Source organism: Zootoca vivipara, chromosome 6 (assembly GCF_963506605.1).
Source record: "Zootoca vivipara chromosome 6, rZooViv1.1, whole genome shotgun sequence".
Taxonomy (NCBI): Eukaryota; Metazoa; Chordata; class Lepidosauria; order Squamata; family Lacertidae; genus Zootoca; species Zootoca vivipara.
The window spans coordinates 20,347,183-20,469,078 of record NC_083281.1 but is presented as its reverse complement, the minus strand read 5'-3'; the positions used below and the strand labels follow the sequence as shown (position 1 = coordinate 20,469,078).

The 121,896-nt window shown below is 48.3% G+C and overlaps 3 protein-coding genes across 5 annotated transcripts; all 3 read left to right on the top strand.

The window, feature by feature from the left end:
* The first annotated feature begins 1,694 nt into the window (after positions 1 to 1,694).
* AXL (AXL receptor tyrosine kinase) lies at positions 1,695 to 64,374 on the top strand. 2 transcript variants are annotated; one of them, XM_035117287.2, is made up of 20 exons: positions 1,695 to 2,534; positions 14,938 to 15,136; positions 19,463 to 19,563; positions 20,768 to 20,950; positions 36,619 to 36,699; positions 37,826 to 37,941; positions 39,809 to 40,004; positions 41,333 to 41,472; positions 41,602 to 41,746; positions 44,023 to 44,046; positions 45,527 to 45,653; positions 45,829 to 45,920; positions 47,224 to 47,319; positions 54,903 to 54,980; positions 55,417 to 55,509; positions 57,677 to 57,798; positions 58,585 to 58,694; positions 59,025 to 59,184; positions 59,570 to 59,706; positions 60,989 to 64,374. In XM_035117287.2, the coding sequence occupies exons 1-20, from the start codon at positions 2,462 to 2,464 to the stop codon at positions 61,350 to 61,352; spliced, it is 2,637 nt and encodes an 878-aa protein (XP_034973178.2). In that variant the 5' UTR covers positions 1,695 to 2,461; the 3' UTR covers positions 61,353 to 64,374. The 2 variants fall into 2 exon arrangements, with proteins under 2 accessions (XP_034973178.2, XP_034973177.2); XM_035117286.2 differs by having other exon boundaries at positions 45,524 to 45,653.
* A 7,621-nt stretch (positions 64,375 to 71,995) lies between these two features.
* Positions 71,996 to 91,935, top strand: HNRNPUL1 (heterogeneous nuclear ribonucleoprotein U like 1). 2 transcript variants are annotated; one of them, XM_060275581.1, is made up of 15 exons: positions 71,996 to 72,259; positions 76,109 to 76,246; positions 77,052 to 77,298; positions 77,815 to 77,888; positions 78,039 to 78,178; positions 78,960 to 79,059; positions 79,454 to 79,566; positions 80,655 to 80,921; positions 81,979 to 82,101; positions 83,219 to 83,347; positions 84,765 to 84,933; positions 86,188 to 86,535; positions 86,953 to 87,188; positions 88,759 to 88,959; positions 90,798 to 91,935. In XM_060275581.1, exons 1-15 carry the CDS (start codon positions 72,076 to 72,078, stop codon positions 90,924 to 90,926), a joined length of 2,598 nt encoding a protein of 865 aa, XP_060131564.1. In that variant the 5' UTR covers positions 71,996 to 72,075; the 3' UTR covers positions 90,927 to 91,935. The 2 variants fall into 2 exon arrangements, with proteins under 2 accessions (XP_060131564.1, XP_060131563.1); XM_060275580.1 differs by having other exon boundaries at positions 88,756 to 88,959.
* Positions 91,936 to 94,669: 2,734 nt separating this feature from the next.
* On the top strand, positions 94,670 to 105,492 carry CCDC97 (coiled-coil domain containing 97). Its single transcript, XM_035120892.2, has 5 exons — positions 94,670 to 94,778; positions 95,639 to 96,595; positions 98,501 to 98,749; positions 100,932 to 101,061; positions 102,008 to 105,492. Exons 1-5 carry the CDS (start codon positions 94,736 to 94,738, stop codon positions 102,120 to 102,122), a joined length of 1,494 nt encoding a protein of 497 aa, XP_034976783.1. The 5' UTR covers positions 94,670 to 94,735; the 3' UTR covers positions 102,123 to 105,492.
* The last annotated feature ends 16,404 nt before the right edge of the window (positions 105,493 to 121,896 follow it).

Genomic DNA, 121,896 nt, shown 5'->3' with positions numbered 1-121,896 from the left:
GTTGCAGGTTCAATCCCTGCAAGAAGTGGGTTCTAAGACCCTTAAATCCCGTGCCTTAAAATACAATCTGAACAAAACTGGTGAAGCAGCAAAGAGTTTATTGAACACAAGACGTTCTTGCAAAAGTGGGTGTCCAAAGTAGGCACACCCCAGCTTTGGCAAAGCATAATCTTATATTCCCTATACTGTACTGTGTCCTGAAGCACAGGTTCCCTCCCTTGCCTCCCCATTGGCTGGGTACTACAAGGTTTACAGCCTATCACGACTGCCTAGTAACCCTACAAACATTCCCCTTCTTTGGTCTACGTTCCTATGCTGTTACTTTCTAAGCCAAGCAAAAATACGACATCTTGACCACACATTCTAAACATCCCCAGTTATGAGCAGTGGGTCAACCTAGACTGCAGGTGTCTGTCTAATTATAACTGCATCCTGTCCACATACGCCAAACTTCTCTATCAGGTGTGAATCGATCTGAACAGTAAACATCTGCCTGACTTGTTGCATTTGTGGTTTATGTGAGAAAGCAACATCCTCATTCTTCACAATCCCCGAATGGGACAGCTGCATTGCAGGGGGTTGGGCTACATGATCCTCCGGACCCCCTTCCAACTCCACAATTCTATGATTCTATCCACTCTGTGGAAAGTGCCGCAGGTGTTGGAGTAAAGTCTTCAGTTTTCATTGAGACCCTTAGCTGTCCAAAAGCACAGAACATCAGCCTTTAAGGTGCCCCAGGACTCGGACTTGGAAAAAAGGTAAAAGAATAGAGGGAAATGATATATAATGAATTGGAAAAAAATGTTTAAAAGTACCTTTCAAAAAAACAACAACCAGAGTCTTTTTTGTTGGATAATTTAGATGGAAATTCCCAGGTGTCACAAAAAGGCTATTTATGTATATGGCCCGCGTTTTGCTAGCCTCAAAATGGAAAACGAGTGAGGTTACAACCGAAGAATGGCAACTTAAACTGATGGAATATGCGCAGCTTGCAGATTTAACATATAGAATACGAGAACAAGAAGAATGTATGTTTAAAGAAGACTGGAAAATGTTTACTGAATATATGGGGGGGATTGTGTTTATTTAAAAACGCTGGTAGCATTAAGATAAATTCAACAGTGTAAATAAGTTTTGATGGATGTAGCAATGGATTACTGAATGGTTTGGTTCATGTTGCGAAATACGCCAGGGGTGTACGGTATGCAAAATGAACCACGGAAAGAGAAGTAGGGAAGTCATTGATTTAAGGTTGTAGAAATGAAAGTTTTGAAATGTAATTTAGAAAAAAATTTAAAATTATACATATATATAGTTTCCATTGAGACCTATGCATACCTTAGCTGTCCAAAAGTACAGCACACCAGCCTTTAAGGTGCCCCAGGACTCCCCCCCCCAACCTTTAGGAATGACAGCTATACCTCTGGGATGAGTTCTCACAAGTTTGGAAAACTTAAGCTGCAGCCAAGCCTTGGGATGGCTTTCTCTAGGATCAGCAGTTCCCAGTTCCACCCTGCCAATCTCTGTGCAAAATGCACCCATATTTTCTCACTTCCCCCTTTTTTGGGGGGGGGGAGAATGTGGGTGCTTGTAACTTTAAGAAAAGTCTTTTCTCTCCCCCCCTCCCTCTCTCTTCTGTTCCTCTCCTCCCATTAACCCTGCTTGGGCTGGATGGAATTTTCACACACCCTTCCCTTTTTCTCTCTTGCCCCCTCCTTCCCTTTCAATTTGCTAATCTCTCAAGCCTCTGTTCTTCTCCCAAACAATTTTTCAGCAGTGTGTAGGAGTGGGTGAGTCAGGGACAGAGCAAAGAAAAAGGGGAAGGGACTTTCCCCCCTTCCACTGCTTTTCTCTGTTATTTTTTTTGGAGAAGTCAGCTTTTTTGGAAAGCGGGAAGCGCTTTGGAGAAGTTGACCGGGCAAGTTTTGTTATGATACCCCTTGCTATAGATGTAGACATCATCAAATTTGCTTCGGAAGCCAGAGCAGAAAGAGCAAGGGATTGGCAAAGCATGGAAAGGGGGGGGAATCAGGTGCAAGTTTTGAAAGGCTGCTGAGGCGCAAGAGAGTAGGAAATCAACGCTCAAAGTGGCAAGTCAAGCCAAACTTAAGCTGGAAATTTGAAGGAAAGAACATTTTATTGGCATTCTTTTATTTTTGTGATACAGACAAATGTTTCGAGCTGGGAAATTATTCTGAATTTCCACAAGGAGTTTTTTTTTTAAATAAAAAAGTTTGGATCCAGCCGTTCTCCTGGGTACTGACTTCACCGAAGATTTCGTCACTTGTTTTTGGGATTCGGCTCCAGCGGCAACCTTCTCCTTCGTCTTTTTAAACTTCTCAGCGAACTTGGGAGATATTTGAGAGTTAAACTGTCCCTGCCTCTTCCTGGGCTCCTCTGCCAATGAGCCCCTAGAGTTTTTGGGGAGCTGGGATTTGTTGGGGGACTTCAGTTTTGGAAAATGGGTCAACTTGGCCGATCTTTTCTCTCCTGCCTGCTGGCTTTGTGGATAAGTATCGGCAACGCACAGGAAGGTAAGTGAATATTTGTGTGTTTCAGGGCGAAACCAGCTACACAACATGGGCATCTGGTCAGGGGCGAGCGACAGATCTAGGGTACCAAGACTGATGTGATGGGTAAATTGTTGGGTGTGGACCAGGGAGAGACTGGTCCGAATGCCCACTGGGCAGCGATGCTGACTGAGAGCCAAGTGGCCATAACTCAGCCTCAACTTACACCGCAGGGTTGTTGTCAGGGTGAAATAAGGCCAGATCTCTCTATAGACAGGATGCTCACGAAATGTTTCTTTGGCCAAGTGGCTACCTCTCAATGTGACCTGGTCTCTCCTTCGTCAGAGGTCCTTAAGCAGAGGTTGGATGGCCATCTGTCATGGATGCTTTAGTTGTGATTCCTGCATTGCAGGGGGTTGGACTAGATGACCCATGGGGGTCCCTTCCAACTCTATGATTTTACGATTCCTAGGGTGGTTGTGAGCGCCATCAAACACTATACCCGCACGGTGCGACCACCTGAAATCATGGGAGGAAAGATGACATGATAAATATTGACTATTAAGCCGGTTTGTGTAAATGAGAAGCCCCCCAATTTTCCTCACAACAGCCCTGTGAGGTAAATTGGGCTCAGGGCCACCCTGTGGGCGTTTGTGGCCGACTGAGAACAGGATTTGAGCCTACTCTCTCCGCAACACCCGGCTGCCCCTCAAAACAGAGAGAGACAGATGCACAATGGGATTTCTTCAAAACAGGCGGTCTCCCTTTCATCCCCAAGTCTGGTGACTGTGTGGGCTGGTGATTCAGTCCTCCATCCTGCGCCAGCTTTCTGAAGGGCCTCAGCCTCCAGGAATGTCTCCCTTCTCCAGGTGTCCCCAGCTGGGCCACATCAGTCACTGCTTCTCGATCTCGGCCTCCCTGGAGTCGCCTCTGAGTTTACAGAGGAAACCTGATTCTTTTTGGACTCTGGGAAGACTAATACAAGCAAAAACAGCTATTGTAACTAGAGCTGGGGTATAACTTTGATGCTGTCAGGTGGGTCCCTTGAGAAGCCTCTCTGATTGTGTGGATCCGTGGTTTTGGGTTTTAGGGTCAGCACTAAGCTCCAGCCCTGACCCCACAAATCACTTGCTGTTATTCCACTGATTTTCATATTCCAGAGTGATAGTTGTCTCACTCTCTCTTGTGGCAAAAACAACCGAGAGCCCTGTGGCACCCACCAACAAATTTATTATGGCATAAGCTTTCGCGGAGTTAGTTGCAACTCAGAATAACGCTCTGTGCATCTCGCGAAGTGGACTGTGGTTTATCGGAACTTATGCTATCCTAAATTTGTCAGTCTTTAAGGTGCTGCAAAGACTTCTTGTTATATTGATGTTGGTAGCGTTTGCAGAGTCCGTAAGCAAAATTAACAGGTCTCTGCCCCAAGGGGTCCTCAAATTACATTTTGACGAGGTTTGGTGAGTGTGTGGAGGGGAAAGGAAAGGGCAATAAGAAAGTTGATGTGTACCTGGAGTTTTAAATTGCAATTAAAAAGAAAAGAAAAGAAAGGGCAATAAGAAATGAACTGAGCAAACACAGGTCCCTATACCCAGAATGAATTTCCGTTGGGAATGAGAATGGAATGCTTAATCTAAAGACTTCATGGGAAAAGGTAACATTATGAGGAAGGATTTGAAGGAAAATCATGAGAAGTGGAATTGCTTAGGTATTTGGAGAGGCTGTATTGAAAGTGACTCGGGAACTGCAACTAATCCAGAATGTGGCAGTTAGACTGGTGACTGGGAACGGCAGCCGGAACCATATAATACCAGTCCTAAAAGAGCTGCATTGGCTCTCAGTACGTTTCCAAGCACAATTCAAAGTGTTGGTGCTGACCTTTAAAGCCCTAAACGGCCTCGGTCCAGTATACCTGAAGGAGCGTCTCCACCCCCATCGTCCAGCCCGGACACGGAGGTCCAGCACTGAGGGCCTTCTGGTGGTTCCCTCACCACGAGAAATTAAGATACAGGGAACCAAGCAGAGGGCCTTATTGGCAGCGGCACCCACATTGTGTAATACCCTTCCATCTGATGTCAAGGAGATAAACAACTATATGGTTTTAAAAGACATATGAAGGCAGCCCTGTACAGAGAGGTTTTTTTTAATGCCTGAGGTTTTTTTAATGTTAGTATTTTGATGGAAGTTGCCCAAAGTGGCTGGGGCAACCCAGTCAGATGGGCGGCATGTAAATAATCAGTGGTGATATCTGTGATAATACATTGAGAGAATATGCTCAAGATCTCTTAACACAGACAGACAGTTGGATCAGCCCAAGGAGGCCCAATCTAGTCCAACATCCTGTTCTCGCAGTGGCCAAATGAGAACCCCAAAAAGCTGAGCCTGAACACAACATCACTCTCCCAATTTTTGATTCCCTGCATTCTGCCTCCGACAGTGGAGGGAGAACATAGCCTTTGTGGTTTCTATCAATGGGTTGCACCTGTAGCCCACTTTCTTTTTCAAGAGAGGGTTGTCAACATGTGCTTAAAGGGGATTTCCTTCCCCTCGTTGGATGATGCAGATTTTCCAATTTATGCCGGAGATTGGGATTCATACCAGAAAGAATGCTGATACTTGCCTTATTACTCAGAACCAAATGGGCGTGGTCTTGTTTTCTCCGTTAAAGGGGCATTAGATTCTGAATGGTGAAATGGAAGTTGCAAAACAGCTGTATAAGACAAACCACCTAGAATCTCGTCGGGCAAAACAACACAATGATTTGCTACATGCCGTCTTTCTCTGACACCACCCATGTCGTTGTACTCCCTGCTGAATAAAATCTGGGGAAACTACACTTTCTTGGGCTATACAAATAATTGCTAGCATAGATTATGTTCTTCACTCCACCCATGAGACTTCGCTGAAAGAGCGGGAGGAATTTTACTGTTCTTTTGCAACCCTAGTTGTACGTTAGGTTGGTCAAAGCGGAACTAATCGGTGCCTTTGAGTTCGTGACTCTGGGAGGAGGGTGCAAAACTGGAATCATCTGAAATATTTGCTAGGAAATGGGTGCGTTTGGCAGAACATCTCAGGTTCCAGGTAGAATGAGGAGCCAAGTCGCTTTCTTTGTGTTTAGCCATAGGGTATAGCAAGATGAAACTGTTGGCTGGCCTCACCCAGAAGTGACAGGGGTTGTGATTAACTGCAACGTACCCTGCCCAATGTTGGACCAAGGGGCCACCTGTACAATTAACAGCCAACATTCCGCCAGTTTTCCTCTACTGCTGTCTCAGAAAGCACCGCTCTGTGGGTGGTATATAAATCTCGGCAGGTTAATCATACAGAAGTTATTTCAAACAATATAGCAGGCAGTGCTATTGTTCTAGAAAAAGAGGTTGCTGGAACTCGCAATGAACACACCTCCCTTGACCTCTTATAATGGCAACCTGAGAGGTGCCGGAAGTGAGTTCCTGTGAGCTCTGGCCGCAGGTCACCCTGTGTGTAAGCACAAAGAGTAGGGTGAAAATGTCCCTGTGTGGTAGTCCATCATACAAAGGGTGCTGCAACTCATAGCTCTGTACGCTGTGGTTCACCACAGTACTTCAGCAGCTTGGCTGATGCCACAGATTCTGGATCATTTGATGATAGTCATGGTTTCCCCCAAAGAATTCTGGGAGCTGTAGCTTGCGAAGGGTGCTGAGAGTTGACCAGGAAACCGCTGTTCCACTCCCAGAGCTACAAGTTGCAAAATTGTCTGGGATAACTAATGAGACTCTTAAATCTCAGGGTCGTGGGTTCGAGCCCCACATTGGGCAAAAGATTCCTGCATTGCAGGGCTTTGGGCTAGAGCTAGACGACCCTCGTGGTCCCTTCCAACTCAACGTTTCTATGATTCCCTAGGAAGAGAAGGATTGGTTGTTAAACCGCTCTGGGGAATGTAGTTCTGTTGGAAGTGGCGTCCTTCTCTAAATGTATGGGGTGAATATGGCCCCAGTCTTCCTTACCCAGGTTTGTGGAGGGGATGGATTTGAAACATTAAAAGTTCACGGAAATACTGGGGGCAAGCCTTCCCAAACTTCTTGCCCTCTCGGTGTTCTGGATGACAAACCCCTGACCATTGGCCGCAGGAGTTGCAGTCTACCAACAATTGAAGGGGGGGGCAACCAGGCTAGGGAAGGCTGATCATGACAAGCCTGCAGCAGCAATCAAATCTGGATCCGTGTTCACATCTTTCAGCCAGCTTGCGAACATTAAGCTTAAAAACCAGCTCCTTTTGGGACGAAGAATGTCGGCATCATAGAGGAGCAACAGCCTCTCCCTAAGCCAGAGCGTTTCAGAAATAGATTTTAAGGAGGCGCCAAAATGCTCTGGAAATCGGAAACAATTGTGTGTCGGATTTGCTGCAACCCAGTCAAGTGGGGAAGTGAATGTGAAGGCCTGCCTCTTTCCTCCTACATGGGGAGGATACCTGAGTTTACCGCAGCCACTCCCCTTATGCACATTCCTTTGGTGGAATGAAATCTTGTAGACTGGAAGCTTAATGTGAAGGGAAGACAACAATCCCAGGGCTCTTCTGCACTGTTGTCAAATGTGTGGAGTAAGCTTTCCTATGAATTCTGCTGCTGGGGGAGACTCTTGAGAGTCCCATGGACTGCAGGAAGATCAAACCTATCCATTCTGAAGGAAATCAGCCCTGAGTGCTCCCTGGAAGGACAGATCGTGAAGCTGAGGCTCCAAGACTTTGGCCACCTCATGAGAAGTGAAGAATCCTTGAAAAAGACCCTGATGTTGGGAAAGATGGAGGGCACTAGGAGAAGGGGACGACAGAGGACGAGATGGTTGGACAGTGTTCTTGAAGCTACGAACATGAGTTTGACCAAACTGTGGGAGCCAGTGGAAGACAGGAGTGCCTGGTATGCTCTGGTCCATGGGGTCACAAAGAGTCGGACACAACTAAACGACTAAACAAAAACAAAAGCTTTCCTTAATTCTCTTAATTCTCTGGTGCCCATATGGCATTCTCCTCTGAATCACTGCCTTCCCACCCTTTCCAGTCCAGGTTTTCTCACACTAGGGATACTCGGAAAAGGAGAGGGTGGGAGATAATCCAGATTGTGGGGCAGGGAAGTGTGGGAAGGCAGTGTGTGTGTTTTTTTGGGGGGCAGAGAACTAATGGAGGTAATAGGCAGCTTACGCTTCATGTTAAACAACAGTATGGATGGGACTCGGGAGCAAGCAGAGCTTGAACTGTGTGAATATATGTTTTAAGACACTGGCTATATCATACGTAGCCTACAATAGCTGCATTTGTACTAGCTTAGATGGCTTAAAAAAACAAACCCACCACAATTAGATGTTCAAGGAGCAGCAATTAGCTGTGAGATCTCAGTGGAACCTCCATGATCGCAAGCAGGCTATCTCTGAACAGCAGGAGCAGGGAGCCAGCAGCGAGGGGAGGCCGAGACTTTCATGTTCTGCCTACAAAGTTGCCAGGAGCAACATTCTGGCAGAAATGCAGGGCTAGGTGGCCTTTTGGAGTGATGTGGCAGGGCCAGCTGCATGCCGGCAATTTAGCACGCCCAACCTGTGGCCTGGTTTGGGAGGAGTTACACGGTGCTGCCCTCCTACAAGAGGGAAAGAAAGCCACATATTTGAGCCTACTAATCCCAGATGCATCCACGGAGGCCAATACGGGCTGCTGAGAACAAAGCAGTGGTTCCTTTGCACATGCCCAGAGACACTCTGCTGTTTACTGTGGCTTTATATACTGTATGTTAAAGGACTGAGAAGGATTAGGCCCTGGGAAAGAGGTTTTATCTCCCTCCTTAGGCTGCCACCTTTTACTGGATAAAGCCGCTATCCTTTTAACTATTTGGCCACCTTTTCATTGAAATATATGTGAGCCTCATTTGCAAGTACACCTGCTCTGTTGCCTCACCGAGGCTGGGTTTAGAGTTGCTAACTAACCTGGACAAAACTAGCAGCCTGTAGACCGTGTTGTTTTTGAAGGCGCAGGAGCCAGGCCTGCAAAGGGACTTTGGCAACCCTATCCGTGATAGAGGCCAGAGGAAAGATTTGAGCTAACTGGGAGGATCTGCCTTCCTCTGCTCCACTCTCCCAATTAACTTCCATCTCCAGGGGCTGCCCTATGACACCATCAGGGCCCCACCCTTAGGTTTCACTGTTTGGGGCTTGAAATCTCAAGATCTGGGCTGCTCTTGACCTGGCAAGCCTAGCCAGCACTGCCTGTTAGCACTGCCTGATGGGAGTTGTAGTCCAAAACCTCCAGTGGGTACTACTGGGGCAATCTTTGGGGCTTGGAACCGGATTTTTGGGGGGCGGGACAGGGGCTGCCGCTGGTGCCAGAGGGAGCAGTGATAGAGCGAGACCGCCTCTCTGTAACAGAGGTTTGAGTTCTCGCTGCAGTACTTGGCTCAAAAGGGAGGCAAATGGTCTCCAACCTAGGCGTCATGTGCCAACTTTTTCTCCCTGGGGCTAGGAGAGGCGGGCTTGTTTACATCATTCACTCAGTGAGGTCATAGAGTTGAAAGGGCCATGCAATCCACCCTTGTGTGGCTCCACTTGGGCTCTCTTCCCTGCTTTGGCAAGTTGGAGCAGGGCCTTTTAGTGCGGAACAGCTTCCCTGTTGAAATGCAGCAGGCCCCCACGATTTCCACTTTCCAGAAACAATTGCAGCCGTTCTCGTTTGGACAAGCTTTTCCAGCTAAACGAAAAGGTCTCTGCCTAAGCTGTTTATTTTGTATTATTTTTTTAAAAAAACCTATATCTACTTTCTTGTACTCTTTTGAAACTGTTTTCAGTTGCTCCTATTGTACCCGCATGAGGCTCATCGGAAAGACAATTCATGAATGAAAGTACCTGTAATAATAAAAATCAGTGCTTTTTTTTCTGGGGGGTATGCAGGGGTACGCATTCCTTGTCCTAAACATTTTGTGAATCTAAGTTTGGCCAAGTTGAGGGGCAGTATTTCAATATGAGTAGGAAAATGTAACCCTAAACATTTTTTTAGAGAAAAAGCACTGTTGATGATGATGATATGATATGCTTCATCCAAATGCCTCCAGAAAGGGCTGTCAGATGCCAACCCCAATATAGCGTCATTGACACAGTTGGCGCTTTTGAGAATAATCCGAAAAGACAGGTCCCTGCCCCAACATGCTTACAATCAATCTTGAAGAAAAGAAAGAAAACACGACCAGGATGAGGGACATGGGCGTAGCCAGAATGTCACTGCATTCTTCTCTGTTAGACCAGGATCCAATTTGGGTCTCTTGGCATAGAAGAATATTCCTCCCCGCTCTCCCTTCCCCATCCTTCCTAGAGAAAGCAGCGTGAGGCTCAAGAGTGAGGCCTGGGTTTCTTCCAAGTACGCAACTTTTGTTTCTCAGGCCCTGGAATGTGTCCCTCATTCCTCAAGGGTTAACGGCGGCTGCGGGGCAGGATATTCTCAGACTGGATTTATGTGCTGGCCGCTCCACCTCCTCTGTTCCACACACATATGCATCATCTAGTGGTGTATATTTTATGTCCCATGTGCCGCTCTCGCTCTTTGCCCTCGAAGCGCCACAGAGATTCTCCACCCTTGCTTTGCAGCTGAGGGAGATCGGCCCTCCCGAAATTAGAATATGCTCTCGCTTAGCGTGGAAGATTGACCATATCGGTTTATAAAGGAACATTTTATTCGTACACATACCCCTAAACATTTTGTGAATCTAAGTTTGGCCTCACTGAAGGGGGTAGTATTTCAATATGAGTAGGAAAATGAGAGTACCCCTAAACATTTTTTTTAGGGGGGAAAAGCACTGATTTTATCTATGAAGCTTAGGGTTGTCCGTGGACCACATTTTGGGGGTCCCTGCTCTATCGTTCTGTCTCACATTTACCAGAGTTTACGTCTGATACGCTTGTCTTCATCCCTGGAATTGGGGTGTGTGATGCTGCTTTGGGGGGGGGTGTTTACATGGCTGGAGGAAGGGTGAAGCAGACCCCCTTCCTCTCTTCCCCACTGACCATTTCCCCATTGGCCTCCACCAGAAAAACAGGCTTGGGGGGAAACCTGTTTTTGCCATTGCAACAATCGGTTTAGGCCTCGCCGAAGCAAATCCCTCTTTGCCTAACCTGACACTGCAAAAATTGGGGTGGTGTGGCCCCATGTATTCATACCCCGCAAGTTTCCCAGAAAAAAAAAGGGACATCCCGTTTTGTCGTGCAAGAGCACAACAACCTCACACAATTTCATTTTGGGGCACAGTGAAAGCACTTTTTTGGGGGGGTCTCTGTGATCTCACATGGGGAGCATGCTTGGGAAGATGCGCATCCTGGTTTTGGGATATATACACATATGTACATAGAAACAAGAGATCAAAGATGGCGTCCTTGCTGCCTTTGGGCTCTTGACCTGGTGCTTGCAACAAGGAGATTGCAACCCCTTAAACCAGGCATCCCCAAACTTCGGCCCTCCAGATGTTTTGGACTACAATTCCCATCATCCCTGACCACTGGTCCTGTTAGGTAGGGATCATGGGAGTTGGAGGCCAAAACATCTGGAGGGCCGCAGTTTGGGGATACCTGCCTTAAACTGTCATTGAAACGGTGTGGCAGAGTGATTTCCCATCCTTTCACTTCGCAGACGGTGAGAGAAAAGGAAGGAGGCGGTGAAACTGGAATTGGATGAGGGAGTCCCCCTGCCCCCCCCCCCGCCATTCAAGGCTCCCACAGTGTTGGTTGTTGCTTCACGATAGAGAAACATAAAAGAGCTTTTCCTGGCATCAACAGGATTGCTGCCCCATAAATCTGTTTATTTGCAGCATTCCTCTTGGTGCATAGTATTGGTTCAGTTCGGCTGCATGTGGGTGGTTTGGTTCTCCCCGCGCCAGTTTAATCAAACCCTGGGCAGAGTGAATCCGTTTTATCCCGGCAAACTTTTGATGTTTTTTGTGTGCTTGGTTTCAACCGCTGACCCTTAGCCAATGCGCTTTATTGTCGTCGAGTTTCTGAAATCGCCGTTTGAAATGCTGCATGCTGCCCTGGGCGGGGTTTTTTTTTGTGCTAGAAGGGTGGGGTAGAATTTTTTTTAAAAAAACCCATGTATTTCTGCCAACAAGAAACTTATCTGATTTACTTTATGGGTTTGGGGGGGATAATAAAGGCCTAAGAAAAATATAACCACAACAAATATATAACTGGAGTGGTCCTAAGGCAAGAGAAGGGCAAGTTTTCTACACCTTTAATATTTATGGAGGGGATTTCAACAGGTGTAGCTTGTCAAGCAAGTTATAGCACACCTGCTGTGAAATCCCCTACACAACTATTAAAGGTATAGGAGCGCTATTCTCCCCCTTTCCTTTCCCCCCATGCAGCTGCCCTCGTATGTTGTTGTTGTTTAGTCGTTTAGTCGTGTCCGACTCTTCGTGACCCCATGGACCATAGCACGCCAGGCACTCCTGTCTTGCACTGCCTCCCGCAGTTTGGTCAAACTCATGTTCGTAGCTTCGAGAACACTGTCCAACCATCTTGTCCTCTGTCGTCCCCTTCTCCTAGTGCCCTCAATCTTTCCCAACATCAGGGTCTTTTCCAAGGATTCTTCTCTTCTCATGAGGTGGCCAAAGTATTGGAGCCTCAGCTTCACGATCCGTCCTTCCAGGGAGCACTCAGGGCTGATTTCCTTAAGAATGGATAGGTTTGATCTTCTTGCAGTCCATGGGACTCTCAAGAGTCTCCTCCAGCACCATAATTCAAAAGCATCAATTCTTCGGCGATCAGCCTTCTTTATGGTCCAGCTCTCACTTCCATACATCACTACTGGGAAAACCATCGCTTTAACTATACGGACCTTTGTCGGCAAGGTGATGTCTCTGCTTTTTAAGATGCTGTCTAGGTTTGTCATTGCTTTTCTCCCAAGAAGCAGGCGTCTTTTAATTTCGTGACTGCTGTCACCATCTGCAGTGATCAAGGAGCCCAAGAAAGTAAAATCTCTCACTGCCTCCATTTCTTCCCCTTCTATTTGCCAGGAGGTGATGGGACCAGTGGCCATGATCTTGGTTTTTTTGATGTTGAGCTTCAGACCATATTTTGCGCTCTCCTCTTTCACCCTCATTAAAAGGTTCTTTAATTCCTCCTCGCTTTCTGCCATCAAGGTTGTGTCATCTGCATATCTGAGGTTGTTGATATTTCTTCCGGCAATCTTAATTCCGGCTTGGGATTCATCTAGTCCAGCCTTTCGCATGATGAATTCTGCATATAAGTTAAATAAGCAGGGAGACATATATGCCCTATTATATGACATATATGATCCATAGGGTCCCTTCCAACTCTACAATTCTATGATGGTGATGATAATGACATATCATCATCACATATATGACATATTCTGCCCTCGTATATCCAGGAGATTTGAAAGTAATCAGGGTGGAGCTTAAATCTGTTCTGTTGAATTGACTGGAGATGTGGGAAGAGAAGCTTCACCTGTTGAATTTCTGCCACTAGGCCATAATGGCAGAAGCCCAACAGGTGAAGCTTTACTGTAAAGGTAATAAGGGTTGTTTTTTAAGAATCAGAATAACCCTGCCACCCCACCCTGCGGGCCTCCAAGCTTGCAGAGAGTTTGCTTCTCTGCCCTGGCCCACACTAGGGCTTGCGTGGGGTTTTGTTCGATGGGCCAGGGAATTATAAGAACCGTCATTAAGTGGGTGGGGCTGGTGCAGCTGCTGTCCCTTGGCAGCTGGTGACGGAGAGGCGAGGAGAGTCATCGTCCGCAGCCAGCCTGGCCAGCCAGATCTGAACGTCACCGTTCCCTCCTGCTGCCCCAAATTGGCACATTACAGAAGACAAGGTTTGCAAAAGGGGAAAAAGAAGAAGGAAAGTTATGCTAAAGGGTTGCCAACTTTTAAAACTAGCGCGTGCTCCTGCTCCTTGAAGCAGCCAGGTGATCTGCCACAGACGATAGCAGGTGGCAAATTGATAAGAGTTTTAAAATATTAAGTGAGATGTGTGTGTCTGTGTATGTATGATAGTTAGTTAATTAATTAATCAATCTTTGTCTCCAGGCTTTCTTGTTGATTTCTGCAACCCAGACTCCTGCTACTGGCAGTCGAGCTGGCTTGAGTTCCCTTCCCCCCCCCCTGGTCAGTGGCTATCCCTTTAAATAATATTCATAGCCTAATTTGACCCAGAGCTCGGACCCTACTGAACTGTTCTGCGATGCCAAAGCACAGCCCTTGGAATATATTAAGTAATAAGAGAGTGAGGCATCTTGTGGGTTTCTGAGCATGTGCAGTGCATTTTTCCCTTTACGCAACCAAACTCCTGGAGTGTGGCGATGAGAGCCATGCTTTCCAGGTCGGAAGTTGTTCATTCTCAGGCCTACTTCAGCCCAAACGCCCTTCCCTTGTAGCAGGACTCAATTTTATTTTATTTAAAATTGCAGGACACCCCCCCCCGGATTTGGGGGTGGGCAGACAACGGCAAGGTTAAACGAGCTTAAAACCTGGTTTCAGTGAATATAGGTTCTGGGTATGGGCTAATACCTGGGAACTTTGTGGGAATTGGAAAAGGGGACAATTATCATCATTATCATCACCATCATAGAATTGTAGAGTTGGAAGGGACCCTATGGATCATCTAGCCCACCCCCTGTAATGCAGGGATATGCAGCTGTTCCATACGGGGTTCGAACCTGCAACCTTGGGGTTATATCAGCACCACTCTGTATCCAATATTATTCTTACTTTAATTTTTTTACTTGCCCTTCACAACATGGTCCCGGGGAGATTTTAAAAATTCAGAGGAGCCAGTGTCACATAGTGGTTAGATTGTTGGACTCTGACCTGGGAGACCAGGGTTCAAATCCCCACTCGGCCATGGAACTTACTGGGTGGCCTTGGGCCTGCCATAGTCTCTCAGCCTAACCTACCTCGCAGGGTTGTTGTGAGGATGAAATGGGGTGCAGGAAAGCTTTGGGGCTCCATGAATGCCACTTTGATCTCCTTAGTGCAGGCATGGCCAAACTTGGCCCTCCAGCTGTTTTGGGACTACAACTCCTATCATCCCTAGCTAACAGGACTAGTGGTCAGGGATGATGGGGATTGTAGTCCCAAAACAGCTGGAGGGCCAAGTTTGGCCATGCCTGCCTTAGGGGAAAGGTGGGCTATTGATGCGAAAGGCCGGCAGATAGTAGATAAATAGCTATGAAAATCAGGTTGAAACAATGTCGTAGGGTGGGTCCTAAAATATATACATCTCAGGTGTCTGGTGCTTATTAAAGAGGCAGGTATTCAGTGTGCAGCAGAAACTGCACAACGAAGGTAGACTCCCATTGGCTGGACTCCCCTTGTTATTTCTATCCTAGACCCATCCCTATGTCTCATTTTCCTTCTGCACAATGCCGTCATCTGGTGCTTCAATGCCATCTCTTTCTCTCCTCCAGCCGTCGTCTTCCAAGAGAGCCCTTCGAACCTGACATCTTCCTTGGGCAAGGACATCAAGCTTTTGTGCTCCGCCCTTTCCCTTGGTGAACCGCCTGAGATCAGTTGGCTGCGGGACGGAGCCGCCCTGGACTTGGCCGACAGTAACCAGGTGCAGTTTCCCTTGGACGATGAAGAGTGGGTGACCACCAGCGAATTGAGGTGAGCACCTTGCACCCCAAAGGCCAGCAGGTGGGCTGGCGGGCTCAGCATTGGGAAGATCTAGCGGTCTTAGTGGACCGCAAGCTTAGCACAAGTCAACAGTGTGATGCAGCAGTAGCAGCAGCAAAAAAAGAAGCAGCCAGGGCTATTCTAGGCTGCATCAACAGAAGTTTAGCGATCAAGGGAAGTCCTAGTCCCGCTCTGTTCTGCCTTGGTCAGACCACGCCTGGAGTCCTGTGTCCAGTTCTGGGCACCACAATTTAAGAAGGATATTGACAAGCTGGAAGGTGGGCAGAGGAGGGTGACCAAGATGGTCAAGGGTCTGGAAACCAAGCCTTATGAGGAACGGTCAAGGGAGTTGGGTGTGTTTAGCCTGGAGAAGAGGAGACCGAGAGGAGACATGAGAGCCATCTTCAAATGTCTAATGGGCTGTCACATGGAATATGGAACTAGCTTGTTTGCTCCTGCTCTGGAGGATAGAACTCGAACCAATGGATTCAAGTTACAAGCCGACTAAACAGGGACGTCTTTACCATTGGGCGTAGTGGCGCGGAGAGCCAGGGCGCCAAGCAGTGGAGGGCACTAGGCGGAGAGTCTGGGGAGGGGAGAGCAGGGAGGTAAGCAAGGCGGAGCGGGGGTTTGGTGCCTGCACGCCTCGAGCACCCTTCGGAGGCGGGAAGGCTCCAGACGCTTTCCTGCAGTCCGGAGCTCTCTCCGCTGGCTTCGCGACACACCACCTCCTCGGCTGCGTGGTGTGTGCTTGCATCCCAAGCTCTGTGCATAATAAATGTGACTCTACCACCGCTCCTCCGTCCACTCTACCTTGAAAGATCCCCGTGCTCGAGGCTACATGCTGCGCCCCTCCCTCCTTCCCCTGCTTCTCCACCGCCTTGCACAGAGCCTGCCTCCTCCCGCTGCCCCCACCACCTCTGCCCCCCTTCACACGAACCACGTTTCCTTCCCCAGTCCGATCTCCTCCCAGTCATGCTCTCTCCTCCCCCCCTTCCTCCCCAAGCAAGGACAGCGAGACTGTGGCTGAGTGAGCGCGCTTCTCTGCTGCAGCGACGTGGACGGCCCAGCTCGCTTCGCCTGTCCCTGCCCGGAAGAGACCCCCGCCTGCCTCCTGTGCCGCCCCCATCGCGCCCGGCTGCCCAGCCCCACACCATGATCCTGCCGCGGGAGCCAATGTCCGGCTGCACACGAGCAGCACAGGGCAGCAGCGTGAGGTTGGATGGCCACCTGTCATGGATGCCAGGCATAAACTTCCATCCTGTCGCCTCTCCCTCGCCTTTTCTCTAAAATGTCCCAAACTCTGCAACCTTTCCCCATGGAGAAGTTGCTCTATCCCTTTGCCCTTTTCAGACCATATTCTGACTCCACAATATCCTTTTTGACGCAAGGCAACCAGAACTGCGCTCTTCATCCAGTCAGTTGCGCAACAGGAGAGAACTGTGCCACAGGGGAGGGGGGGGGAATTGAAGTGATATTGGGTGTTGCCTGTTTGACTTAAACCACGATCCTTGCTTTCCTCCACGTGAAGAGCTGAGCCATCTTCCTTGTGGAGAGATGGGGAGCTGGCTGGCTTTCTCCGAGGGGTATGTGTGTGCCGTGTGTGTGAGAGAGAGAGAGAGACACATTGGGAAATATTTCCAGTTGCTCAACCCCAAAGCAGCATAACTTGGGGGGGGGGGCTGGCAGCTTTCCTCTCCTGCCCTCGCATGACGCTTTTCTCCTCTGCTTCTTTCATTGCCCTTTCGGCTGGCACGCCAGCCAAAGTAGGAACTGAATGGGGATGAAAGGAGCAGGCGCAGCTTCCAGGACCGTGGCCCAAACTGGATGTATGAAGTGATGGATTATCCAAGAGGCAGGCTAAGGGCTTATCCACCCTCCTGCTGCTTCTCTGCTCTGCCCCCCCCAATAACCCAGGGAAAAGGGCTCTTTAGCCCACAATTCCAGTTTTATGTGGATTGACATTTGCTCCAATTTAGCACTAAAGAGTGGGTTTTCCCTGGGAAAGGAGCGGGACCAGGGGGAAGCGGCTTGCACCTGTGTTTTCTAAGCACATGAAGGATGACTCAGTCAGTAGAGCATGAGACTGACCTTGGAGTCAGTCACCATCTCTTAGCCTAACCTACCTCACAGGGTTGTCGTGAGCGGGATATCAAATCCAAACTCCTCCTCTTCTTCTTTTTTCCTCCCCCTCCTCCTCCTCCTCCTCCTCCTCCTCCTCCTCCTCCTCCTCCTCTTCTTCTTCTTCTTCTTCTTCTTCTTCTTCTTCTTCTTCTTCTTCTTCTTCTTCTTCTTCTTCTTCTCCTCCTCCTCCTCCTCGAGATCCTTGGAAGATAAAGGGGGTATATCAATGTAATAAATAGTTATTGTAATAATGGTTCCCATTCTGGTGGTCCACTCCCCAACCCCATGCTCCATCTTACAAATGGTAATGATAATCCATTACTGAAAATAAAGTCCCTATTTTTTTTCCCCTGGGGGAAGCAGGCCTTGTTGTGCAACAGCGCCAAATTCACTGTTACTGTACAAACTCAATTTGCCCATACGTGATTGAATTCCACCCGCAAAATAGCAACAGTCTGGAAGTGCTTTAAATCTCCAACAGTTCCCACGCTTTTTATATATTTTTACTCTGCCTTTGTTTCATTAGCTGCGTGGGCTTTTCAAACTTGTTTCTTTCCTTTCCTAAAAGCTTACACATTCATCTCGAGTTTGATAAACAGCAAAAGACACAATGCTCAGCTGGAACAAACAGAAGGGTTTAAAGAACTTTGTAGAATAAACACACACACACACAAAAACACAAACTAGCACAAGAGTAAGATGCTTTGTTTTGTCTGTTGCTGCTTGTGATGTCCAGGAGGAAACTGGCAGCTGGTATTCAGGCTTCAGGAGTCTGAGGATGGAAGGGGGAAGAATCATGACCTATAAACAAACAACCCAAAACAAACAATTCCTAACCAGCGATAAACAGGGTTATTGGGCCCCTGTACAATATTGGGCCCCTGTACAATTTGCCACAGCTTGCCCTCCAACATTTCTCCAATGGAAATAGGGACGTCCTAAGGGAAAGCTGATCAGAACGTCGGCGGTTCGAATCCCTGCGATGGGGCGAGCTCCCGTTGTTCGGTCCCTGATCCTGCCAACCTAGCAGTTCGAAAGCACGTCAAAGTGCAAGTAGATAAATAGGGACCGCTACAGCGGGAAGGTAAACGGCATTTCCGTGCACTGCTCTGGTTCGCCAGAAGCGGCTTTGTCATGCTGGCCACATGACCCGGAAGCTGTACGCCGGCTCCCTCGGCCAATAACGCGAGATGAGCACCGCAACCCCAGAGTCGGTCACAACTGGACCTAATGGTCAGGGGTCCCTTTACCTTTACCTTTTAAGGGAATGCAGGGCATTCTGAAATCAAATCAGAAACCGGGGCAGCTTTTGTAAACCCTGGAAAACGGGGACATTTGAAGAGTCTGCAATGGCATCCAAGCCGAGTTGAAAATGTTGATTCTGTATGTCCAAATTCTCTTAACAAAGATCTCAAACGCTGTAAGAGGTTTTCGGTGCATATGGGACCCAAGTTTATATCGGTGGATTTTAATGGTCTTACTCATAGTGCGTTTTGTATCCTGATGTTTAATGAAAATGGGCAGTTTTGGACACGCACTCTGTGCATTGCCCCCTGGAGTGAGGCACCCTCGAAGAGAAGGGGTGGGTCAGGGGGGGAGTGGTCTAGATGAACTTTCAGACTGAACCTGAGGGGGAAAGCCCATGGCTCAGGGGCAGAACATTAGTTTTGCATGCAGATGGTCCCAGGTTCGATCCTGGAGAGCCACTCCTAGTCCGTGTAGACAAGGCCAAGCCGGATGGACCAATCATCTGATTTGGTGTAAGGCAACTTCCTGTGCTCCTACCCAGCAGGGCTTTTCTCATGTTCTCATGAGCAGGCCTGGAGCCTAACCTGGTAGTATTCACCTGAGGAAGTGGTCCAGATCAGGAGTAGGAGTTTGTTGGCATCTGTCTGGAGCGAGCCTTTGGGGGTGAAGTCAAACTGTGGGACCTGCTGTGGCTGTTGAGACCGATACGAGTGAGACATGTTTTGTTGCAGCCGGGGCAGATGTAGGCGTCCGATGGATGCACCATGTCGTTGATTCTCTCTGAGCTCATCCCGGCGGTCATTCCTCCTCTGGTCACTTCTATGGATACTCTTCTTTAAGGAGGGATCCCACAATCCTGCTCTCTCTCCTCAGATCAGGAGTGAATCGAAGGCACTGAGAAGCCAAATTAACTCCCTGTGTTGCTCTTCTCCTCTTCCCTGACAGCATCTCTTCTGTTCAGCTCTCAGATATGGGGAACTACCAGTGCGCGGCCTCGGTGAACGGATCCGAAGTCCTCTCTGAAAAAGCCTACCTGAACCTGGAAGGTAAATGCCGTTTTGTCTGAGCACACCGAGAGGATCCACCACAAGGTCGAGGAAAGAAGGTGGCGACAGAGCAAAGAGGCGCTAGAGCCCAAGCTGGTTTTGCAGCCATCTTCTCTTTCTTTAAAAACTTTCCCAATGTGAAAGTTTTGAAGAACGCAAGCACAGCAAGTACTGTAAATATAAATGGAAGCTGTTGTGTCTAGGGTGAGACCTTGGTTCCTTAGCCATAGATGATGACCTTGTGCTAGTGTGTACAAGTGTTTTGGGGTTTCTACTGCAGTTAGCGGAGCCCTAGATAAGACTGGGTTTGAGAGTCACAGCGGAAGCCTGCCAGTGTTGTAGTTTGTGGATTGTTGGGATCTGCGATTGCTGAGAGGGAGAGCGCCTGTGGTGGTGCCTGATTGTAAACTGAATATGTCCCAAGCTGCCAATTAGTTTCTGGGCCCAGTTCAAAGTGCTAGTGGCCTATAAAGCCTTAAATGGCTCAGGACCATAATACTTCAATTTACACCAACCCGGACAATGCACTCATCATCTGAGGCCCTACTTTGTGTGCCTCCTCCAAGAAAGGTTCAGAGGGAAGCAACACAAGAACGGGGCCTTTTCCTGGGTGGCTCCCTGTCTGTAGAATGCTCTCCCCAGGGAGGCTCGCCTGGCACCTTCGTTATATGCCTATAGGCGGCCAGCAAATACATTCCTTTTCAACCTTTTCTACAGCCTTTTGCATGTTTGTAGGAGGGTGGGATATTGTTTTGTTGTTTTGGTTTCAACTATTTACTTGGTTTTTTTTTACCTTGGGTTTTTACCTTGTGACTCGCTTTAATATCTGTGGATAATAATAAATAATAAATAACACAGGTGTGTTAGCAGACATGGAATCTTGAGTGAATGATATTGAGTGAGCAGCATCCTGTTTATTAGGTTTTGATGTTTTATGGATCTGTACCTGTATTGCTTTGTAGACAGTATTTAATTTTGTTTGATTTCCTTTCTGAAAATTAAAAAATTAAAATCACAGCGGCATCAGGGACAAAAAACCCCTCTTCAAAGCTGAATCGGCACAAACAGCAATCTGGGGGAAACCCGAATTGACGTATGCTGCGATTCAGCTTTGAAGAACATCGCATAATCATTTACGCATCATAAGGGAGCCTTCTGTGTCTGCTTGCTGAGTCTCTTCCTTTCCCCCCCTTTTTTTGTCCAGGTCTCCCCTTTTTCACCGAAGAGCCCCAGGATCTGGAGGTCACAGTCAACGCCCCTTTCAACCTCAGCTGCAGGGCTCAGGGCCCCCCAGAACCAGTGCGGGTGATCTGGCTGCAAGACAGCGCCCCCCTTAACTCCTTGAACGACCCGCAGGCACGGACGCCTTCCATACTGGCGTTGAGAGGTGAGTCGCACAGCGGATTACATTTGATTCCTCTTGCTCAGAAAACTACCTTTACAAAAAGAAGTCACATGATCACATCCATACCATACGCCCAAAGCAAAATAAATCCTGGGAACTGTAGTTTGTTGAGGATACTGGGTGTTGGTAGCTACACGGGGTAAACTACAGTTCCCAGGACTTTTCCGGGGAAGCCATGTGCTGTCTGGGAGGTCAGCTATCCGGGGAAATACACATTGGGTGTTTGGGATTGGTCCCCTCTCAATCTCCTCCTTGGGACCAGAGGTTTTGAAATCCATCTGTGGCTTTCTTCCCTCTCGATCCATGGCTTTGCTTTGTGGCTATGCCTTTCCAAGCGGAGTTTAATCTTCTCAGTGCTGGGAACCCTAATTCCTGACATCTGGGTTGCTCTGTATGTGAAGAAGCATACTCTGCACACGCTCCATAGCTCCTTTCCCTGGCTCTGGACCAAGGTGTTGAAAACAGTTTTAGCGCCTAGCTGATGAGGCTCCGATCAAGCTTTTGTTTGCTTCTCCTTTTTCTGTGTCAGGGTGGCTGAGCCAAAAAAACCCGTCCTTTATTTTTCTCTCCATTCCGCTGGCTGCAAAGAGAGAGCCCGGGTTCTCCCCGCAAGCCAGTCCCTCTCTGGCGTTATTGAAGAGCATGGGGCAGGAGGGAAGGGCAGTGAATACAGGACGGGACCCCTATTCTCGCCCTCCATTCAGCCTTGCCTTCGTGAGTGTGCCCCTTTCTCCCCTTCCCTCCATGCTTCACGTCCTTGTTCATTGTCTCGGGTCCCCCCCTCTCTCAAAGCCCCGCTTGTCCCCAGCCCGCAGCTTCCTTTGTTCCCTTTTCTATGCAAGTGGCTGGTTCCCGATGGCTCGGCTGGGGAGGGGGTTTGCTCCGAGCGTGGGAACGGGCCCTGCAAGCGTTGCCAAATGCCAATTGGGCAGTGTGCATGCGTGCATGTGCAAGCTCCGTCTCTTGCCGCTCACGAAAACAACGCTGACCTGTTTCGAGGGTCCAGAGTGCTTCACCCTTGTTCTCTCGGTAACCTTTACAGCACCCCTGTAGGCTGGCCAGATGCATCTCAGCAGGTGTTGCTTCTGCGAGAAGCTATAGCACTTGGCGAAATGCCCTCTGCAAAGATATAGGAGCGCTTGTCCTGCTTTTAATAATAGTATTAATAATTTTATTCTTTGCACCCTGCCCATCTGTCTGGGTTGCCCCAGCCACTCTGGGCGGCTTTCAACGAGTATAAAAGCATAATAAACATCAAACAGTCAAACCATCACAATGCAGGGCTGCCTTCAGATGTCTTCTATATGTCGTGTAGTTATTTATCTCCTTAACATCTGACGGAAGGGCGTTCCACAGGGTGGGTGCCACTACCGAGAAGGCCCTCTGCCTGGTTCCCTGTAGCTACACTTCTTGCAGTGGAAACGGGTGGGCCATGTAGAGATCGGATGAGTATTTCATGAGAGGGGATGTTTGGAAGATTCCCTTGTTCTTTGGCACCACAGAAGACAGGCAGTACTGCAAGCCACTCAGAACTGTGGAGGGTGAACCAGGAAAAGGACCACAGCTCAGCCCTTTTAGGATCTGCCTTGCAGGTTCCAGGTTCAATCGCCCAATGACATACTTGTCGGTCTATTTAGCATAATATTGTGAACACCGGACTCACCCAGGCTACCTATTTATTGAGCATTCCTTCTGATTTGCTTGCACAAATCTTATGTGGAGATTGTACCACGTCCTGTCTTTATCGAGTGTTCATTCTTAAAAAAATATGGCAATAAACATTTGTCCCCCATTTGCTCTGATTTGCTTGCTGGGTGTTTATACAGTTTCCTGTTTCTCATTTGTTCACCCCACACTTCTCACTGCATTTTCCTAGCCTCAGGAAGTCGCAGGAAGTGGATTTGTTGTGCAGGGTGTCAGAGTGTTTTAACCCTGGCGGGCCTAAATTTCCCAGCATGCATTTCAATCCCTCCTGAAAAAATGCTGACAGGAGCCTCTGCTGAGAGTCTTTCCTACCCTCTCTGGGTCACTTTGAGCTCCTGACCCGCCCTGCGGGCAAATGACCCACTCTGTTTGCCCCAGCACGGTTTGGGGGGCTTCCCAGAATCCTTGCCACTGAGTTTTTCTGCCGAAGGCCACCGGCTGATTAGCTGAGGGCAGCCACAGCTTTTTTTTTTGCTTTTTTTTTTTGCTGATTTGGCAGTTGCGTGGGGTTGCGAGCCTCAAACCAGATGCCTGGGTAAGAGGAAGTGGCTGTGAAGGGTTTCTTTGGCCAAAGGGCATCTCTTTCTGCTCCTCGAATAGAAACCAAAATCTTGGCAGCAAGAGTCTCCTTGTGGCCCTAGCCCTAAGCACACGGGATGCTGGAGGCAACCCCCCTTGAGCCCGGTGGGACTTCCATGCGTAGGGCGGAGATTTCCGCCAGAATCTGTTATTGCCTGGGTTGGAGGCAAAGGAGTGGTGCGAAATGCAAGACGCAGCTCTCACATGTCTTTGCCATATTATTGCATGGAAGAGCTTGGGGAAAATACCTGCAAGACAACAAAGCAAGACAGGAAGGATTTGGAAACCTGAGGCTGGTGCAATAGAGCCTCCTGCGGGGGCCTCTGATGGTCGTTTCAGAGAGAAGGGCACATGCTTTGAATGCAGGAGGTCCTAGGTGGATTAATGCCTGGCTTCTGTAGCACCCGAGCTGTAACTCACTGCCCTGAAAATCCACCCACCGCCTTCCTGCTTCTGGCTGCAGGCTTTTCCCTCTTTTTCATGTTAGCTTGGGCCTGACTCTTGAAAGGATGTCAGCCAAACACTTCCTGTAACAAAAGAGAAAAAAGGGTGGGTGGGTGTTTCTGTGCTCCCTTTGGGGTTCAAATAACAAAACAAAACCCGGATCTGCAGCTCTTGTTTCTTGTTTCTTTCTTCATCCCGGTTTTTTAAATGGTGTTGCTCCACGATCCATATCTATCCTATGGCTGTCCTGTCATAGAATCATAGACTTGTAGAGTTGGAAGGGACCCCCCCAAGGGTCCTCTAGTCCAACCCCCTGCAATGCAGGAATCTCAGCTAAAGCATCCAAGGAAGGAGAGTCCACAACCTCCTGAGGGAGAGCCGTTCCACTGTCAAAACATCTTTTACTGCCAGAAAGTTATTCCTGATGTTTAGTCAGAATCTCCTTCCTTGGAACTTGAAGCCGTGGGTTCAAGTCCTACTGCCCAGAGCTTGAAATGTTGCATTTTGACGCCTCCCCACCACCCTTACTGACGCACCACCAGCTTCAATCCATATTTGGAAAAGAAGCAGCTGAGCGGTCATTTTAAGGATGTCGTGTGGACAAGGCCCAAGCCAGCAGCAGGCGAAGCGTTTTCCCTGAAACATCTGGAGGGTATTAGTGGCTGTGCAAAACATCTGGGGGGAAGGTGTTAGATTAGCAGCAGCTAAGCACCCATTTCTTTTGCCCTGTTGTGGTTACATGGCGTCAAAATTGTTCTGCTGGGTTTTGAAAAGAAAATGGGGGGGGATGCCCCTCTGGTCTGCTGGACCAGAGGCAACAATGGCACGAAAAATCCCCCATTTCCGCTCCCTGTGGGAAGATAGATGCATTGTGTCTCTCCAAGCACTTTCAGTTCTCTTAAAAACAGTTGACCTCCGATTTTCACACACTGCCCTTTGTCGTGCTCTTCCCTTCCTCCTCTCCCCTCAGAGCTGAGGTAAAAACCAGCCATTCCAGTGTCTTGAATAGTGTTCATTTAGCCTGCACGTGTTTTGCCTCGCCCCACATACCTGCCGTGCCTCTTATTTCTCTTCTTGCTCATTTGGCCTAGCCGTGGCACGCAGTGAGTCAGGGAAGGGGAATTCTGGGCAGGAGGTGACATGCATCTGAGTCACGAGCCGGGATCCGGATGCCGCTGCAGGAAGCCGGCCAGGGGAGCATTTGGGCAAGGGGCCCTGAATGGGCTGATGTGGGGCCCAGGCAGTGATTGAAAGATAACTGGAAAGGGATGAAAGCTTTTATACCTCTAATTTAGACCACTGGTATTCAAGAGCCTGGCAAATGGCCCTTCCTGAGGAGATTTCTCATGGTCGAAAAATATCCAGTGGGCCTAGTGACCAATTTTTTTTTTTGCAATGGTGTGATTGCCTTTTGCTTCCCGGTGAGGAAGCGCATGGCCGGATGGGTCCCTGTTGGCTTACAGCACGGTTTGGGTCATGTCGGAAACATGGCCACTTCTGCCTGCAATTATTATTTTTTAGCGGGACAAATGGGAACATGAAAGCGCAGAGAGACACCGTTTTATTTATTTGGCGAGCCTACACACTTGTACCTGTCTTTCATTTTGAGCTTAATTATTTTGATGAGGAACTATTGCAGCTGTTTTCTTCCCCCGCTTGTGATAACGCTGCATAGATTATTTCTTTCTTCATACGTCTCTTCTTCGCTTTAACAAAATTAATAAAAAATATGTCTTTGCGGGGTGGGGAAGAGGACTTTATCTCTCCCAAACTGCCTTACTATTGTGCTGTTTTAGGAGCAAGTTGGATAAAAGCCACTCCTTTTCTCGCCATTCCTCTGCTGTGATACGTGACAATCTCTACCTGCTCCAATTCGCTTTTCAACACATCTTTTTTTAAACTACTTCCAGAACTTTCCTCACAAAAACCCTCCGTGTAATAAATTATATTTTTCCATTTTTACATATATTTTAACAAATAAAAGCACAGCCAATAAAAAACATCAAATATATTGACCCCACTCCCCCCTTCTGTGCTTACTTACCGGTATGTTTATCTCCTTTACCCCTGCATATTCAATTAAATCCTATTTACCAGTTCCCCTTTTATATTTCCGTTATTTTTTTCTTACTGCATGTTTTTATGTTAATCCTGCTAACGATTTAAGTTGTTTACAATAGTTCACAAACTTTCCCCATTCTTCGATAAACACTTTCTCTTCTTCATCTCTTATTCTTCCGGTAGGTTTTGCCATTTCTGCATACTCCATCAGTTTATTTTGCCACTCTATCTTGATTGGGGATGACGACCCACCCACCTCTGTTTAAGGCTCAGTTGCAGCAAACAGCAATCTGTGAAAAGCCTGAATTGACATTTGCTCTGACTGAGCACTAAAGAGTGGGTTTTTGCAAGAAAAGCTCTGGAAATAAGGAAAAGCGCTTGGACACAGAGCTTTTAAGCGCAGGCCTTTGTCTGAAAGAGCGGAGGAAAGCTAAGTCTGTTCTCTTTTCCACCTGGGCATGTAACTGTCAAAAGAAGCCTCTAGTTAGGGCTTCGGAGAATCCGTGTAAAGTTGCCATATTTCTTTTTCTTTTTTCACAGGCACTGCTCCTGTGCTTTTAAGAACAGATGGACACGCGCACACATTTGATCAGTGGTTTTTTAAAATGTGTGGTTGTTGCATGGACATAATAGGAAGCAATGGGACACTGGTGGCGCTGTGGTCGAAACCAGGCATCCCCAAACTTTGGCCCTCCAGATGTTTTGGACTACGATTCCCATCTTCCCCGACCACTGGTCCTGTTAGTTAGGGATCATGGGAGTTGTAGGCCAAAACATCTGGAGGGCCGCAGTTTGGGGATGCCTGATCTAAACCACTGAGCTTCATGGGCTTGCCGATTGGAAGGTCGGCAGTTCGAATCCATGCGACGGGGTGAGCTCCCGTTGCTCTATTCCAGCTTCTGCCAACATAGCAGTTCAAAAGCATGCCAGCACAAGTAGATAAATAGGAACCGCTGCAGCGGGAAGGTAAATGGCGTTTCCATGTGCTCTGGTTTCTGTCATGGTGTCCCGTTGCGCCAGAAGCGGTTTAGTCATGCTGGCCACATGACCAGGAAAGCTGTCTGTGGACAAACACCGGCTCCCTCGTCCCTGAAAGCGAGATGAGCACCACATCCCATAGTCACCTTTGACTGGACTTAACTGTCCAGGGGTCCTTTACCTTACCTTTTACCTAATAGGAAGCAATAGGAAAAACTTGCCCTGCGTAGTTCTCTTTTCTTTAGGATGCTACTAAAAAAACCATGGAATGAATCCAGCAAAGAAAGTTGACAAGCTTCCAGCCCGCACACTGCTTTAACCAGGCTCCCTTTCCTCCTGAGCTGGAAAAAGATCCTGGAAGTCCTGTCCTCACCAAAGGGACATGCGTCCGCCAGACCATGCATCCTTCCCAAATCTGGGTGGCTGGGTGACCTTTCATGTGGCAATGAGGGATGTTCCTGGAGAGGAGGTTTGCCAGAAGTTGGTGTGTGCAAAAGAGAGGGGAGTGATGCAAACGGTTGAGAAATGTGCAGGCAAAGGAAGTGTGACCGGAGGAATTGAGGAAGTTGGATGAGGCAGGGGTGGTTGTGCATGTCAAAGGTGAGTGCTTGTCCGTGAAACGAAAGATGCATCTGCGGACAGCCCAGGGTAGAGGAGCATTTAAGCAGATGCTGCTTTTATCTCTTTGGTGTGGAATGAAAGTGATGTTAAAGGCACAAGGCCAGGGTTATTTCTGACCACGTGGTGGGCCCACCTGAACATCGGAAATGTGCTCTTTGATTGCGCAAAATGGTTCGCTTGAGGGTTCTTGCACTGCCCGGCACTTGGTGGGCCACTGGAATTTGGGTCATATCCTGCCAGGACGGGCAGACAGATGGACGTTATTGCCATTTGAAATGTGGGCAGATGAGAGGGAGGAAAAGTGTCTCAGTGCAGACCTTGCTGGGAAGTGAAATGGCATGAGAATCATCAAAATTTAGAGTTGGAATGGATTCCAAAGGTCATCTAGCCCAACCCCTGCAATACAGGAATCTTAACTAGGCAGAGATATAGAATCTGTGGCCCTCCAGATGCAACCACTACTGCTCCAATCATCCCTAACCATTGGTCATGCTGGCCGGGAATGATGGGAGTTGGAGTCCACCAGAATCTGGAAGGTGCCCTGTTGCATTCTACCTCTGTGCATTCTTCCCCAAGCATTTGGGGAAATGCTAGTGAACTGCACATTTTCCTGCTACAAGCTGTTCCCCATTGTTGCAATTGGTGATAAATTGCATTCTTGTTAGGCTGGGGATCGTCTTCCTCTGATTCCAGAGAGGAAGGGAGGGTTTCTGAAATGTAGGAAGGCCACGCATTATCACTTTTATTCAAGAAATGTTGGTCAGAAATAGAAGCGGCCTGCATAATCTCAGCGTTAAAGAATTAGTTGTGCACCAGCTTCTCATGAGAGTTTTGGTTTTGTGGTGTGGCTTTTGCTGTTTGGACAGAGGAAAAGGGGAAAGAGTCCATTAAAAGCTGCAGATTCGCTCTGTTACTTGCCGAAGGAGGCTAATATGGGGAATGTGGATTCCATCTACCATACTATAGGCATAGCTGCCAAGTTATCCCTTTTTTTAAGGGAAATTCCCTTATGCTGAATAGGCTTCCTCGTGAGAAAAGGGAAAACTTGGCAGCTATGACTATAGGAATGCCATGAGAAATCTAGTGATTAGCTGTAGGAAAAAAGAGATACAGTGCAACCAAAACACATCTTTTATGTAGGTAAAGTAAAGGTAAAAAGGTAAAGGGACCCCTGACCATTAGGTCCAGTCGTGACCGACTCTGGGGTTGCGAGCTCATCTCGCATTATTGACCGAGGGAGCCGGCGTACAGCTTCCAGGTCATGTGGCCAGCATGACAAAGCCGCTTCTGGCAAACCAGAGCAGCACATGGAAACGCCGTTTACCTTCCCGCTGTAGCGGTTCCTATTTATCTACTTGCATTTTGACGTGCTTTCGAACTGCTAGGTTGGCAGGAGCTGGGACCGAGCAAAGGGAGCTCACCCCGTCACAGGGATTCGAACTGACGACCTTCTGATCAGCAAGCCCTAGGCTCAGTGGTTTAACCACAGCGCCACCTGGGTCCCCCAAAGTAAAGGTAAAGGTAAGGTAAAGGACCCCTGGACGGTTAAGTCCAGTCAAAGGTGACTATGGGGTGGTGGTGCTCATCTCACTTTCAGGGCGAGGGAGCCGGCGTTTGTCCACAGGCAGCTTTCCTGGTCATGTGGCGGAAACCAGGGCCGTCTTTTATGTAAACCAGTCTGGCTGGCCTAGTGAAGAGCAAATCGGTTAACACGACAAAAGGTGCTGATGGGCCATCCGAGAATGTTGCCAAGTTGATGGGCTGTGTGTTTGAAGTGACAGGAAAAGAGAGATTTTGAGCAAGGTGTTCTGAAAAGAAGAAGGAAGACTGGGGTCCATCTTGGGCAGGTTGGCTGCAGGCTGGCTAGGAGAGATGCCTTGGACAGCATGGCTGCAGTATTGTGAGGGACAAGCCCCTCTTGAAAGCACCATGCTGTGAGATCTGGACTCCCTCCATGCAGACTGAAGGTGTGAATAAACCCTATTTCTCAAAGCTACGACAGTCTCTGCCATGTCTCAATTCTCCAAAGGAATACAGGCTATGGGTGAGTGCCTGGAGCCCTATGGGCCCTTGCCACCGCTCGGCAGAAAGAGGAGGAGGCGGAACCCAGATTTGTAACAGTACACATCCAAACATATTGGGCGGTTGCGCCAATGTATTTTGGGGAGTAGCCTAAGCCTGTCTTTCCTGCTCGCTTCCTTGCTCAGTGTGCGATTTGTCAATAGTCTTCCCAGAAAGGTGTCTGTGGTCTCTCTCCAAAAGGAAGCTACTGCAATAAAAGGATGCCCAAGAACTATAAAAGTGGAGTTCCCAAGACAAGAGGGAGGCACATGGCACGTGCAAGAGCAAAACCGCACAAAGCACTTCTCCAAAAGAGTGTGGTCCTCTTTGTTTCAACGCAGCCACATCAATCCTACGGGTCCACCTGCAAAGGACTAAGGGAGAGAGAGAGAGAGAGAGAGAGGAAGAAGAAGAAGCGTCTCTCTCCACCCACGTTTGTAATTACAGCATGCATGCTGTTTCATGTACTTGTCTGGCATGCAAGGAGGACCTCGGAGTCAGGCTGTGGACAGGCTGGGAAAAGCCTGGCTGGAAACCAGAAAATCCAAAAGCTCAGAGGAAGTAATTGCCACAACGGCTAGATCTGTTGTCCCATGCACTGGGATGGCATCCCTCTGTATAACAGGTGCTGGGAATAGACAATAAAGAGCCCCATCACCTACCTACATGCTTTTCTTGAAACGTTCTTGGACTATGGATGCATTAGTGGCTTAAAACACTGCAAGGTTGCCTCGGCCCCAAGTGCCAGGGTTCAAATCCTTGCTCAGCCATGGGATACCTGACTACCAGCTTCCCAAGCAACTTCTGTATTCCAAACTTAAAAATGGTAAGCGTAATGCTGGTGGTCAACAAAAGAGGTTTAAAGACTCTCTCAAGGCAAATCTATATAAAAAAAGTAGTATAAACACCGACAACAGGGAAACACTGGCCTGCGAGTGCTCCAATTGGAGAACAGCCTTCACCAAAGGTGTCATAGATGTTGAAATATATAAAATTGTCCAGGAACACCTTAGAGACCAACTAAGTTTGTTCTTGGTATAAGCTTTCATGTGCATGCACACTTCTTCAGATAGATTTTGAAGATGCTCAAACTCAGGACGAAAGGGAGAAACTTGCTAAGAGGAAGGCAGTCTTGGCAAACTCTCACTGTGATCAATTCCCCCCCCCCCAAAAAAAACCTATGTCCCAACTGGAAGGACGTGTGGATCCAGAATTGGCCTCCACAGTCACATGGACTCAGTGTTAAAACCATGTTCATGGAAGACAATCTTACTTGGCCATGAAGGATCACCGAAGAAGAAGAGAGGCAGCCATGGAACTCACTTTGGGTGTCCTTGGGCCAGTCACCGCCTCTCAGCCCAAAGCACCTCACAGGGTTGTTGTAGCAATTAGAGAAGGAGGGCAGGGAGAGAACCACGTACACCATGGTTGAGCTCCTTGGAGGAGGCAAAAGTGGGATATAAATGCAATAAATAAAGAAATAACCAACTGCAAAGGGCACCAAGCTGGAGCGAAGGCTGCCCTCACCAGACCCTTCTTACAGCAGCGAAGAGACCGAAATAGTTAAATCATTTAGTTAAATCGTCTTGAAGAGAAACTGCTGGGTGGAAATAAAACAAGGCCAAATGTGACGTGCTAGAAAGGGAGTGAGCGAGCTATGTTGCAGATAAGAAAGCGTTTGGAGACATCCGGAGATGGAGGATGCAGCAAATCTTGCTGTAGGAGTTTCAGAGACAATTGCAGATTAAGCACTTAGGCGGGAGACCATGGAAGAGAGGACCTTTAGGGGTGAAGTCAAACTGTTGGAAGGCTGTAGCACCTGCTGCGGCTGTAGAGACCGATGCAGGAGAGACATGTTTGGTTGCAGCTGGGGTGGATGAAGGCGTTCGGTTGTGTAGCTTTGTGATGGGAAGAGCTGTTCAATAGCGGAGGTTTGTGGACTCCTTCATTGGAGGATTTTAAGTAGAGGCTGGATGCCCATGCTTTATCTGAGATTCCTGCATTGCAGGGGGTTGGACTAGAGGACCCTTGGGGTCCCTTCCAACACTACGACTCTATGATTCTACATTTGAATCCTTCATAGAGACTTCCGCATCGGGGTTGCTACCTTGTGCGTATGAATAAATGCATTTAATTCGTTACCTGGTTATTACTGGTAAGGGAAACTAGGCACAGCCGTACCTTGGAAGTCAAACGGAATCCGTTCTGGAAGTCCGTTTGACTTCCAAAACGTTCGTAAACCAAATTGCACCTTCTGATTGACTGCAGGAAGCTCCTGCAGCCAATCGGAAGCCACGGAAGCCCCGTTGGATGTTCGGGTTCCAAAACAACGTTCACAAACCAGAACAATCGCTTCCAGGGTTTGCAGTGTTCGGGAGCCAAAAAGTCCGAGTTCCAAGGCATTCAGGATCCAAGGCTTTCGGGATCCCCTCCAACAGCGGCAAAGGGGCAAGCTTGTTCTCTGATTCCTGGTTGTCTCTGTGAACTCCACAGAGTTTCTCGCCTGTGAGCCTTTGCATTAATGTGGGACGAAGTGAGTGCTTCCGTGCCGATCTCCCTGGCTGCTCCTTTCCTGCCAATGCCATCTGTTTATGCAGTTGCCCACTAGCTGACTCAGCCCTTGCAGGAATGATGTGGTCGGAGAGCAGCAGCAACCACCGTGAGGGGGCTGGCCGTTGTTCACCCTCGCTCTCTTTGCCTCTTGTCTGCGGTACTTGGCCCTTAGCCTTTGCCTCTCCACAGGGATGTCAGGGCCGCCAACCAGGTGGTCTGTTTGCATTGGATTTTTACAACTTCCCTCCCCCCTCTAAATGCCATCAGTTGGTCCAGGTGACAGCTTCCGGGTGCCCTCCGACTGACTCAACCCTTACAGGAACAGTGTGGTCGGAAAACAGCACCTGTTGTTACGTGGGAGAGAGGGTTAAATCTGGGCCCTTTGCCAAATGTCAGTAACAATGGTGTGTTCAAAGTGCGGTGACTCTCGGTTGCCATTGGGGATCCGAAAGCTTTCATTCAGCCATCGGATTTCATCCTCGGTGGGGTCTGTGTGCGCGTCATGTTTGCTCACCATAATACTTCGCAGAAATGCAACGGGGCACAGCATACCTCACTTTCACTGCTTTGACGGAGCTTGCGGCATGGAATGCTGTTGCCAAAGAGGCAGAGGCACCTATTGGCTAGTGACTGTTTCATCGCTAGTGACAAACTCCTCTTCCTTGCATCATGCTTGTACCTTTATGTGCTTTAAAAGAAACACACACACAAATCTTTAGAACCAGGGTCCCCAGTGTGCATAGCTGTCAAGTTTTTAAGGGAAATCCGCTTATGCTGAATAGGCTTCCTCGCGAGAAAAGGGAAAACTTGACAGCTATGCCAATGTGGTTCCCATGGAAACGATGTCACCCTCAGCACCTACCAAGGCCTCCCATTCCTCCCATTTTTTTAACAAAAATTGTTTGGAATTTGTTTTGGATTTTTTCTTATTTAGTTGTGGGTTGTCTGCTTTTTATGCCTGTGTTTTGTTTATTTATTTGCGGGGGGGGGGGGAGGGAAGAGAGAGATAGGTGCTAACTCCCTGGGTGCCCAAGCACCCACAAAATTATCCATGAAGGGGCTGGGCACACTTCATGGCATCCACACCCCCAAGCACCCACAGTTGCAAGGTCAAGCTGGCACTCCTGGTGTGTGTGTGTGTGTGTGTGTAGGTACCGTAGGTAGGTAGGTAGGTAGGTATATTGCCTGCTTTCTTTACAGAGGGAGCATTGCCAGTTTTCCTTCTGTGAAATTGTTGTTCTGTGGTTTCTTACCAAAGTTACTTAGATTCCCAAATGGGATCCCAGGCCCCCAAAAGGGTGGTGAGAGATCCTTGCTTTAAAGACTGAGGTCTTCCCCAGCTCCTCTGAAAATGACAGTGTTGGACTAGGACTCAAGGGGCCAGGATTCAAATCTCTGATCGTCCATGAAGCTCGCTGGGTGACCTTGGGCCAGTCACTGCCTCTCAGCCTAGCCTACCTCTCAGGGTTGTTGTGAGGATAAAATGGGGAGGAAGAGAACCAATTGGTGCCACCAGGAGATCCTTGGAGGAGAAGGTGGAAAATAAATGTGTTTTTTTTTAAATAAAACTTTCCTTAATGAATGTATGAATAACTATAGCCCTCTAAACACAACCAAAAACTGCAGCAGTATCACCATAATGTCACTTTTGGACAAAACATTACTTTAGACCTGTGCACTGTTTGGTTTCGCTTGCTTCTTTACATTTATTATTTTTTTTAAAAAAATATTATATACCTTTTACTGTTACAAATCTCTAAGGGATTTACAAGTGGAATTATTGAGGAAAAGCAGTTGAAAACAAGCCATTTAAAATGTCTAAAAAGAAACGAAACCAGCGATAAACTAACAAGAGGAGCTTAGTTGTAAAGGAGCTTACAGATATAATAATTATAATAATTTATTATTTATACGCCGCCCATCTGGCTGGGTTTCCCCAGCCACTCTGGGCGGCTTCCAACAGAAGTATTAAAATATAATAATTTATTAAACATTAATAATAATAATTTATTTTGATAGTAAGGCAAAACGAAGCTAACAAGCTGTGAAGGCCAATTAAACGCAGTTACCATGTGCATAGATACTGGCCTCATTCACATATGCCATTGGCATCCGTCTGTCTTGAGAGACAGGGCAGTGCACCTCTGGTGTGGGTGTGAAGCCAAACCATTGCATTAGCAGTACCAAAGTGGCCTCCTAGGGCTGCAATCCTGGGCAGTGTGTGTGTGGAGGTCCTGGGCTGCCCCAACGACAAGACCCCCTTTCTCGGCCTCACTGATGTGGTCCAAAGGAAAACAGAGCAAGATGTTTGGCACCGGCTTGGCTGCAGGAGCTGCCGGAAGGAGGCGTACAAGACGCCAGGGCCGGCTCTAGATAGACCCCCGGTGGCGCGGCGAGCCAGGGCGCCGGGCCGGTAGGCAGGGTGCCGCGCGGAAACCATGTGAGCGTGGGGGCGCCGGAGCGATCTCCGCCCCTCAGCACCAGGGCGCGTGACCTGCTCAAGACTGCCCTGCAAGACACCATCCAACTGCCTTAGGGACTCTTCTCCATATTTCTGTAGGGTTTACTCCTTAGCCTTTTTCTTCTCCCAAAGATAGCCCGCAAGAGCAGCGGATGTTTAGGACCAGAGTTTTCCTCCTCCTAGATGGGCCACCTTTCCAAGTAGGGAGGAGGAAACCATTCCATTGCAGGAGGAGAAAACCTTTCTCCGATGGAAGGTTTTCCTCAGTGCAACCCACTGTAATCGGGTGACCTGTGTTTGCCAACTTAATCTGCTGCCCCTGTGCTGTTGAAGGACAGGTCCTCTCAGTTCTTGGCCTTCTTTTATCTTTAAACCAGAACTGGATCCAGCCAGAGGGCTCCCTGTGGCCGTCCTGATGGCAACAGAAGCCAGCCCCTGTTCCTTCCAGTAGCGCCTGCTCCAGCCACCCTTTTCCCTAATCAGGATAAACGAACCCAGGAGTCCTGGGCTCGAGAGACCATCCGAAGCACAGAAACAGGGCCAAGGCTTGGAGCTTGGAACCAGACATGAGGAAACCCAAACCACAGACGGGTGGGCGGAAGGAACAGGACATACCAGCTGGGACAGAGGACTGTTCCCCAGATGTTGTTTCTCTGGGGCAGAGGGGAGGGTGGCAGGAAGGGACCTGGTTGATTGGAGGAGGACAAAAGTCTGGCTTTTGTTTTCTTACATTTGTTGGTTTCCTAACATTTATGCCCTGCCTTTTCTTCTGTCATGGAACCCAAGGCAGTTCAGTTCTGAGGAAGCCAGACCACAGGTCCATCTAGCTCAGCCTTGTCTAGCTCGCTGGCTCCTCAACCTCGGGACACCAGATGTTGAGAAACAACTCACCCCCAGCCATAGCTGCCAAGTTTTCCCTTTTCTCGTGAGGAAGCCTATTCAGCATAAGGGAAAATCCCTTTAAAAAAGGGATAACTTGGCAGCTATGCCCCCAGCCATTGGAGAAGCTGATGGGGTTGGTCCCAAGGTTGAAGAATATCGAGACTTATCAGCAGCTCCTTGGGATTTTAGATGAGGATCTCTTTCTCCCAGCCCTACCTGGCTGAACCTGGGACTTCCTGCATGTTGTTATTTAATATTGTTTACTCTTTTTTAAAAAAAGCACACCCTGCTTTCCCATTCCGTAAAGGAGATTCTCAGGGCACCTTACAAATGAAACACAAGTGTAAAAGCCAACCATCAAAGGAAAGTCAGTTTAATTAGCAGAGGTGCTAATTTTAATGTAAGTAAGGTGACGTTTTATTCACATGGGATTAAATAATTATTCTGAATAATAATGTTTGTCTTGTGTGCGGGGACTTTGGGCAAAGGTGTATTTTATTCTTTTGATAAATATTATAAATAATAAAAGCGTTGCAAGGGTTTTTGGAGGGAGTGGGTGGGTGGGTGATCTGGCATGCTGGAAATCTGCAATAACAGCCCGGAATTGTCCCCAGTCTCATTTCCCTGATTTTTCTTTGCCTGTAATTTGAAACTGGAAAGAGTGGGGAGGGGTTGAGTTTGAGGTGCTGTTGTACATTGCTGTGGAGAAGTCCACACTGTGCTCTTGAGAAGTACCCAGAATGTCATGCTAGGTGTGGAAGATACGAGTTTATTCCGGGGCTCAAATGACAGGAGAGGATATCCTGCCTTTGTGGATTTTATTAAGGGACCTCAACACACAAATGGTACTCTCACTCCTCCCATAGTTTGACCATGGCCTTATTCTTCCTGTTCCCCAATTTATCTGGTTAACTTCTCAGTCTCCTTTCCAAATCTGTAAAATGGGAAGATTAGCTACTTTACAGGGATGCTGGATTTGCAAGGCAAAAACTGAGATGTCCTGCTGAGTATTGCCTTGTGGAGTAGAGGGTGAGACTTGGGCCTGGGAGAGCAAGATTTAAGTCTCCTGCTAAGACTTAAATTCACCTGGCAACCTTAGGTATAAATAATGAACATGCAGCGCTCTGTAAGCTGGGAGCGTGAATGACTTCACAAGAACACTGCGAAGATTCATGAGCTTAGGCACGTAAAATCACTTTAGACCTAAAACCGGAACAGAAATGCTAATAACCATTGCATTTAAAAACAAGGCTGCTGTGGGTAATGACTAAATATATCTACTTTTGTGTCTTCTTTCGTCTCTCAGGTCTGAATCACAGCGCATCGTTCTCATGTGAGGCCCACAACGATAAGGGGGTGGGCACATCTCGGACTGCAAAGGTGACAGGTGAGAGGATGGGTTGTGGGGTGCATTCCTAGAGCAAACGGGGACCTTGCCAAGGCCGCAGCACAACTTTCGGTACACTGAGGGTGAAGCTAAATGCATATTTGGATTTAACACGAAAGTTTTTAACAATGCAAACTGTGTCAGCTGGTGTGTGTGATAATTAATGGGATCCATGCAGGCACAGAGGGGAAATTCCTCCCCCTGCTGCAGTTCTAGAAGAAAGTCCCATTTACGAAGCTAGGTTTTTTTGCTTAGGGAGAAAATCTTATCAATTGCTCCGAGGCAGCGAGGGCGTCTGGGAGAATTCCTCCTAGTGAATATATTCGCTTCAGGGGAGGAATGTTCATCAGGACCACAGGAGAGGAGGAAAGGGAAGGTGTCCACACACACACACACACACACACACACACACACACCACACCTTCCCTGATCCTGTTAAGTAGCATCCCCCTTCCGCAGCTGATGCAATTTGCATTTTTAAAAACCCAGACTTCAAATGCAAAGATACTACACAAATATCCTTTTTTTGAACTTCTCAAGTTGCCCTGAGTTTACAGGAGTAGCACGTGCTACTTTCAGATTGCGGATTTGGGTCATTCCTGACACACGAAAGGTAGCTGACGCAATAAGTGTGCTTCGTGTAATTGCCCGAGTATTCTTTTTTAAGTAAAGTTTTATTGATTTGCAATATATAACAATTATCAGAGAGAGAGAGAGAGAGAGAGAGAGAGAGAGAGAGAGAGAGAGAGAGAGAGAGAGAGAAGATGCAAAAGCAAAAACCCCAACTCGTCCCCCTCGTCTGTCTAGGAACAGATCAATCCAGTTAAGTTTGCCAAAGTCCAATCTGTGGTTTTAGTAGTTGCTGTTGTTCAGGGTTATCAGTGAAGTATTTTATAAAAGGAAGCCGTGTATTCTTGACAACTTCTGGATAACAGTAATGATGAACAAGCCCATGAGAAGGTGCCTGTATCCTAATCAAAGTACGTAGGCCCCTCTGACCACAGTGGGACTTACGTCTGACTAAACATGCATAGAGCCAAGCTGTAAAACACCCTCTTTTTGACTTTTCTCCGCAGTAAGCTCTTGTGGTATATCATACACCTGCTCTCTTACATGTTCCCTCTAGTGGTACCTGGGCGGCCAAGTGCCTTATCCCTCCTGCATCGTAGCGACCACCACCTGGAAGTGACGTGGGAACCAGGACCGAGTGGGGCCTACGCTCTTGAGTTGTGCACCATCCAGGTAAGGAGGGGAGCCTTGAAGCCAGCCCAAGTTCCCTTGCCCAACTATTTTGAGGAAGGACTCTGCCACTTTTGCCCCTGCCCTTCGAGGGAACGGTTTTATTTTTAGGAGCCATTTCCTGGCCAGCTTCTGCTTCTGTCAAATGTCCAACCGGATGCCCTCATGACGTGTGACAAGCTCTCAGGAATAGGGAACTGAAAGAGCCTCGGCAAGGGATTGCAGAGGCCAGGAAACAAAACTGATAGCAAAGAGGGGTGTGTGTGTTCAGATATGGGGCCATCCGTCTGTCCCCTTCTAGGGTCTGAGGTGGCACAGTGATCTGTACCACTTCGGGGTTCAGGGGGGCGCAGCTTTTGAATGTTTTCCCCACATAAAACAAAGCAAACTGCTTGAGAGCAGAAGGCAGGTGCCTCTGAGACAAAAATCCTCCTCCTCGTGTTAGCGAGTTTTTATTATTTAATTGCATGTATTTATTTAAGTTGCTCAAGGTGGTGGCTCCTCTTCCTCACAACAGCCCTGTGAGGTAGGTGAGGTTGAGAGGCAGTGATTGGCCAAAGGACACCCAGCGAGCGTCATGGCCATGTGGGGATTCGAACCCTGGTCTCTCACAGGTCCTAATGTAGGGTTGCCATACGTCCGGATCTTCCCAGACATGTCCGGGATTCCAGTGACGGAATTAGCATCCATGGGGGAATTTTGGAAAAATGGGCAAAATGTCTGGATCTCTGAAATTTCCCCAAAGGAGGATAGCTTCAGCATAGAGGGAGCTTTAAAAAAAGTGTAACATGCCACCTACACCGCAAAGTGGTACAGTCTGGAATTCCACCGCAGAGATCGAGCCTTTGAGCTGATCCACATGTTATGCAGTCGGGGAGAATCCTGGACTGTGCCACCGCAGAGAGGAGGGGGAGTTTTCTTTTTCTTTTCTTTTTTAAATTCTTCAATGTTGTTACACGGTCCAAGGAGGCTTCATATAGAATCACAGAATTGTATAGTTGGACGGTGTCCCAGAGGCAGGGGTGCCAACTTGAATAAAATATTGGGGAGGGGGGAGGTAAGCCCCGCCACACAAAATCAGTCACGTTGTGCAGTGCACACACACTACAGTAGTACCTCTACTTACAAATAACTCTACTTCTGAATTTTTTCTCCCAATGCATTCCTATGGGTTTCGACATACAATTTTTTTCAACTTACAAATGTGTGTTCGGAACGCATTAAATTCGTAAGTAGAGGTACCACTGTATTTGAATGGCAATGCCCATCCACTTTTTTTGGGGGGGGGCTAGTCCTCTAAAAAAAAAATTGGTGGGGACCCCTAGGAGTCGGCTTCTATGCCCAGAAGGGCATCTCATGCAAGGCAGGAATCTTAGCTAGATTATTGTAGAGCAGGGGTGGCCAACTTCCAAGAGACAGCGATCTACTCACAGAGTTAAAAACTGGCAGTGATCTACCCCCCTTTTTGGGGTTCAGGTCAAAGTTGTTGAGCTTTTTTTAAGAAGGAAAGCCCTGTTTTGGGGGGTTCACGTAAAAGTTGTTGAGCTTCTTTAGGGAAGAAAGCGACGTTGAGCTTTTTTTTTTTTTTTAGGAAGGAAAGCCCTGTTGGTTCAGGTCATTTTAGGGGTGCAGGACAAAGATGTTGAGTTTTTTTAGGGCAACCAAAGTTCTTTAGCTTCTTTGGGGGGAGCCACTGATCTACCGCTGATCTACCATAGACGTCCAGTGATCTACCGGTAGATCACGATCTACCTGTTGGACATGCCTGTTGTAGAGCAATAATATGTTCCTAACTCCTGCCCTGTCGACCCATCCCTGGCACACGCTGCCTTTCTGTCCTCAAATCCTTACCCCTGCCCCTTTTTCCCAGGCTGTGCGCTCGGACGAGGACCTCAGCACTGTGTCGGACCGGGAACTCTATAACCAGAACCTCCACGTCCCCCCGTTCAGCCACACCCTGGATGGCTTGAGCCCCTTTACCACCTACCATGTACGGGTGTCCTGTCGCTCCCGAGAAGGCAACTCCCCGTGGACCCACTGGGTTGCTATGGAAACCCTGGAAGGAGGTGAGCTTGAAATGGGAGTGGGGGAGAGAGTAGGTGGTTGATCCTTCTGGGTTCTGCCTTGATCTCTCAGAGGAGAAAGGAACTCACAGAGGGGTGCCGCTTGGAGCAAGAATGAGGAACTGCCGTCATCCCTAGCTGGCAGGACCAGTGGCCAGGGATGATGGGAGTTGTAGTCCAGGGGTCAGCAACCTTTTTAAGCTGTGGGCCGGTCCACCTTCCTTCAGAACATGTGGTGGGCTGGACTATATTTTGAAGGAAAAAAAAGAACAAATTCCTATGTCCCACAAATAACCCAGAGATGCATTTTAAATAAAAGCACACATTCTACTCATGTAAAAACACACTGATTCCCAGAGTGTCCGTGGGCCTGACTGAGAAGGCGATTGGGCCGCATCTGGCCCCCAGGTCTTAGGTTGCCTACCCCTGTTGTAGTCCAACAATCCAAGGTTGAGAAAGGCTGGTTTAGAGTCAGAGTTTCCCAGCTGTTTTTGGACTACAACTCCCACCATCTCTAGTTAGCAAGGCCCAGTGGTCAGGGATGATGGTAACTTTGGTCCGAAAACAGCTGGAGACCCAAGGTTGGGAAACACTGGTTTGGAGAGTAACAGTGGTTCTCAAAGAGGGTGGCATGCCACTGTGGCATGGCAGGAGAGGAAAGCAGTTGTAGCTGGAAGATTAAAGGACAATGAAAGAAACATTTAAACATTTCAGTGTAGGATAGGATAGTACCGAAATGATTTCTCCACAACCTTTTGATGTGAACAGGGATTTTCAACTCTGACAAATATGAAAGATCAGAAAAGAGGACTGCTTTTTCTGTGTTCATGAGAGTTTGTCTCGAATTAGACCGAATATAAATGAGATTACCCAGCAAAAGCAAGCACACCTCTCTCACTGAATTACTATCCGTACTTAAAGTACATGCATAAGAGGTTCATTCATCATTGTATTTTGGGAGTGATTCACATTCTTATGTAGCTACATTGTTTTATACTTTCCGGACGTCCCACAATCTTTTCATAAAGTAGTTGCATTGTATGTTATAAATCAAGCTCTGCTAGGAGTGGTTTCTTTTTGGTTTTCCAATGCATTTCTTATCAATAAAAAAATTCTGTCTGGCTCGAGCAAACGGTTATTCTGAAAGTGTGGCCCATAGAGAAAAAAGTTTGAGAACCACTGGTTTAGAAGCTTAGACCATGGTTGTTACCAATCAAGTGGCTGAGACTGGGCTATAGCTGCTTGCCTGATGCCACTTTGTGGGTTCAGAGCTAATGAGAAAGGGTCATGGCCGCAGTGTTTCCATGGTAACGTACACTTTTCTGTGGCAGTGCCCACCACTGCGCCAGAGAACATCATGGCCACACAGAATGGCACCTGCACCATCGTGCAGTGGCGAGAGCCGCGTGGCGTCATCAACGGGATCATACGTGGATACAAGCTGGTCTGTCAAAGCGGCGACTCGCCCGAGGTGAGGACCTCCTTTCTCAGGACTGGAGAGGGCACCCTCCCCATTGACCCCCTGTACTTAGCCTGAGCCATCGCCCGCCATCTTCCTAATCCCCCGCCTGGCGTTTTTGCCACCCTCTCCCCCCACCAGGTGGTTGTGGATGTGGGCCTGACCAACGAGACCATCTTGAACCTGAACAAAACAGTACACAATCTGACCGTCCGTGTCGCGGCCTACACACAAGCAGGAGATGGTCCCTGGAGCAAAGCCATCATGGTTTCATCTGGGGATGTCGGTAAGGAATATGAGATAATGTGTCATGGTTTTTTTTTGGGGGGGGTGTCCTCACAAGCTTTAGTGTTGTGGCAAATAACAGAAGCACAGGGTCCCTTACATACCCTCCAACATTTCCCTGATGAAAATAGCAGCATCCTATTCCATGATGACAGTATTTTTTATTATTGGTACCCTGCTCATCTGACTGGGTTGCCCCAGCCGCTCTGGGGGGCTTCCAACATATATAAAAACATAATACTGTAAAACATTAACCATTAAAAAACCCACTTCCCTATAAGATGTCTTCTAACGGTTCAATAGTTACTTATCTCCTTGGCTCAGGGGGGTCAGATAACTGCATACCCTCCCAACATTTCTCCAATGAAAATAGGAGCATCCTAAGGAAAAGTGGGACACCAAGAAACCGGGACAGTTTCTGTAAATCCGGGACTGTCGCTGGAAAATAGGGAAACTTGGAGGTTCTGTGTTCATTATAGTCACAGCCACACACCCTTCTAAGTTTATTGTATAATAATAATAAACGGGGATGCACTGCAGATTTCCATGTGTGGCCTTTCAGCTAGATCTATTATTTTCTGTAGGAATGCGGGTGGCACTGTGGTCTAAACCACCAAGCCTTTGGGGCTTGCTGATCAAAAGGTCGGTGGTTTGAATCCACACAATGGGGTGAGCTCCCGTTGCTCTTCCCCAGCTCCTGCCAACCTAGCAATTCGAAAGCACGCCACAGCAAGTAGATAAATAGGTACCACTGTGGCGGGAAGGTAAACGGCTTTTCCGTGCACTCTGGTTTCCATCACGGTGTTCTGTTGCGCCAGAAGTGGTTTAGTCATGCTGGCCACATGGCCAGGAAAGCTGTCCGTGGACAAACACTGGCTCCCTCGGCCTGAAAGCGAGATGAGCACTGCAATGCCATAGTCGCCTTTGAATGGACTTAACCATCCAGAGGTCCTTTACTTCTACGTATTATTTTCTGTGCACATACACAGGCAAATGATACTGAGTGCTTCAAAACCTTACATTGGAAGTGACTTAAGTTGTGTTTTTCGTGAAGTTCCACTGCACACCCTTCTCTTGAAACAGAAGCACCTTGTGTTTTCATGGTTCCTGAAATGACTTTCACGCTGATAGCGTGGCTCTAGGATGCTGGAGCCAGGGACCCAGCTGTGGAAATAGGAAGGGGTCTTTGACACCCCCACGACCCCAGACCCCTGCAGCACTGGGCGTAAGGCAGAGGCAGACTCTGCTGTGGTTGTGAGGGGGTCTGGAATATTGCGACAGTGCTCAGAAATGTCAACGCATTGGAACATCATATGGGTCAGAACCGAAACACGCGATCGGAAGTCACATTCGGGGGGGAAACGTCCAATTGACTTCTACTCAAAGTAGACCCATTTATATTAACAGACCTAAGTTAGTCATGTCCATAGGTTTCAATGGATGGCATCCAATGAAACAGTTAGACTAGCGCAAGAAGTTTCGGCTGTGCATTGAACTTTCCTGACTCCTCACCCCCCATCCAATCTGCTCTGGAGGGTTGAAGAAAACCCCACAGCAGATTTTTGTTGGGGGGGGGGGAGTTGTGCAGGGAAAGGAGAGGGTGGGGGAAGTTACGTAACAGCATAATTTGTTTCGTTGGATGCTGCCCAATGTGTCTACTCTGACTAACGTAGGATACGGTCCAAAGAGTTCAGACGCGGAATGAGGAAATCGGTTAAGGAGTATTTGAAATAAATAAAGTTCCTTTTTCATAGCCAATTATTCCTGCACATCTTTCTAAGTGTATCATATGAGATATGGGGGAATCATTTGGGTGCCAAAAAAATAAGCTTCCCCCCCTTTTTTTATTAAAAAAACAGTCCTTAACTGTTCCCAACTGTTTCCCAACTCTTTGGTGGTTCTTCCAAAATGATCATTTGATCTCTCTTTTTATTTTGTTTTTTGTTATTCTAGCCCAGCCTTCGACTTCCTGCTTTCTAAGAATGGTTCTATGTTGGGCAATTCCTGATCTCAGTCCTGGTTCTGATCTAGCAGGATCTCCTGCTTCTAATTTGTATCCCACTTCTTGTTATGATGGCTTCTGGCGCCTTGTGGAGTCACAGAAACTGAAGCTGGTTATAAAACAGGACCCGTGCTTTCTGCTTTAGGAGTTTTGATTCTCTTTGATGTCCCCAGAAAAACGGCCTAAGGCCCTATTGGCGGAAGCTTGACGCTGACATTTGGCTTGGAGGGAGATCATATTCAAATAATTTATATATTGGTTTTTCTCTTTTACAGATGAACTGCCGCAGGCCCAGCCAGGTAAGAACAGTGCATAACACTCTACCCCCAGCCTACAGAAATGATTTGGGATTTTAGGATGGGCAACATCGGGGAATGAGAGGTGATGCTGTTTCCTTCTAGAACATTCCAGAGAGCACTTCTGGAAATATGTTTTCCTTCCTTCTTTCTTTCTTTTGGTGTTGGCTAATTTGATTATATCTTGTTTAGTTGCGGCTTCTCTCGCGCGATGATAAGAATAAATTAAAACTTGTTCTCTAAAAGTTCCCCAGTGTAGGCAATACATCGTGACCAGGCTTGAGGGGGACATGCTCTCCTTTTTCACCCTTATTTCCTGATGAATAGCCTTTGGACTATAATGTAACTTAAACAGAAAAGTAGCTTTAGAAAGTTTTTCCTCTAAAAGCATTTTATTTTAAAAATCCAATTTAATTTTTTTTTTAATATCCATTTTTTATTTTTTATTTTTAAAAAAATATCATTGATTTTTATCCACCCTGGTTTCTAAGGAGAACTCGTCCGGCTGCCAAGAAACTAGGATATCCCCTCATCTTCCCCTCAGCATCGTACTTGGTCCCAGATTTGGTCGCTGGTTTCTCTGCTCTGTTCTTCCAGTTTAAACAGTAACAGGGGTTGCCTGCTAACCGTACACTTAAAGCACATTGCGCTCAACTCTAAAGAGTCCTGGGAAATGTAGTTTGTTTAGGGTGCTTGCAGTAAACTACACTTCCCAGGATTCTTTGGGGAAAACTTAGGTGCTTTAAATGTATGCCGTGTGCACAGCCGAGGCAGGGAAAGGTGTGTGGGAATGTTCAGGGAGGCAAGAGAGGATATATTGTTTATTAATATCCTTCCTAACTTGCGCTAGCAAGTTCCTTTACTTAGCAGAGTTTTACTTTCCCCTTTTAATGCACAGCGGGTAGTTGGTTGCAGGCTTGTGTAAGCCTCTCAATATCGTACAATTCAGTATTGAATTGTATGTTCCTGGTAATTTCCCTTATTATCCCTCTTAAAAGAATAAACACACGACAATCTTATTGAGAGTCAAGAAAAGAAGTTTACTCATCAGTTCACAGTTGGATCCCTGAAGGCAGACTTAGTTACAAAGTATATACATGTGGAGCTATCCCATATGGGGATAATCTCTTTGTCCTCTGTTGGCTGGAAGCCACCAGAACATCTCTAGCTAAAAACTGCTCCAACGACGGAATAAGTCAAAGAGAGGAGAGAGAGTGCTGTGTGCCTTGTCCTTTTGTTACCTGGACAGGTAAGGTCACACCCACCTCTAGTCACAATCAAAGGAAGTTTGCCCAGCCAGGAGGAAACAGGGAGTTTTGGACTGGCTGGATCAAACATTCCCCCGCATGTCCACTCTAGGAAAACAAGGAATGTTGTACTTGACTGCTACTTATGTATCATATCCCACAAGGTAATGCGCTGGATGGGCATCTAGAATGGCTCCTCCCATTGACCCCTACTCCTCTTCCCTTCTCCATAGTAGAAACCTCCGCCCCTGCCTTCTCCTGGCACTGGTGGTACGTGGTAATTGCCATAGCCACGACCTTCGCCGCCGCCGCCTTCATAATCATCTTCTTGGCGCGGATGAGGAGGAAGGAAACACGCTATGGGTAAGTGGAGAACGGACACCTGCCATGGATGCTTTTGTTGAGATTCCTGCATTGCAGTGGGTTGGACTAGATGACCACTGAGGGATCCATCCAACCTTTCTGTGATTCTGTGACACCGCTTCTGGTAGCTTCTCCTCTTTCACTGTCTGTTTCTCTCCTCCTGCCCATTCTGCAGGGAAGCGTTTGAACCCAGCATGGAGCAGGGAGAGCTGGTGGTCCACTACCGAGTCCGCAAATCCTACAGCCGCCGGACCACTGAAGCCACTTGTGAGTGTCACAGAAGGAGTGGGTCCGCCTTTCCCAACTACCCAGCATGCATTGCGCCCGAGCCTTGTGGTCCAGGATCCCACAAGGAATGCTCCCACCTCCACCACAGTTGTAGGTTATTCCCAAAATACAGACACCGCCCGATGCTCTTTTTTCGGCAGACATCAGCTATTGTCTCCTTAATCACCCGGTTTGGTGGTTCTGCCTGCCTTCTTCCCATCTTTTGCCTCAGTCATGGCCGCTGCTCCATGCAGTCTCCTAGACCGCAGGGTGCTTTGACCCTGCAACGGTTTGATAGTCCAACCTGCTTTTGACAATATTTGGAGAAGCAGGACAGAGACATTACTGGTCATTATGATTTCTGGGTTGAGCCCAATATTCCTGCCTCCCTGGTCCCACTATCGCTCCCACAGCTTGCCCAAGTTGTTTTGCTGCATCCTAGTGACACCCACACTGCTGCTGTGACCGCTACAAATCCCACCCGCTCCCTGCCCCTACCGTCACCCCTGCGCTGCCACAGCGCCATAGGCAAAAATCCAGCAGGGCTGGCGATGGAGAGCAAGAGGAGGCGGTCAGATCTGTTGCCTGAGGCAAATGGCTTCACTTTGCCTCACTGAAGGGCTGCTCTAAAAGCGAGCTCAGGTAGGGAGTGCCGATGGATTTGCATGAAAAACAGGGCAGCTGAGAAAGACGAGGAAGGTACCTGCAAACTCGGGAGAATGCCAAGGTTTACAAAACACAAAAGATTTAACGGGCCCAAAACAGCCCAGTGAAGATGCTGTGTGTATTCAGTAACCACGGAATGGAACGTCTCCACTGGAAAAGAAAACTAGACACCTAGCAAGGGGAGGGGAGAGCAAGAAGGGATGGCCTTTCTGGATTGGAAAACTCTTGTTTTGCTGGCTCAGAAGTGAGAGGAATGACCTGAGATGAAAGAGCTTAAATAGGGCTCCCAGACAATCAGAAAATTAGGCTGGAAGCCACTCATCCACTTAGGCTGGTGAAATGCTCTCAGCAACAGCAGAAGATGAAAAGGGCTGGTGCTTCTTGGCTGGCCTATTGGTTGAGGTTTCTTTGAAAACTTCAAGGACCCTGGCTCTTGTTTTTCGAGGGGCCAAACAACTAACCACCCCAACCCTTCTCCAACTACATTTAGAAATCAGGCTGCCTTCCCTTCCCTCCCCCTGTTTAAACCCCCCATCTTGGCCTGTGATAGAGACCCGGAGGTGTGGGCCCCGTGATGGCCGTGTGCATAATGTGCCGTGACCCCCTCTCTTCCCCCCCCCCCCTTTTCTTGTGACAGTGAACAGCCTGGGCATTAGCGAGGAGCTGAAAGAGAAGCTGCGAGACGTCATGATAGATCGCCACAAGGTGGCCCTGGGGAAAACCCTCGGTGAAGGTACATTAACCTGGCCAGCTGGCACTTTTTCCAAGATGGAGGCTTCTCCAGAGTGAGGCATGGGTGGGGAGAGACATCAGGCCAAGTGGGATCCTATTGGAATGGTTAACAACAAGCCGAGGGCCATAGGCAGCCAACCATCATCTTAGTGATGACTGTGTGGGCTGCCATTTTGAACACTACCTGCCCTTAGACCAGGGGCTGGCAAGGTTTACCTTGCCTGGGCCGGTTCACTCTGCGCAGATGCCAGAAATTGCGGTTTCCAGTGCCGTGGAAACAAGTCCCCACAGTGTGAGGGGACTCACCGAGCGGGTGGCTTGGTTTGGAGGTAGCTCATGGGTCGTTTAAAGGACCCCCGTGGGCTGCTTGTGGCCCATAGACCACAGGTTGCTGACCCCTGCCTTAGGCCTTTCTTTTCTCAGCTGCTTAGTTTCCAGGCCAAGGCAGGCCTGAGATGGCCACTTTCTCCTTCACAAATGCATACAGATGTGTCTGGAGACTACAGCATTAGGGGCTTTCTGATTTTGAGAAAGGGGACGGGAGAGGCAACAGGGTTTATTTTTCTCTGGCTGCCTCCATTGAACAGCTCTTGAACCTTTTGGACATTAATTGGTAGACAGGTACGAGACTTACACATGGCGCGAATAACAAAGCTGCAGACCAAACTTTTTCCAAAATGAAGTATGCTTTCACTTACAAGTTTTAGTAAGGCAGCACATTAAATAATTATTGGGAAATTAATTTTAGAAAACAAGCTAATTTTAAAGTTTGTGTAGTTACCGATAAAAGCAAATAGAAAACAGAGATAAATGCAATCAGCTTTGCTTATTCTAATCTGTCTCCCTAACTAGGCCAATAATTATCAATTTGCACCCTTCACTTCAGCTTCTAGGTCCCTTTGCAGTCTTTTCTTTTCAGCTGCAATACCCACTGTGCTCTCCTAACATTTCCTGCATTCCTAAAGTGTTTCATCTCTTTTTCTTTCTTTCCGTGCTCCAGCTCCAAACTCCACAACTAACTCTTCTACTTTTCCAATAAACTATGCTGTTTTCTAGCTTGTGTACAGTATTTTCATTTCCCTTTCCAACCTTTAAGCCAATCTGAAGGAAAAGAGAATTCGGATTAATTTTCTATTTCCCTTTGATTGCCAGATTCCTAGGCTGAACTTTTGACCCTTCTGTGCAAAACATCGCCTTGTACTTTTGACCCTCAAACATTTCACTTTTCTGTGCAAGAGAGCTTCTAAAACGAGAAACAATTTTAGATCAACCAGCTGAATACAAAATAGCAGGACGCTTTCAGGGGAGGAGAGGGTCAAAAGTGTCCTGTTCCCATTGTGTTGGTGTTAGCACTCCAGTTTAGAGGAAAGGGATGTTTGTCATGGCCCTAGACTAGGACTTAGGGGCTTATAAACCACTGAGCTTCTTGGACTTGCTAATCGGAAGGTCGGTGGTTCAAATCTACACAACGGGGTGAGCTCCCGTTGCTCTGTCCCAGCTTCTGCCAACCTAGCAGTTTGAAAACACACCAATGCAAGTAGATAAATAGGTACCGCTGCGGCAGGAAGGTAAACGGCGTTTCCATGCGCCCTGGCACTCATCACAGTGTCCCGTTGCGCCAGAAGTGGTTTAGTCATGCTGGCCACATGACCTGGAAAGCTGTCTGTGGACAAACACCGGCTCCCTTGGCCTGAAAAGCGAGATGAACGCCATACCCCATGGTCACCTTTGACTGGACTTAACTGTCCAAGGGTCCTTTACCTTTACCTTTCACCACACTTAACTTTCCTCTGCTCTTTTCAGGCACGGTCCGTGCTTTAAAGCTCAGTTTCCAAGCACCTTCCATTTTGCTCCAGATACTTCCCTGCAAATACCCGCTCTTTAAAGCTCCATAGGAGCAAACGTCAATCCGCAGAAAACCCAAATTGACGTTTACTCCAATTGAGCTTTATAGAGCAGGTTTTCGCAGGGAAATCTCCAGGCCAAAAAAAGAAACAACACTCAGACGCAGAGTGTTAAAGCATGGACCTCTGCCTGGAAAGAGCGGGGCATAAAGTAAATGTAGATAAGTCCTTATTGGTGGCACAGGGCTCTGGCAACTGGAGCTTAAAGGAGATGGAGCCATATCCCAGTCTGTCCCATGTGGATCTGATCTGCAGGCATCAGAGCCTGCCTCCTCTCCCTTCAGCCCTAAGGAGACATTTCTGCTGTTCTACTAGGGTTTCTGAAACTTGGGTCTCCAGCTGTTGTTGGACTCCAATCACCCCTAGCTAGCAGGGCCAGTGGTGATTATGGGAACTGTAGTCCTAAAACAGCTAGAGACCCAAGTTTGGGAAACCCTGTGCCAGACTCTGGTAGCCAATCACAGGCTACTCAGGGGATCAAGAGAGCTTTCAGGGGAGAGCCTTTCAACTGGAAATCCCATTACCTTGAAGGAGCCAGCCAAAGGTACTAGCTGGTCAAGTGGCTGCATTCATGGGGTCAGGGACTACTTAAAACTATGTAACAAAACCCAGCCGGTTGCCCCAGGACTTTGTGGCTTAAGAGTGCTCAATGTGGTCCTGAAACATTTTGAAGTGCTGGCTTTTGCCTTGGGCAGGTGGTGCTGGGGGTTAAACCACTGAGCCTAGGGCTTGCCGATCAGAAGGTTGGTGGTTCGAATCCCCGTGACGGGGTGAGCTCCCGTTTCTCGGTCCCTGCTCCTGCCAACCCAGCAGTTCGAAAGCACGTCAAAGTGCAAGTAGATAAATAGGTACTGCTCCGGCGGGAAGGTAAATGGCGTTTCCATGCACTGCTCTGGTTCGCCAAAAGCAGCTTAGTCATGCTGGCCACATGACCTGGAAGCTGTATGCCGGCTCCCTCGGCCAATAAAGCAAGATGAGCACTGCAATCCCAGAGTCGTCCACGACTGGACCTAATGGTCAGGGGTCCCTTTACCTTTACCCCTGCCATGCTGTCTTGTCTGCCTGCCTGGGGAATCAGGAACTACTGAGCTGTCCTTGCTTGGATCACCAGCTCTTTTGTGTGTGTGTGTGGGGGGGGTGCATCTCCACAGATCATGACACTATGCGCAGTTGCACACATGTTCACCTGAGGAACAAATTGCTGGTGTGGGGGTGGGAGGTGGAACTTCAGACAAGGTGGGGAAAGTTGGGAAAGTCTGAGAAATGCTGGGCAAGGCCCAAGACTCCATGGAAAAGGTAAGGCCTGAACAAAATAAGAATTGAGGGATGCCACATCCCACAAGCCTAAGAGGGGCAAAGAAGTGAAACTGCCTCAGAAATGACCTTCCTATTTCGGGTGTCTGTTCCTTCAGAAGTCTGAGAATCCAGCTCAGGAGACATGTTCTGTATACAGTATATAAGAATATGTTAACCCATAAGGCACAACCTTTCAAAAAATTGAAAATAACACAAATTTACCAGGCAAAAAAAAGGCCATATCCCAGTGACTTATCTAGTAATAATTTGAAATTCTGTGCATTTACTGGGAATGTTCAATGATTCCATGCCAACCACTGGAATTTCTCACAGAATACAAGGGCGCTTTGAATTCGTTGCTTCCTAAACTCATTTCTTTAGAGCAGGAAATAAAAGCTTTGGGTCACAAACAGGAATTGGAAGGCAGGGGGATGTAGGGGAAGCGAAGCAGAAATCCATCTGAGCTCCAGAACCTGTTTCCCAATTCCAAATCATATGATATGAAAACAGTTACCAGGACTATCCTTAGGAGTTGTTGTTGTTTTTATCACTGGATAACCCCGGAAGATTCTCACTCATCTGGGACAATGGGGGAATTCTACTTGGTTGAAGGGCAAAGGAAATCAGCTGCTGCGTGAGGGACAAGGACAAACTCCCATGTTTCCTTTCCTGATTAAACGTCAAGGCCTTGTTTCTAACATAGCCAGGATAATCAGTAACATATAACATCAAGTGCAGGACGAGCAGCCCAGAAGCGCTTCGGCCCAGTTTGCTTGCCGCAGAAACGCCGAAGGACGAAGGGCTGTTTTGCTCATTTGGGTCGGAGGACTGGCAAAGTTTCCGCCTCGGCTCCGCAAAAAAGTTTCCTCTAAGCGCAGCTGGGATTAGTTTGGAAGCATATGGAAAGCAGAGATGGAAAGGCCCCTGGCTATGGCACATACGTTCCCCCTTGAACATTTCCACCCTGTGCCTCTCTTTTTTTGTGGCTGCCCTTTTTCTGGAGACGGGGAGGGCAGGGACTTGACTTGCACAGCTTCATAGGAAACAGAGGAAGCAGGCTTAACACAGAGCCAGGCCTCCGGTCCATGCCATCTCACTTAGCATTGTCTGCGCAGACCGGCAGCGGCTCATCGGCGTTTCAAGCGGGATTGAACCTGGGACCTTCTGTTTGGAAAGCAGGTGCTCTACCACTACTCTGCCCAGAGAGTCCGAACATAAGAGCCCTGTTGGGACAGGACAAAGGCCCATCTGGTCCCACCACCTCATCTCACAGTGGCCCAACGAGAAGCCAATCGCATTCTCCCTACATGCGATTCTCAGCAGCGGGCATTCAGAGGCATTCTGCCTCCCAACATGGGTAGCAGATCACAGCCATAGCGGTTAGTTGCCGCTGATAGCCTTGTCCTCCTACGAGTCTGCCCAATCCTCTTTTGAAGCCATCAAGTGTTCAAGGAAGCCCCTGAGATCCCATCTCAGCAACTACTTTTCTTGGAGAGACTCTGGGCTCCATCCAGACTTACAAAACACAGGTTTCCCACTTGTCCAGCGCGTTCTAGGCATGGGGCCGAGCGGTTTTGCCCTTGCCCTGCAGCAAAACTCACTCTTTAGCAATAAATCGAAGCAAACAACAATCCAGGGGGGGTGGGAATGGTGTTTCCTCCGACCGGGTTTCTGCAGGGGAAAGCGGCAGAGCAGGGGCAAGTCTGTATTAGCCCTCTAGCTAATCTTAAAAACAGTTTACTAGCAAATTCTTACTTTTTCTACCTCCTCCTCCTCCTCCTCCTCCTCCTCCTCCTCCTCCTCCTTCTTCTTCTTCTTCTTCTTCTTCTTCTTCTTTTTCTTCGCTTCTAGATTGGCATGATGGCTGCCAGTTGCTAACCCTTACTTTAGAGCAGGCATCCCCAAACTTCGGCCCTCCAGATGTTTTGGACTACAATTCCCATCTCTCCCGACCACTGGTCCTGTTAGCTAAGGATCATGGGAGTTGTAGGCCAAAACATCTGGAGGGCCGCAGTTTGGGGATGCCTGCTTTAGAGGGTGGGAGGTTGTAACGATTTTTCACCATCACAGGAACCTGTATTTTCTTTAGTTGTCACTTATGCAAAGAAAAGAGAGGACATAGCAGGGTGGCGATTTGTATAATATGCAGATTTATATGTATGGATTAAGTTTAGAAATGATTACTGTCTAATGGAAATGCAGTGTGCCTCACCCAAACGAAGAAGGTGACCAATGAGCCTCTCTGGCTGTTGCCTAGCCCAGGTGCTAACTGCCAATGGGCAACTTCAAGGCTTCTGCCCTTTCTGTTCATGGTTCTCTGCCTTTAAACCAGACACGGACAGGACACCCCTTCAAAAGACAGCAGGAGTTCCCAAAGCAAAGTTAAATGTTATTTGTACATAAAATAAAATCAACCAGGGGGCTATGGGCAACAACAAGACAGGATACAAAGCACAGAGATGACAAGAAGCAAATATTATTAGGAACTAATAACTGAGAAAAGGCGGGGAGGGGAGGACAGGGGAGAGAAAGAGGTTGGCAGCCAGTTTTTTTTTGGGGGGGGGGAGATTAAGTAAAACAGTACATCCAGTTCTAGCATTCTGTGTTTCCCTTGGCAGCTGGAAGTATAACTTTTCTCTAGCACATAAATCTGCAGATATCCATTCTTACAGGAAGACTTTCTGAGGCTCACAGCTTGACTTGATATGCCTACAAAGCCCTAATCTCAAACCCTTCAGATGGGGAGTGGGCTGGTGTGGTCTTTCCCCAATGGAAGCAGGAAAGGCACTCTGCGCATGCTCAGAAGCGTTCTGTTGTTTGTTCTTGCTTCCCTTTTGCCTAGGCTGAAGCCCGGTGTTGGAAATGGATTACTAGCACCCTAGTTCAAAGGCTGCTCTCCCCGCTTCCTTTCCATTCATTGCATTCCCTCCTAACCCTGTTGCTAAATTTGGAGAACTGGGAGAGAGAGCGGATCACTGAGCGAATGTTTGCAGGCTCTGAACCCTTTAAAAGAAAACCCATGAATCTCATGTCTTACGCCTATCCCTAGAACACCCCAGATATTTCATAAGGCAGCAGCCAGAGTGAGTCAGACACGGAAAGTCTGATCTGGTCCCGAAATGTCAGCCGTCTGCTCTCCCAAGAGTTCACGTGGATTGCTAAAGCCCTTACATAGCTCATGTTCTTCTGCCCCGGGAGGAACAGGGGAAATGAATTTCCCACCTGCCTCCGTTTCCTATCCAGACAGAGGCCTCTGCTCCTGCCAGGGCAAAGCCCACACGACCCCTCTATGGTGCTGGATATTTTAGATCAAGGACCTCTTGCCATCTTGCAGCTTTTTGTTGGGGAGGGTGGGGGATGAAGGGTAGACTTCAAACCCCCCCCCCCCGCCCATCCTCTGGCTTGCACCATATACAAAAGAACTCGCTGGATCAAGAGCTCTCCCTGCTGTTCCTACTGGAAGTCTGGTACACTGCGCCTGAACATGCAGGGTTCATTTTTTTTGCTACTGAACCTCTCTCCTTCACGAACCTTATCTCACTTTCTAATTTAAAGCATCTGAGGCCATCCATATGCCACCACCAGCACATCTGGCGACATTGCATCCCACACGTTAGTGATGCGCTGCGCTAATTATAACCCAAACCCTGTAAACGCTGCCCGGTTTGAAAGGGGAGGCATGGTTACCAACGCTGTGTTTTCACTTATCTATAAATATTTGCGGTTTTGCTCTTATGGGTATTGGCTGCTGACTTCCCAACGGCGCACAAATGGTTTTGGCGTTATCGGAACGTTCCCACCCACCCCTGGCTTTTCTTGTTCTTGGACACAAGAGCTACTTGGTGCCTAACGTTTACTCTGCATTGTCTCTCTGTGTTTATATTTCCTACACGAAATCGGGACAGTGCAAAGTTGCGCGGCAGTTAAAGAGGAGCCTCCAGGAAAAAAATCCAGGCCAACAAAAATGGTATACTAGCTGGCCTGACTAGATTAATCACAGGCAGCCTAAAACGAAAAGAAGAATCACCGGGGAGAAATATATATATAGGGGTGGCATTTAACTAGGTTTTGCTAGGAGAAGTTCCACTGAAATGAAACAATATGACTCAGTTAGGTCCATTCATTTCAATAGGTCTGCTCTGGGTAAAATTTAATGACATACCCCACCTTCTCTGCCTGGTTACCTAGAAGCAGTTTTCTGCTCGCCGCGGGTGACCAGGTTATTTCAAGCCTGGGTTAAAATCACCGGTGTTTTCTCACATGAACACAGCTGCCATTTGGCCTGATCTACTCCCAATTTCTATCTGGCATGATTTGGCATTTGCCGACCGCTCTCTCTCGGGCTTGCTCATAGGCCTTTTCCTCTTCTTCTTTGCCTCTGCAGGGGAATTTGGCTCTGTCATGGAGGGGCAACTCAGCCAAGACGGGGCGGTCCTTAAGGTTGCCGTTAAGACCATGAAAAGTAAGTAGCAGTGGAGGTGGAGGGGGTGGTTTCATCCTGGTCACACTGGGGCAGGCTGGGATTATACCAGCAATGAAAAAAACATCACTCTGCATGTGCCCAGAGGCCTTCTCTCCTTTTCTTCTACATTGAAAAACAAAAACAAATGTAAATTGGGCCTGCTCACCCATGATAGAAACCTCTCCATCCTCTCTGCCTTTTGGCTTTGAAAATGTTCGGTATAAGGCAATTTCCTATGTCCCCTTGACCCGAAGACCACTGCCAGACGTGGCTGAGCACCCTTCATACTCTCAGAGGTGCTCTCATTCTTCGTTATTGCTTCCAACATTCTGGATCAACACCCGGGCGTGGAAAACAGTTTTCACTGCCTGGCATGTTCTCTGGCATGTTCTCAAAGCCCATCTCATGCCACTGACCTTACTTTTACTCCCCACAGTTGCCATCTGCACCCGTAGCGAGATGGAGGATTTCCTCAGCGAAGCCGTCTGCATGAAGGACTTTGATCACCCTAACGTCATGAAACTGATCGGTGAGCTATGTGTGTGCATGCGCCACTTCTTAGTTACGGCATGTGAAGAGTTAATGCTTTCAGCGAGGGGGGCGGAGATCTTATGAGTTACCCCCCACCCACCCACCCTCTCCACTACCCTTACCCCAAAATTCCTCCAGGTTGTGTGTGGTAATGCCCCAAAGCATTCTGGGACATTAAGCCATTGATTCTTCTTCCTGACATATGATGCCTGGCTGGTTTGGTGTGCAGCCTGAAGAACCAGGTCCGCGTAAGAACATGAGAATTGTCCTTCTGGATCAGGCCAGTGACCTGTCTAATCCAGCATCCTGCACTCACAGCGGCCACCCAGATGCTTCTGGGAAACCCACAAGTGGGACTCAAACACAAGAGCTCTTTCCCCCTCCTGTGACTTCCAGCAGTATATATTTGGAAGCATTGCAGCCTCTGACTGTGGAGGCAAAGTGTAGCTGTCGCGGCTGGTAGCCATTGCTAGCCAGGGCTTATACGCTGAGGCCCAGCTCCGAGGGTCTTCTGCCGGTTCCCTCCCTGCAAGAAGTGAGGTTACAGGGAACCAGGCAGAGGGTCTTCTTTGTAGTGGCGCCCTCCCTGTGGAACAACGGCCTCCCGTCAGATGTCAAGGAGATAAACAATTATATGACTTTCCGTAGATACCGTATCTGAAGGCAGCCCTGTGTTGGGAAGTTTTTAATGTCTGGTGTTTTGCTGTGTTTTTCTTTAATACTTTGTTGGAAGGTGCCCAGAGTGGCTGGGGCAAACCAGTCAGATGGGCAGGATCTATTATTATTATTATTATTATTATTATTATTATTATTATTGCCGTCCCCAGAAGTAGCACACTCAGCCATTCCATTTAGGGCAGATTCCGCAGGCTGTAGCCTGGGAAAAGCCAGAAGAGAGGAAACGGCCTTTGAATGGTGGTTGCGGGGGGAGGCAGGCAGGCAGAATGGACGCATCATCCCCAGGGAACAGGACTCCAAGTGAGGGGGCGGAGAGAGAAAAAAAGACTTCTTGGGAAAACAGATGTTGGCAAGGATGCTGGGAGCTCTGACAGTCCACAGAGCGGGTGGGTGGAAGCTCAGCTGATGCTAGTTTGCGACTCGCCCAACAGCCCCTTCTCCCTCTCTGGTTCACATTAAGGAGGAACACAGTAAAAATAACTTTCAAGCACAAGGCGCACCAAGAGAGCGTCCTGTCGGGTAAGAGGACCCCCAAAGAGGATGTTCTCACGGGCAAAAACCTTTGGGGGTTGGGGGCAGGTGTGGGACATGGTGAGGGGAGGGGGCTTCCAGCTGGTGTGCAAGTTTGAGAGGAGAGGCTAACCCCCCCTCCGTGTCTTCCTTTTTTCACCTCTCTCTTTAGAATTATAGAATTGTAGAGTTGGAAGGGACCCCATCGGTCATCTGGTCCAAGCCCCTGAAATGCAGGAAACAGTAAGAATGCCAGAAGAGTAAGAGCCGTTTAGCAGTAGAACGGTCTCCCTCAGGAGGTGATGGACTGTCCTTCCTTGGAGGTCTTTAAGCAGAGGTTGGATGGGCCATCTGTCACGGATGCTTTAGCTGAGATTCCTGCATTGCAGGGGGTTGGACTTCAATGACCTTGGGTGTCCCTTCCAAGTCTCTTGGAAGGGATTCTGTGATTCTCTCAAGTTGTACACATGTGGCATGGCCTGGCCTGCACAACTTGCCACAAGCTGAGGTAGAAAGAAGAGGAGGAGGAGGAGTTTGGATTTGATATCCTGCTTTATCACTACCCTAAAGAGTCTCAAAGCAGCTAACATTCTCCTTTCCCTTCCTCCCCCACAACAAACACTCTGTGAGGTGAGTGGGGCTGAGAGACTTCAGAGAAGTGTGACTAGCCCAAGGTCACCCAGCAGCTGTATGTGGAGGTGCAGAGACGTGAACCCGGTTCACCAGATTACAAGTCTACCACTCTTAACCACTACACCACACTGAGTTAAGAATGTAAGAACATCAGGAGATGTGGGCCAACAGCCCACCTGGTCCAGTATCCTCTTCTCACAACAGCCAACCCAGCGCCTGTGAGAAACCCACAAGCAAGACACGAGCTATTGAGCACTCTCTCCACCTCTGGTCCTTGTTGGCCATTGAACCTCATGTCTTCTCTGTTGCCCACTGAAAAACTCACACTCTTTCTCTTCCCTCAGGAGTTTGCCTGCAGAACACAGAGAGTGAAGGATACCCCTCCCCGGTTGTCATCCTGCCCTTCATGAAACACGGAGACCTGCACAGCTTCCTGTTGTACTCCCGGCTTGGCGAGAGCCCGGTGGTATGTAGCATCGCCCCGTGAGATATCCGTTGCATGGAATCCATACCACGCAGGTGTCCCGGAATAAACGGGACATCCCAGTTTCTCGTGCGAGAACAGCCGCCATTTTGGATGCCATGATCTTGTGTAATTTTACACCTCAATCCCCCCCGAAAAGTGCTTTGACAGGGCTGCAATGTTGCGCGGCACCCCAAAACATGCAATTTTGGGTGCCGTTCCCAGAAAAAGCACTGGAGGGGATTGCGATGCAAAATCGCACAAGATCATGGCATCCAAGATGGCTGTCGTTCTCTCGCAAGAAAAAAAGGGAAGATAGCATCCTGGAAGATTGTGCCCCAGATTTTGCCATTGAGGTGTTGGAGAGTATGGGAATCAAATGTCAGGCCTCTCAGCCTGAAATCTGGAGGGCTGGTTTCCTTTTATTTGAACTAGGGTTTTTAACTGGGGAATTTTAATCCTTGCCTGTGTTTTATTTTGCAGTATGCATATAAAGTGCTTCTTATACATTTTATTGCTAGGCTTATTTTGGTTTTCTGTTTCATTACGAGCCTCTCCCAAGAGCTTTGCTATGGCAGTTTAAGGAACGAATGAACACACTGTAACACAGAGAATGACCACTAGAGGGGGACAAAGGGAAGGTGCAGAGGGGAGCTCGCTGGGTCCTGGGTCCTCCAGATAGGAGTCCAGTGGGCCTCTCCTCTTGCAGGGGAAAGAGAGTTAAACTTTGAGGTGCCAGCCGTGCACCCACTGCTTGTGTCTGATCGTTGTGCTTTCCTCATCTTCCAGTACCTGCCCACACAGACGCTGGTCAAATTCATGACGGACATTGCTAGCGGGATGGAGTATCTCAGTAGCAAGAACTTCATACACCGCGATCTCGCTGCCCGCAATTGCATGTGAGTTTGTGTGACGCGAGAGATGATGGAAGAGGGGATTTAAAGGATGCACAGATTAGTGGCTTTTGACAGTCTCACATGTGGCTCTCATGACCAGGGCCGGCCCTTTGGCCAGGCTGTGTGGCGCAGGGTGCTAGGGCACCCGCCCACCCGCCCACCGCGGAGCTGCACCCGCTGGCCCGGCCGCACAGCTCCACCCCCCCGCTGGGAAACGGGGCGGGGGCGCCGGAGGGATCCGTTGCACCATGGCGCCAGGGCGCCAAATATACTTAAGACGGCCCTGCTCATGACCAACCCACACATTCACACGTGGCCTCTGTACCCCAACAGGCTGAACGAGAGCATGACGGCTTGTGTGGCTGACTTTGGCCTCTCTAAGAAAATCTACAACGGTGATTATTACCGGCAAGGCCGTATCTCCAAGATGCCTGTCAAGTGGATCGCCATTGAGAGTCTGGCCGACCGCGTTTACACCATCAAGAGCGACGTGGTGAGCAGCCAATTGGGGACGGCTATGACACCACCCTCCTGAAAAAGCCAATGAGAAGACCAGCTTCTGTGTCCTACTGAATTGGCTTCTGTTCCTGTCTACTAATAGACAGAGCTGGCCTGCCCGTGAGGCAGACTGAGTCAGCCCTCATTCTCACCCCTAATGCCAGAGAAGTGAAGTGAAGCGGCAGCAGCGGTCTTTGGCGAGATCTCACCAAATCTCACCAGAAGCTGCTGCTGCATGACCCTAGCAAGCGAGGCAGGAGGGCGGCCATTTTGCCTCAGGCGGTGAAACAGGACAGGCCGCCCCTGCCAATGGGAGAAGTTGAATTCTGTGCTTGGCCAGCAGGGCGTCTAATGCCCTCTTTCTGGCTCCTTTCCTGCAGTGGTCGTTTGGCGTTACTATGTGGGAGATCGCGACTCGAGGCCAGACGCCGTACCCAGGTGTGGAAAACAGTGAGATCTACGACTACCTGCGTCAGGGCAACCGACTCAAGCAGCCAATCGACTGCCTGGATGGCCTGTAAGCATCACCACTGTTTCTTCAAATCGTGGGTGGCGTCTCCTTCCTCCATCTTCCCATTATGCTGTGTAGCATCGCCAATTAGGTTTTCTGCATGGTGGGAATCCTCTCCCTTATGATCAGTAATCCTGGACTGTAGAGGGGGCTATATCGTTGCAAAAAATAATTTCATGACATCCCACCATTGCCTCTCTCAGCCTTAGGAATGTGACTTTGCTCACTCAGCGGGCAAGCAAATTCAATTTTTTCACCCTAAAACCCTAGCAACTGAAAACAGGTTCCAGGGTTGACCCGCCCCCAGCTCAAAATAAGGCCTCCGTTACAAAATTCAAGGTCCCTGAGCAGCTCTGATATTAATCTTGAACTCATCCACAATCAGGAGCCACTATGACATGGCAGTTAGAGAAGAGTTTTACCAAACTTGGGTCTCCAGCTGTTTTTGGACTCCAACCCCCATCATCCCTAGCTAGCAGGACCAGTGGTCAGGGATGATGGGAGCTATAATATCTATCTATCTATCTATCTATCTATCTATCTATCTATCTATTTATTTTACCCCACCCATTTGGATGGTTTCCCCAGCCACTCTGGGCGGCTTCCAACAAAATATTAAAAATACAATGAAACATCAGACATTAAAAACTTCCCTAAACAGGGCTGCCTTCAGATGTCTTCTAAAAGTCAGATAGTTGTTTATTTCCTTGGCATCTGATGGGAGGGCGTTCTACAAGGCAGGCGCCACTACCAAGAAGGCCCTCTGCCTGGTTCTCTGTAACTTCGCTTCTCGCAGTGAGTTAGCTGGAGAGACCTAAGTTTGGCCTACGGTGTTGGTCTAGGAATTCAGAGACCAGGGTTTGAATCCCTGCTGAATCATTTATTTATTTTTATTTTTATTACTAAAAAAATTGTATACTGCCATTCACAGTATACTGGTTCACAAGAAAATACAGTATACAAAACTACCAAATGCATAATAAAAACAAAAATGAACCAATAATCCTCCTTCCCAAGTCATGGTTCTGAATGGGTGACCTTGCTTCAGTCACTGTGTTTCAACCTTATGTACAGGGAAAAATTAAGGAGGGGAAGTACCAGGCATAGCACCTTGAGCTCCTTGGAGGAAAGGTGGGATATAAACAAGAGAGAGAATGAGTTCTCCTTCCCCTTCTGAAGCATGGCAAAATCCCCAGTAGATTAGGTCCCCACTTATAAGTAACTTCAAAGGATGCTGCATCCCAGGTTCCCTTGAAATAAACTCTCCATCTCTTTTGGACCTGCGCAGGTACGAGCTGATGATGAGCTGCTGGGCCCTCAACCCCCGCGACCGCCCTAGCTTTGAGATCCTGCACCAAGAGCTGGAGAAAATCCTCAAGTCCCTCCCTCCAGCCAAGGACCCGGAAGAGATCCTCTACGTCAACATGGACGACGGCGTGGCCCCCGGAGAGGCAGAGCTGGGTGCCGTCGGGGGTCTGGGCCCCGAGGAAGCGCCAGCCAAGGAGAACCAGTCGCTCAAGCCCACGGTGACGGCAGCCGAAGTCCACCAGCCCCAGGCCATGGGCCGCTATGTCATGTGCCCCACCCCTCATGAGAGCAGCCGGCTACTGACGGACCCCCCCAGCTGCGCTGCTACCGAGGAAGGAGCCTGAATGGGATGAGGCGACTTATTTGTTGTGGCTGGGGGGGGAGGAGGGGGAGGTTGCAAGCGGCCCAACTGGTGCAGTCCCTGCAAGCTTTGGAAGACGACCCCCCATTTCTGAGGAGAGGGGATTCATTGGGGACTCCACAAGCTGAGGCGCACCTTCCTCCTCTCCCAAAATGAGCCACACTGCCCTGCTTTTGCCACAAGGGTCTTCCTTCCCCAATCAACCCCCTCCGGGGGGGGGGGAGTTTGAACTGACCGATCTCTGAGTATGTCTCACGGCTGCCGTTGCCTTGGTACATGCATTGACAGTCATGCTCCACACCACTGGCCTGAGGCCCGATACGTACTCTAGACTATGATGTTGGCAGAAGGGGGGAGTCCATCTCAGGTTACAGGGGCCAGGGTGGGTGGGAGGGGACATACAGTGGGGAACCCGACAGGACCGGCAGCTGCACCTTTTTCTCCTCCGCACGTTAAAGGGGCCTTAGCAATGTGACCTCCCGTCCCCCATCTGCAACTCCATGGTCCATATTTAGCTCGCTAACACTGAGGTCTCATCCACACTCCTGCTTGCCCCATGCCTAGAAGGCATGAATCTGAGTGATTTTAACTTGCTTTCCCCCAGAAAGCCTGCTCTTCGGTGCCAATTCGGAGCAAATGTCAGTCCGGAGAAAACCTGGTGGACATTTGCCCCAGTTTGGTGGGGCAAGGGGGGGATGAGCCCTCGCCAATGGTACTAAGGTGTGTGTGTGTGTGTGTGTGTGTGTGTGTGTGTGTGTGTGTGTGTCCCAGCTCCTGCCTCTTTCATGTTGGGTCTGGCACACAGCTGCTGAGCAGACAGAGCATAGATTTGCTATGAAGGAGAGAAAAGTCCGGCTGCTCAGTTTTTGTGTTGTTAAAGAGGAGCAGCACATTAACCAAAAGTGGGGGTGGGGGGAGGTGTCGGTCCTAATTGCAGCCATCTGAAAGCAGTACACACTTAGTCCTCCCCCCTCCTTATTTTACTACAGTGGAACCTCGGTTTACGAACACCTCGGTTTATGAATTTTCACTTTACGAACGCTGCGGACCCATCTGGAACAGATTAATTCACTTTCCATTACTTTCAATGGGAAAGTTCGCTTCAGTTTATGAATGCTTCAGTTTATGAACAGACTTCCGGAACCAATTACACCCATGCTTCGGGTTAAGTACGCTTCAGGTTGAATACTTCGCGGACCCGTCTGGAACGGATTAATCCACTTTCCATTACTTTCAATGGGAAAGTTCGCTTCAGTTTATGAACGCTTCAGTTTATGAACAGACTTCCGGAACCAATTGTGTTCATAAACCGAGGTACCACTGTACCAGCTGTTTCACTGCCATGTCTCCCAGGTTGCATTTAGGCCGCTGGAGATGAATTAAACAGAGGTTCTGGAGGGCTCCTGTCTGAAGGAGCTGCAACAACGGAAATTACTCAGTTTGTGCACAGACGCACGCTTTTTTAAAAAGTTGCTACTGCTCGGGAGCCACCCCTAGTTTTTAAATCTGACCCCGGAGGTTATTTTGATGCAGGTTTCAGCCCGACAGACCAACCCACCCTGTCCACACAGCACCAAATTCTCCTCAACAGGTTATCAGGGGACGTCTGATCAGCCATAGCTGAGTTGCGCAGCCCAATCCTCTGGGAACCCGTTTGCCCTGGGGGCAAAGATCCCGCAGGGCACAGAAGCCATACCCAGGTGGGCGACTCAGAGGGATCCGAAGGTGTATTTTTATAGCATATTTGAGATGGGAGAAGGAAACAAGTTGGCCTTCAAGTCTTCACACCCAACTAGGCCAGAGCTTCCCTGGACTGGTGAGTTTAGCTAACTTTGCTAGAAATGTGAAGGTTGTCATCTTCAGCCCACCCTGTCAAAGACTCTTTGCCTTTCACCGATGCAGGCAGAAACTCAACAGGTATACCTTTCCCCCATTCCCACATCTCTCTGCTGGATGCCTGCCCATCGTGCAGATGTTACAAACCCTGTCTGATCACAACCAGCCCACCTGCCACTTGGAGCAAACATCTGGACAAGAATTTCCCGAGTTATTCAGACGTCTAAAGCAGCATCAGCAGGCTTTGATCACCAACGACCTCTGGGTGTGAAATGGACAATATTAGTGGGTGCAATCAGAGTAGGATTCCCTGTCTCCAACCTCCTATCATTTCACTGGGGCTTGTATGAGAATCCTGTGGGGAAAACCCCAGGGAAATAAGTGGAGGTTGCCCAAAAAGAATTAGCTACTCGTATGCTCCTTTCTGCTAGTGACAAACCCACTCTTTGCACCAGTGCACATGCCCACAATTGCCAGTAATCGCTCCCCCCCCCCCCAGAACATCACAGCTCCACTGAAGGAGAAAACAACTCCATATTTCAGAGGGCAAGTCCCAGCTCTCCATCAGTTCAATGACACTCCATAAATCAGACCTGCCAGCTGCGGAGTACCTTGATTAATGATATTTTCATCTGGGAAGACAGTCCCTGAAGCTCCCACCAGTCACATGCAATTTAGAGGGAATTCATGGATTCTGTTTTGGACATTATGGTAGCTTTCTCTTTCTAACTCAGATGGGACGGAACTGCTCACACCAGTAATCACACCATAATGGTTCGTTCTTTCCGGCAACCTCCCAGGAATGAAAGCCAGACTAGGGAGGTGGTAAACTGAATGCATGTTTTGGCAATTTCTTATTGCATGTTCACGGTCACTTGGGCTGGAAATACTTTCCAGCTTTTCCTGAGAGCTGAAGATGGATGGCAAAAAGAAAAAGACAAATGTTCATGCTATGCACGCTCATCCGATTTGCAGGTTTTGCAGGCTTTCATGTTTCAAAACCTGCCATACCTGTTCGGTCAGAAGAACCAGTGCCACGAAGAACTGTCCTTTGGACCACTTTCAGCTCTCTTGAAACCTATTGTCTGGCTCCAGCCTTAAATTGAAGGCCTTTCCGCACAGTGATTCCTATTTTATTTTATTTGCACAATAAATGCACATTTCGTTACTGATTTTGTTCTGCACAGTCCATGTGTCGTTCCCTGTAGTTTGCAACAGCAGCAGCGCTTTCCAGAAAGGCCCCTTCATGCTTGGAGCAAATCAAAACATGCAGACGCCAAACAGTGAAGCTGCCCTAGTTCACATGTTCGCGATGTATTCACACTGAACAATATTCTCCCCAGGATTTAGGTGGAATTTTGTGTGAAATACACTGGCTTGGTAGGCTTGTGTTATCACAAAAACATCTCCTTGGGGGAGCAGTTTTTTATTCTTCAATTCTTGTGTTGGATTTCTTTTTCTCTTTTTTTGAAGTTACCAAACCTATGCTAAATTGAATAAGCTTGCAAACTGCTCTTAATCCCTGCTTCTATCTGTAGCCTTGAGGCAGAAGGCATGAGGAGGACTAACCAGGAAGTGGACTCTATACTGGAATGACGCCATCTTATCTGCAGGCCTCATAGCAGTGGGGCCCGTATCTTACACCAGCCTTCCATGAAGCGGGATAGCTTAGGGCACAAACAGCCCTCCAGATATGGACTACAAATCCCATTGCCCCTCACCACTGGCCATGTAGACTGGGGTTGATGGGAGTTGGGAGTCCAGCAAGTTCTGGAGGCTGCCATTTTGGCTGCCCCTGGGGTTACGTCAGTGCAAAGCGGGTGGGAGAGGGGAGCTGAGCCTTTCCCTCTCCTGCCACTGCCCTTGAGAAGGACCCCCTCACCCAGCCATGTCGTCCGGGGCGGCTTCCGGCCTTCAAGCCGGGGGGGGGAGGGAATGAGGCGGGGGGGCGAAGAGGTTTGGGGTGGGGGAGGGAGGAGCAACTGGCAGAGGAAGGGTCCTACACTCCTCTCAGACCCTCCAAGCGTCTCTATTTTCCAGGGACGTCCCTGATTTAGAGAAGCCACCCCGGTTTCTGATTTGTTCCTGGAATGTCCTGCTTTTCCTTAGGACGTCCCTATTTTCATCGGATAAATGTTGGTGGCTTTGCCCTCTCCTGTCCTTCGCTCTTTCTTTTAAAGCTGCATAGCAGGCTCCCCTTCTAACGGGCTTCCTTGCCTTTCCATTTGGGGGACACATGGCCACCCTATAGAAACATTTCTCTTTCTGAAGAAACCGCTCATCATCATCTAACTCAATTCGGTGGCCACCTTTCAGGTGTGGTGAAACCATGTTTTCCGTTCTGCTTGCTGAAACGCGTTGATAGCCACCTGTCTCCTCTTTGGATTGGGACAGAAAAGGTTGGGCTTTCTGCAGAAAAAAGGCTTTTCTGCAAAGGGCTCTGTAGGGTTTTGGTTCCCTTGACCCCCACAATTTTTCTTGGCCACCAAGTGTGACCTATGTTAAGATCAAAGGCGTCTCACTCCCCACCTCCTGCATTGAAGTGTATGCAGAACAGCTATTCTCCCTGCCCTAGAGATTCTTATTAATGAAATGTTTATATATATATATATATATATATATATATATTAATGTATATAATTTTTAAAAAAGAAAATGCTATATATGAAATGTTATTTTTTTTCCCCCACACCCTGTCTTTTCTACAAACACATTTCCTCTCAGGGCAAGGTCTGTTTTAATAAAAGAGAGAGCGAAAGAGAGAGATTGAGAGAATACTCTGTGATATATTTTGCTTATGAATAAAACATTCCTCTTAAAAAAAAGGATAAATTTGGAAGTGGACTTTGTTTCCAAGGAGTGGGTTGGGGGAGATACAGGGAAGGGGGGGGGTGTCTAAACTCAAATGGTGCCTTAGATTTTGTGCCCAGTTCAATGCCTGGCGTCTCCAGTTAAAAGAATTAGTAGCTGCAATAATTTTTTGCAGCTGTTACGCAGATGTTGTATGGGATCAATACAGCCCTTTCCTTCCGAGAAGAAACTAAGCAATGCTTATTTTCTCAGGAAACACAGCAAAGTTTACCTTGAGGGGAGATGCAACCTTCCTTTCCGGGGTTCCAGCTAAGACGCTGTAAGGAGTGAATGTGCTGCCCAGGTACTTTCAATGCAATGACCTCCAGATGTGCTTGCCTGCCAGATGTGGACATGCTGAAGTAAGACTCAGCTGCCAACCCCATCAGGTCAGCTTCTGTACCTGGAATGAAGGCGTTCTGGATCATGTCCTTTGCTTGAGGCAGCAGAAATTTCTCTGCTTCGGCCTGGCCAAAACTTTTAGAGCCAAATACATTTAAAGCACTATTGATACCGCTTTAAATAGTCACGATTTCCCCCAGAGAAACCTGGGAAGTGTAGTTTTTTAAGGGTGCTAAGAGCAGCATTAGGAAATCAGATATATATGCTTAGGATCCAAATGGCTCCTTAAAACAGGGTTGCAGTCGCTAAAACAGAATGCCTAGTTGCCATTTTGGGGTCAGACGGTTCAAAAGTCCTATTTTTCAATTTGACTTTTTGGTTCCTGAAATTGATGCTGATTGTGCAGATAAAATATAACAGATATAATTCTACAGGATGTGTTGCTGAAAACAGTCAAGATCCAAGGATCCCCAGGCACCTCCAGATGGTGGAGACGTCAGGCACACACCATCCTGATGCCCAGGCATCTTCGCTTGGATCCAAGTGACTGATAGCCAGGTGCAAAATGCGCCCAGCGCCTGGCGAATTTCAAACTCCCGGCAGAGAGTTGCTAGGAGACCCCCTATTCCCCTGACAGAGCTACAATTCCCAGAGTTCCCTGTGAAGAGGGGTTAATTGTTAAACCACTCTGAGCTCTGTGAGGGGAATAGGAGTCTCCTAACAACTCTCGGGATGCGGGTGGCGCTGTGGTCTAAACCACTGAACCTCTTGGGCTTGCTGATCAGAAGGTCGCGGTTCGAATCCCCACGACGGGGTGAGCTCCCCACCTAGCTCCTGCCCACCTAGCAGTTTGAAAGCACGCCAATATGTGCAAGTAGATAAATAGGTACCGCTCCGGCGGGAAGGTAAGCGGCGTTTCCATGCACTGCTCTGGTTCCGGTTTTCCGTTGCGCCAGAAGTGGCTTAGTCATGCTGGCCACATGGCACGAAAAAACTGTGGACAAACGCCGGCTCCCTCGGCCTGTAAAGCGAGGTGAGCGCCGCAACCCCAGAGTCATCTGCGACTGGACTTAACTATCAGGGGTCCTTTACCTTTACCTTTTCAACAACTCTCAGCACCCTTAACAAACTACAGTTCCCAGGAGCCTCTGAGAGAATGCGTGGCTGTCAATGCTTCTTTAAATGCATGCTGCAAATGTGGCTCCATTTTGGGTCTGAACAGGTTGCCATGTAAACTGTTCAGCATTGTCGCGCTCAGAAAGTCCTCCCGAAAGTTGATGTTGGAGTGGCGTCAGCGGGGTGTACAATCTTCATGCTTTGCCCCCACCTCATTAGGCAGAGGGGGAACGAACCCCATCAATGGGCACATTCAGGGTTTGCCTGTTGTAACCGTTTCGACTTGAGTGAGTAATGGAGAACAAAGCAGGCCTTTGAGAGGGGAATCCTTACCACAAGCATCTGCTCGCATCTGGGGTAAAAAGATTAAACTGTTTTGCAATTGTCCCCAGAGCTTGGTGGATAGCGTGTAAACCCCCTCCCCAATAGGAAGCAGACAGATGCCTCTCTGTCTCCCAGAAGCATAGCTGTCAAGTTTTCCCTTTTCTCGCGAGGAAGCCTATTCAGCATAAGGGAATTTCCCTTAAAAATAGGGAGAACTTGACAGCTATGCCCAGAAGTCTTGAAAAGGGGAGCGGGAGATGGGCTGGGAAAGAGGGCGTCCAAAATTAAAAGAAAGGGGGGCGGGGGAGGCGAGTGAGAAAGGTTGTATGAAAATGTAGAAATTCCCATGCAATGTGTGAGCCTGGGTCTTAGGATTTTCATAGAATTGTAGAGTTGGAAGGGACCACGAGGTCGTCTAGTCCAATCCGCAGCAACACGGGACTCGAACTCACAATCCTTCATGTTCCACATTGTCAAAGGATCTGGATCTGGAGACTCGATGACTTGATTTGGTTCAAAGCCTTAGGCAGATCCACACCATGCATTCAAATCACACGACTTCCCCACAAAGAATCCTGGGAACTGTATTTCCCCCCCTCACAGAACTACAATTCCCAACACCTATAAGAAATTACAGCAGCCAGGATTCGGGTGGGGTGTGTATTAAGCAATGTGCTTTAAACACATGGTGTGGATCTGCCCCAAATCATGGCTAAGGGCTTGAGGTGTGCCCATTTCATCTTTTTTGCATACACAGATTACAGCTTCATTGAATTGAATTGGTTTGGGAAGGGTGGGTTTCAGGGGGTGGGTAAACCAAACAGGTAACCCAGGTTGGGTGAAATATATCCTTGCCCATCCCATCTCTGGTGCAAGCAGCAGCACCATAAATATGCAACTTGAAACACAGCAGGGGAAACCAACATCTCAAGCTGCGAATGTCTCACATTAGCCTTGATGCTGCCTGGAACTGATTTGGAAACCTGAGCTGATCTCATTTTTGATCTCTGTATGACACAGCTGCCCTCTGCTGGTCAACGGTTTGTGCTGTTAGGAGTCACCAAAAATTGTACAGTGAAGGCGTCTGCCTGAGCTCAATAGGCAGAGGTTTCCAAAGTGTAGATCAGGCATCCCCAAACTGCAGGCCTCCAGATGTTTGGGCCTACAACTCCCATGATCCTTAGCTAAGAGGACCAGTGGTCAGGGATGATGGGAATTGTAGTCCAAAACATCTGGAGGGCCGAAGTTTGGGGATGCCTGGTGTAGATGCTGCCAAGCAAAAAGCTCACTTTCTTCCAAGTGTGGAAGCAAAATAGAAAAAAAATCATTCAGTAGCACCTTAAAGACCAACTAAGTTTTTATTTTGGTATGAGCTTTCGTGTGCATGTGCATACCAAAATAAAAACTTAGTTGGTCTTTAAGGTGCTACTGAAGGAATTTTTTAATATTTTGCTTCGACTCAGACCAACACGGCTACCTACCTGTTCCAAGTGTGGAGAGGGTGTTGTGTGGCACTGGTAAGGTGATCCCTCAAGTAAACTGTTAAGGTGTAATTTTGCTTATTACAAAGGTAGGGTTGCCATACATATTTCAAACCGTTAAAATCCGGACAGAAAAGTTGCTGACCTTTTTTTTTTGCCATTTTTGAGGTATTTTGGGGGAAATCAGAAAAATGGCACTGCTGCCATAGGGGCTCCCATACGTCCAGATTTTCCCAGACTTTTTTTTTAAGCAACGATTTCCACCCAGACACTGCTAGGGACAGCGGTGTTCTGGATATGTCCAGGGTATTAGTTACTAATTGTAACATCATTGTATTTAGGGCAGTGCGAGTTCTTCCCCTGCACATGGCACTGAGTGCAATATTGAGAATATTTATCATTGAGAAGATATATCTTGGGGCGCTAAATTTTGGGCTTGCTCAGGGTGCCATGTTACCAAAGATTACCCACGTCTGCAACTGAGCTTGAACTTGGTTTGGTAATCATCCAGTTGGAGAATGGCAGAGACAGTTTAGGTACAACCCCAATCACCGGGGGCACCTGCGCAACTATGATAACCCTTAAAACCTCCTTTCGAAAGATATTTGGGACGAGTCCTTTCTCTGCATTTGGCTTTACAGCTTACAAATTGAACAGATTCTATTGCTCCAGCCTCAGTTCATTAACCTAATTATTGAATCGTCCACTTAACAGTGCTGATGACAGCATTGAAACAAGCAAGGATTAATGTGCCATGGAATTCTACTCAGTGTTGACCCAGAGCTGATTCCAATGTATAGTTAACAGAGTAAAAACTTAAACATGTTGCAGGATTCCCCAAAAAATAGGCAAGAGGCAATTGTATTTCATCCAGCAGAGCTTTACTGGTACTGAGGGCAAATACCGTAAGCATAATGGTCACAAATCCAACACATTCAGGATTGGCAATGTCCATAAGAAATCCAGTTGCAGCAGACTTAACTTAAACTTACAATAACTTACAATAAGTCTAAACCTTAACACTATATACAGAACACCACACCAGAAGGGAGATAGAAAAAGAAAATGAAGCCCAGGCTCCTTCTGGCCCTACTTCTGTAGTCAGCATGACCTTGACAGAAGAGATAACAGAAACAGTTTAAGCCAGCTGTACTCATCTTCTCTGAAGTAATAGCCCAAACATTGGGAACCTTCACCTTGTTTCTTTCACACAGAGAAGCTTTCAGAATCCTCTTGAATTAATTAGAATAGGAAAGATCTCTACACATCAGATCAATACTTTCTGCACGAAATGCACCTGTGCTTTGAAACAGCTACAAGCATGAGACTGTGGTGATTACATAATCTGAAGAGTTATTAATGAGGAACAAGATCTTCTTACATACTGCCGATCTAAGTGTACTAATGTTTGAAGAAGGAATTGCGTCTTCCGTATCTCATTATCGCCCAAATATGCAGGAGAGAAGCCCAGCTTAAATGTAGTCTTCCCCATCTCTCTCATCCACTGGAGTCTGAGAGCAATAAAGAGATATTCCGTATTGCTTCCAAGCAAACATGCTGGAAAAACAGGCAAACCTTTTTGTCATGGAACAGCTTCTGCGTGGCTATTTTATTGCAAAATGGGTCCCACTCACGCATGCCAGTTTTGCTCAATGTCTGTACGACCTGCCATTCTAATCAAAATACCCATGTTATGTTACCAATTTAAAATGGATAAGAAAAGAACCAACACAGAAACAGTAAATCTGAATTAAATGGGAGAGGGATAAATACTGGATGGAATTTTTATGGGACATAAAATTGAAGGCACAGAAGCAGAAAATACATAGTGATTTTCCTGGAGCTATTTAGGAGGGGAAGCATTTGTGCTTCTACAATCTGGTGTTCATTATTCCACATCATGTTATTATGGTGATGTCATAGGATGACATTACGATTACGTCATCCTATGTTGTTGTGGTTTGATGTGCTTATATAACTTTGTTTTCACTGAAATGTTACGTAACACGCCTTCCCTTGTCTAAAGAGGAAAGCAGTTCGTGGTGGGAGCGCGAAATAAATTCAGACGTGAAATAACAATCTGCAAGAAGACGCTTCCCAAGCCTCAGGCAATAAGAAAGACACAGCCAGAGAAATGCCTCCCGCTAAGAACTCAGCCAATTGGAACTCTAGACACAAATGCAACCCGCGAGGAATATCTTGATGACGGCTATTCGTCGGCAAGCATAAAGCCCCTCGAGGGCTCAGCCAATAGGAAAAGCAAGAAAAATCCCTCCACAAACAAACAAATCCGTACTCCATCCAATGAGAACTCAAAAGGGAAGAGGGCTCTTGATTGCTCTTCGAGAAGTTGGTCCAACCTCCCTCATTCGTCAATCAGTTCTTTCCCCTCCTCCGACTAGTTTTATCTACAGCAGGGGATGTGAGGGGACGAGCCACCGTTAGCCAATAAAGAAGCTCTTTGTAGACGGGCTCGCTCCCGTGTCCAATGGGCATGCCTCTTCCACAAGCGGCGGAACGAGCGGGAGACGGAGGGAAAAGGGAGGAGGAGGCAGAGGAAGGGAAGGCGCGGCCCAATCAGCGGGCGCCTCTCATCCCTCCCTTCGGCGGCCGGCCAACCGGAGAGGCCGGCGCATGGCTGGCGGGGCGCTGAGAGAGGAGGAGGGCGGCGGCGGCCATTTTGAGCTGAGTCCGGAACGGAGCGACGATGGCCGGGCAACCGCGACCCCGCGGCGGGGCTTGAGTTGGGGGGGGGATATGGATGTGCGGAAGTTGCGCGTCAACGAGCTGAAGGAGGAGCTGGGCCGGAGGGGCCTCGACACCCGCGGGCTGAAGGCGGAGCTGGCCGAACGGCTGCAGGCGGCACTGGAAGCGGAGGAGGCCCGCGGAGGAGCGCCGGGAGCGGGCGCCGTCGAGCAGGAGGAGCTGCCGGACGGACATTGTAAGCGGCGGGGAAGGAGCGGGAACCTCTCCGCCGGGGAGCGCCAAGCTGGGGGATCGGCGCCTCCGCTCCCGGGGAGAGGCATGGGGCCTTCTCGTGCAGCTCCGCGCTGGGGACACGGTGCATCTGTTTCTCCTTCCCCGGGAGAGGCATGTGGGTCTCCCGGTGCAGCTCCGCGCTGGGGACGGCAAGCCTCCTGTTGCAGATCCGCGCTGGGGATCCGCTGCACCCGTTTCTCTCCTTTCCCGGGCGAGGCATGTGGTCTTCCTGGTGCAGCTCGGCGCATCCGCTCCCTGGGAAATGCACGTGGGCCTCCCGGTGCAGCTCCGCGCTGGGGCACGTTGGGGTCCCGCTTCGATCTCGGAGTTCAGCCTAAGGACTGGGGATTTGGTAGAGCTCTGCTGCGGTGGTTTTCTTGTCTTACAGTACAGACATGCACGGTGCCATTGTTTTCTGGTTCTCTATTCTCCTTCCTGCAGCTCTGTGTGCCTTTTTGGCATAGTTCATCGTGAGAGAGGGTCAGGCAGGCGTGGGCCTCCCTGGTGCAGCTGCTCCATGCTTGAAGGGTCTTCAGAGGCTGCGGGACATAGAATCATAGAATTGTAGAGGTGGAAGTGACCCAGAGGATCATCTAGTCCAGGGATGTCCAACCAGTAGATTGTGATCTACCCATAGGTTCCCGGCTGATCCTGGTAGATTGCGGGATCCTTATCATGTAAAAAGGTTATGGGGAAAAAGCTAAAAAAAATCCTGTGCAATCCTCCCCCCCAAAAGCTCAACAACTCTGGGCACTTTCCTCCTAAAAATGCTCAACTTTTGTGTGTGTGTGTGTGTGTGTCTGTATATATATATACACACACATACATACACACACATACTGGGAGTAGATCACAGTCTCTTGGGAGTTGGACATGCCTGATTCTAGTCCAACCCCCTGCAATGCAGGAATATGCAGTTTTCCCATACAGGGATCGAACCTGCAACCGTGGCGTTATCAGCACCCCAATCTTACCAACTGAGCTATCCACTTGGACATAGCGAGGTGCTTCATCCTGAGCCAGGCCCATGGTCCACCTAGCTTAGTATTGTCTGTGCTGATTGGCAGTGGCTCTCCATGGTTCCAGACCAATGTCTCTCAAACTTCCTGACTGAGGATGGTGCTGGGGATTGAACTTGGGACCATCTGCATTCACGGCAGATGCTGTAACAGCTGAGCTGTGCCCATGCTTAGTACTGCGAGAGTGGCCTTGTGCAGCTCTGTGCTGTGAACCTGTGTTGTTATTTCCCCATGGGAATCGCAGATGAGTCTTGTCTCCGGAGAGAGGTGGTACTACCTGTAATGAATTGTGGAAAAGCCAGGATGCTGGTTTGTTGACACCTGGCTCCCGTGCCAGTTCCAGGTTTCACCTAAGTTGTCTAATGTCTGCTGTGTCTAAATCTGGGAACAAACAGGTGTCACATGGCTGGAGGAAATTTGCAGGGGTGTTGGCTGTGTACTCCCTCAGCTGTCAGTGGCAGCATGCCCCTGAATGCCAATTGCAACCAGGGAGAGCATTGTTGCCTATAGGATGCCCACAAGCAGGACCTGAGTGCATTTGGGTGGCCACTTTGATGCTGGGGTAGGTAGACCTTGGGCCCTGATGTATCGAGGGTGCTTTGTGTTATTACAGTGGTACCTTGGTTCTCAAACTTAATCCGTTCCAGAAGTCCGTTCCAAAACCAAGGCGTGCTTTCCCATGGAAAGTAATGCAAAATGGATTAATCCGTTCCGGACTTTTAAAAACAACCCCTAAAACAGCAATATAACATGAATTTTACTAACTAACAAGACTATTGATCCATAAAATGAAAGCAGTAAACAATGTACTGTACTACTACAGTCACACAATCAATCAATCAATCAATCAATCAGTAGCTGACCTGGGTTCCACACAGTCACAAAAACAAAACAAAAAAGAGCTATAAAAACGCAAAATAAATAGCAAAAACAGACAGACCTCAGCGTAACATTCAAATCGGAAGTGTGGCACTCAAATCAGAAGTGTGGCACTCAAATCAGAAGTGTAACACTCATAACAGAGCACATTCAGCTTCTGAAAAAAGTTCGCAAGCCGGAATACTTACTTCCAGGTTTGCAGTGTTTGGGTTCCAAGTTGTTTGAGGACCAAGGTACCACTGTAAAATGTACTACAGAAATGCTATGTGCTGTTGATGATTCTGCTAGTAGGGCAATTCCGGTTGAGTTGAGTTACCAGGTAGTATGCTGCTTTGAAAAGAGAGTGTCTGGGGATTCAGCAGTGGCCTCCCCCTCCATCCTCTCAAATAATGCTCTTGCCTAGGATAATAGGACGGCAAGCAGTTTGCCTTGCTGCCATGTTTGCAAACATCCCAACCCAGGCATGAATTGTATCATGGCTTGTCATCTTGTAAAATCTCTGGTCTGACTTCCGTTTGGAGTTTTATGAGTATGTATGCATGTGACCAATGAGTACAGTGTATGTTGTGAAATATGAGTTCTGGGGGCTGTGACAGGCAGAGGAAGTGCTGTGATGAGGAATTATCAATCCTGTGTAAAAGTGGCTGAATATGCAGCAGGGATTTGAAACTTGGTGCCCCTGCATGAAGCGCAATTGTTTTGTATGGTATGGAGTGGAGGGTGTGTACAGCACCCACTGCTTTTCTTCCTTCCTCAGAAGCCCTGTATGCATGTGGCAAAATCATGCAATGATGCTTTTCCAGGCTAGGGGCTTGAAAGCTCCTTTTCAGAGAGAAGTAAAGTTTGCCTCCTGTAGAAAAGCCGTATGTGTGGGAGAAGGGGAGACTCAACACCTGCTTGTTCCCTGACATTTACAATTAGCTATGCAGCAAACGAATTACATAAAGTGGTTTTCTTTCCCGGGAGGGGCTTTCAGACTTGAAACCCACTTGCTGCCTGCATCCTGAAATGGTACACTCCAGATATCTTCAGCCGTTTCATTCTGCTGATGATATATAATTGGCATTTCTCAAATTTCTGAGTTCATTGACCCCTTGATGAGCATATGAAGTTGTCATCGACCCCAACCCAAATTTGTAGGAATATAAATGAAAGTCAAGGAAGATGTGTAAATATGATCAACATTTATCAATCCTCAGTCACCTTTAACAATCGTGAAATGTAAAAACAACCAAAACCAAGAAAGTAAAACAAGTGAAACTAATATGTCTTATTAAATGCAGAGGTTCTTTGTTGATGAGGGATGTGAAATATGTGCATTGGTACCTTGGTTTATGAACTTAATTCGTTCCAGAAGTCCCTTCTTAAACCAAGACACGCTTTCCCATAGCAGCGGGGGACTTAGTTTACAAATGGAACAAACTCAACAGGAAGCAAAACGTGTTCTGCTTTCAAGGCAAAGTTCAAAAACCAAAACACCTACTTCTGGGTTTGCAGCATTCTTAATTCAAGTTGTTCATAAACTAAGCTGTTCTTAAACCAAGGTACCACTGTATGTGCTCATGCTCTGTATTTCTGAGACTCATAGCGCCTGATTAAACCTTTTGCATGATTGTAAACTTTTCCACCCCGTGGCCCTTTCAACCCCATAGTCTTTATTCGCCCCTTGCCCAGTCCCACCAATCCCAGGGAGGTCAATATCAACCTGTATGGGAAACCCTGCTATCCACTGAAAATTCACCCATTTTGTATGTGTTGGTTGGCCTTGCTGAGCCTAGACCGCCACTCCAGCCTTCATCTAGCAGTCAAGCAACGCTGGCACACATCTTTCCAACCTCCCCGTTGTATTTTCAAAGCTGGGCGTGGAATGGAATAGCGGTCCTGATCTATGTTCTTGCCTTTCCCATTTCAAGATGGCACCCACGACAACAGTCATCAGGACAACATGCAAGGATACCACCAGCCATACGAGCGCTTCAACGTTAAACAGGAGAACGAATCTGGGTATGAGAGGGGACCTATAGACCAAGATCATTCTGGCTTACATTCAGGTACAGTCAGGTGTTCTAAAAAACAACCCCAGACCTTTGTCACATGCTGATCATCGTAACTGTATAGGTAGCACCCCATCGGCCTGGTGCAAAAGTTTTCAATAGCAGCTGGGATGTTCCTTTTTTATATATAACTCGAGTATTTACTTTTGGTGGTGGAGGAAGCCACCCAGAGCGGTATTTCATATTGGCTGGTGAAATGCACAACCTTATGCCCTTGAAACACTATAGGGGTCACAGAACCTCCCCATATATACAGCCACACATTGGTCTCTCGTGATAAGAGTCCCTGTCCGTGTAGCCCGAGACATTGACTGTCAATGCCTGATTTTTAAAAATCTGTCTTCTCCCTCCGCCTGCCCTCCGAGTAAGTGAAAGGTAGCAATTTGTTTATATGGGGTACAGTAAATGGCTGTATTTGCAGTCCGCTGCGCCTGGTGCTCCGCTGCGCTCTTCTGCCACATAATGCACTGTTTTTGTGAGGGGCAGATCTCCCCTCCCCTTTCAACTTCGCCCCAGACTCCATTCTGTGGATTTTTGTCCCCAGAGAATTCACACAGCTGAACTGCCCTCTTGTTTGCATATCCACCGCTCAGTTAACTTATTCGTGTCCTGTGTTCTGCTGTAATGTTGGAGTGTAACAGAACTTTAGTGCATAACATGGGAAGCGGGTGGGTTGTTTTGTGGCTTTGGTTCTGACTTACAAGTCCCATATAATAGCACTCTCTTCCATGCCCATAATGTGTGACCTCAGAATAAAGGCTTCCTTTTCCAATTGAATGTGTTACGTTGTGTTTGAGTGTAGAAATGAAGACAGAAGTGAAGCAAGAGGAGCCAGCCCCTGGCTACAACATGCCAGCTTCTGGTTACAATGCACCTTCCTCCAGACCTGCGTCTAACTACAACACTTCTGTTTCTGGCTACAATGCACCCCCTTCCAATTACGGCTCTTCTGACTCAACCCAGTCCTGGCAGCAGCAGCAGCAAGGCCGCAAGAGGCCAGCTGAGGAGTCCCGGGGGCGTGGATATTACGAACACCGAGATGATAAGAGGTGCGTTCAGGCAAGTCTTTACGGGCAGCAGCAATAGGGTGGAAATTAACCCATGGGTGCCATTGAGATTGAAGCAGATATGTATTGCATCTCTCAGCCTGGGAAATGCATTCTTTAAACTTTGTGGATTTGAGCAACTCTCAAAGGATGCTGTATATCTGGCAGAATTTACAACATTTTGAAAAATAGGATTTTAAGAGTGGCTGCTTCTTGACTGATACCTCAGTCTTAAATGCTGAAGTGGAAATAACGCTTAATTAAAATTAATTTATGAAGTATCTGAGTTGGATGTAAATCCCGATTATATGTAAACACATTGATCGTGGGTCAGTGGTAATTGTTAAAGCAACCTGATGATCCAGAATTTGTTTTTAGCAGTGCCTTTAGTGACCTAGGGTGGGAACCAGCTTCTATGCATTTGTCAACGTGTGCTCCTTGCGAGCTTCCCTTGCAGATTGTGTCTTGAGCCCATGAAGTGGGTTTATGGGGCCTGTATTTGCTGTCACTCTTTTCCAGGGGCCGATCTCCACAGCCACCTGCTGAAGATGACGAAGAGGACTTTGATGAGTCACTGGTGGCCATTGATACGTGTGAGTTTCCTGGTTGGTAGAAGCGTCCCATCGCTCAAAGCCTCCCTCTCGTCTGAACTTCTCCATGTGCACTGGAAAAATGGGTGTTGTAGGGTGGTAGCAGCCACTAGCGTGTGTGCTTCTGACCTCTCCTTTGGCTTTGCCTTCCAGATAATTGCGACCTGCATTTCAAAGTTGCCCGTGACCGTTACAGCGGCTACCCTCTGACCATAGAAGGGTTCGCTTTCCTGTGGTCTGGTGCCCGAGCCACTTACGGGGCAAGGCGAGGGAGGGTCTGTTACGAAATGAAGGTAAGGGAGTCTGCTTCTTGGTTCTAGAGTTGCTCGGCATGTGTGTTTGCTGCATGGATGAAGACAGGCAGGCTTGTGAGTATAGATACCCACTGGTGTTGTGCTTCAAATAATACTGGGGCAACTCATAGGGGGCTCAAGTTCCTTGATTCTGCAGCACGTCTACTCCCCACCCCTTGCCACCCAAAATTTTGCAAAAATGTTCATTTTATTTTTACGTACAGTGGAACCTTGGTTTTCGAGCATCTCGGAAGCTAAACGTTTCGGAAGTCGAATGCGGAAAACTTGGAAGTAATTGCTTCCATTTTTGAATGTGCCTCAAAAGTTGAACGGCTTCCACTGCGTGCTTTTCAATTTTCTCAATGGATTTTACTGACCGCCCATTGCGCCTCAGTTTTTGAACGTTTCGGAAGTCAAACGGTCTTCCGGAATGGATTACGTTAGAAAACCGAGCTTCCACTGTATTTGCAGTTCTGTCAGTTAAAAGTTTCCTCAGTGTCATTAACAGTTCCAGCTAGAATTCGCTCTGGGTTCATATCTTGTGCTCACTCACAAACCTCTCATTAAAATAGCCTTGCTTTGAAGCAGCGACAAACCCTTTGCAGTAAGTCTGCATTCCCAGATTGCTGCCTTCGCCCATTCTTCGAGGTGCTCTCCATAAACACACGTTAAAGTGTGTAGAGCAAACTCTTTGTCTCTAGAAATCCATCCTTGTTCTCAAGTGGAAAGCTGTTACTTCCAAGATGTCTCATGACTTGGGTCTCTGTCCTTTTGTCTTCAGATTAATGAAGAGATATCTGTCAAGCATCTTCCTCCCACTGAGCCTGATCCTCACGTGGTGCGCATCGGGTGGTCGCTGGATTCTTGCAGCACCCAGTTAGGTAAGAGAGACCTTGCAGCTGCTGAACATGGAGCGAGAGCTCAGGACATGCACCCAACTCTTAAACTTAATTTCCTAACTATAGTCAGTTTTTAAATCAGGCAGCAAAAAACAAAACAAAAACCTGTTTTATTTAAATCCTTAAATGAAAAGTTACTACAGTAGCCACAAGGAAGTGCCATCTGAGAAGAGTACTACTCCTCTTCTCCAGCCCCTCTTGATGTAGTCAAAGAAATGATGTGTGAAGTTCAAAAAGCAGCATGCTGCTTCTGAAGTAGGAGTCCTGGGGTGAACAGGATTATGTCTGGCCGGCAGGCTGCCATGATAAACAATCACCATGTCTCTTTGCAGAAAACACTGCATTTATGTTTCTGCTGGATTCTTTGTCTTGCTAGGTGAAGAGCTTCACTCCTATGGCTATGGTGGCACAGGGAAGAAATCCACCAACAGCAAGTTCGAAAATTACGGGGAAACTTTTGCAGAGAATGACATCATCACCTGCCTTGTGGTGAGTGTGGCTCGGGGTCCCTTGGAAGTTATGTTTCCGCCTCTTGCACAGATGCGTAGTGTCCCAGACACAATCAAATTGTTTAAACAAGCATGTGATCAGAGTGCATGTCATGGGGGGCAATGCTGAAGCGGTCATTGTTTACATGGGTTGACAATTCTAACACTGGGGAAAGGGAGAGCACCAAATATTTAGGTCAAGGGTGGCTAACTTATGGTCATCCAAGTGCTGCTGAGGTACAGGTTTTTAGTGTAGTCTAAAAATAGACTTGAAATGATTTTGCATAGTTTTGCACCTAGCAACAAGTTTTCTCCCAGCAACAGAGTTTCCTTAGCAACAGACTTCTTTTTTAGACATGTTCTGAAGGAGAGATTGCCCAGATGACTGAAGAGCAGAGAGGAGGAATATTTCACTGAACACAGTTTTACTTTTCCGAGCACAATTCAAAGTGTTGGTGCTGACCTTTAAAGCCCTAAACGGCCTCGGCCCAGTATACCTGAAGGAGCGTCTCCACCCCCATCGTTCTGCCCAGACACTGAGGTCCAGCGTGAGGGCCTTCTGGGTCTGGTAAAGACATCTGAAGGCATCCCTGTTTAGTGAAGCTTTTAATGTTTGACGGACTATTGTATTTTAATATTTTGTTGGAAGCCGTCCAGAGTGGCTGGGGAAACCCAGCCAGATGGGTGGGGTATAAATAATAAAATATTACTATTAGTATTATTTATTATACTTAGACCAGTAGTTGTATAAGTTGTAATGTTAATTATTTAAGTCAAACTAGAATCAGTGAGGTGTTTATTCCCACATGGGAATTCACCAACAGATTAGCTGAACTGAGAGAGAAGATTCTGGAAGAGTTTTTGGGGGACTCTGCTGATTGAAAAAGGAACCCCAGATGACTGGCATAGTGCACTGGCACCAATCCCATCAGCCCCAGTCAGCACGGCCACTGACAAGGGACGTTGGGAGTTGTACTTCAGCAGCACCCAGAGGGCCACAAGCTAGCCACCTGTGTTGCAATGCGCAACAGCTACAGTTTATTGCTTTGGAGGTCATGCACAGGCTTCTAATTCCTTCCTTGTTCTTAGGACTTTGAGTGTGGCGACGATGTCGAAATGTCTTACATGAAGAACGGGAAATGGCTAGGGGTGGCCTACCGGCTGCGGAAGGAGGCATTAGGTGGCCAGGCACTCTTTCCTCATGTCCTGGTGAAGAACTGCGCCATCGAGTTCAACTTTGGCCAGAGGGAGGATTCTTTCTTCCAAGTCCCGCCTGGGTTCACCTTCATCCAGCATCTTCCCTTGTCAGAGCGGGTTCGGGGGACAATTGGACCAAAGAGCAAAACGGAATGTGAGGTAGGTGGCACCTGAAAGCCAGGCTCCCATGCACGGAAATTGTGGCCTGTTCTTTTGAACTCCTTTCCTTGCTCACGCAAGTTGACGAATCACATGAACAGAGCCTTTCCTTGCAAACAGTGTTGAATGAGCCAGATGTTCAGCCTAGCCCAGGGGTAGTCAACCTTTTTATACCTACCGCCCACTAATGCATCTTTCTTGATGGTAATATTTCCTTACCGCCCACCAGTGCTCAATGGAAGGAGGATTCAGTTTGTGCCGTAGAAGCCCCTACCGCCCACCTAGCATCCTGAAACGCCCACTGGTGGGCAGTAGGTACCAGGTTGACAACCCCTGGCCTAGCGTTTGGGGGTGATTGGGCTCTTCAGTCTCAGATTTCTCAACTTTTATTATTGTTATTTTTAGGGGCATTCAGAGATGAGCAGAATCCTAGCTACTTTAGGTTTTATTACTTACAACCCACCCATCTGACTGGGTTGCCCCAGCCACTCTGGGCAGCTTCCAACATAATAAAAGCACAGCCAAACATTGGAAACTTCCCGATACAGGGCTGCCTTCGGATGTCTTTGGAAAGTTGTGTAGTTTTTTATCTGTTTGACATCTTAAAAAACCTTATAGCGTTGAAAACAGCCATTACCCTTGAGTGGGTGTTACTAATTGTAAGGTCATATCCTATAGAGAGAGAGAGACAGGAGGGGCCTCTCAATAGGCACTGGGAATAGAGATTTTTCTTCTTTCTATGCAGCTGTCATCCTGATAGTGTTTTTCTTATTTGGGTGCTTTTTTGCAGCTGTTTAGTGCCTATATTCCTGGGATACTAGATCCTTCTGTAGTCCCAGTTTTCTTCTTTTGGAATGAACTTCAGCTGGGTTAGGGAAGGTTGGGAGCCTGTGAACATTGTACTGAATGAAGCCATGATCACAAAACTACTGAGTTTTGACATCAGCTCCACAAAACAATCCTTGATTTGTAAAGTGGGAGTGTTGGATCACTCTTCGGATCTGACTTGTGCACTTTTATATGCAATGTGCTAAGCTAACTGGTGCATGTGTTTCAGATTTTAATGATGGTCGGGTTACCTGCAGCTGGGAAGACCACGTGGGCCATTAAGCATGCTGCAGCCAATCCGTGCAAGAAATACAATATTCTGGGAACAAACGCCATCATGGACAAAATGAGGGTAAGGTGGAGCGTCGCTGGCAGCATTTGGTGTGATTTGCCTTACGTTCCTTTCTTAGTTTTCTGGCTCCTGATGCAAGAATTAATCTCCATGTTCCAATTGTCAGTTTGCATTTCTTGGTATAGAAAGTATTGATCTGATGTGTAGAGATCTTTCCTATTCTTACTAATTCAAGAGGGTTCTGGAAGCTTCTCTGTGTGAAAAAAACAAGCTAGAAGTTCCGAGTACAGTTGGTTTAAACTGGTTCTCTTATCTCTTTCTGTGAAGGTCATGCTGACTATAAAAGTAGGGCCAGAAGGAGCCTGGGCTTCACTTTCTCTTTCTATCGCTTTTTCTTCTGGTGTAGTATTCTGTATATAGTGTTAAGGTTTAATCTTATTATAAGTTATTGTAAGTTTAAGTTAAATCTGCTGCAACTGGATTTTTTATGGACAGGGCCAATCCTGAATGTACTGGATTTGTGACTATTGTGCTTATTTGCCTTCAATAGCAGTAAAGCTCTGCTGGATGAAATATTAATTGCCTCTGGTCTATGGGCGGGCAGATCCTGCAACATGTTTAAGTTTTTACTCTGCTAACTATATGTTGGAGTTCTGCTCTGGATCATTATTGAGTAGAATTTCATGACACCTGTCACATCATTCCTTCCTTTTCCTGCAGTGACAGTATTGCTGTCAGACCTTGGGCGCGCTAGGCAGATCAGACCTGTCTTATTTATAGTAGCTAATATATATGTATATATCTTTAGAAAAAGAAAAAAGCAGTGGAACACTAGCAATATGCAATCACAACAATGTCCTATCTGCATTCCATTTGCAGTTAGTGGCAGGGCACTTTCATTATTTCAGATATGCTATATGCATGCCAAGTATTGCTATCTACAGCTACTCCGTCCATTTCCAAGGTGAGATTTTGAATGGAAGCCTCTCATGCCCATTGAATGGCTCTTTTATCATTTCGTGACTCTAAGCTTTCATGGACAAAACATTTGAGTGTGATGCATACGTCATGCCAGTCCTGTAGTGGCTAGGACTTATGGGAGTTGTAGTCCAAAACAGAGCTGAGCCCAATCATTTGAGGCCACCCCGGAGATAATAACCAGCCTGCTTTCTCTCAGGTAATGGGACTCCGACGCCAACGCAACTACGCTGGCCGCTGGGACGTGCTCATCCAACAAGCGACACAGTGCCTGAATCGCCTGATCCAAATCGCGGCACGGAAGAAGCGAAACTACATCCTGGATCAGGTACAGAGTGCTTCTTCCCTTGAGCAGTTTCTCTGTCTACGTCTTTTGAAGATGCCCCACTACTCCAAGCAGGGCAGCAAACGGGTCGTCTTCTATTCACTGCTGGAGCTGTTAAGAAGCTTTGCTCATGTGTACATGTGTGTGTATTGCACCAGGAATTTTAAAGGCATGTACCCCTGCCTCTTCCCCTCCAAACCTGTCACATGAAAATGAACCTATATAGTAAGCAGCAGCTGTTAACCACATTAAACAAGATGACAGACTGTGCTTTAAAATGGATGCAGGTAAGACGGGAGTTCAGCTGTGGGGTTTGGGGCTTCTGAATATAAGCTAAGGTAAGTGCATGAGAACCAGGTGGGTGACTTTTGGGAAGATCCCAAAGAGCCTGGTTCTGAGAAACAAATGGCTTCCTTGCTTTTGCACAACATAAAACAGTTGGGTCAAATCAGGCTTAAAATGAAGAAGACAAACGTTGGGTTAAAGTGCTTCTGTGTCCCCACCCTAGTCTTTGTTTCAAATTCTGAGCAGCAACGTGTTCTAAGTAGCACAGCGAGGAATTCTTAAAAAATCCAAAAACCCCTTTCACTAGTGACAGTACTAGAGTTTACACTTTATCAGTATATGGCAGCTTCTAGCATTTTGTCATGGTGCTTGGGTTTAAAATGGGGATGGGGATGATTTTTATAATATATTATTTATATGCCGCCCATCTGGCTGGGTTGAATTTGTGTCCTGGGCTTTTTAGACTCATCTACCCAGGTGCTACCTGAAACCAAAGGGGCACATTGGTTGCCAGATGTGAAATTTTGTTCAGCTCTCCTATCCCTCTAGGAATAGATGGGCCTTTTGATTTGATTCAGCAGGACAGTTAATGTGTGACCACCCACCCCACCCCAAACAGGGCCTGGATGTCAGAATTGAAATGCGTGGGGTTTTTTAAACCAGCCTGCTAGGCTTTATTAACTCTAGCACTTGGGTGACTGTACCTCAGAAGTTTAAATAACACATCTAAATGGATGGGCCTGGACACTCCTTTTTTGCCACTTGTGTTTAAGCTGTCCAAATCTGTGTTTTTAGCTTGTAAATTGCCCCCTTCCCCCAAAAAAACAAAGCAGGCTCTGTTCTGTTAGCCTGGCACCCCAGGAGATCTCATTTGAATTGCAAACAGCTGCAAATTACTGGTGTGTGTTGCTATTTTTATCCTTTAAAACTGGGGAGGAAAGCCTTAAAGGTAGGTTAGTACTCGGGGAATGACTCCCAAGCGGGTGTCGCACACAACCAGTGATCCGCGCACATCCTTCTGTATCCACGGGTGGGTGGGGGGTCGTTTAAAAACGCTGACGGACATTGCAACAGACTTGACAAGTAATGACCAGATTTATTTATTTATTTGCCTCTTCTTTGTCACTGTTGCTAGACAAACGTTTATGGATCTGCCCAGAGACGAAAAATGCGCCCTTTTGAAGGTTTCATGCGCAAGGCTATTGTAATTTGTCCCACGGACGAGGATTTAAAAGATCGAACAGTAAAACGCACGGATGAGGAGGGAAAGGATGTGCCAGATCACGCAGTGTTAGAAATGAAAGGTAGGATCCTAGAGGGGGGAACACCCATTGCTTTCCTCCGCAGGACCCAGGTGATAAGGGGAGATACCCAGCATGACCGTGTGAATCGTTTGAAGATTTCTTTAAAGTGATCTTGTAGATCTTTCCAGCTTTCCCTCTTGGCTCCCTTCCATCTGCTCTACCCCATAGTTATCGCTTCATCTTCTCTGCCCACCCAGAGATGCCCACACACACGGCTGCTGTGGGAGAAGATAGATGCAGAAGGCACATCATGCCTTGAGGCAGTGTTTATATCTTGGTTGGCTCACCCCCTTCAAAATTGGTGAAAACCCGCACACACAAAAACCCCAAACGAGACAGCCTGCGCCACAACTGCTGCCTTTGAATTGCTGGAACTCGAGGGTCGGGTTTTGCACATTTTCTTGGAGGCAAGTCCCCAAATGTTCAGTGGCACTCAGCTCCCCAAGGAAGTGTGATTAGAAATGTAGTAGGAAAAGTAAGATTTGGCACTTTCCCGGTGGAAATCCTTTTCCTGCTACACCGTAGCTAGGTAGCCTTTGCCAGAGTGCAGCAGGCCTTGACATAAAGGCAGCCAAAATCTCAACGGAGCAATATTCAGTGAGAATATCGTGTGACAGATGGGAAAAGCCCCTGCTCAGTGGTTGCCCCAGGACAGGAAAGCTGGTCCTTGCAGCAATCCTGTATTGTAGGATAGGCAGAAATGGGCTGCTGAGCCAAGCGGGAGGGTTGAGCCTGACTCTCCAATCTCTAAGGCTCGGACTTCCTCTGAGACACGCAGCACTGGCGTGGATGAGTGTGAAGGGGTGTTTGTAAAGTAGTGTGTGGGATGGAGGGTGGTGGGGGGCATAACTTCTTGTTCTCTCGTGCAATCAGACAGATACATTGCTGCTTGAGGTGCTGGGCCAATGCAATCCTCTGCACGAGACCAGTGGGGCACCTCCCTGACGGTAGCCTGGCAGGAAGGGAGGAGCTATTCTCTCATGCCATTCAGTTGAGATTTTTGCATTGCCAGGGTTTGGACTAGATGTCCCTCGGGGTCCCTCCCAGCTCTACGATTCTGTGCATCAATGCTTTTGGCTTATTGCTTGTGCCTCCTCAGCGTTTCCCACTTTTTCCTTTTTTCCTCCTGTTCTTCTTTCCTGGAGCCCCGGGACGCAGCTCCCGCTCCCTTCCTTTTGCCCCCCTTCATCTTCCACTCGGCTTTTCTCCACCGGGGACTGACGTGCGCATGTCTGTCTTCTCCCTCTGCGCCAGCCAACTTCGCGCTGCCGGAAGCCGGCGACTTCCTGGACGCGGTGGTCTACATCGAGCTGCAGCGGGATGAAGCAGAGAAGCTGGTGAGGCAGTACAATGAGGAAGGCAAGAAGGCTGGCCCGCCACCTGAAAAACGCTTTGACAACCGCGGGGGCGGCTTCCGCGGCCGTGGAGGTGGTGGTGGCGGCGGAGGAGGAGGTGGTGGAGGCGGAGGCGGCGGCTTTCAGCGCTTCGAGAACCGAGGTCCACCTATGGGCAACCGGGGTGGCTTCCAGAATCGAGGAGGCGGTGGAGGTGGAGGAGGGTTCAGAGGTGGCGGCGGAGGAGGAGGAGGAGGAGGAGGAGGAGGTAAGCTGACACCAGTGGACCCATTGCATGTGGGAATGTTTGCATTGTGTGCTAGATACATTGAAAAGGATTCTGAGAGTCCGGAACACTGTTTTGGGTCTCACCTTCATCATAAACTTGGACCCTGTGCAGACATACCTCTGAGCCATGATTGATTGATTAAATAAATTTGTACACCACCCTATACCCATAGATCTCAGGGCAGTTCACAACATAAAATCACAATGTAAAAAAGACAAAAGACATCTTTTGACGAAGGTTGATATATAAATACTGTAATTAAGATAGTAAACGTCGTTGCAGGATGCTAGCTCTGGAGCCTGCTCGAGAATATTCCCAATCCAGTTGGTCACCACAAGGCAGGGCTATAAAATACTGGCTTTAGCTTGACCTTCCACCTGTGGCTTCTTCATCCAGGCTTCAACAGGGGCGGCGGCGGCGGCTACAACCAGAACCAGAACCGCTGGGGAGGCGGAAACCGAGACAGCAACAACAACAGCCGGGGCAACTACAACCGGAACAACCAGCAGCAGAGCAGCTACAGCCCGGCGCGAAACCAGAATACATATAAGAGCAGCAGCAACATGCCCCCCGCCCCTGCGCCCGCCCCTGCCCCAGCTGCACCTCCCAGTAATTACAACCCAGGACCACAGGTAAGGCAGGGTGGGGGTGCCTTGTGTTTTGGGAAACACAGAAGCCTTACTTGGGGAGGGCAAAGGAGGAGGAGAAAGTTCTTCAAACTGTCCTATAATATACTTCTTTATTCATTTTATGTACAATCTTACAACAGAAGACTTCACATCCAAGACAAAACAGTATATAACAAAACCTTGAGTCTCATATTTTCTTTTGTACTGATTCTTCTCAGATTCCCTTATTTTACTATTCCTTAATATTTGTCTCCTTCTTTTGGTTCCTTATCCCTTCACCCATGTGCGATCTTCTTTACATACTGTTGTTGTTTTTGTTGTGTTAACAGCTGTTTATAATTGTTGTTCCATATTTGTTTTAATATCATCCTATAACCTTGTGCCCTTTAAACTATTGCATATTAATTTTAGGCTCCGAAGCCAACTCTTTTCATGTAATCCTTTACGCATTCCCACTATTTTTTTTTATTAGAACAGCCTCTAATTGATGCTGTTAACTGTCTGCTCCTCTTCTTTTTTCTTCTGCTTGTGCCGTTGCAAACAAGTCATTCTCTCCTGCCAATGTCTCTGGGGCAGGGGCAGCCAATGTGGTGCCCCCCACAGGGCGTGGACTACAACTCCCATCACCTGCAACTGTTGGTCATTGTGGCTGAGGCTCTCCCCCCCCCCCCCGCGCCCAAATTCTAGTGCAAGGAATGGCCAAGCTTCAAGGCTCCTTAGTCCACGAAAGCTTCTGCTGTCTGCTCCTCGTCTGATGGGGATTCCAGGAAGGAACTGCACAGCAGGAAACAGGGATGTCCTTTGGTCTGCGGCGGCGTGGGCTGCACACAAAAAGGCATAGGAGCAGTGCCTGAGACCAGGGCGGGTGGGACCCATCCCCCAGTCTAGTTTAACTGCACAGTCCTCTGCATGTTTACTTGGAAGTAAGTGCCATTGTTTTCAATGTGGCTTGCTCCCATGTAAGTACACCTAAGACAGTAGCCTTAAATAGGCTTGCGTTCCCTCCCTGAGAATCATAGTTCTGGGTCTACGAACTCAGGGTCCTTTGGCAGGGAGTTATTGGTTGCATTTCCCAAGAACTGCATTTTGGTGGAAGGGACAGTAGCAAAACTAGAAAAGCAACAGTTTTAGAACCGTTTTCCGTGGTGAGGAGGGAGACCCTCCTCAGGTGGGTTTGGACATTGTCTAGGAAGAAGTTTGTAAGGTTTGTTGTGGTGACCTTCCATCTGGTGACCTGTGGAGGAAAGGGGCAGGCGGGGTGTGCCAGCCTTGCCCCTGGCCTCATGTCAAGAGTATTGTGTGGGACTTTTTAAAGCGAGGCGCCTGCCATGGTGGTGGATTTTGCAGGTGCAAAAAAGAATATTGAAGCCCTTCCCCTTAATGCAATATTCAAAAGAATATTGAATATTGAAACCTTTCCCCTTAATGCAAGCTCCGGGACAGGAGGGTGTAATTTATCCCAGGGTGTTCCGTATTCACTGGGTCTTCGCTTGCTTCTCTCTGTGGTTTTTTGGTTTGTTTGCATGGGTAGAGCACATTGCATAAAACTATTCCTTTGTACCCTCCACAGCAGAGCTACAGCCAGCCCTACAACACCCCATCCAGCTACAGCCAAGGGGGATATGCCCCGAGCTACAACTATGGAAGCTACAGTGGTTACAGCCAAAGCTACAGCCAGCCCCCACCTGCACCTGCACCAGCTCCAGCTCCAGCTCCAGCCCCAGCCCCCACCCCACCAGCCTACAATCAGCCCAACTACAACCAGTACCAACAGGTGAGTGAGAAGGAAAATCTGGGAGTAAGTTCTGTTCAGTTCAGCGGGGCATACCTCCGTGATGCTATCTATAGGATTGCACTGTTACGTGTTTAGATCATAATAACAATGAGGCAGGTTAGGCGCTGGAGTTTTAGGTTTTATAGCTCCTACCCCCATTGTGGAGAAGGGATGAATTTGTTGCTTTCATGTTTCTGGGAAACTGCTCAGGGCATTGTCGCATCAGGTGTATTGGACTGGGAAGACCTGGGGCTCCAAGCTCTTGCTCAGCTAGGAAGTATTTCATTTATTGAAACTTCACAGAATTGCCAGGTTGGAATGTTGCTCCATACCCCTGGCTGGGAGCTGGGAAAGAAGAGCGGGACCCAAAGGTTGAAAATGAAAAACATGGGGGCAAGGGGTATTTAGAGCAGTGGTGAAAGTCCTCCACACTTAAACCAAGAGATATTCTGTGGCCTGTATAATTTAGATCAGGGGTCCCCAAACTAAGGCCCGGGGGCCGGATGCGGCCCAATCACCGTCTAAATCCGGCCCGCGGATGGTCCGGGAATCAGCATGTTTTTACATGAGTAGAATGTGTCCTTTTATTTAAAATGCATCTCTGGGTTATTTGTGGGGCATAGGAATTTTTTCATATATTTTTTTTCAAAATATAGTCCGGCCCACCACAAGGTCTGAGGGACAGTGGACCGGCCCCCTGCTGAAAAAGTTTGCTGACCCCTGATTTAGATGAAGCTGCTCGATTCTGCTTTTGTATAGTTCTGGTGATGCAGGTTTGAATGAGCTCCCTGGTGGGTTAGTGGGACATGAGTGGTGCTGTGTTCTAAACCACTGAGCCTCTTGGGCTTGCCAATCAAGGTTGGCGGTTCGAATCCCCCCGACGGAGTGAGCTCCCGTTGCTCTGTCCCAGCTCCTGCCAGCCAAGCAGTTCAAAAGCACACCAGTGCAAGTAGATAAATAGGTACCGCTGCTGTCTGGAAAAAAGCCAGCTCCCTCGGCTTGAAAGCAAGTGCTGCAATCCCATAGTCGCCTTTGACTGGACTTAACCGTCCTGGGGTCCTTTATCTTTTTTATTATTATTATTTAACCTAGTGGGCTGCAGTATCTGGTATACCTCCCTACCCCTCCCTAGAACTCTCAGAACCAGGTTAAATTGAGCTTCATCTGCCTGACTTTGGACAGGTTGCACAGCTCAGAACCTTGGATTCTCAAGACGTGGAACTCTTCCTTGCCGCTCCTCACCCCATAGCAATGGAGTACACATAGGAGCAAGCATACCATTTTGGTTCTGCTTTAAGCAGAGAAGGGTTCATTTAGCAGCCCTCCTAAAAAGAGAGCTTGCAAGGGAAAGGTGGAAGAAAGATCAACCTTGTGTAATTTGAGATGCATCAACAGGAATTCTCCAACCAACCACTTATTTTAAATCGGGGCCAGGAGGCATTTTTCCGCATAACCCAGTGGTGGGCAGAGGACAGAAACACAAGTGGGCACAGCACAGAGCAGTACATGGGGGTGCTAATCTTGAACAGAAGGCTGTATTCCAGCCATGCAGAAGCCAGAGATTTCTGCACACCCAACAGTGCATTTTTACAGTTCCAGGACCTCTTCCAGCCGGGCGCAGCACCCCGGGAGGATTCACACCAGGGGGTGGGAGGCAGTCTGGGGAGAGAGTGCCAAGGGCTGGCTATAGAGGCTTGGAAGGCCGCATTCACCCTGATGTTCTCTGCCTCTATTTTAAGTCATGCGTAAGAAATACCGGTTGGCGCATTGAATTGGGAGGAAGCTTTCTCCGGTGTCTCGATATCCGTATTGACAAGCCTCTTCCCTTCTCCCTGCAGTACGCCCAGCAGTGGAACCAGTACTATCAGAACCAGAGCCAGAGCCAGAGCCAGTGGCCCCCGTACTACGGCAGCTACGACTACGGGAGCTACACGGGCACCTCGCAGGGAGGCTCCAGCACTCAGTGATGGCAGCGCGCCATCCTGGGGGTGGGGGGAGCAGCTTGGCTGCGCCGCTTTTGGCAAGTTTTTAAACTTGGCAGTGGGCATTTCTGTCTCGGGAGACCCAGGAGGGAAGGAGCCTCTTCCCACGTTTCCTCTCTGTAGTTTAGCCTTCCTCAACTTGTTGTGGGGGGAGGGGGGCTCCAGGGGTTTGCGACTACAACTCCCATCAGCTCTGGCCCATCAGCTGGGGCTGATGGGACTTGTAGTCCAAAACCCCTGGAGGGTTTCCCCCCAGTTGGGGAAGACTGCTGTAGTTTCGGAGGGTGGCTGCGTTTTTACCTGTACAGCTAGAGGCATGCTTCCTTTCCTTTGTACCATCCCTCACGAGGAAGTTGCATTTATCCCTTTCTCTCCTTGTTGAAGACAATTCTTTTTTCTCCTTTTTAAAAAAAGATTCTGGACAAAGAAAAAGCTACAATGTTCAGCCTTACATCCTTGTATTTTTGTAGGCCCAGATCCACCTTAGCACTAGCCTTTCTACAGTAGTTAGGTGGGTGGGTGGAGTTGTGCAAGGGGCCCCTCTTAGGATTTACCACCACCACCCCCTCTCTCTCTTCACCCCCACCTCGCACAAGTCTGCTAGTGATAATAAATTCCAAGCATTTTGGAAACTCTTCCTGCAGTTCAGTGTCACCCGTCTTTGAGGTGTTTTTATCTTGTCTTTTTCTGCAAATAACTATTAAAACTGGAGGGAGAAGAGATGGCTGTCTTATGGTAATTATGAACTTTTTTTTAAGACTTTTATGTAACTTTTTACCGTGGGTCAGCAGCTATTAATATTTTCATCAAGGTAACAATTCCTTTTTGCTCAATACAGGAGAGAAGAAAACAAAGAGAGGGGAGAATCATCTTAAATGTGTAACTTTTTATACAATGTCTGAGTTTCTGTAACTTTGCACATGCTTTGTGTTGAGTTGAATTGTAACAGCTTTTTGTATTTGGAAGAAAAAAAGAGTGAATATTGAACTTTAAATCTTTGTTTGGTGTCTTGTGTTACCTACCCCCACCCCCTCTTCTCACTGAAACATTTAAAAGCTATAACCTGCACACGGGATTCCTCTCTTTAAATTCAAAAACTTTTAAACTTAAGTCACCCATTGATACAGCACTTCCTCCTTTGGGTTCCCTCATTGATGCCATTATCCATCTCAGTACTGTATTACCTTGGATATTTTGGTCAGAGGACAATATTAGGGCCCCAGTCCTAAATTGCTCTTAGTGATCTCCCCTGTTTAGGACTTTGAATGCTAGAAGCAAAAGCTTGAGCTGCACCTGGTCACATTTCGACTGCCAATGCCAATCCTTCAGCACAGACGCCCCAGTCAACAACCTGGCTGCTACAATCTTCCTCAGCCGCAGTTTCTGGGTTAAGCCTAAGGGAAGCCCCAGACCAAGTGCATCGCAGTAACCCAGTCTTGAGGTTACCAGTGCCGAGATCACAGTGGCCTACCTATCTCAGTGGCTGTAGCTGTTTTGCAAACAAAACTGGTAAGCACTTCTAGTTGCTAAGACCACCTGTGCCTCAAGTTGCAAAGATGGATCCAGGAGCACCCCCAAAACTACATGCCTGTTCCTTCACAGGGGGTTGAACGCTATCCAGTACAAGAAACTGACCTATCTCCCAGACATAGTTGATCATAGTACAGACCAGAAGGGTGAAGATGGAAGACGGTCCAATCTCTCCATATTGCTTGAGATTACTCAAGACTATAATGACAGAAGATGTGGGCTGCAACTCCCATTATCGCTGACTTGGCTATCCTGCTTGTGGCTTATTGAATCTTAACAGCATGTGGAGAACACCATGTCTTCTACCCCTGTTATATGAGATCTTGTCACTAAGTGGTCGGAAAACGAAACTTGGTTTCTGGTCAAGTACAGTTGTGAGTGCAGGCATCAGTGAAACACCAGAGGGCAAGCCAAGGTCACTCTAGAACAGCTGAGTGCATGCATGCCATATTTTCCTCTAGACCAGTCTCCCAGAGCTTGGTGCCATCCAGATGTTTTGAAATCCTGTTCTCGCCAACTCTGGCCTGGTCAGTGGTTAAGGCTTATGGGAGTTGTTCATCCTTTTATGGGGATGAACATCCCCGCTTCCAAGCATAGTGACTAGGCAGAAGCAGACCGCAAATCTCTAGAAGACCAGTTCCTCTTGTGCTTATTAGGAAAAGCTGCAAGGCTCCATCCTGCTTGCTCATCTGAACTTGTTGAAGGCAGAGAGAAGATGGCTTTTAGGAAAAGGAGGGAGGGGGGATATCTCCTGTTCAGCACTTGCACAGTGCCGAAACAAAACCATGGTGCCTTGGCCCAGGGTGTGGGATGGTCCACTGAGGTTCAGAAGCCATAGCGTTCTTTCTTCCTCAGCCCAGACTGCATTGCAGACTTTGGCAGTCAGATTAAGTGGTGATGGGGAGGGATGGGCAGGCATGTTAAGTAGGCACACACACAGGAAATGCAGGTGGTACCATCCTGCAGTGGCAATGTCACTCACACCTATGCACCCCTGTTGTCAATAACACTTCCCTCCGCACTTGACTTGTAACGAACAGGAAGCACCGTCAGTGGCACACACCCTGGACTCCCGGGCTCAAAATAGTTGGTGGAGATCTTTAAATAGGCATGCAAGGCTGCCATATAAAGTAGTGAGTTAATTTCCCCTCAGTTAATTTGCCATCTCCACCCGGTTCTCTCATCCTAGTTTTTGCCCACTTTCAGACAGTAACTTGCCCTATGCAGTGAATGTGTTACAGGGAGCCAGACCACTGGTCTTACCTAGCTCAGTATTGTCTACACTGACTGACAGCAGCTCTCCATGATTATTATTCACTATTTATTCGATTTATAGACCACCCTCTATCAAAAGATCCAAAGGCAACATTAAGGATCTCGGGCAGGAGTCTTTCCCAGCCAGCGGCCAAACATGGGACCAGCTGCATGCAATCACATGCTCTACCTCCAAGCTAAGACCATTCACAGCTTCCTGCTGTAGAAATTGTCTTACTGACAGGGGCATTGGGTATTGAAGCCCAATATTTCCCCTATTTTCTTTTCTTTTTTTTAAGTTGCAGCTCCCCCAGTCCTGGACTACTTCCCTTCCCTTATTTAATTTATTAAATTTGTTAGTTACTTTATCTTGCAACCCAAAAGCATCTGGCGGTTCCCTCACTGCGAGAAGTGAGGTTACAGGGAACCAGGCAGAGGGCCTTCTTGCTAGTGGCGCCCGCCCTGTGGAACGCCCTCCCATCAGATGTCAAGGAAATAAACAACTATCTGGCTTTTAGAAGGCATCAGAAGGCAGCCCTGTTTAGGGGAGTTTTTAATGTTGGGTGTTTTATCGCTTTTTAAAAATTATTATTATTAATTCTGTTGGGAGCTGCCCAGAGTGGCTGGGCGAGGTATAAATAAATTATTGTTGTTATTGTTATTGCAGTCAAAGCTGACAAGAGTGGCTGGGACAACCCAGTCAGGTGGGCAGGGTAAAACTAACCAAACAAACAAACAAACAAACAAACAAACAAAATACAGTCCACTTTTGCGAGGGTTCTTCTCCTCCCCTTAAGAAATGCGCCTTCCCGCAATGCAGCGTCCTGCGCGCGAAGTCTCTCTGCCCTTCCAACCCTCACCCTGTGGGGTAGAATTCTCCCCGGAACCAAAGCCTCTCGGCGGGCAGGAGGATCCTGTTCACCAGCTCACCGCCGGAACCGGAAGTTCCCGCTAACTGGTGTTTAGGCATCGGTTCGCCTCCCCCCGCGAGCGGCGACGGGTGTCGCAGCATGGAGGCAGGAGAGGCCGAGCCCCGAGAGCTGCCTTCCCCAGGTGAGCGCCCCCGTTCCGGCGCGCTTAGGACGGGGCGGAGGCGGTGTTGCACTCAAATGGGCCCCCCGCACCTTGCCTCCCTCCTCTTGCTCCCTGATCCCCGCTCAGTTTTTCTTTCTCCCCACTTTTCTGTCTTTTATTCTTCCCTGAGTGGGTGGGGAGAGTCCTAGTCTCTGGAGAGAGGGAGGAGAAAGTGTGGGAAGGCGGTGATCTGGAGGAGAACATCATCTGGGCAAAGGAGAATTGGCAGAGGTGCAGGAAGCTTACTCTCCACATGAAACGACAGTATGCCTTGGGCTGCCATCCTTTTTAGTGTGCAATCCTTATAAGAGAGAGAAGGGTCTTTATTTGTATCATCCACTATCCATAGAAATGAAATGAAATGCTTGGGCTGTAAGACACCGTTCACCCCTTCCATGCATGCCCTCCAACATTTCTCTGATGAAAATAGGGACATCCTATCCATCATAATGACAACGGTGATGGTAGTAATTTTATTATTTGTATCTCCGCCCATCTGACTTGGTTGCCCCAGCCACTCTGGGCGGCTTCCAACATAATATATATATTTTTAAAAAACAACACACAAAACATTAAACATTAAAAAACTTCCCCAGATAGGGCTGTCTTCTAAAGGTCTCCTTGGCTCGGGGGTCGCATAACTCCACACCCTCTCTAACATTTGTCCGCTGAAAATAGGGACATCCTACGGAAAAGCGGGACATTCTGGGTCAAATCAGAAACCAGGACGGCTTCGGTAAATCTGGGACTGTCCCTGGAAAATAGGGAAACTTGGAGGGTCTGAATGATGTGTGGTAGCAGTTTCATTGGCACTAATTGGAATTTCTCTGTATTTCTAGCCGTCGGCTCCCGAGCGGATGTAGAGGAAGGCAACCCAGACAGAGGGATGCTTGAAAGCGGTCTTCCCGACAACATTGAGGCTGCAAAGCCACTGGACTCTGCAGAAAAGATGGTGGGAATCCTAGCGGCCACAGACTGCCTTCCAAAGGACAGCGGGGCTCCCAGTGAGACTTTACAAATGGTCCACAGGAGGGAACAGGAGCCGGATGCCTCAAGTGCTAGTGGCCGTAGGGCAACTCAGAGCTCTCCGCTGCGCTGCCCTCTCTGGGGAGAAGAGATGTCAGGGGTCCCAAACCCACAGAGCTCCCCCTTGAACTGGAATGGGGCATCTAAAGCACCAGGAAGTCGTCGGGAAGAGCACTCTTGGAACCCTGGCTCCAGCCTTCCTACTGGGACGCACGAAGCCATCAGTGCATTTCTTTCCTCCTGCTGGAGTGAGTTGAAGACTGAGCCCCCACCTGCAAATAACTTGAGCAAGCCATCTCAGCAGGGCAGCAGAGAATCAGAGGCTATGGCTACTGAAGACATGCCCCCCAATGGCGGGGAGGCCTCTGACACCAAACAGCCCCACTGGGGTTGCCGAAAGCCAGAGTCTGTTGGCTCCAATTCGCCGCCTGCTGGACCCGCAGAGGACGACGACCCTGCTGTCCTAGCCATGTTCCATGCCGTGGCCAACAGCCGCTTGCCTGTGCGGAGCCAGCAGAAGGACGAGCCGGATTTCACGCCCGCGCAGAAGCTGGCTATCTTGCAGGATTTGTACCACAGCAAGCCGCTGGTGTTCCTGGAGCGATTCCGGACGGTCCTGCGGGAGGAACACCTGCCTTGCTTCCGCCACCTCTCCGGCAGCTACGAGGCAGACTTCTACTGCGCAGAAGTGCGCAGGGCCGGCCTGGGCAAGACGCGCCACACCCGGGTGCGGAACAAGCGCTACGCAGCCCTGCAGCAGCTCATCCAAGGTACTGGGCCTTCAGATCCTGGTTCCGTTCTGGGAAGGGATTAGAATCATAGAATTGTAGAGTTGGAGGGGAACACAGAGCTCCTCTAGTCCAGCCCGCTGCAGTGCAGGAATCTTTTTGCTCAAACCCACAACCCTGAGATTAAGAGGCTCATACTCTGCTGACTGAGCGCTCCCAGCAGTGCTCATGCTTAGGGAGTCTCTTGAGTAGCATGATGTTGGTGGTGGACAAGATGGAGTCAGGATCCCTTGTTTGGCCACTGATCTTTGGAGCCCTTTCATCCTCTTCTTTCTCTCCCCCCCTCCCTTTGGTTCCCTGGCTGCCAAAGAGCAGAGGAAGAGGCAGGCAGGATCTTTGTTAGACCAGTGGAGAACCAAGGGAAGTTGAGGCAGGAGCTGTGAGAGGGAGAAGAAAGAGCTTCAGAGGAGCTGCTACCTCCCTGAGGCCCAGAGTTCGGCCTTTGCTCCCATCCCACAACCAGCACCCCAAAATCCAGGAGTGGCTTTTCATCATGGAGCTTAGAGCACTTTGCTCTGAGCCATGGAAGACCCCCCTCCCCATACCTTCTTAGGCAGGAGTGGGAAACCCAACTTCCATCATCCTCAGCCAGCATCAGGGAAGATGGGGAATTGTGATCATCACCATCATAATTTATTAAATTAGTACAGCTCCCTTCATCTGAAAAACTCTCACAGAATAAAAATAATAAATAAATAAAAACACTCAGTAGAAGCAAGAACAGGCGGAACCCATAACGCCCTCTCCCACAAGCACATTTTAATAGGAATTAGCCCTCCGGATATTCATAGAACTGTAGAGTTGGAAGGGACCCCAAGGGTCCTCTAGTCCAACCCCCTGCAATGGAGGAATCTCAGGTAAAGCATCCATGGCGGACGTTGTTGGACTACAAGTCCCCTCATCCCTGACCACTAGCCATGGTGGCTGGGGCTGATGGTAGTTGGATTCCAACGGCGCCTGGAGGGCCATAGCCTCTCCACCCCTGCTCTAAGGTTTTGCAGGAGTAGAAAAAGTGGAAGGGGGGAGATGGATGCTTTGGCAGACATTATTTTGCAGGTGGGATGGGGTGTACGCCACACAAACCTGTTAAGCAATTTATCCCTGACCTCTCCCATGCCCTCCCATGATGAGCTGTGGGGAGGCACTGCTGATCTCTGTCCCTGTTGTCATTCTCCCAGAGGAAGCTGCAGTAGCCTTGATCCCCTGAGCTCTGGCCTCCAGTTGTTGTTGTTGTTGTTGTTCTTGTTGTTGTTGTTGCCTTGATCCCCTGAGCTCTGGCCTCCAGTTGTTGTTGTTGTTGCAGTTTTTGCTGCTGTTGTTCTTCTTCCTCTTTTTCTTCTTCCTCCGCCTCTTCCTCTTCTTCTTCTTCTTCTTCTCCTCCTCCTCCTCCTCCTCCTCCTCCTCCTCCTCCTCCTCCTCCTCTTCTTCTTCTTCTTCTTCTTCTTCTTCTTCTTCTTCTTCTTCTTCTTCTTCTTCTTCTTCTTCTTCTTCTTCTTCTTCTTCTTCTCCACCTCCTCCTCCCCTCCTCCTCCTCCTCCTCCTCCTCCTCCTCCTCCCCCCTCCTCCCCCTCCTCCTCCCCTCCTCCTCCTCCTCCTCCTCTTCTTCTTCTTCTTCTTCTTCTTCTTCTTCTTCTTCTTCTTCTTCTTCTTCTTCTTCTTCTTCTTCTTCTTCTTCTTCTTCTTCTCCTCCTCCTCCTCCTCCTCCTCCTCCTCCTCCTCCCCCCCTCCCCCTCCCCTCCCCCTCCCCCTCCCCCTCCTCCTCCTCTCTGACAATTTGACTGGGTTGCCCCAGCGACTCTGGGTGGCTTCCAACAAAAACACAGGACCAAACATGGAAAGCTTCTCGAAACAAGCCCCACATCTGTTTTTCTCTCTTGCTGCCCGCAGGTGGGGAGTACTTCAGCGACGAGCAAATGCGCTGCCGGGACCCACTTCTTTATGAGCAGTACATCGGGCAGTACCTGAGCGACGAGGAGATGCAGGCCCTGGGCAGCGGCAAGCTGGCGGCCTCCTGCTCTCTCTCGGGCGTCCTCCTGGACTCCTACCAGGAGCAGGTCATCCAGCGGCGGCTGCAGGTCCAGCAGGAGCAGGAGGAGGCCTGCGAAGAGGAGGAAGAGGAAGACAGCGATGATGAAGGTTGGTCAAGCAGAGGGGTAGGATCTAGCGGAGGGCGGGGAGACCTTTGCAGCTTGGGGGAATAGTTAAGACTATGAAACTCGCTGCTCCAGAAGGTAGCGATGGCCTCCAAACTGGATGGCTTTAAAGGACGACTGGGCACATTCTTATTTTTTCTTTTTTCTTTACAAATTTATTTATTAGATTTTCCAAATTAAAATTTACATTCACATAACAACATACTATGGTATATATTCCGGCGTATAAGACGATTGGGCATATAAGACGACCCCCAACTTTTCCAGTTAAAATATAGAGTTTGGGATACACTCGCCGTATAAGAAATACGACCTGGCGTATAAGACGACCCCTGACTTTTGAGAAGATTTTCCTGGGTTAAAAAGTAGTCTTATACGCAGGAATATACAGTATATAGAAAGAAGATTCCCGAGAGTCTCCTGGACTTCCCTCCTCCCGTTTGTGGGTCTTTTTGTTAGTCCTTTCCTTCTGCATCTTTTATAATGATCCAGATTTTTGTATTTCTGTTATGTCTATAGTTCATCATTACACTACAAGTGTTACTGCAATCCCACTAACGATTTTAACAGTTTACAATGGTTTTTAAGATAAATTGTAGATCTCCCCCCCCCCCCCCGTTCCTTATTAAAGTTTTGGTCCTCCTGATTTCTGATTCTTCCGATCATTTTTGCCATTTCGGCGTAGTCCATCAACTGGCTCTGCCATTCTTCTCTGGCAGGGACTTTATATCTTCTTTCCACCTCTGGGCTAGTAGCATCCTCGCAGACGTAGTCGCATACATAAATTGTCTTTTCTGCTCCCTTGGGATTTCGGCTGGACAAATTCATGGAGGAGGGAGGCTGTCGGTGGCAGCTGGCCCTGATGGTTATGCCCTGGCCTCACAGTCAGAGGCAGCCATGCGTCTGAACACTAGTGGCTGGAAATCACAGGAGGGGAGAGATCTCGGGTCCTGCTTGTGGGTTTCCCACAGGCATCTATCATGAGAACAGGATGCTGGACTAGATGGGCCACTGGCCTGATCGAGCAAAGCTGTTCTTATATTCATATGGGGGCAGCATGCCAGAGGCTAAAAGTCACATGTGCGACACTCACCTTTTCCAAGGAAAGTCAGAGGTTTCTGTATGCGCTCGCCCTGCCCCTTGTGAATCATAGAATCATAGAGTTGGAAGAGACCACAAGGGCCATCCAGTCCAACCCCCTGCCAAGCAGGAAACACCATCAAAGCATTCCTGACAGATGGCTGTCAAGCCTACACTTAAAGACCTCCAAAGAAGGAGACTCCACCACACTCCTTGGCAGCAAATTCCACTGTCAAACAGCTCTTACTGTCAGGAAGTTCTTCCTAATGTTTAGGTGGAATCTTCTTTCTTGTAGTTTGAATCCATTGCTCCGTGTCCGCTTCTCTGGAGCAGCAGAAAACAACCTTTCACCCTCTTCTATATGACATCCTTTTATATATTTGAACATGGCTATCATATCACCTCTTAACCTTCTCTTCTCCAGGCTAAACATACCCAGCTCCCTAAGCCGTTCCTCATAAGGTATCGTTTCCAGGCCTTTGACCATTTTGGTTGCCCTCCTCTGGACACGTTCCAGCTTGTCAGTATCCTCCTTGAACTGTGGTGCCCAGAACTGGACACAGTACTCCAGGTGAGGTCTGACCAAAGCAGAATACAGTGGTACTATTACTTCCTTTGATCTAGATGCTATACTCCTATTGATGCAGCCCAGAATTGCATTGGCAATTCTCCATCCTCCATCTCTCCATCCTCCCTTCAGGCAAGGACAAGGCACCAGCACTGTCTAGGGACACTTGCCAGCCTGGAAGGGCCATTGAGGAGCATAGATAGTGATTGTGGCCTTGGGAGGCATCTCAGGGGCCCTAGAGCGAGAGAAGCCTGGAGGCGTCATCCAGTGATTTGAGCAGCACAGCAGGAAATCCAGGGCTTTGGGGGGGGGGGAAGCAAAAGCACCTTTGATATGAGCATGAGGACTGGAGGACCGGTCTCTTGGGCTCATTTGGGTCCCCGAGAGATGGAGGTAGGACAGCTGGGACTGTGGCATCCTCTGGGCTGGGGATGTGTGTGTTTTTAAGGGTGCGGGGAGAAAGGGTAGCTTATCTCCGGCTCCAGAAGGCTCACTGAGCCCGCTCTTCCCTCTCTAGACAAGGCCTCTGACCTGGATATGGAGGAGTGGGTTCCCGAACAGGAGGAGAAGGCCTACCTGCGGGAAGAGTTCACCAGCCGCATGTACCAGCGCTTCCTCGACGGCAAGGATAGGGACTTCAACTACAGGTGAGGAATATGTATCACTTTGCTGATAAGCCGTCGCCACTGAAAAAACACATGAATCCAAGGTTCTATCTCCGGTAGCCTCCCGCAACTAATCTAGTGCCTTCCAGGTGTTTGGGGGACAGCTCCCATCGCTCAATGGGACAATGACTACAGCTGTAGAAATGGTTCTCATGCCTTTAGTTTATTTGAATGGGCGATCTTTTGTATGTTGCTGTATACTGGTTCAGTGATTTCTGCCTGCGAAGCGGATTATAAATGGACAAATAAAGAAACGAGCCCATTCCTGGCCCAGCCAGCAGCTCGCGTCTCACATTGCACAGAACTCAGAGGTGGAGAGGGCCTCTTGCTTCCACGCTGGGTGAGACAGACAAACCCAGGTCCCTCTTCTGTTACCCCAGTCCTGTGCCCTCCAGATGTTGCTGGACTTAAGCTCTCGTTAGGCACAACCAAGATGGCAAGTGGTCAGATGTGGTGGGAGTCATCGTCCAAAACATCTGATGGGCTCCAGAACGCGGAAGAGCGATCTAGAACATGCAGAGAGTGTGGGGCAAGGGAGAGGGGCATTCTCTTCTTGCTAGGCTTTTGGAGCAGGGGCAGCCAACATTGTGGGACTCCAAATCCCATCAGACCCCAGTGGTCAGGGATGATGGGAGTTGTAGTCCAACAATGGGTGGAGAGCACAGATTGGCCACCCCTGCTTTGGAGGCTCCCACCGCACTGGGCTTTGAAGACTCTGCCTTACAATCTCCGGACATTTCAGGGGGCTTGTGGGGGCAGGGGGCATGCTAGGCAGCAACCACAGATCATGGCTGGCTCTGTGGGTCAGCCAAAGCTTGCGGACACCTCTCCCTCCCACAGAGCAAGCTGGTTCCTCGTTGCCAACTCCGCAGACCTGAAGTCCGCTTCCAGGTTTGTCAGTGTAAACATGTGCCTTCCCTCCCTCCAGTGAGGTTGACGAGAACCCCGACTTTGACAACCTAGACATCGTGTCGCGGGATGAGGAGGAGCGCTACTTCGACGGGGACGATCCAGAAGACGCAGATGCTATGGAAGCAGAGTAGATGGGACTGAGATCCTGACCCCCCAAGGCAGAGGGTGCCAGAATGCAGCGGCAAGGAGCCATGCGTTGGCTATTTCCTTCCCATCTTGTGCAACCTCTCTCCTCCCGGACTAGGTGGCTCTGCCTGATAGAGTGGCATTGGAGCGTAGGATGAGTTGTCTATGGCAATGGATGGTTTGTGATGCCTGCAGCATCTTCTGCACCCTGCGACTCCTGAGCTCCCCACTTCCCAGTTCTAAAGAGGGGGAAGAAGAGAATGTCGCTCTCTGGGACTGGTCATCGGCTGTCTGGATCAGAAGCCCCAGAGCAGATCTTGGCTTCCCTTCCGTGGCGCCACCTTCGCTTCTGGACATCCCTGTTGTAGAGATGTGTCTCTGTTTCTTTCCCATGGCCTGTAAGAAACGGATCTTCCGTGTTGGAGATGGGGGTAGCCTGAAGCCCAGACCCTCCGGTGCGAGGGACATTGCTGGCTGGCAAGTTGGCTTTTTGCAGTATCTGACTATGACCGATTGATCATTATTTTTCGCAGCGTTTGACAGCTGAAAATAAACAACCTTTTAAGTAATTTGTTGGGTGGTCTCTTCAAAGTGAGAAGGAACTTTGCCCCCATCTTGATTTTGTTCTGCATTTCCTTAACTGACTTGCTCACCATTCCCAGTGGATCAAGGCCACATTTATTTACATTACTGCACCATATCAAAAGTTTATCATCATCATCATCTGCTTTCCCCAGCCACTCTGGGCAGCTTACAGCATATTTAAAACAAGGTGCCCCTAAGTCAGGGATGAGGAACCTGTGGCCCTCCAGGTGTTGCAGGACTACAACTCCCATTGTCGCTATCCCTTTGTCCTTGTCAGCTACAGCTGATGGGAATTTCGGAGCTCAGCACCAGTTTCCCATCTCTGCCCTAAAGGGTTACCACTTAGGAAAGGGAAGATGGGAAGAGGGTGCAAGTGATATTTGGAATTAGAGTTTTCCTTCTCCTAGATGGGCTCCCTTCCCAGGTGGATGAGTCCCCTCTGCCCCTTACTTCTCTCCGCAGCATGCGCAGAAGCCGCCTTCTTGACCATGGGCCACACTATTGGTCTTGTCCGTGCTCATTCTGCTGGAGCCTACGAGTCCCTAACACCGAGGATCTGAGACCCATCAGCTCCCCTCCCCTGGTTTAGCTGGCCAGTCAAAGCCATTCCCAGGGTGTGGCTACTGTCGCATGCTGACAGCTTCTGGAAGCCCCAGGTGAGAGCGGAATGCAGGGCGGGGACCAAAGGGGGGCAAACTACCCCAGAACGAGCACCCCCCCACCAGAGGTATCACCCCTCCCCTAACAGCCAAGATATACTCCTCCAAAGGCACACTTCTCCATTGTCTCCTGAGACAGACGGGTGCCAACCATGATCTTTGTAACTGGTTTTACTTCTAGCCGTGGAACCCTGCATTCTCATAGTCTCCTTTCAACATTCCCCTCGCTGATAGACAAGTGTCGCTTGACTCTTTGCTGTGTTCTCTGCCCAACCCAGCCACTACATTGGCGTCATTCTTTTATGCCGCAGGAGCTGAAGAGCCCTCCGCCTCTCTGGCAGGGAAATCTTCGACGGCTCCTTTTTTCTGCCTGGCAGGCTCCTTCCAACAAAAGCTTAGGAGCCAGGATGTTTGAAAAGTTGGCGATCCCGGTTTGATCAGAAGGCCTGGAGATTTAAACCTCTTAGGTGCTGCCTTCAGCTGCAGCAATGGAATAAGACCTGTTTGGAAGAGGGCAGACTGAAGGCTGGAATATAGAATCCCTGGGTGGAGTTTCTTACTCTTGAGGATGAAGGGTGCTAGTGATGTCTCCCCTTTTGAAAGCAAATGCCAGGAACTGAACCTTGACCAGCTGCAGCCAGCAGGGGGCAGCAACTACTATGTAACCCAGAGCCAGGATTCCTGGGTTCTCTCTCCCCTGCTATTGGAGAGGAGTGGCGTAAGTGCTGAGAGATGGTTCGGGAGACCAGTCCTACAACAACCCAAGCCGAGTCGCTCGCCGCATCTCAGTTCCGTAATGGTCAGCGTTCCTCCTTTAGCTGTCGTAAAAATAATTCAGTGCTGTGTTTCCAGGGAAGTTTGCAAAAACAGAACAACAAAATCACAACGGTGAACTAAAATGCCGTATGCATGACAAAAGGGAACGGCAAAGAGCTGGAGAATAAAGCAGTTTAAAGGATATAACTCGAAAAGCCTGGGAACCCTAAGAAGATCCTCACATAACCACCGGAAGTAAAATCATGGCGGCTCCAGGCCTAGCTCCTAGGGTTGGCGTGGAGAGAATTCCATAGCTCTCCAATTGCTGCTTGCCTCACCTCAAGCTGGGCTGCACCTGCAGCAGAGCTTTTAGTGACAATCTCAGAGGACAGGAAGGTTGATGAGGAGAGCCTCCCGTTTTCCTCCTCACTGCCAGGAAATCCAACTTTTATGACATGATATCATAAATTTAGGACAGGGGTGGGGGAACCTGCCTGACCCTGTGGGCCAGATTTTTATCTCCTCCTCCCCACAGTCCAACTTAAGCAGCGGGGACTTCAGTTGTGCTTTCTCCAGGCTTTATGTGGCAGGGGGTTGGACTGGATGGCCCTTGTGGTCTCTTCCAACTCTTATGAGTCCATGGTTCTATGTTTCCCAGGGAGCTCCCATTTGAGGACATTGTTCATGCACCTGAGCCAAGCGGGAATGAACTCCCATCAGCTGATGCGCAAGGAGTTTGAACCTGCTTTCTGCAGGCTTTGGGCCGCATCTCTACATGCCCCACGCCTGACATCACATATGATGTGTCAGGTGTGGGGCAGGGGGAGGTGGTTTTTTGGGAAAGGCCTTGTGGGTCAAATGTAGAAGGCTGGGAAGCCAAATTTGGCCTGTGGGCCAACTTCCTGTGTTTGGATGTTATTATCCTGTTCTTGCAGCACACAACCAGAAGCCTGTGGGAAGCCCCAAAGGAAGATATGAGTGCATAAGATCATTATATGAGGCTACTGGATGAGGCCAGTGGCCCAACTAGTCCAGCATCCTGTTCTCAGAGTGGCCAAGCACATGCCTACAGGAAGCGTGCAAGCAGGAGTTCCACACAAGAGTGTCTCCACCCCCATCGTTCAGCCCGGACACCGAGGTCCAGCTCTGAGGGCCTTCTGGCAATTCCCTCATTGCGAGAAGTAAAGTTACAGGGAACAAGGCAGAGGGCCTTCTTGGTAGTGGCGCCTGCCCTGTGGAACGCCCTCCCATCAGATGTCAAGGAAATAAACACTATCTGACTTTTAGAAGTAAAATAAAAAAATTCCTTCAGTAGCACCTTAAAGACCAACTAAGTTTTTATTTTGGTATGAGCTTTCGTGTGCATGCACACTTCTTCAGATACTGAAGAAGTGTGCATGCACACGAAAGCTCATACCAAAATAAAAACTTAGTTGGTCTTTAAGGTGCTACTGAAGGAATTTTTTTATTTTACTTCGATCCAGACCAACATGACTTTTAGAAGACATCTGAAGGCAGCCCTGTTTAGGGAAGTTTTTAATGTCTGATGTTTTATTGTATTTTTAATATTTTGTTGGAAGCCGCCCAGAGTGTCTGGGGAAACTCAGCCAAATGGGCAGGGCATAAGTAATATATTATTATTATTATTATTATTATTATTATTATTATTATTATTATTATTATCTTGCAGTTTCCTGCAGCTGGTATTCAGCAGCATTTATGCCTCCAGCCGTGACAAGTAGCTATCCATACCTCTCTCCCCACAAATTTGTGTAACCCGTCTAGGCCCAAGGCCGTCACTTCCTCCTGCAGCAGTGAGTTCCATAAGTTGCGTGCTGTGTAAACAAGTGCTTTCCTGTATCTTCCAACAGCACCGTGTATTCAGAGGATGGCCGGGCACAGGCTCTTTGCACAGGGTCTGAGGTGCTCTTTGCAGAGATAAAGGCACTCGGTAACATCCACTCGAACCGTGAGCTGCTTGCCTAAAGGAAGCTCACTTTCTGGGATCAGATTACAGGTTTTCCTCCCGCAGCTTGCAGGAACTCTTCTATGTCATTTGCAATTGCTTCAGGCTCCCAAATCACCAAAGTCACATGCCCTAGCTGAGGAAGCCTGGACAGCATGTCCTGACAGTTGGGTGTTTGTTTATTCTTTCTTCTAACCTGCGGGGTTTTCAGCAAGAGTGCAAGACTCCACCATTGCCCATTGCTAGGACTCTTGTACTGTATTTGAAAAGATTGCTGCCCTGGCTCTGATGTTAATCATTGTTAGGGTGCGGGGGGGGGGGGCACATTTCTCAAAGGCCTACCTAGAATTCACTGTGTTTTATCACTATCCAAAACCGGTTTGAAGTCCATATCATGCTATCAGTTTCGTCAATAGATCACAGATCAGTGTGTGTGTGTGATGCAAAAAAATCACTATGTGGGGGAAACGGCAAAGCCTGCCCCCTTTTTCAGACATTGTGATATATCAGTACATCACAATCTTCAGCTGGTGATATATTGCGATGTTGAAAACCGGGTATCGCCCACCCCTAGTGTGGAGCCCACTGACATAGGCTGGGGGGCTGTGATGTCATGTCACGTTTAGGAATGGGTTTGCCGCTGCAACTAAAGAGAAATAGTGCCAATGAAGCAGAGGAAGCTGCACTTCACACTCGGACATGACTGTAGGTTTCTTGGCTCTGTGTAAACTGTCCGCCCTACCCACCCACCCACCCCATAATATCTCCGTAAAATCCTCCTCCTGCTGTTGATGCCAGTCCCTGCAGAGTTTTCCTATGGCAGGAAAAGGGCATCTGCAAGGGATTTCGGGTGGTGAGAGGCAAGCGCGTCCAGACGTCAGTGACTGACTGAATGACATCCGTCATAGCAGTCAGGAGCTCCCACTCTGTTTTGTCTTTCCGCCCTTTCTCGCTTGGCTCAGCTCTGCTTTTTCCATTTTCCAAACGACTCACAAACCTCTGACTCAGCTCCACCTACAGCATGGGGATTTCCATCGAAATCCTGGCTACATTTTCCTTGTTGGCAGGAGCCATGGGGCTCTTCTTTCCTTCCCCGGACTCCTGCCTCTCTTGATCCTGCCCGCTCCAAATTAATAGGTTGGCTGGGAAGCAGCTGGACCCAGCAGGAGGAAGGATCCCCCAAACTGGGGCGCTATATTGGGGCTGCCGTTTACAGAGTTGCCACTAGGTGGCTCCCTTCTACTATCCAATCACTTTGATTAAAGGGGTGGGGGAAAAAACCTGTGCAGCTTCAGCCTCCCTGCACGTGGAAAGCTAGTGTTGCAGGCTGAAGCTCATCCGCTTGGCATACAGTGTTTCTCATATTATAAGACACGTCTTATATTTATTTTTTCCTCAAAAAAACACACTGGCTTATTTTCAAGGGGTGTCTTATTTTTTTCCTCCTCCTCCTGCCGCGGCCGGCATTGCTGCTGCGCCTATCACTATGTCTTATTTTCGGGGTATGGCTTATATTCCTTGAATGCTTAAAAATCCTGCTATGGCTTATTTTATGGGTATGTCTTAAAATATGAGAAACAGGGTACTAGCTTTCCACATGCAGGAGGCTTTGTTTAAACTTGTGATTTTTCACCCCTTTTGCATCTTAAAGTGGTATTGTCCCCTGAGGGCCTTTATAATCTGCTTTTGCAAGCTACTCTACCCTGATAGTGGAAGGAGTGAGACATGACTCATTAAGTCCCACATTCAAATTTCAATTTGCTCAGGGTGCATAACAGATGTACATAAAAAACAGCAGCGGCTGCATTCTGCGAGCACACTTGCTACGTTGTTGACAGACCTATTTAGGGAAAGTCACGTCCGTTTGTTTTGCACAGTAGGCAGCTATGCACAGCTCTGATTGCCTGACGGCTGTGACATCACAACCTCTCTTCTCGCTGGGACCATTTTACAACACTTCAAATCTTTTCAACAGGCCATTCTAGGAACCTCTATAGAATTGTAGAGCTGGAAGAGACCCCATGGGTCATCTAGTCCAACCCCCTGCAATGACAGGTGGCCATCCAAATTCTGCTTAAAAACCTCCCAAAGAAGGAGGGTCCCCAGCCTCCTGAGGGAGAGCCGTTCCACTGCCAAGCATCTCTTACTGCCAGAAAGTTCTTCCTGGTGTTTAGTCGGAATCTCCTTTCTTGTAACGTGAAGCCATGGGTTCGAGTCCTACCCTCCGGAGCAGGAGAAGACAAGCTTGCTCCATCTTCCACGTGACAACACACTGGATATCTGAAGACCAAACTAACTTCCACTCTCGGGGGGAATCCAGCCCCTTCCCTACCTTGTTGCCTAATAGATTACCATAGCTCAGTTGGCAGAGCATGAGACGAGACTCTTAACCTGTGGGTTGTGGGTTCCAGTCCCACGTTGGGCAAAAGATTCCTACATTGCAGGTTGTTGGACTAGATGATACTCGTGGTCCCTTCCAGCTCTACAATTCTACGAAAAAGACTTGTTAGACCCCTTTCCTAGGCACAAAGCTCTTCCATAGGTGCCATGTGGCTGGACTAAAATGCAACTACTTGGGAATACTGACAGCTCTCGGTGTGCGTGTGGTTTTCCCCCCTAAGCACTCTCTCACATTTTGTGAAAGACTCTCTTCCACGATGATTCTCCCGCCCACAGAGCGATTAGTAAGGGAGATTAGTTCTTTCTTGGTATAAATGAGGCTTCTTTGAAATAGATGTCAGTTTGTAGCCAGCTTTAACGTCTTCTCAGAATATGTCTCTCTTGCATGTAATATATATGCACCACCCCATTATTATTATTTTTGGTTGTCTTTTACATCTTCAAAACAAGAATGCCCGTAGCTTATTTGGCGTGGTACTGCTGAAAAGTAGCAATGGTGGGAGAGCTTTGCCAACGTGCCCCTGGGCCACGAAACTTTGTGCGAAAGGAAATGCTTGGGTTTTTAATTATATTGTTAAAGTCAGCAGCCCAGGGGTGGGGCATTTTCGGTTAGTGTGAGCTGTGCGTCGCTGAAAGCCGGGATTCTGCAACATGTATAAAAATCCAGCAAATTTAGCAAGCAAGGTGCTTGATCCGTGTATCTTGAACTCAAATTCTTGCAGTGGGGAGAGAATTCAGAGAAGATCTCTTGAAATTAATGGTCGTGCCTAACCTAGGCCCATTAATTTCAGCCCAGTCTACCTTGACAAAAAGTTAGCTGAAGGTAATGCTTTGCTGTTGTTAATTTCAGCAGGTCTACTCTGAGTAAGACCAACATTGTGTACATCCCGCACTTTTAGTATCCCAGCCCACAGGTCCTTTTTAGCACATGTGATTTCATCCCCTCCAACATTTCTCCGATGAAAATAGGGACATCCTATTCCATGGACTGCAAGAAGATCAAACCTATCCATTCTGAAGGAAACCAGCCCTGAGTGCTCACTGGAAGGACAGATCGTGAAGCTGAGGCTCCAATACTTTGGCCACCTCATGGGAAGAGAAGAATCCTTGGAAAAGACCCTGATGTTGGGAAAGATTGAGGGCACTAGCAGAAGGGGACGACAGAGGACAAGATGGTTGGACAGTGTTCTCGAAGCTACGAACATGAGTTTGACCAAACTGCGGGAGGCAGTGGAAGACAGGAGTGCCTGGCGTGCTTTGGTCCATGGGGTCACGAAGAGTCGGACACGACTAAACGACTAAACAACAACAACAATTCCATATTATTATTATTATTATTTATACCCTGCCCATCTGACTGGGTTGCCCCAGCCATTCTGGGTGGTTTCCAACACATATAAAAACATAGTAAAACATTAAACATTTTTTTTAAAAAAAAACTTCTTCTAAAAATGTCTTCTAAAGGTTGCATAGTGACTTATCTCCTTGGCTCGGGGGTGGTGGTAATTTATTAACTCCATACCCTCCAACATTTCCCTGGTGAAAATAGCGACGTCCTACCATATCCTCCAACATTTCTCCGATGAAAATAGGAAAAGTGGGACGTTCCAGGATCAGATCAGAAACTGGGATGGCTTCTGTAAATCCGGAACTGTCCCTGAAAAATAGGGATGCTTGGAAGATTTTAACACACTTTCCTATGAACTAGAGCAGGGGTCCCCAAACTAAGGCCCGGGGGCCGGATGCGGCCCAATCGCCTTCTAAATCCGGCCCACGGATGGTCTGGGAATCAGCATGTTTTTACATGAGTAGAATGTGTACTTTTATTTAAAATGCATCTCTGGGTTATTTGTGGGGCCTGCCTGGTGTTTTTACATGAGTAGAATGTGTACTTTTATTTAAAATGCATCTCTGGGTTATTTGTGGGGCATAGGAATTCGTTAAAAAAAAAAATCAAACTATAGTCTGGCCCCCCACAAGGTCTGAGGGACAGTGGACCGGCCCCCTGCTGAAAAAGTTTGCTGACCCCTGAACTAGAGAGTTAAATTCAGGCAGGCGGCAATTTTTAAAGAAGTGCAGTGCCTCTCTTTTAACACCATGTGCAGTTTTCCAAGTGGTTTGTGTCCGTGGCAGCAACCTGGGTGTGAATATGCCCCCCCCCCCAGGATTAGCTTCCACATGCTTGGCTTGCAGAACACTGCCGGGAGTGATGATTCTCATGTGCGAATGAGCCTGGCAGCTGCTACACCACTGGCAGAAGGTTCCTATCACAGGGACGCTGTCAGTGGGGGCAGCTCACTCCCCCCCCCCAGCAGGAAGTCGAAGTGATGGGGTGTTGACTGATGGCCCCATACCGTGTGAATCAGCGTCCTCTGGTGTATGTGTGAATCAGCCTGGAGTTTGAGTGAAATGGGAGGTGCAGCAGAGCCTCCTCTTCAAAGAACCTTGTTTCCTATTCCTGAACTGCTTCCCCCCTTTCTCAGCGTGACTCGTATGGCCTCAGAATCACAGATTCTGAGAACAGAATCACAACACTTTACAGAATCACAGAATCACAACACTTTATTTTTGTGTGTATGTATATAATTTCGATTACATTTTCTGTATTACAGTTTAAAATATTCATCTAAACTCTAAACAACCTTAAAATGTCAATGACTTCCCTTCTTCCCTTTCCATGGTTCAACTTGCATATTGTAAATCCCTGCATATTTTACATAAACTAAACCATTCAGTTTCCTATTAATACACCCATCAAAACTTGTTGAATTTATCTTAATGTTGCCAACGTTTTCAAGTGGACACAGTTCCCCCCCATCTATTCAATAAACATTTTCCAATCTTCTTTAGACGTATGTTCTTCTTGTTCTCTTATTCTATATGTTGGGTCCGCAAGCTGCAAATATTCCATCAGTTTACCGATAAGTTGCCATTCCTCTTTAGTTGGGATCTCGCTTGTTTTCCATTTTGGGGCTAACAAAACACAGGCTGCATACATAAATAGCCTTTTTTGACACCTGGGAATTGTTTTTTAAAAAAGTACTTCTAAACATTTTTTTCAATTGATTATAAATCATTTCCCAATACTCTTTTACCCTTTTACAGGTCTACCACATGTGAAAGAACCTTGACCTCATTGCATCTCCAGCACTTATCTGATTCAGTCTTATACATCCTAGCAGGTCTACTCAGAATAACTATGACGCTTTAAAAAGTCTCAAAGAATCCTGGGAAGGGTAGTTCGTCAAGGGTGCCAAGTGGTTAGGAGACCCCAATATTCCCCTCTGAAAGCTACAATTCCCAGAGCGGTTTAACAATAAGCCCTACTTCCCTGGGGACTCTGGAAATTCATAGAATCGTAGAGTTGAAAGGGACCCTAGCGACCATCTAGTCCAACCCCTGCCACTCAGGATTATGCAGCTGTTCCATTCGGGATTTGAACCCACAACCTTGGTGTTATCAGCACCACGCTCTCGCCGACTGAGCCATCCAGGCTTATAGCTCTTTGTTGGGTCTCCCAGCAACTCTCGGTGTCCTTAACAAACTACACTTCCCAGAATTCTTTGTGGGGAGGCGGGGGAGAAATGGCTGCTTAAAGTGGTATGAAACAGCTTTAAATGTGCAGTGCAGATGTGTTCTCCGTCCACTAAAAAGATAAGAGCAGATGAGAGGGCTCACATCACTTTGCTTGCCAAGACCTTCTTCCTAGAGATGAACTCAACGTGAAGTGCATGGAGCTCCTGCAATTTTCTTTATTTACTTATTTTAGGCTGCCCTGTCTCCTGTTCCCCCTTAAAAGGGGACAAAGTGTGGACAAATCTGTGATGTGGGACCCCAGTTCCCGTTGCCCCCAGCTGGGCTGACCCCCGTTTTCAGCGGGGTTGGGAGTTTTAGCCCCAACAACAGCTACAGGACACCATCCCAGCTCTTGAGAAAAGGGGGCAGTCAGCCCAGGCCTAGCAGTAAACTCAGACCAGGCAGTTGCCTAAAAACATCACTCCTTGCTTACATTGAGCAAGAGATTTTGGTTATAATACACAGTTTTCTTCATGGGAAAAGTTATGGAAAGAGGATTTGAAGTTTACAGCCTGCTGTTTATTGAAAGAAAATTATGTGAAAATGGTTGCACCTAGTAAAATTACGAAAATGTATAGAATCAGTTCAAATGTGTGCTGGAAATGTAAAAGGAAAGAGGGTACGTTTTATCATATGTGATGGTCATGTGGGGTGATAAAAGCTTTTCTGGGAAATGATATATAATGAGTTGAAAAAAAATGTTTAAGATAACTTTTGTTTTAAAAAAGAGGCTTTTTTTGTTAGGCATTATAGGTGCAGAACTACCAAAAGAAAACAAAAGACTGTTTATGTATGCAACGACAGCAGCAAGGATGCCCAGGAATGCCCGCCTGGATGCCAGGGGCATCGGGACCCGGGAGTTCTGGCATTCAGCCCTGCATTCCTGCATCGATTCCTCCATGCCAGCTAGCGCCATGCCAGCTTCCAGTTGTTCTTTTGCAAATCCCACAGACGCAGGGCACTGGGCCGACTCTGCTGGCAAGCTGGAGCCGCACACCGTGGGTGCTAAAGCCCAGCCCCATCCTGCCGCCTCGGGGGCAGAGCGGAGGGCGCTGCCAGCTCGCTTTTCGATCCCTCGCCACTTTCCCTCTCTGGATGGAGAAAACTGGGGAAACCCCCTGGTGATTAATCTGCTGCTAGGCAACCGTCAGGTCCCGGCCTGCTGCTAGGCCCGGACTGAACCTGCCATCGTAGGCATTTTCCTTCAGAGAAGACGTCGTTTATCCATTCATTTGTTTAACAGGATGCAGCCCGGGCCCAAACAGAGGGCATCCCCCTAAGGCTTTGAGCTCTTTCCTGACTCACAGAGTTTTGGCAGAACCAGGCGCACTTTCAAGTTTCTATCTGCAGCATAGCTGTCGAGTTCTCCCTTTTTTAAAAAAAGGGAAATTCCCTTATGTTGAATAGGCTTCCTCGCGAGAAAAGGGAAAACTTGACAGCTATGATCTGTGGCCATGAGGACTAGAAACTTGTTGTGTCCAACGTGAAATATAGGACACGATTCTTAGGGTGCTAAGTTCCGCACCCCTCGACACATGCTGCAACTTTAGGATCGGAGAATACGGCAGAAGTCCTAGCGGCGATATACCGTGGCGAGGCCGAAGTTAGGCGTGCAGAATCGTAGCAAAGCATGGAGGTTGCTGTGTCTACTTTTACATGGCTTTGCATGCTGGGGATCCTGGGAGCGGGAAGATGTTTCTAGCTCGCTGAGGTCACAGCTAGGAAGATTGCAGGGTGCAATTGGCCTGGAAGACGCTTGCGGTTTGACACAACTGTTTGTGTTTCTCCGCTTGTCGCCCTCGGCCCTGTTTCCCGGGAGCTTGTGGGAGGTTGGTTTGGCTCCCGTACAATTTCCAAGGCCCAATAAACTTTCCCAACGGATGGTCTCTCTGTGCGTGAGGATCGAAAAATGAGACTGAGCAATCCACCTACGTAATTTGAGAGATTCTTCTCTCTGTCATCTTTTCTGGAGCCAGGATCCAGGGCTTTTATTATTAATAATAGCTGCGTCCCGAGTCTCTTAACGGATCATTTATCTTGTCATCTTTATGGCGAGTGTAGAACATGTGGTACTGATCATCTTCCATGTTGGCTGCGGCTGATGTGTGTTGGAGATTAACAGCATTTGCAGGGCCACAGGACCCCTATTCCTGCTTTATGGCAACCCTAAAGGGAGGTCAGCACTATTATACCCATTTTACAGATGGGAGAACAGAGAGTGAAGCTTGGGTAAAGCTGCTTGGATGGCCAAGGTAACACTTGAACTCGTGACTTTCCAGCTCACAAATCCTGCTCTTAACTGCAATGCTGGCTCCTGAGTTTTGAAGGATCCTCTCTACTGAAAGGTTCTGGGTCAGTAAGTAGTTCCTAAGTGGGCAGCAGAGATTAAAAGTAGAAAGGGTGGTAGTTGCTCTAAACTTATCACAATGTGAAATCTTAAAATACCCTCTCTCCTCTTCCTCTTTTTTTTTGGGGGGGGGGCAAATGGGTCTTTAAGGCTTGCTAAGAGTCAGCTGTCATTAACAACAGTAAAGGATGTCTCTATTCCTTATGACTGCAAGTCCCCGCCCCAAAGAGCTTGCAATTTAACAGTGCATGGGCAGTGTCTGCTAAATTCTCAAAAGCCAGAATGGTTGCTGGAATAAGATTTTTAGCAGCTGGGGAAGGTCCTTAGATGCCCTAGGTAGCACCTTGCCAGGCCTGCAGGGCTGACCTGAAGTCTCCAGGTTGGCCTGGCCCCTTCCAGGCGACAGGTGGAGGTTTTGATTTCCCAGCTGGGCCAGAGTGTATTTAATAAAATATAACAAATGTTGCTAATAATGCATGCAACTTGCAAGCTTCAGTCCGGCAGGAGCTGACTGCAGATTCTAGCACAGTCACTTGGCGGGAGATCTGTGCTCCTCCTCTCCCTTCTCCCAATTAACTTCTGTCTCCAGGGCATGTCCCATCACATCAATGGAAACTGCCACTGTGACATCATTTGAGAACACCCTTAGGTCTCAGGTTTGGGCCCTGAAATCCCATCTGGGATGCTCTTGACCAGCCAACCCTACTCTCCCTACAGCTAGCAAGACCAGAATTCACAAAACACCCGCAACTGCAGAACAAATTACGCAGAATTGTTTCATTTGCATAATCTGCTAGTCGCAGAATCCACCTTTTCTGTGTTTGCATGCGTGTATGCATGTATGAATATACTAGAGCACACACTACCTTCAGAGTTTTGTCATCCAAAATGCGAAGTCCCCGCCCCAAAGAGCTTACAATCCAACTCTTACCTGTAGCAGCATAGAACAGAAAGAAGAAAGGAAAGGAGAGGTGCGGCCAATAAGTGAGAGCATTAAGGCATTTGCCATATAGCCAGAATTCTAGGTGCTGGGTTATCTGAGGCCAGTGTTTCCTCAGCTTCTCTATCATGATCTTGCCGCTTTTGTTTAGGCCCTCCCTGCCGTGTGGCTGGCACGAGGTCAGGAAGGCCCTGGGGCTATTTCGATCTTCCGTGGGCTGTTTTAATGATACCTCTCTGCGGCCTGAAATTACACGGCAGGCCCTGAGTCACCTGTCCCATCGCTAAGTCTTCCCAGCCCCTCTCTCGGCCAGTCTGAGCCCCCACCCGTGCTGTGAATCACGCCTCAGTGAGTGGGTGCCATGCCACACTTTGAGCAACCTTCCCTGGGCAGCTGTGTAAACATTGGTGCCAGGGCCGTTTCTTGGGGGGGACAGACGGAAGGATCTCTCCCGAGCAAGGCTGCCTTTCTCCAAGAAGGCTGGGCCCTTTCTGCGGCTGACTCAGAGGTGCAGAAACCTAGCTCCCGTTTCAATGGCAATCTGGGGGTCAAGTACACAAAGTGTTGCCAGCGCTGTGCAGAATCCCGTGTTCTTCAGAGAGGAAGACATTAAACGTTAAAGCTCTTGATGGGATTACGGTCCCTCTGAAGGAGCAGGTGTCTTGGGGATAGATCCCCAACCTTTGCTGTCACTTGAGCTGGTGCAGAATTCGGCAGCCTGGTCGCTCACCAGGGCAAGATGGGTTTGAGCGTATCCCACCGATCCTGGCCCAACTGCACCGACTGCCAGTTCATTTCCAGGTCCAATTCAAAGTGTTGGTTTTGACCTCTAAAACCTTAAATGGCTCAGGACCTCAAGGACCGCCTGTCCATATGAAAAAACCCGGACCCTGAGATCATCATCAGAGCCCCTTCCTTGTGTTCCTCCTTCGCCAGAGGTCTGGAGGGTGGCAACCCGAGAACTGGCCTTTTCTGTGGCTTGTGGGATACTCTCCCCAAGGAAGCTCGCCTGGTGCCTTCATTACCTATCCTTAGGCACCAGGCAAAAAAAAATATCCTCTATAACCAGGCCTTTGGCTGATTAACATTTCTATGGCCTTTTCAATGGGTTTGTGGGAAGGGTGGGTGGGTTATTGGTTTGCTTTTGTTTTATTATGTACTAGCTGGCCCTGCCACGCGTTGCTGTGGCTCAGTTTGTTAAATAGAGGGTCAGAGTCCCCCTTCAGAATCCCCTGACCGTCAGAGTCCCCCTATTTTTCGTGTGTTATGTTTACATAGGGGCATCTCGGCGGACTGCCTGGATCTCACGGGACTATACTCCTATTCCGCCTATTCCTTTAATGTTCACTGGAGGTCGCTATTTATTTTGACACAAAATCAGGTATATACCAGCCATAGGTGTGCCATCTGTCCAGTCTAAGTTGATAGGGACACTGTGCCATCCGCATGTGACGCTGTGGCCAAATTTGATCGCAATCGGGCAAGCGGTTTGGGAGAAAGGTGGGCTTTAACGAAACGCATTTTCTACATTTTTATATCTATCGATTTTGTGTTCTCGTTTTGCATTTTTACGTTACTTAATAACAAAACAAAAAAACCTCCTCCCATCATTATGGTGCCCCTCGTGCCACGCTTCTGGGATCACTCTGTGCGTGTGCAGAATTTTAATATGGAAACCATATGAGGAATGACAGATGTTTTGCACACACACATGAGTTTATAGACCTGAGGGCTATAGAGATGAGCTGGCCTGAAGTAGCCCTTTGAAGCTTCTGTGTCATTAGCCGAAACAGAATTAATTATGGAAAGTAAGGAAATACCATCGTTAGATGCACTCAGTTTGCGTGCTTTTTACAAGTTGCAGAATTTACATCTTTTAGGTCAGGGATGGGTATCCTGTGGCCATCCAGATGTTGAGCCCCGGCCCCCATCATCCCCTACCATTGACCATGCTGCCTGGGGTTGATGGGAGTTGGGGTCCATCAACATCTGGAGGACCAAGGGTTCCCCATCCCTGTTCTTTGTACAGGACACAGATTAATGTTTGCCTGTTTTTTAATCGCACAAAAAACTTTGCTCATAATCATGCTAGCGAGGAAGCAACCCAGACAAACTTACTTCTTGGGGCTTATATCAGACTCTTTCCAAGGCCTGATTTGAGCCTTGGGGTAGCTCAGTTGGTAGAGCATGAGACTCTTAATCTTAGGGTTGTGAGTTTGAGCCCCACATTGGGCTAAAGATCCCTGCATTCCTGGATGACTCTTGTGGTCCCTTCCAACTCTACAATTCTTCAGTTTTTTATGTTTGATGTTTTACCGTGTTTGCTGTTTAAATTTGCTGGCAACCCAGTCAGATGGGCAGCATATAAATAATCATATTATTATTATTATTATTACTGTATTATTATTATATGATTCTACAGCACCGGACCATCAGTTTGGTGCCTGGAGGTCTCGGTGCTGGAACATGTACAGAAATAACTGAGTCCCTTGGAGCATGTACAGAGTGTTTTCCTATCAATGGGCAACCACGGTTGACTATCGCACAAGGGTGGGGCACAGAAAACACACCCCTCAGCCCCTGTCAGGCAAACCTAACTTTTCATGCCTAAGAGATGGCTGTTCAGACTCACACCCTCTGAGGAACGGTGTGTTCTGCATGCCAGGAATCTCAGCTATTCTAAACAAAGCAAGCAAGGAACCTCGGAAGGGATGTGTGCGCAAGCGTGCCCATCCATGAGGGTAAGCGCATGGCAGGGTGATGCTCGCTGCACCTTGATCTGCTAGTTTCTGAGCCCCACTCGGATGGCACCTGGTCCTCCTCAGAGGCCTGGGAGGGGAGGTGCCGTTACTAAAGAGTTGTTGCTTGAGGCCAAGGGTTGCTGTGCGGTGCCTAACCACAATCGCTTTCTTAAAAAAGTTTTCTTAAGTCTTTAAATTGTCCCAGAGACCCCCAAAACACATTATGCAAATACATACATGCCACAGCTCATAACATCTGCAAAACACATTCTTATTAAGTGATCCTCAAGCTAGTTACAAACCTTTCGAACTGGCCTTTGGTTTTCTGGAGAATTTGTGGACGAAGTTACTTAACAAGGGGAAGCATCCATATGTTTGGAAGGCGGCCTGTTGCTCCTTAGCAGAGGAGAAGATTTGCACACAGAGCTTAACTCCTGGTACTGCTGGTAAGACCTTTGCCGGAAGTCTTGGCGATGCCTTAACCAACCCAGTGCCTTCCAGGCGTGTTGAACTACAACTCCCACCAGCCCCCTGCCAACGTGCAGGGCACCAGGTTGGCGAATCTTGCTTTGGAGAGCCTCTGAGAACGTAACTGACCAGCGGTCCACCTCTGTATACACCCAACTGAATCACGGAATCAAGGAAAAGATCTGCCAAGTTCAAACTGTTACGATTACTATATAAACTTGGGACCAGTTTACCTATAAAATTGCCTTACCCCCACATGTCCCCACTCCTCCACTTTGATTGGGGGGATTGGCATTACGACACCTGCCCCATAATACCCGTTCCACATTTGCAAGAACTCAATCGTTTAGTGCCGCAGGTTTAAACTTTGGAACTCCCCGCCACATGAGACCAACCAGGCGCCTCCCTTGTACTCTTCTCGGCGCCTGCTAAAAACATTCTTGCTCAGGCAAGCCTACTCCATGTGTTTGGAAAATCAAGGTGATTTCAGTCTGTTTGGGCATTCTGAGCTTTTCGTACGTTTTAAAAGTACTGCACTGTGAACTTTTCTTGGTTTTATTATCTTTCTGTAAACCGAGGGTTATTTTTACGACCGAGCGGAGTATAAATTTTCTGAAAAGAAGGAAGGAAGGAAAAGAAATGGGGCCCGGAAGCCAAATGCAGGGGGGAGTTTTAGCTGGGGGGGGCACTTCAACATGTGGGGGGCAGGCTTGCCACGGTGGGTTCGGTGAGCAGTGATGAGCTGGGCAGGAAGCTGCCATGACTCTTTGGGCCAATGCATCACCTCCACCCCTCAGGCGGCCAGCTTCTTCCCAGCCGGCATTTACAAGTCACCTGCACCCCCTTCTGAATCCCGAAGGGCCTCGCTTTGATGTGGCTTGGCCTGCGAAGGATCCTGGCTTTGCTGACTCCCCACTGGCCCATGTCGCCCCCACCCCAACCCGGCGCGCACACACTCCAAGGGGGGTCTCTGATGTGGTCGGTCCAAGCAGCTGCTCTGGGATACCCCCGTCTTGCTCCTGCAGCCTATTCCAGGAATTCCATCGCTGGCATCCCTCCCAGCTAGAGCAACCGTTCCTTGTACAGTACAAGTATAAACTTCTCCGGACAAACAAGGGGGTCAGTAGGGGGCAGGAATTCAGGGGAGGGAGCGTGCCTCTGCATTAGGCTGGGCGATGGAGTGAGGGGAGGGGAGGGTTTTTTTTGCTGACCAAACTCCTCTCCTGGAAAGAGGTTAAAAACGAGAAGATAAATTATTTTGGGGGGGGACCCCCGTTCCCATATCTGGATTCAACTGGAGCAGAACGCAGCAGAGAGGGCTCTTTTTAAAACAGCCCTGCATCTAAAATATAGCTCGTTCCCAGGTTTTGAAGGGCCTTGGATGCATTTTCTCAATAATTCTCACCACTATCCTGTAAGGTAGGCTGACATTAATAATCAAGGTCAAGATGAGAGTTGTTCCCTGCTCTCTTGCAGCTCGCATTTCTCAGCTGCTGGGCTTAGCAGCTCTTGCAGCCGAACTGTTTTCTCTCCATCTCTCAGCCAGCGCAGTGAGGAAGGTTGGAAGGTTAACTTCCCAGCTCAGGAGAAGGGGAAATTCTTGCTTGCTAGGACTGGGAGCCAGAACCCCTCCTTGCCTCTTTTTAACTCTTAGCAGGGCCATTGTGCAGCTTCACCCTTGTTGCTACACCTTGGGAAAAGACATAAGGATATATAACAAGAGCCCTGCCGGATCAGGCCCAAAGGCCTGTCTCATCCAGCCTCCTTTCTCCCACATTGGCTTAACCCCAGATGCCTCTGCAAAGCTTGCAAGCAGAACACAGAGCCATCCCCTGGAGCTGTTTCCGAAATTTGGAGGCCTCAGGTATAACCGACATCACTGGCTGCAGACACATGGTACATGTTAAGCACATTTAAAGCAACCGGCTTTTCCCCAAAGAATCCTGGGAACTGTAGTTTTCCCTGACCAGGCCCAGGTGGAAGTTGTAGTCCAAAACATCCGAAGCGCCCCAGGTTGCCAAAAGCTGCTCCCTAGCCTTTTAATTTATGACCAGCTGCCAGCCAGGTGCTTTTTGGGGAGTACCACGAGGGCAGCAGCCCCCTCTTGTCACATCCCTAACAACTGGCATGAACGAATTAACAAACTGATAACTCGATTGGTTGCGGCACTTGATATCCTGCCCTTCGCTCTGAAGTTTGCCTGGAATGGCTGAAAACGAGAAATGGAGCGAAGCCACGTCAGGAAATCAAAACCAAAAAGTAAATGCAAACTTCGAAGGGGGCCAGCGACACCAAAGCCCTGGGTCAGAGGCACTACCCATGCTGTCTTGTAGAAAACGGTTTTCTGGGGGTGGCGTTGGGGGTGGCCCAAAGCTTATTGTGGGCGGCACACCTCCAGTTCCATATTTGTAATTTTTCGCTGGGGTAAGGTGTGTCAACGATGCACTGATTAGCTCAATAGTTTTTTTTATCAGAGAGACTTATCTCAGAAGGGATTGTCACCCAGACGCATGCCATGAGATAGGATTATTTCGGGGCTCAGGAGTATATAGATTACTTTAGCTCCTTACCAGTTATGATTGGAAAACAGCCGCTGAGATAGGTAGGGAAGCAACTGCGATATTGGCACTGGGAACCTCAAGACTGGGTTACTGAAATGCACTTTATCTGGGAGAATCCTGGTGGAAATATCTGCCTTTTTGGTCCAGGTAAGAGGACCATACCTTTAGCTCCCGAACAGCATGCCAAACAACACAACTCTGTGGGCCTGGGACCCTTCAAGGTTCCATGACAGTAGGGTGGAGCAAAGTTTAGCTCTTCTTTCCTGTCCCCAGATAGTGAATCTCTCTCGCTCTCCCCGTCTGCTCCACCCTGTCATATAATCCGTCACTGTCTGACCCACAGTAGAATCCATTCAGGCTTGTGGGGTGTCTGGTCTCTGCCGCTTCTGGGTGTGTGGAGGGGGAAAACACCCAGGCATTGGGGAACCCCACCCAAGGCAGACAGGGTGGGGGGAGGGGGGAAGCAGGTGCCCACCTCTGCTGCCAGGCTGTGGGATTGGCATGAAAAAGGCCAGACATCTGAAGAGGCAGGATTGCTTTGCTCAGCCGGGGTTTTAAAATATCCCAGCAGCGAGGCCTGTCCACCCACACTAGGCTGTATGAAAACACACACTTTGAGCAAATGTTAGAGAGGGCCAGAAAGCATTAAAAAGAGGGAGGCAGAGAGAAAGGAGGTGTATTTAGAGGCTACAATTCCCCCCTCCCAGAGACCTCATATGTATGCCTAGGCTATGCACACACCATCCACTTAAAGCACATACATACATCCCAGAGGAATTC

Excerpts from the sequence above, each read along its gene's own strand:
- AXL (XM_035117286.2), top strand. The coding sequence starts at position 2,462 with ATGGGTCAACTTGGCCGATCTTTTCTCTCCTGCCTGCTGGCTTTGTGG. Across the intron at positions 2,535-14,937 it reads TATCGGCAACGCACAGGAAG|CCGTCGTCTTCCAAGAGAGC; the intron begins GTAAGTGAATAT and ends TCTCTCCTCCAG. Across the intron at positions 45,654-45,828 it reads AGGAAGGAAACACGCTATGG|GGAAGCGTTTGAACCCAGCA; the intron begins GTAAGTGGAGAA and ends CCCATTCTGCAG.
- HNRNPUL1 (XM_060275580.1), top strand. The coding sequence starts at position 72,076 with ATGGATGTGCGGAAGTTGCGCGTCAACGAGCTGAAGGAGGAGCTGGGC. Across the intron at positions 80,922-81,978 it reads AGAGCAAAACGGAATGTGAG|ATTTTAATGATGGTCGGGTT; the intron begins GTAGGTGGCACC and ends CATGTGTTTCAG. Across the intron at positions 88,960-90,797 it reads ACTACAACCAGTACCAACAG|TACGCCCAGCAGTGGAACCA; the intron begins GTGAGTGAGAAG and ends TTCTCCCTGCAG.
- CCDC97 (XM_035120892.2), top strand. The coding sequence starts at position 94,736 with ATGGAGGCAGGAGAGGCCGAGCCCCGAGAGCTGCCTTCCCCAG. Across the intron at positions 94,779-95,638 it reads CCGAGAGCTGCCTTCCCCAG|CCGTCGGCTCCCGAGCGGAT; the intron begins GTGAGCGCCCCC and ends CTGTATTTCTAG. Across the intron at positions 98,750-100,931 it reads GGAAGACAGCGATGATGAAG|ACAAGGCCTCTGACCTGGAT; the intron begins GTTGGTCAAGCA and ends TTCCCTCTCTAG.